Source organism: Mixophyes fleayi, chromosome 2, assembly GCF_038048845.1.
Source record: "Mixophyes fleayi isolate aMixFle1 chromosome 2, aMixFle1.hap1, whole genome shotgun sequence".
Lineage (NCBI taxonomy): Eukaryota > Metazoa > Chordata > Amphibia > Anura > Limnodynastidae > Mixophyes > Mixophyes fleayi.
In genome coordinates, this window is record NC_134403.1 from 238,814,448 (window position 1) to 238,958,626 (window position 144,179).

At 40.0% G+C, this 144,179-nt stretch overlaps 2 protein-coding genes and 3 long non-coding RNA genes across 11 annotated transcripts; 3 read left to right on the forward strand and 2 right to left on the reverse strand.

Moving 5' to 3' along the window:
• Positions 1–10,919: 10,919 nt before the first annotated feature.
• LOC142140328 (uncharacterized) lies at positions 10,920–12,844 on the forward strand. Its single transcript, XR_012688409.1, has 4 exons — positions 10,920–10,972; positions 12,465–12,521; positions 12,609–12,680; positions 12,767–12,844. It is a non-coding gene; the product is annotated as an uncharacterized LOC142140328 (long non-coding RNA).
• Positions 12,845–13,027: 183 nt separating this feature from the next.
• Positions 13,028–13,929, forward strand: LOC142140329 (uncharacterized). The gene is made up of 3 exons (XR_012688410.1): positions 13,028–13,105; positions 13,706–13,768; positions 13,891–13,929. It is a non-coding gene; the product is annotated as an uncharacterized LOC142140329 (long non-coding RNA).
• Positions 13,930–15,305: 1,376 nt separating this feature from the next.
• LOC142140330 (uncharacterized) lies at positions 15,306–15,925 on the forward strand. The gene is made up of 3 exons (XR_012688411.1): positions 15,306–15,363; positions 15,457–15,559; positions 15,861–15,925. It is a non-coding gene; the product is annotated as an uncharacterized LOC142140330 (long non-coding RNA).
• A 27,544-nt stretch (positions 15,926–43,469) lies between these two features.
• Positions 43,470–119,297, reverse strand: KLHL12 (kelch like family member 12). 7 transcript variants are annotated; one of them, XM_075195693.1, is made up of 14 exons: positions 119,213–119,297; positions 105,895–106,060; positions 105,121–105,205; positions 70,448–70,653; positions 69,382–69,535; positions 68,551–68,768; positions 68,240–68,389; positions 68,006–68,120; positions 61,938–62,044; positions 51,185–51,380; positions 50,179–50,337; positions 49,978–50,076; positions 49,693–49,879; positions 43,470–44,283 (listed from the first exon to the last, which is right to left on the reverse strand). In XM_075195693.1, exons 3-14 carry the CDS (start codon positions 105,131–105,133, stop codon positions 44,157–44,159), a joined length of 1,731 nt encoding a protein of 576 aa, XP_075051794.1. In that variant the 5' UTR covers positions 105,134–105,205; positions 105,895–106,060; positions 119,213–119,297; the 3' UTR covers positions 43,470–44,156. The 7 variants fall into 7 exon arrangements, with proteins under 7 accessions (XP_075051794.1, XP_075051796.1, XP_075051795.1 ...); XM_075195695.1 differs by lacking the exon at positions 119,213–119,297 and having other exon boundaries at positions 105,878–105,895; XM_075195694.1 differs by lacking the exons at positions 105,895–106,060; positions 119,213–119,297 and adding an exon at positions 105,848–105,878.
• On the reverse strand, positions 118,603–120,645 carry RABIF (RAB interacting factor). The gene is made up of 2 exons (XM_075195700.1): positions 120,317–120,645; positions 118,603–119,998 (listed from the first exon to the last, which is right to left on the reverse strand). The coding sequence occupies exons 1-2, from the start codon at positions 120,425–120,427 to the stop codon at positions 119,753–119,755; spliced, it is 357 nt and encodes a 118-aa protein (XP_075051801.1). The 5' UTR covers positions 120,428–120,645; the 3' UTR covers positions 118,603–119,752.
• Positions 120,646–144,179: the final 23,534 nt, after the last annotated feature.

A 144,179-nucleotide genomic window follows, 5' to 3' on the forward strand; every position in this document is an offset into this window, starting at 1 on the left:
CTCCAGAGAGGACCTTGTCCCTCCAGCCCGTTCCAGAGAGGGCTCTCTCCCTCCAGTCCACTCCAGAGTTGCCAGTCCATGCGGTTCAGCCCGAGTTGCCTGTCCATGTGGTTCAGCCCAAGTTGTCTGTCCATGCGGTTCAGCCCGATTTGCCACTCTATGCGGTTCAGCCCGAGTTACCATTTGGTGCTGTCTTTTCTGAGGCATCTCACAGTGCTGTCTGCTCTGAGGCATCTCACAGTGCTGTCTGCTCTGAGGTATCTCACAGTGCTATCCAGTCCGAGTGCTGTGCCCAGTCCAGTCTTCCCGTCAAGTGTGCCCAACTTGCCGTCCCAGTCGGTGACTCCTGCTCTGCCATCCCAACCGGGGACTTCTGCTCTAACGTCCCAATCAGGGACTCTCCAGAGACTGCTGCACAAGCTGGGAACTCTTCAGAGTCTGCTATTGAGCCTGAATGCCAAAAAGCTTCTTCAGAATCTTCAGACCTTCCTCCATCCTTCTTTGATGGAGACCTGAAACAATTTTCATTAGTCCATCAAGTTTGTATGAAGCAATTTGAAGAATTTCCAGTATATTTCTCTGACCAATTTAACCAAGTTAGTACGATTATCATGAATTTCAGAGGGGAGCCGCAGACTTGGGCTTGTTCCCTTCTTAAATTTGATGATCCCATTACCTACAACACCATGGACTTTCTAAATGCAGTCTGTCAGAAATATCTTCCACCTCCAGTCAAGTCACCTGATCAGGGTCTCTCTATGCCACCTCAGTCTCTACAAGCATCAACCTTGGTGACTGGCTTTTTGGGCATACCGCCATCTTCTAATAGAATAAAAGGTCCTATCCCGACCCTTGGCTGGGACTCAGACTCTGAAAGTGAATTTGTTGAAGATACTAGAGACTTAGTGGACGAACTTGCCAATTCTTCTATTGCTTTTGAGGAATTGGGTCTTCTCTGTACTCCTTTGGAGAAGAGCCCAATTGGGTCTTCAGGAAGATCCCATAAAAAGAAAAAGAAGAGGAGGAAGACCTGAAGTGAGCTTGTATGGAGCGTCTGGAATCCGCTCCCTAAAGGGGGGGCTATGTTACAACTCTGCCTGTTATTTGTATCTAGCAGCAGTACCTCATACCACCAGAGGTGCTGCTGTTCTTTTCCTGAACTCTTCTACATGCCTGAAGGAGTTAATCTCCTTGCATTATGCCTAATTAGAACTGCACCTGTCGCACTGCTTTAAATACCTGCCTCTAGCTGTGCTCTGTGCAGTTCATCTGTTTGTTCCTGGCTGCTGCTAACCTGCTCCTGTGCTGTTTGGTATATACCTTCTAGATTGAACTTCTGTATATGACCCCTGCCTATACATTGGACCTTGCCTGCTTGCCTGAGACCCTGATTCGTTTGCCTGCACCTTGGACCACGCTGTTTTGCCTGTTGCCCTGACCTTTTGGCCTCATTTCTGGACCTCGTTTATTCGCTTGATCTGTGCCTGGCTATTTGGATTTGTTTTTCTGATCTCTGCTTGATCCCTGGACTCTGTCTGCTTTCCTGGACAACCTTGTGCCTTCTGGACTGGGGTAAAACTTATAATACCTGTTCCTGCCATTTTTACTATAGAGTCTCCTTAGGAACCTGTTCTTATCCGTGGATCTGAGTTATCTTTGTATATTTACCTGAATAAAGACACTTTGCTTTACACTTCCGTTGCTCTTCGTGAATGCACTGGGATTTATAACAGATATTAGAGAAGTACAGAAAAAAAAATAAAAAGCAATTTTAGTGTCCGGAATTCGGTCACAAATTAAATGCTATATAAAGTCTGCATCACTGGAACAGGATATCTGGAACCAGGAACCGGGTCAGCAAAGCCAGATCCACCACAACAACCAACAAGCTCGTCAGAATTGTAGAAATGGCAGCGTGCATATTTGCGCCAAAGATTTTTATAGTAGGGGCTTTGAGGAGTTTATGTATCAATTTTATGCTAATCATTTGCATGTGATAGGCTAGTATTTAATATATTCATATTTGCGTGACATCATCAGTGTATTAGGAGTCCAAGTACCTATTACTTTATTTGAACAACTGACTTTATTGACCAGACAATTGGAAAGGCCTGTTTCAGTACTTGTAATTGTATTTGAACAACTATGACTTTACTAACAAGACAATTGTAATGGGTTGTTTTGCTTAATGGACTGTTTCATGTATATTTGTGTTTTGATGCCAACAAATAAAAATGAACATCAGATAAATAGTATTGATATATATAAATAGTGGGTGCGATTTCTTTGCTCGATATTTATGTATGTCTGAGTTATTTGTCTGGATACTTATGTATGTCGTGTTCATTGATATGTCTGTATTTGTGTAGGGGTCGGAATTCCCTAGTCGTGATTTCTATTAGTGCCAGGTGTTATTCTGGCTTGTTCGGTTGGTTGGGTTCATACAGATTTCGATATTTGTGTAGCTATTTGGTTGTGGTCACGATTATCTAGGTCGTTATTTTTTTTCGCAGGTAAATAATATTTTCGGGGGGTTTTTGTAGGTTTGCTATCGTTTTTTTAAATGTGTAAAGATTAAAGATGTAGTGATTTTCATTTTGGATTTGTTTAGATTTCAGTGTTTTTGTACTGTCTTACTTTAGGTGGTCGGGAAATGAGTTGAGTCTAAATATTAGCGATCGCTATTTTCGCTTCTGATTTTTCGTAGTCGTGATAGTCAGTGTAGGGAAGGTGACTACCACCGATGGTAATGATGATGATGTTGGTCAACATAACAATGATGGTCATGGTCATGATGACGATAATGGTCATGGTGATGATCATGATGGTAATTATGATGATGGTCATGATGATGATTATCATTATGGTGATAACGGTCATGGTCATCATGATGATGGTCATGATGATAAAGGTGGTCATGATGATGATGGTCAAAATGGTAATGGTCATGATGATGATATTCATAGTTATGATAATGATGGTCATTGTCATGATGATGATGGCGATAGTGGTTATGGCCATGATGATTAAGATGGTCATGATAACCATGGGCATGATGAAGGTGATCATGGTCATGATGTTCATGATGATGATAGTCAAGATGGTCATGATAATGATGGTCATAATGAATGATCATCAACAATATGATGATGGTCTTGATAATGTTCATAATGATCATGGTCACGATGATGATGATGGTCATGTTGAATATGATGGTCATGATAGTCTTGATGATGATGCTGGTCATGAGCATCATGATGATGATGATAACGATCTTGGGGATAATGATGGTCATGATAATAATGTTGGTCAACATAACAATGATGGTCATGATGATGATCATGGTGATGATGATGGTGATACTCATGATGATCATCCTGATGAAGATTGGCATGATGATGTTCATGGGGGTCATGGTTACGTTGATGATGGTCATGTTGTTTATGATAATGATGATGCTTATGATGATGGTCATGATGTTCATTGTCATGAAAATGATGATGGTATGATAATGGTCATATTGATGATTGTTATGATGGTCTTGATGGGTATGATGATGGTGGTCATGAGGATGATATTGATGATGAAATGATGGTCATGAGATTTATGATGGTATTGATGATGATGTGCATAATGGTCTTGATGATGATGATGGTCGTGATGACTCATGGTTATAATGGTCATTGTCATGATGATGATGGCGATAGTGGTTATGGCCATGATGCTTATGAAGGTCATGATGATGATCATGATGATGGTCATGATGTTTGTCATGATGATGTTGGTCACGATGATGACAACAATGGTCATGATGATGATGATGGTCACGATGATGATGCTCATAATGAATGATAATGATGTTCATGTTGGTCATGGTCACGATGATGATGATGGACATGTAGGTCATGATGATGATTGTCATGATGCTCAGGGTCATGATGCTCAGGGTCATGATGATAACATTGAGGATGATAATGGTCATGGTGATGATGTCATGATGATGATGGTTATAGTCATGATGATGATAATGCTCATGGTCAAGATAATGATTATGATAATGATGATGATCGTGTTAAAATGACGATGGTCATGATGATTATGCTGGTCATGGTCATAATGCTGATGGTCATGAAGATAATGCTGGGCATGATGATGATGTCATGCTGTTAATGATAATGGTCAATATTATAATGATGGTCAAGATGGTCCTGGTCATGATAGTCAAGATAATTAAGATGGTCATTATGATGTTCATGGTTATGAAGATGATGATAGTTATGATGATGACGATGATGATTATGGTCATGATGATAGTCATGGTCATGTTGATGATGCTGATGATAGTTATGATGATGACGATGATGGTAACGATGCTGATGATGCTCATGATGATGACGGTCATGATGATGGTCATGATAGTCTTGATGATGATGGTCATGATTATAGTTATGATGGTCATGATGATGATGACTGTCATGATGGTCATGGCCATGATGTTGATGGTCATGTTGATAATGATGGTCATGGTGATGATGAAAATCCTGGTCATGATAATAATGATGGTGGTCAAGGCCATGATTATGATGATGGCCATGATGAACATTGTGAGGATGCCACCTTTAGCTGGGATGACAGTTACCTGACTTGGGTAGACCAGAGTATATCTAAAATAAGGCTTTATTACAACAGCACAACACCATAAGATGTTCACAAGATACAGGATAAATGGTAGCATGTATCCTCCAGCAGCCTCTTGCAGTCAGCACTCCAAGTAATAACCTCAGTCTCTTTCAGAGTCTTATTCTCTCGCAATATTACCACTAACACAGATTCCTGCTGTCCTGTTATTTTCACACAGTATGGCAATATTCTGTATATCTCTTATACATACAATATTGAAGGTAATAGCAAGGGCAAAATGTACCTAATAACATGAAATATTAATACACATAATGCACCAATGCTCTGGTTTATACACTTAGATTGGGCCAAAGATTAAAAAGTACATTAAACCATGAGAAACGGGTGATGAATAAAAAGTTCTCAGTCCAGTAGCACTCCATTTCTTGACATTCCTGTTTCTTGACAATCATGATGATCATGATGATGATGGTCATGAAAATGATGACGGTCATGATGATGAAGATAGTCATGATGATGATGGTCATGGTAGTCTTGATGGTCATGATGGTTATGGTCAAGAAGATGATAGTCATGGTCATGATAATGATTATCATGATGATGATGGTCATGATGTTGATGATGGTAATGGTGGTTATGGTCATGATGATGAAGATGGTCATGATGGCCAAGGTCAGAATTGTCATGGTCATAATGATGGTCATGGTCATATTGTTCATGGTCATGATGATGATGTTCATGGACATGATGGTGGTGGTCATGATGGTTGTGATGATGATGATGGTCATGATTAACATGATGATGAATATGATCATGATGTTGGTCATGATGATTATGGTCATAATGTATAATGATGATTATGATGATGATGATGGTCATAATAATGATGTTCACGTTGATCATGGTCACGATGATAATGGTCATGGTCATAATGTTGATAAATATGATGATGGTCATGATTATGATGGTCAATATGGTCATGATGATGGTCATGATGATTTTCATGGTCATGATGATGTTGGTCATGATGATGCGTCATGATGATGATGAAGTTGGTTATGATTATGGGCATGATGATAATTAACATTCTGGTCATGATGATGGGCATGATGATGATGTTGTTCGTCATTATGATGATGGTGACTATGGTCATGATAAAGATGATGGTCATGAAGTCATGATGATGTTCATGGTGATGGTCATGATGATGATAATGATGGTCATCAGTCTTTTTTATGACCATGGTCATGAGGATGGTAGTGGTCATAATGATAATGATGGCCATGATGATGATTGCCATCACATTCATGATGATGAATATGGTAATGATGATGTCATGGTTGTGATGACAATGTTGGCTAACATGATGATGGTCATGATGATGATTTTCATGATAATGGTCATGATGATGCTGATGATGATTATGGTCATGATGATGATGATGATGATTATCATGGTCATCAGTTGTTTGAGCATGGTCATAACGGTCATGATGATGGTCATGGTCATAATAATGAAGATGATTATGAGTATGATGATGATGGCCATGATGATGGTTATGATGGTCTTGGTCATGATAATGATAATAATGATGATAGTCATTGTCCTGATGATCATGGTCTAAAAGATGATGATGGTCAATATGATGTTGGTAGTCATGATGGTCATGTTGATCATGGTCATAATGATGTTGGTCATGATGGTCATGGTCATGATTATGATCTTGGACATGATGATGGTCATGACAATTATGATGGTAAGGATGGCAAGTATGGTCATGATGATGATGGTCATGATAGTCATGGTCATGAGGATGACGGTCATGATGATGATGGTGGTCATGTTGGTCATGATGATGATTATGATGATAGTCATAATAATGATGATGTTCATGTTGATCATGGTTGCGATGATAATGGTCATGTTGGTCATGATGATGATGGTCATGATTGATTATGATGATAATGGTCATGATGATGATAATGGTCATGATGATGGTCATGATGACCATCATGATGATGGATTATGATGATGGTCATGTTGGTCATGATGATAATGGTCATGATGATGATGGTCATGATGGTGATGATTTTCATGGTCATGATAGTCAGTCATGATGATGATGAAGTTGATTATGATTATGGGCATGATGATAATTGTTATTCTGGTCATTATGATGATGATGAGCCATGACGATGATGGTCATGATGATGATAATGATCATGAATGTCATGGTTATGATGGTCATGATGAGAATGTTAGTGATGATGGGCTTGATGATGATGTTCATTATGATGATGGTCACGATGATGATGATTATGGTCATGTGAAGATGATGGTTATGATCATGATGTTCATGGTGATGCTAATGATGATGATAATGATGGACATGATGATGGTCATGATGTCGATGTTCATGAAAATAATAATGATAATGGTCTTTTTTATGATCATGGTCATGATGATGGTAGTGGTCATAATGATGATGATGGTCATGATAGTAATGATGGTCATGATGGTCTTTATCATGATGGTAATGATGATGAGCATGATGGTCATGTTCATGATGATGGTCATGATTATTGTCATAATGTCGATGTTCATGATGATAACGATGGTCATCATAGTCTTGTTTATGATCATGATCATAATGGTCATGATGATGGTCATGATGATGATGGTCATTGTCATGATGATGTTGATTGTCATAATGATGATGGTTATGGTCATAATGATTATGATGATGGTAATGGACATGATGATGGTCATGAGGATGTTGATGGTCATGATGATGATAGTCATGATGGTCAAGATGATGATGGTCATGGTCATAATGATGATAATGGTCATGGACATGATGATGGTCATGAGAATGTTGATGGTCATGCATGATGATGATAATGATGATGGTCATGATGGTGATCATAATGATGGCCATGATGAAAGTCATGATGATGGGCATCATGGTCATGATGATGATAGTCATGATGGTCAAGATGATGATGGTCATGACGACGATGATGGTCATGATCATAATGATGATGGTCATGATAGCCATAGTCATGATGGTCATAATGATGGTCATGATGATGATGGGCATCGTGGTCATGATGATGATAGTTATGATGGTCAAGATGATGATGGTCATGGTCATAATGATGATTATTATTATGGTCATGGTGATGAGTATTATGAAGTTATTGGACATGATGACGGTCATGATGATGATGTTTATTATCATGATGATAATGGTCATGATGTTGATGGTCATTGTCATGATGATGATCAAGATGATGGTTATGGTGATGATGGTGGTCATGATCAAGATGATGGTTATGAAGGTCATAATGGTCATGATGATAGCCATGATGATGATGATGGTTAAGGTCATGGTGATATAATGGTCATGATGATGATGATGGCCATGGTGATGATGCTCATGGTCATGATGATGATTGTCCAAGTCATGATGGTCATGTTCGTGAAGATAGTCATGATGGTCTTGGTCATGAGGATGGTGGTCATGATGATGATGATGATGATGATAAGTCATGGCGTTGATGGTCATGATGGCCACAGTCATGATGATAGTCATGATGGTCAGTATGATTATGATAATGATAGTCATGATGTTCATGTTGATGATGTTTATGATCATGGTCATGGTGTTGACGGTCATGTTGATGATAGTCATGATGATGACGGGCATGATGATGATGATGTTTATGATCATGATGATGTTGGTCATGTTGATGATGATGGTCATGAAGATGATAATGGTCATGATGATGATGGTCCTGTTCATGATGTTGATGATGATGATGATGGTTATGATGGTCATGGTTATGATGATGATGTTCATAATGATGATGATTGTCATAGTCATTATGTTGATGGTCGTGGTGATGAGGAGGATGATGGTCATGTTGGTGATGCTCATGATGGTCATGGTCATGTTGATTTTTATGATGATGCTGATGAAGTCTTTTGCCATTTGGAGGTGAGATCTGCTTATGTGTATGTTTATGGAATAGACATGTAACTTGTGGTTTCCTCTACCACTGTCACTGTATTACAAAACTGTTATCAAACTGATGCATTAATCTGCCAATCAAGTGTAAAAGATGGCTATGTGTATGGCCATACTAAATACTAGTAAGTACTGGCTCTGCATACCATTGTCCAGTCTAGTACATAAATGTGTTAATGCTTAGAAATATTAATACTTTGAATGCCTTAAAAATGCAAGAGCGCATTTGTGTAAGTTTATGCCAATAAGAGGTACTTGCACTTTTCTTGCCTACCCATACTGTATGATAACCACCAAAAATAAAGCCATATGTAGGCACTAGTCCCAGTTGAAATCAATCTATCTATCTCTCCATCTGTCTATATATCTCTCTGTCTATCTTTAAAACTGGAACACAGTGTCCATTTAAAATAGAAAATGATAGCAGATTTAGTGTGCAATTGACCCTAAAACAGAATTCTTACTCTCCTAATATGACAATTTTGACAATGTCCTGCATTTCATGTGAAGTATTCTCTATTATGCACTTGCCAGCTTTGCTAGAATCATGATGTCTTAAAGATGTTAAACCTTACAATGCAATTCTGTCATTGGTCAGTTTGTTTGACAGACATCTTTAAAGTATGAGCCAATGGAAACACAAATATGCAATGCCATTGAGGCAAAATCAAATGGCTTCTGGGAAGTCCCAAATGTATTTACTTTATCCCAGAACTAGATTAAATCTTAGTATTATTCATTTTTTTTATGTACCTTTGAAGTGAGAGAGCTGATTTTAACTGAAAGTACAAGTTACATCTCCCTAGTATAATTAGGCATAATACAGACCTGCTCAAAAACTGTGTAATTAAAGAAGTCTTTTGTCATTGGGAGGTGAGAGGTGGCCATGGCAATAGGCTGAGGGCTTTTGACTCTGAGGGGGGTATTCAATTGTCCGCGTATTCGCGTAATATATCGCGAATACGCGGAACCGCGGACATCGCAAAAAATCAACTTCCCGGAAATGACGGTATTCAATTGTAATACCTAACCCAGCCCCTTATCGCGTAATATCCGACTTGTACGAAGTGCTTTTTTTTTTTTACCCTTTTCCCGCCGTTCGCGATTTCCCGCCCACATTTCTATAAAAAAACAACAACTTTGTTTTGCAAAGTGCCATTTTGCAGAGATTTCGATGCTGGTGGCTGATTCCTGAGACCCTCTGGTTTTGTGAGCTTCTGGATTGTACTTTTTGCATCTTTATATACCTTTATTCATTATTTTCACATTATTTACATTGCATTACATTATATTTTGCATTACATTTTGCATTACATTATAGTAAGTTATATTTTTACACAGTACTAACACCACACACTAAATCAAACACTACACAACACCACACATTTTATTTAATAGCAGACATCAATATACTGCATACAGAAAAAGTGTGCAATAATCACAATTAAATAAAAGTTTAGTTACTTTTTAGTTCCAGCATTAATTTTATTTATTTCAGCTACATAGCATACATATATCAGTATGTCTAGGGAGCATAGGGAAAATCTTCCTGAACAGGTACACCTGGATGAAGAAGATATCAGCAGTGGAGAAGAGTGGCAGCATGAAACAGAAGAAAGAGAGCGAGCACAAGAAAGAAGAAGACAGAGATTCCTTAAAAAAGTGGCTTCCAGACCCTCGCAGCAATCTACAGTGGCTGAAGAAGATAATGGTGATTATCCTGAGGACAGGACCAGAGCACCTCGTTTCTCTGAGCAGCAGAACAACATCCTGGTGGACACGATAGTAACTAACTATGATGTTCTTTATGGTAAACGGGCACATGTCACAAGTCATCAGCAGAGGAACCAGATCTGGCGTCAGATCTCTGACAAGGTGACTTCTTGTAGGCAAGTTCCAAAATCTATTGAGCATTGCAGGAAACGTTTCCGGGACTGTAAGCGGATTGTAAAGAAGAAGATGGCTGCGTCCAAGAGGCATGCAAAAGGAACTGGTGGTGGGAAACCTGCAAATATCACCATGAAACCCTGGGAAGTGAGGCTGTCTGAGGTCCTGGATCCTGTACTCGTGGAAGGTGTGGAAGGTGCTGTGGACACAGAGGAACCTTCAACATATTTATCAGAAGGTATGTATATATGTTTATATGTATGAGGAAGTGTAAATTAATTTTTTTTTATTTTTTATTAATTTTTTAAATAATTTTAATTTTAACACTGTTAAATTAAATTGTAGAGCCAACTTCCAAGAGGCCATCTAAGAAAAGCTCAAAAGGACGTCCTGACACAGCTGCCAGCCAAGTTGGTAAGTGTTTTTTGTTTGAATATATTTTACCAGTCACACACATGTACACACACACACAAACATATCTCATGTCTAAAATATATTCTCAAACGAAAATCATATGTTATCATTGCCCATGGTTATTGTTACTGTACATTTGTGTTGTTTGTATTCCAAATTTATTTTACAATGTACACACAGCTGTCGATTGAAATTTGTATACATACAAAGCAATATGTAGATGAACCCCACCTTGACAATAATAACATAGGATTTTGGTGTGTGTATATCATGCAGCCCAAACTTTTTTCAATGTAAATCAAATATATTTATAGTTTTTATATGCACACATTCTCAATCAACACTGTTTTATGTATACTCATTTCTCTTTATCTAAAATATACCATTTTAGTTATATTTTTGATATAGATGAATGAATAAACATTAAACAGGTGGTTGTGAATGTGTGCATATGATTATATATAGATATCTTTATTTTTTAGGTGTGTGTGTACATATATTAAAATATATACACATACATACTATGGTGTAAGAGACAAGAAAACAAACACACACATACACCAAAACATGTGAATGTTTTAGAACATAAAAAAAGTATATTAAAGCTAGACATGTATATATAAGCGTGTTTATTAACATATAAATGGATAAATATAGCCATAGCGGTTAAATTGTAGATATTGATCCATTTTTATCGTAATAATCACTCTTATATATACACGCCTATCTTTAATATACTGTTCTTATGGTCTAAAACGTGCACATTTTTTTGTGTATGTGTGTGTTTGTTTTCTTGTCTCTTACACCATAGTATGTATGTGTATATATTTTAATATATGTACACACACATGTGTGTGTTTATCGATGTATGTGTTAAGTCAGTTGTGTATATATATATATATATATATACATATATATATATATATATACATATATATATATATACATATATATATATGATCCTGTGAAAGAAGGCATATAAAGGAGGAGTTTGGTCTTGAACCCTATATTTTTTTTATAATTTAATTCTAATCTATTTAATGACATGGCCCATGATTCATTAAGGATCGTAAGTTTAGAAACGTTATTTAAGTATCCTGGACAAAAACATGCAACAATGCAAGGTGTGCAAGTCAGTATTCTGTTTTGCACATAAGTTAAATACTGCCTGTTTTTTCCTGTTGCACTAATTTTTGAGAGCTTATTTGTACACAGATGATATTTGTGTGTTACGTGAAAAACGTCAGTATTTTATTTTTTTGGAAAACATAATAATATTTTGCAGCCCTTTCATTGTAACATTATTTTGGCCGAGTGACCAAAATTAGCAGTTTATATAGGTAAATGGTTAATGAATCAGGCATTTTTTTTTTTTGCCCAAACATTAGTCATGGGGCAATTTTGAAGAGTGTCGGGGCAATTTTTGTTTTAAAAATATGTGTATGTCATCAATCAATATCTAAAAACCATTTAAATTTTGTTTTTTGTGTAGTTCAAACACACAAAGACATCCTACTCTCTAAGAAAAAAGGATCGCGTGCGACAACAGGTATTTATGAAAATATTTTTTTTATCTTTTTTTTTAAAAAATATATCTATGTCTTGTAATAATCTAAAACAAAGCAATTTCAAACAGAAATCCCAAGAAAACGAACGAGTGTATCATCAGTTTCTACGGTGACTAACATCACTGAAAAAAGAAGAAGAGGTTGGTTTTAAAAAAAATATAAAAAAATCTTAAATTTATTAAAATCGGATTTTTGGCCAAATTTTTAACATTGTTTTATGTTTCAGAGACTGCATTTGAAGAGCAACCATGTAGTTCAAGGACAGAATTGGCGTCATTACAGAACATTTCGGAATCCGTTGCAGGTGAATGATAGTCCAATATACATTCTACATTCAACATTGCAAAGCCTTTTTTTTTGTTTATTTGTTAAATATTTCAAATTGTCATTAGGTTAAAATAATCTGTTGATGAGGAAATAAATCATTTACAATTAGATAATAATAGCAACATGTTTTATTGTTTATCCTTAGAAAACCTGAGAGAATAGCAACAAGAGGCAAGAGCTGCAGACAGTGATGTAACCCCTATTGAGGATACAGAAACATGTGATTTTGCTAGAAATGGTAAGTAAAAATTTTCTTTGGACAAAAAATTTAACTTAGCTACTATTTATAAAATTCATCATAGGCCACTGATTAAAGGTATATAGGTTAGTCGTTTACAGGGGCTTCTTTCACATTGGCCACAATAGGCAGGTGGCCCGGGGCCCTGCAGGCAAGGTAAGTCTTTCCGAAGCAGTACAAGAAAAATATTTTTAACTTTAGGACAGCTGGCGATCTGGCTCCCTCCCTGTTGTCCTCCTCCGTGTGGCGCTGGCAGTGCATTTTGGGTGACACGTCATAACGCCCGCCAGTCAAGCATTGCGGAATGTGAAGGAGGAGGAGAACAGGGAGGTAGCCGGATCGCCAGCTGTCCTAAAGGTAAGTTTGTGGGTTTTTTTTCTCTTTTTTTTTTTTTTTTGTCTTGCGCTGCCTCAGACGTATATGGGCCCGGGGGCCCAAATAGTTGGTAAGAGGGCCCTGGTCATTTAGGATATAAATCAAACGTTTTGTGTATCTACCAGTAAATTTCCATCATTAATACAAAGTGCCAAGTTCATACTGACCTTATTATACATACAAATGTAACTAACGTCATAAAAAAATGTAATTTTTTTTTTCCAGAATCAGAAAACTCCCATCAGTCTGGTTCTTTATCATTTTCACCAGAAATTCCTGTGGTTCAGCGTAAGTGTAGAGTCATAATTATATTTTTTATAATGGCAAACAATATAGCATGTTTCTAAATAAATAGTTGTGAGTTTCTATATGTATGTATGTGTATATATTTTTTTTTTCTTTCAAAATAGCTACAACAACAACCACAGCTTTTGAGGCCCTCCAGCAAATATTTCAGTGTTTGGAAGACACTTCACAATCTAGAATACAACGTGGGGAAAGTGCACCTTCAACATCTAGTTTTCCTAGACTTACAACACTTGCAAGAGAAATGGAAAACTCCCAGGAAGTGTTTCGGAGAACAATGGAAGACAACATGAGAGGAATCAAAGATGCCATTGTTGGACTTACTGAGGAAATGTCGAAACAGAGGCAATTACAGATAAACACAAATCGAGACATTGCCACTATTCTTTCCGGAATCTTAGCCTCCCAAGAAAGAACCGAAGTGAGTATTGGAAGAATTTCCAATACTCTAGACCAAATTTCGCAGAACCAACAACAGACTGCAGCAGCCAATATCCTCATAGCCACCAACCTTCAAAGTTTAAATGAAGAAATGCGCTCAAGAAGGCTTTTGGAAAACCTTTTGGTAAATTTTCCAGAGTGTAATGTTTCAGGAACCATCCCTCAAACAGGCCAACCACAAAGTGCTATAAGCAGCTTAAGGACCCCAGAGATACCCTTGGATTTGACAGTGCAGTCTGCAAGGCCAAGCCCAGAAGAATTGCAATCTGCACGAAGAAGACTACTATCACCTTCATCATCAGAGGATCCAGTGATGCAATCTACCCCCAACGTAAGTCAAATGTCTATCTATTTTTTTTATTATCTAATACTTCAATATTTAGTACGTTCACTAACCCAATCTATGGTCATATTTAATATTAAATAACAACATTTTAGTAACAATATATTTCTCTAATTTTTTTTTTTTTTTTAGAAATAGAAGATATATTTGATCTGTTGATAAATATGGAGCAACAAGTTTTACAAGTTCTCAACGTTTGAAGATTTTGGAATATTTCATTTTGATGATCACAATGAACCTTACATGTAAAAAGGTATGTATTTGCATATTTTTAAAAATTCATAAAGATATACATTTCATATATATATATATATGTATACATACATACATACATACATACATACATACATACATAGAGAGAGATAGAGAGATATATATACCCAAAACTTCCAATAGAGCGCTTGTGAAGGGCAGATATAAAAACTGACCAATACTTAAATTCTGTAGGCAGCTCCCCAGTCATTCAACACCTGTCTGCAGATGAGGAAGGTACCAGCCGGCGACAATCTAGACGTCTTTTTAAGCATATTGGTCTGGTTCATTTACGGTATCACACCATTGTGGCTTGTATGTGGCGCCCCCTGTCTTCTAATTTATTTTTATACATATATATATACACACACATTTCTACATATATATATGTATGTGTATATAGATATATAGATATATGTGTATATGAATGCCTATATGTATGTATTTTAAAAAAAATTTATATTTTTTTTTTAGTTGAAAATACAGTTACAATGGAAAAATGCACGTAATCCTTCAATTACTGGAAGAATATTTAACAATGGTAAGTGAAATATTTGTGTTAAAATTAATCTGATTATGTTACATTTTATATTAGGTATTATATATATATATTTTTTCTGTTTAAATCCCTTAGACAAAAGATTTTATAATCATCTAATGGTCTATGCTACAAATCATGAAGTTATACCAAAGAAGAACTAACGACAAGAACTTAGTTTTGCCTATAATTAAACACGGTATGTTATTGAGATATAAATGTATATTAAATTGTTTTTATATGTTAATGTTTTTAACAATTGTAACATTCATTGTAAAAAAAAATTAAATGTAAAATGTTATTGATAACAGCGCCCAAAAAAAAAAAAGTTCCAGAAATATTATCAGTGTTTGTTTTAAAGATAATACTTAATCCTAACGAAAATTTAAATAGAGGATTGATTGTTAATGATGCTAATGTTGCAATTTTTATTCAACTGTATTATGGTTTTTTAAAATAAAAAAATAAAAAAATTAAACACTTTTTTAATTAATTCACAGCCAACTGAAGAGGATAGAAGAACTACTATGAAAAATACAAGAAATTCGAGAAAAGCAAAGACCACAGAAATTAAATTGTGATATATAAATTTTATTGCACAAAGAAAATATGTAAATTATTAAAAGATGTTATAGTTTTGTTTAAAACATGTGTCTTTCATTATTATAATCTAGAAAGATTGTTGTACAATATAATAGAAAAATAAATACTTGTTCAACACATCAATTTGGTTAGAAAAAATTTATTAATACATTTTAAAGAGTGATTAACTTTTTGGGATACAAACAAACATTTCTCTTATAATTTAGGTTTTTGGTGGTATTTAAATAGTATACATTATATTTAACAAAAAACAAACAATAGAAGTGGGCCAATATTCCATGCAATCCAGAATCCAATTCCATCCAATCCAGTCTGCAATCCACAGTGAAATGGGTGTGACGGGTACATTTTGGAGAAAGGAAAAGAGAAAAAAGGTAATTTCAGTGTGATTATGTGTCAGTAGTGATACTTTACATAAGGTTACATCACACAGAACATAGCATGGTGCAGTTTACATATGATGACACCCACCTGTCCAAGAAGCTGGCTCTTGAAAAGCTTCATGGCCTCGGTCTTTAAAATTCAGTTGCTGGATCCTTTTATCTTAACTAACAGTTATTAACATTAAAACATATTTTCAAATAAAAACATATATATATATATATATATATATATACATATATATATATATATATATATATATATATATATATATAAAAATCCTTTAATCGAACGCCGAACAACGATTGTTGGAGCTATCTCCCACTAAATAATTTAGTCCTGAAAAAAAAATCAAAAAAAAAAATAAACTATTACTTATTAATTAATTTATATTTATAAAAAAAAATTATGACATTACAAAATTTACACTTACATGAAAAAAAATCCAAAATTAAACGCTGGCGCTCACGAGTTCCTGTTTCCCAACCAAATGCTGTGGCTGAAGAAAGGTCTTGATCCTGTAAAACAGCAGGATCTATCTCTACCTCCAAATTATTTGCCAAACAGATATTGTGCAGAATGCTGCAAGCAATAACAATAAGGCAAACTTTTAATGGTGAGTACAGAAGCGCACCGCTGGACCTGTCCAAACAGCGGAACCGGCTCTTAAGTAGCCCAAAGGTATGCTCAATTACACCTCTGGTGGCTATATGTGCCTCTTGGTACCTTTTTTCAGCATCAGAAATTGGATTGGACACTGGAGTGAGCAACCAGGGCTGGCTCCCATATCCTGCATCACCTATTAAAAAAAATTATTTTTTTTATTAGTGCTCTTCTCATTTTAGAAATAATTATTAATAGCGATTACCTAGATATAACTTACCCAGGAGCCATCCATGAGGAAAATCTCCCTCCTCAAACCTCTTGAACACTCCTGAATTCTGCAAAATAAAAGAATCATGAGAGGAACCAGGGAAGCCAACACAAACATTTAGGATTTTTTTTCTGGCATCACACACCATCTGCACATTCATGGAATGGAAGTGCTTTCGGTTTCGAAAGCTCTCTTCCATTCTGTGCGGAGGTGTGAGTGCCACATGGGTGCAATCTATTGCACCCAGGACATTTGGCATACGTGCCACACTATAAAAATTGGATTTGACCTCCTGCCATTCTAATTCAGACTGTGGGAATTTAATAAATTCCCTAGTATGTTTTTTCATGGCTTTAAGGACCTGGAACAAACTCCGTGAAAATGTGGGTTGGGAGAAACCCGCAATTACGGACAATGTCGGTTGAAAGGTTCCCGACGCTAAAAAATGCAATGCCCCAAGCAGCTTTGCCAATCCAGGCACAGCATGGTTTGTGGGGACTGTTGGTTCCAGGTCCTCTTTAAGGAGGTCATATAAAGAATAAATTGCAACTGAGGATAGGCGATATAATCTTATCACCTCATCCTCAGGGACCCCATCAAGTAACCGAAGTGTGCGGTACAGACGGGCCGTGGGACCCGACGCCTTGCATCAAGTAATGGAGCCACAGCATTCTCTCCCTCACTTGCAGCCACATGCACATCTACATTCTCCTCTATTTCCAAAGTATTTCTTTCCTCTCCCTCAACAAGCAAACCAGCATGTGCACATTCATCAATACATGCTGCATACATAAACTGCCAAACGTTTGTTGAAAATGGCTCCATTACTAATGCCTTTGTAAATTTCTTATAAAAAAATAAATAAATGTAAGTATTAATTAAAGTATTAATTAACTATTATTATTATTATTATTATTATTATTAATTAACTACCTAGCAGTATAAATACTGCTAGATATTAAACTATTAACAGTTTTATAGAAATATAAATCATTAACTATAAATACTGCTAGATATTAAACTATTAACAGTTTTTAACTATAAATAATGCTAGATATTAACAATTTTATAGAAATAAAAATCCTTAACTATCTGCTAGATATAAATTTTAGATATACAAAACCAAACAGTTGTCTCAGTCTCCTCTTTAATATTTTCTCTCAGGTCAGTTGAATGAGAAATGAAACTAATGTTTTTAATTTTAATCCAGTGGACTATACCATTTGCTTTTTTCTAAAGGGGGTGTATTTAAATATCATTTTACAAACTTTTTTATTTTCATGGGATTAAAGTTATTTTTATTACACAATTATCAAGTTAGAGAAGTTTAATGAGTATAATATTATCAAAAAAGCCCCATATTAAAATAAGTTTGGACATTAAAGGAATCATTAACGCTTTACAAAAACCTTCAATGGTGTGATCGAAAAAATGACTAAACGCGATTTTGTTGGACATGCGTTAAAGCGAAAATTTACAATTGAATAGCCTGCCTGCACTTGTTCTATGGGCTTGGTAAGATTTTGCGTAACATGTTTATTTCCGACTTAAACGCGTAAAATAAGGGGAATTGAATTGTGTGCACTCTATGCTAACGCGAAAACGCGTTAAATATTATCGGAATCGCGAAATCAAGGCTAATTGAATACCCCCCTGAGAGTGTGTTGGAGTGCTCAGCACAGAAATAATCTGTACAAGATGGAAGGCATCAAAAACACATTGAGGATCATCGTGGAGACTGCAAAGAAGGAGCAATAGCCTATACTGTGGAAACAGTTATTGAAAGCATTGCAAGGATGAAGAAGAATCCATATTCTGCATTCAAGACTTTCCTGTTATGGGTTTGTATGACATTTCCTTTTATGAATTTGGGGCCTGTTTGAATTTCTTTGAAAAGCTTAAAGCAAATAGTACTGACCCTAGACTGTTTGGACTGGCTATTGTGCAATTATTCTCATGTGGGGAGAAACCTCTTACAGTCCACTTGTATAACCTTTTCACTGACTTGGAGTTAAGTAAGGGCTTCTTCTTGAGGTATTGCACCTATGTGCTGAAAAACAATTATGGCATATTTAATGGAAAAGTGAAGTTCTAGGTCAGGCTGAAAGGTGACGCTGAAGGAATTGGAGGGCTTAAGCACCCACAGGTAAATTTTACAATTGCAGGGGCCAGGGGTTTTCTCTACTACCCTGGACAGCCATCTTACTGCAGGCTGTTATGAATATGGGCACAAAAAGAAACAATATGTTAAAGGTAAATGTTGTAGACACTGCTATGAGATTGGCCACGAAGCTGGCGCATGTCCAAGGCCTAAAAAGTGTGACGTATGGGGTAAAAATGGACACATTGTAAAAAGTCCCGTGTTGCACAGGGAAGGATGAAGCAAGTAAAACTGGAGTTATAAATTAAACTTCAGTTTAAAGCAAGTATTGGCTGCTATTGTTGCAGCTGAGGATAATCAGCTGGTTCCTAATCAGCCAGCTGGTGTGAGTGCAGGGAGCTCAGCTGCAAAGTTGGAGGCTGTAATGCAGCATCAGTATGGACTGGAACTGAGCACTCTGATCAGATGCTGACTGCAATGAATGAACAAGTGCCTGTTTCTAAAGCTTTTCCAAAAGAAACTGTTTCTGTGCCACCTAAGCCTTCTGCACAGGCAGCGCAGGCTGATGTTTTGGACATTGAGGCAGGTGAGGGAATTAGCGAAAGCCATTATGACTCTCCAGTCTCAAATGGAGCTTGGTCTAGTGTTGCAGAGGCTAACCCTTCTGCAGCTAGGGATCTTGTGGACCTTGATTCCAGCATGGTGCAATGCACAGGGTCAGCAGACAATGAGTGGAGCTTGTCTAAGCAGGAAGTGTTGGACACAAATAAAGAAGGCAATTTTGAATTATACAAAGCAAAGAGAAAAGGTGAAAAAAAAAGTCATGACTGAACACGGGAGAAATTCCTCTTGCTCGAAATCGCTATTCGGCTCTCAGTATGGAAAGCATGGACAATCTGCCTAATCCTTCTACACCTCCTTTACTTAACCCCTCTTGTGAGGAGAAAAGCCTTGGTTTTCTAGAGGAGGAGGATGTCACTAAGTTTGCGGAGCTCTGTCAATTCACAGAGCTGGGCTGATACTGTTGCATTTAGTAATAATGCTGCAACATGTGCTGATACAAATGTATCGTTTTACTTATGCTTTATATCCTGCATTTGATGTTTGGTTTCTGCTTTCTCTTTCAGGTTTAAATGTTTTCTTTTACTAATACTTCCCACAATGTGAGGGTTTTCCAATCGAAAGAAAGAAGAGTTGCTATATTACAGGATATAGTTTCTAATGAGGGTGATATATTGTGTCTGCAAAAATACGATTTAAGTTCAGCCCTGAAAGAGGAGGAGTGGCCCAATTCTACCCACTTCACTCTGGCTGGCCACCCACGGGTGCCTTCCTAGGCCAGGGAAGCCTACCCAATACCTTCTAAGGTTCTTATTAGCCACTCAGGCAAATTCAGTTAGAAAGTATAGCAATACATTTATTGCAATAAAAACAGTCAGTAGATTATTATGTACACACAGTAAATAAATGCCAGGCAGATTTACCACATCATCTGTCCTGTACCCCACTAGCTTAAGGAGCCACAGTCACCTGGCTGTCCAGACTTGACGACCCATAGATCTCTTTCAGCTGCATATGTAGACTCTGGTAGAGAATGACAACTTGAAAACAAAACTTGCACATTCCAGGAATCAAATCACAGAATGAACACCACCTCCCACCCCTGGAGTGGCTCCTTATATCTAGGGTCAAATTTCCACAGTGCCTTCCCCTCCCTGGGCAAACCCCTGGGCCTCTCTTTGTTAAACATTGGTGAGTGCTGAACTAAGGGGGGTGGAGAGGGGAGTGGAGATGAGCTGTACACGGAAACTCCTCTGCTAGATGGCATATATGGACTTGGGAGAACAATGGACACTAATTAGCCTTCTCCCTCACCTGTATCTTGCAACCTGATCCCTATCCGTAACAACCCTGGCTTCACTTTAAGGACAATGAATAACAACCTCACTGCCACATTATCAATATACAATACATAATATACATATTTACAATGAGCTACAATATTCCCCTTATCCACATGTAATTAGACACTGCATTTGTACTATGTTGGGCTGGGGAACAAAAGCAACAGCTATAAAAAGTACATGCTATAATCCACATTTTGTGAGAAACAAGGGACAGGCTGGTTAGGGTGATATTAATACCTAGTTTCACCACACGATGGCATAGGATTTTTAGCTTGAAATAAAGAAATTAAAATTGAGAATTATACAGTTATAGAAGAAGGAAGGTGTATTTTAGTAAATATTTATGCATCGGCAGTAAAGGTGGAAAGGAAAGCTTTATTTTAAAAAATCTGATTTTTTTTTTACCAGGGAGAATCCCTTTGGTGATAGTAGAAGATTTAAATTGTAAAATAGGGATAACTAATAATGACATTACTGACAAGTTATTAATCAGATTATAACAGACTTTAAGTTAATAGATACGGTGGTGAGTTGTGGTGTGAACCCTGTACCTGACACATACCATGCTGACAGGGGGGTACACATTCAAGGTTGGATTATGATTTAATGTCTACACAGATTGAAGTAACTAGATATAGTCAGAGAAAAGTAGGGTACTCTAACCATGAAAGAATCCAATGTGACGGACATTTCAAAAAAGATGATGTATTTGTTAAAGGGCTATGAGAGCTCTATGACAGCTTACTAGAAGAAGGGGTTAAAGAGCAGTTTGGAGAAAAATATACAAAATGGTCTAAGAAAAAGGGAGATTTTACAGATATTTTGTGTTGGTCGGAGGGGGCTAAGGGGGAAATACATTTTTCTTTTAGGAAATGTGCCTTTAAGATGGCAGCACAAAAGAGGAAGAAGTATAAAAATTGGAATGTTAGTTTCCAATATTTATATAATCTAGGAGAGGAAGGTTAATGTCATCTTAAACTTCATAAAGAAGCATATAGAGAATTAAATAATGTGTTGTCACAGAGAGGAAAATAAAAAATATTTCAGGCCAAAGCAGACAAGCATGAAAAAGATGAAAAATGTACTAGGTTCTTTTTTAGAAAGGTAGCAGCGGGAAGAAGGATGGAATCTCTGGAAAATGAAAAAGGGGAAAAAGTAAGAGGCAAAGAGCTGGAAAAGCGAATAGAAAAATTATATGAGGATCTCTATAGAGAAAAGGATAAGGACGCAAAGTTAAAGGAGGAAATTATAGGTGATTTAGAAGGTAAAGTGAATAAATACAATTTTTTGACCTTTTGAGAGAGATAAAGAAGGAGGAATTAAAAAGGATGACAGATAGAATGGCGAAAAATAAGGCGCCAGGGAAAGATCGATTACCTATGGAATTTTACAGGTTTTTTTTAGAGGTAATAAGTATAGTGATATATTGAAGTTATGTAAATATATGTGGCAATATGGTAAAATTGTTGATTCAATGAAGGATGGAGTGGTTTTTTTAATTTTTAAAAAGGGAAATAAGAAAGACTTTAACAATTGGAGACCTATTACTTTTTTAAATGTAGACCATAACATTTTTGCGAAGTTAATTTTTCTGAGGATGTAGTAGGCCAAGTTGTACAAGAGAACCAGGTCTGTGGAGTTCCAGATAGGAATAGAGAGGGAAATCTGAGTTTCCTAAGAGAGATATTATGGGATGTAGAGGAGAGGGAGTATAGTTGTTTTCAGTGGATTTTGAGAAAACTTATGATAGGTTATCCCATGATTTTATGTTTCAGGTATTGCTAAAGATGGGTTTCCCAAGAGAGCTTGTAAAAGTAGTAAGAAGTCTTTATGAGAATATTGGTAGTTGTTTCTTAGTGAATGGATCATTGACTTGTAAGGATAGTGTTGAATTAGGAGTACGTCAAGGGTGCCCGTTGTCACCAATAGTTTTCATTTGTGCTTTGGAACCCGTATTAAATATGATCAGGAAAGAGAAGATAATGAAATGAGTGCTGATCTCAGGGAGTGGAGGGAGAGTAGTCAAAGTATTAGCATATCTGGATGACTTGTATATTCTTTGCGAGTCAGAAAGAGCTCTAAGGTGTTATCTATATTTTGTGTAGCTTCAGATTTTAAATTCAATTGGCAGAAGACTGAGATTAAATGATTTGTAAGGGACAATGATGTCAGATAGTGAGTTAAAAGAAAGTTGTGGGGAGTATTAGACACTTAGGTATAACATTTTATAGAGATTTGAGAGAAGGGAAAAGTGGAGAAAAAGGTAAATCTGTGGAGAATAAGAGATTTGTCTTATAGTGGAAAGGTTCTAATTGTAAAAGCAATAATACTACCTTTGCTGTTATTTCTAGCAAATATTTTTCCACCAGCATACATGTCTCTAAGGAAGATAAATATAATGCTGTTTATCTTCCTGTGGGGGTCTAAGATGGAGAGGATCAAAAGAGAAAATGTTTTAAAAGCAAAGAAAAAAGGTGGTTTGGATTATCCTAATGTAGAGGCATTCTTAGGGTTAAATTTTATTTTTACAGTTATAACGATAGTGGATAGGAAAAGTATGGCGGCTTTGATGACAAGTTAGCAGTGAGTGCTTTAGGGATGCTCAGCTGGTGTGAAATTGATCTGAGGAAACCTATTTCTTTTATATGCCCGAGGTGGTATGACGGTATGGTGTTTTTTTTATTAAAACATTTAAATTGGATGCAGTCAAGAAAGAGGAGCGAAGCAGAAAAAGAAACTGAAGGAAAACATAAGGAAAGATGAAGTTGTATCTAACATTGATCTGGTACGCTCTGCACAACTAAGCAAAGAGTGGGAAAGATTGACAATAGGTGAGATGACTAATAAGCAGAGAGACATGGTGTGGTTAAGTTTAAATAGAGCCTTAACTGTTAGAGGTTGATTAAAGAAAAGGGACTTGGTGAGGTTTGAAATGTGTCCTGAAGAGGGGTGTAGTGGAAAAGAAACTGTGGCACATCTATTTTGGAGTTGTGGAAGGGCGCAAGAAGTATGGAAAGAGTTAAGATCCTTGGGTGAAGAGTTAACAGGGATTGGAAAGATGTCATTAGAAATGGTGATTTTTGGGTGGGGAGCTTGTGGAAAAGTAAAAGAAAGGGTTTTGTGCATTTTATTACATGTGTAAAGGAAGTCTTATGGGATACAAGAAATCTGAGCATCTTTAAAAATTAAACATTCCAAGTTAAAGAGTGTGTGGGAATGGTTTTGGGTAAACTGTATTTTTGCTATGAATGGGATAAAAGAAGAGGTAGATGTGCAGATGATGCAGAGGCGATATGGAAATGTACAAAGTGGAAGCATCTGATAAACATGTATATTGTAATGCATTGATGTTTTTGCATTAAGCCAAAGTGATGAGGAGTTAAAACAATATCTCGCATGGTGCGGAATTCGAGAAGGTACGGTTAAATGACAAACTTTAACGAGCTGATGGTTTCATAGAAAAAAAAAAAAATACACATGTAATTAGGGGTTTCCTCTACCAGTGTCACTGTATTACGCAATTGTTATCAAACTTAGCATTAATGATGCATAAATCTGTCAATCAAATGTGAAATCTGGCTATGTGTATGGCAATAGTAAACACATATACGTACTGGCTCTGCGTACCATTGTCCAGTCTAGTACATAACGGTTTTCATGCTTCGTAACATTAATACTTTGAATGCTTTGAAAACGCAAGAGTGCATTTGTGTAAGTTTACGCTAATAAGAGGTACTTGCACTTTTCTTGCCTACCCATACTATATGATATTCACCAAAAATGAAGCCATATGTGGGCACTGGTGCCAGTTGAAATTAGTCTGTTTGTTTATCTATCTCTCCATCTGTCTATATATCTGTCTATCTTTAAAACTGGAACATGGTGTCCATTTAAAATAGAAAATTACAGCAGATTTAGTGTGTAATTGATGCTAAAACAGAATTCTTACTCTTCGAAAATTGACAATATCTTGCATTTCATGTGAAGTATTCTCTCATTTACGTACAGGGGCCAAAAGTAAAGATGGTTGTGCAGGATTTTATCATACTGCACCTGCCAGATTTGCTAGAATTATAATGTCATGAAGATGTTAAACCTCACAAGGCAATTCTGTCATTGGTCAGTTTACTTGACAGACATCTGACTTATTAGCCAATGGAAACATGGTGACATGCAAATATGAAAGCACATGAGGACACAATATGCAATGCCATAGAGGCAAAAGGAGATGGCTGCTGGGAAGCTCTAAACATATTTAGTTTTCCACAGAACTAGTTTAAATCTTAGTATTATTAATATAGTGTTGTACCTTTGAAGTGAGAAAACTGATTTTTGCTAAAAGTACAAGTTACATCTCCCTTATCTGATTAAGTGTAATATAGACCTGCTCAAAAACTATGTGTAATTAAATTTGTCTTTTTCCATTGGTAGGTGAGAGCTGCTAATGTGTATGTCTACAATCAGGCTAAAAGTTTTGAAAATTACACAAATATGGGTTTTCACAAAGTTTGCTGCTTCAGTGTTTTTAGACCTTTTTGTCAGATGTTGCTATGGTATACTGAAATATAATTAAAAGCATTTCAAAAGTGTCAAAGGCTTTTATTGACAACTACATTAAGTTTATGAAAAGAGTCAATATTTGCAGTGTTGACCCTTCTTTTTGAACACCACTGCAATTCGCCCTGACGCGCTGTCAATCAACTGCTGGGCCACATACTGACTGATTGCCGCCAATTCTTGCCTAATCAATGCTTGGAGTTTGTCAGAATGTACAGATTTTTGTTTGCCAACCGCCTCTTGAGGATTGACCACAAGTTCTCAATGGGATTAAGGTCTGGGGAGTTTCCTGGCCATGGACCCAAAATTTTGATGTTTTGATTCCAGAGCCACTTTGCTATCACTTTTGCCTTATGGCAAGGTGCTCCATCATGCTGGAAAAGGCATTGCTCGTCACCAAACTGTTCTTGGACGGATGGGAGAAGTTGCTCTTGGAGGATGTTTTGGTACCATTATTTATTCATGCCTGTGTTCTTAAGCAAAATTGTAAGCGAGCACACTCCCTTGGCTGAGATGCAAACCCATACATGAATCGTCTCAGGATGCTTTACTGTTGGCATGACATAGGACTGATGGTAAAGCTCACCTTTCCTTCTCCGGACAAGCGTTTTTCCAGATGCCCCAAACCATCTGAAAGGGGATTCCTCAGAGAAAAAGACTTTAACCCAGTCCTCAGCAGTCCAATCCCTGTACTTTTTGCAGAATATCAGTCTGTCCCTGATGTTTTTCCTGGAGAGAAGTGCCTTCTTTGCTGGTCTTCTTGATAAAAGGCCATCCTCCAAAAGTCTTTGACTCACTGTGCATGCAGATACACACACACCTGCCTGCTGCCATTCCTGAGCAAGCTCTGCACTGGTGGTGCCCCAATCCTGCAGCTTAATCAACTTTAGGAGACGGTCCTGGCGCTTTCTGCACGTTCTTGGGCACCCTGAAGCCTTCTTTACAACTATTGAACCTCTCTCCTTGAAGTTCTTGATGATCCGATAAATGGTTTATTTAGGTGCAATTAGCAGCAATATCCTTGCCTGTGAAGCCCTTTTTGTGCAAGCACCACCCTCCTTTTAAAGCTTCCAGTCTGTTATTCTAACTCAATCAGCATGACAGAGTTATCTCCAGCCCTGTCCTTGTAAACACTCTCACCAGTGTTAACAAGAGAATCAATGACCTGATATCAGCTGGTCCTTTTGTGGGAGGGCTGAAATGTGTCACTCACCGGAGTGTGAGTGCCTCCACTCTGGTACGTGGTTCTCCATCTTTCCCGCTTACACCTGTGTTGAACCGCGGCCGTCCGCCATCCTGTCGCACTGCGCATGCGCAGGTCCCTTTAACAACTACACCTGACCACTAATGTGATTGATGGATCAATCACCTCACCCTACTTAAGGCACCTGCAGCCTTAGGTAATTGCCTGATCTTGGAGTCTCATTCCCAGTGATTCTCTATAGGTGTTCCTGTGAGCTACTCGTGTCTGCAGTTTCCAAGCTGCTTCCAGCTCTACTCGTGTCTGCAGTTTCCAAGCTGCTTCCAGCTCTACTCATCGGCGGTTCCCATACCCGCTACAGCGTGTCTACTCAGCTGATTGCTTCTTCAGCTTCCCAGCTGATTCCTGCTCTACTTGGTATGCATAACCACTATTGACTATTATTGTTTACTTGCATACCTATTGAACTAGACGTGACTACTGCACTAAGGTACATTTACCTATGATAGACTGTCTATTCTACATTGCCTGTTTACCCGGACAAGCTTCTCACTCAGCTGCGGTATGCTCTCATCATATTGACTTTGTTGTTACTTGCATATCCGCGCTGACCCGCTTCTCCACGCTGCAGAGTCAGCTACTATATTGACAGACTATTCATTGTACTTACCTACTTGTGTTGTACAAAACTCCTTTCTACTCGCGCTGTTTCCACACAGCTACAGTTTGCCGTTTCCACACCACTCTCCTGCACCTGGACAAGTCATCATTCCTCCTCACAGCAGTGGTACAACTTGCTACATGCAGACCACTGACTTCCCTGCTACCTACCAGCACCTGGACAAGTCCTCCTATCACAGCAGTGGTACAACTTGCTATACGCAGACCACTGACTCTCCTGCTACCTACCTACACCTGGACATTCCTCATCACAGAGGTGGTACAACTTGCTCTACGCAGACCACCGACTACACCGCTACCTACCTGCACCAGTACAACTCTTCCCATCACAGCGGTGGTACAACTTGCTATACGCAGACCACCGACTACCCTACTACCTACCTGCACCAGGACAACCTCCTCATCACTACAGTGGTACAACTTGCTGTACGCAGACCACTGACTCCTCCACGAGCTACCTTCACCTATTCACGTCCTCTCATCTCGTCTGAAGCTATATCGCTTCTTCTCTACAGTTCCAAGTCGCTGACCTTCCACCATCAACAGCTGCAAGTCATTGACTTCATAAGACATTCTCTACTTTCCTGTTGTTATCATCATTCCAATCATTCACCTAACTGCCCTGAGGTCCGTGGTCAACACCGCCCCTCTGTCAGTTATAACGTCAGGTGAAACTCGGGTATAAACTCCTAGTGCCCGTGACAAAATGCAGTGGAAATGTTTTTGGGATGGCAAAGAGGGACTTTGAAATTAATTGCAATTCATCTGATCACTCTTCATGACATTCTGGAGTACATGCAAATTGCCATTATAAAAACTGAGGCAGCAGACTTTGTGAAAAATAATATTTGTGTCATTCTCAAAACTTTCGGCCTTGACTGTATTGTATGAAATGCTAGGAAGTCGATAGTGATGGACACAGTAATATCCCTCCAAGGGGTAAATTTATCAAGCTGCGTGCTTGAAAAAGTGGAGATCAGATTCTAGCTGTCATTTTGTACAATGTACTAAATAAATGGTAACTGAAATCTGATTGGCTGTTATAGGCACCATCTCCACTTTTTCAAACTCACAGCTTTATAAATTTACCCATAATAGTCCAATGGAAGTAGGAAGCTTGCGTGCATTTTACTGAGATTTGTTCATGAAGGTAATAAAGAGGTTACATCTTTATTGCCCTGAGGTTTATAACAAACACTCTTCAATCAGTGAGCGCTACGGAATATGTTGGCCCTATATAAATAAATGATGATGAGCCAAAGTGGTGAGGAAGATATTGTTCAACATCTTAGTATGAATTACTTACCTACCAGTTATGAAACAGTGCAGACAGCTACTCAGAAGGTTTGCTTGATCATGGGATGCAATATGTAAGTCAGATAGAGGAGTTTGTAAGGTATTGTTTAAAAGAGATTGCTTGCTTGCTTTTTGGTTCTAGGTTAATAGAGGATTTTAATAAGGAGTTCAGACATTTCAATAGTGGTGAATTAAACTATTTATGGGGGATGAATTAAAAAAATGTAACTCTCTTTACTCCTTCAAAGATTACTAAAAGGATATTGGTAATGGTGGCAAAATGGTCAGTCAGACAGAGGAGTTTGTGAGGTATTGTTTAAAAGAGATTGCTTGCTTGCTTGCTTTCTGGTTCTAGGTTAATAGAAGATTTTAGTGAGGAGTTCAGACATTTCAATAGTGTTGAATTAAACTATTTATGGGGGATGAATTAAAAAAAGTAACGCTCTTTACTCCTTTAAATATTTTTAATGGATATTGGTAATAGTGGCAAAAAAATACAGTTAATGGTTTATTTCTATGTGTACAAATGTCTGCACCTTAGGAAATAAGAATCCTGTGCGTTGGGTTGGAAAATATATATTTACAGACCCCACATGGCAAATATCGCTTTTAATTAAATTGACATTTTAAATAAAGCTGGCAAAGTTGCCGAAAATCTTAAATTTTACAAAACAGCATGTTAATACATTTACCCCATAGCATGAAATGTGTCTCTAGGAGAGGACTTAGGTCTAGTGACTAGTGATGAGTGTAGTTTAATGTACAGACAGCAATAAATCAGAACCAAACAAAAACAAATGTTTTAATAAAGGCTAACTATATCAAATGAGAAAGCATGTTTGATTTTTGAGCTCTGATAATGTGGGAAAGCAGTGTAATATATAAAAAATAAATTATTAAATTCAACAGAACTATGAGCTAGATTAAGCCAATATAGTTGCCCAAGGAAGTGACATTTGTTATAAGTGTCCAGAAAATGGGATTTTACACTTACCGTTCAATCTTTTTCTCTGCGTTCATCTGGGAGGGGGGCTGCTACCTCAGGTTTTAGGATGGGATCAAGGACCTGGCACTTAACTAGTGAACTTTAACTTTCTTGATGGAAGCGCCTCCTGTCTGCAACACCTTTCCATTACAGAATCATCTTCAAACTCTTCCACCTCACCTACAAAGCACTCTCTAACTCTACTGCTCTCCAGGTCGCCAACCTCTTCTCCATTCACTCTCCTTCTCGCACTCTACCATCAACCAACGACCGCCACCTCACCATCTGGTAACCACGGCTCACTCACACATTCAAGATTTCTCCCTTGCTGCCCCCCTTCTCTGGAACAATCTCACTCAATCTATCAGGATATGTCATGTAAAAAATCCCTCGGTGCTAAGACAATGTAGTATAAGCGAGATGCGTGGTCTAGCCAGACCAGTGCAAATAGGTGACAACACAGATCAACGTATTAAGCACAATAAATACACATAATAATAAAAATAGACAAAATATGTCAGATAGCAATCAATAACGTGGATGTCCATGATATTAATGGCCGATGAAAGCCATGTCTCTCTCCCACTCTACAGTCCCCTACATCTCTAACCTCCTCTCCATTCACACCCCTGCGCTCAGCCAAAGATCGCCGCCTCTCCTCCTCTCTTATCACTTCTTCCCACTCCAGAATCCAAGACTTTTCCTGTGCAGCCCCCCTTCACTGGAACGACCTCCCTCATTCCATCCGTCTCTTTCCTACTTTGGGCTGCTTCAAACGTGCACTCAAAACTCACCTCTTCCGCAAAGCCTACCAACCATCTGCTTAACCACCTCACCTCCTCCACTCGCTCTCCCTTCTGGCTCCTCATGTGCCTGTTTCTGTCCTTTAGGATGTAAGCTCACATGAGCAGGGCCCTCTTCCCTCCTGTCTCCTCACCTGTTCTTCTGCTCCGTGCTTATTGCAGCATCCTGCCTGGAGTTGCTGAAGTATTGGTATTTTTGTTTATTGTTCTGTACTGTTTCACCCTGTATAGTCTACTGTTTCTACTGTGTACGGCGCTGCGGAAATCTTGTGGCGCCTAACAAATAAATGATGATAATATTAATAATAATAATAATAATAATATTAATAATAATAATAATGTCCTCTTATGGATAGGAATTCCTCTGTTATGTGTCAATGATTTTGAAATAATGGCAAATGTAGTGTTCAGTTCGTATTCCACAGTGGATAGTGAAAAAATCAAAGTCTGTTTCAATGAACAGCTCAAATAGAACTGAATGCGCAAAATGTAGAAAAAGCTGAGAACTTACAGTTGCGAAGAAGCGCTCAGCTCCTGCTGTCTCCTGTAGATAGAGGAGATCCTCTCCGATCCGTGTATGGGCAGAGGGAATGCTGGAAGACTGGATTCTTGTAGTGCGCGCATGCGCAGAGCATCGCTGGCGTCCCAGCTGTTTGTGCTCGTGGGCTGCAGCGCTGCAAATCCACAAAAAATTCAGTGTAGTAATCGGAGGAAAGACTCCGATATAAATCCTAGTGATAGGACAGGTGGTTGCCGATGGTAGGGCTTGTCAACAGGTGTATATAATAAACTGACGCGTTTCCCCCGCACTGGGCGGGCTTCATCAGGGAATGGAATGGTATTAGAATGATGTTCTTTAAATAGTAGTTCAGCGCCAAAACTGGACCAATCAAACAGAGGGCTTCTTTAATTGATAGTGTCCGTGTGTGATTTAGCTGAAAAAATGTACTCGTAGTTTAAATAGCAGGTACAGTTCCAGTGGTATGATTAATAGTGCACTAATGTGATCATATGCAGACTTAAAATCACGAACAGATTGAGACGTACAGTATAAATTTCTTGTTAATAAACATGACTTTGATAAACAATTGACTGGGGTGTGCAGTATAAATTTCTTGTTACTACACATTACATATTAATAAACAGTTGATAGATGGTAAAAAAAGATAAACAGAGTAATCAAATATGCAAGTAATGGTGCAGAGTAGCTAGTCAAAAGTAAAAGACTGGATATGAAGTTAAAACAAGTGCTATTGATAGGTTTGTTAGTTACTTCCATTGTGTGAGTTGAAATTTATAGCCTCTTTGGTGGCATTAGTATATACATTCTAGGTACCTTATGTAACTGAAAGTACACATAGGTTTACTAGTAACAGGTAGGTAAATAGAGAACTACCCATATTTTATGTTTATAAGTTGGAGACAAGTAGTCTACTTATATGATAATAAGGGTATTCCATATATGCAGAAAAAAAAACCAAAAAAAAAAATAGTAACACCTTGTTAATTTACATTAGAAGGATGGACAGGCATAATGGCTGCCTTCTTGATATGCAGAGTAAAGGGATGAGGAGTAGGGTTAAAAGGTTAATTTATTTGTCAGAAATAAAGGTTCCCAAATCAAAGTCCAAGTTGAGCCCTTTGGGATGGCGGGTGCGGAGATCATAGATCCATCTGGCTTCTTCTTTTGATATCGTTTTGAGGAAGTCACCTCCCCTCCAGTATTTCTTGACTTTTTTGATACCAATATATTTCAACTGTGTGGGGTCATGGTTATGGTGGGTGGCAAAGTGGGCCGAGACACTGTGGGTTTCTAACTGTTTAGTGATGTTTCGGATGTGTTCCGATATCCTCACTTTTAGGCTCCGGATGGTTTGGCCTATATATTGTAGACCACATGGACACTCAAGTAAGTATATCACTCCAGTGGTGTCACATGTGAGTTTGTCTTTGATTTCGTATTCCTTGTTGGTAGTGGATGAACGAAATTTAGTAGTTGTTTGGTGGACCCACATTTCGTGGTTCTACAGGCTATGCATCTTTGGCAGTAGAAGAAACCCTTAGTGTCTTCCTTTAGCCACGTAGTTTTGACAGGAGAAATCACCTTTGGTATGCAACTGGATACTAGTTGGTCTTTAAGATTTGGTGCTTTCCTGTATACTAAGGTGGGGTGGTCTAAAAGAAAGGGTGCCAGTTTTTCGTCTTTCATAAGAATCGGCCAGTGTTTCCGGATGATTTTTTCAAAATTCTTAGATTGACTATTGTATTGGGTAATGATAGAGATGGGATTAGTTTTGAGTGGTTTTTCTTTGGGACCGAGCAATGTTTTCCTGTCCAACTTGTCGGTATCTTCCAATGCTTTATTAACAGAGATCTCATCGTAGTTTCTCTCGAGAAATCTGTCCTTTAATGCCTGAGCTTGTATTCTATATACATGTTGATCCAAACAATTGCGCCTAAGGCGCATAAATTGGCCTTTAGGAATATTTTTCAGCCACGGTGGATAGTGTCCACTTGAAGCTGGAATGAAGGTGTTTCGGTCTACTTTTTTCACATATGTTTTGGTCTTAAGGTGTCCATTTTCTATATAAATGTCTAGATCCAAAAATTGAATGTTATGTTTACTTTTAGTAGCCATGAATTTTAGGTTCAGAGAATTATCATTGATGTAAGAGATAAAGGAGTCCAGATCTTGGTCATTTCCCTTCCAAATACAGAATATATCGTCGATATATCGACGCCATATACATATATCCTGTGTATATGGGTTGTTCTGCCATATGTGGGAATCTTCCCAATGGGCCAAGAATAAACTCGTATAGCTCGGTGCAAATTTACAGCCCATAGCTGTACCTCTTCTTAAACCCCAATGGGCTGTTTGGAATAGTGATCACTTGGTCCTGAATAGGGTCCAGATGCACACTTGCCCCCAGGCAGTTCTCTAAAAAATAGGAGGGTTAGGAATATCCAACAACCCAGTTATCTCAAAGATACATCAGACGTATTGAACATTTTGGAAGGATTTCTTTGGGATGAGACATACACTCTCTTCACCTGTGACGTATCGCCCCTTTATACAGTCATTGACCATGACGCAGGCTGTCGATACGTACAGCACATCTTACAAGATCAGTCAAACATTCCTTCTCTCTAGATCAACTTTATTATGGAAGCATTCAATTTACGTTAAACCATAACTATTTCTGGTTTGACGGTCTATATTACCAGCAAATAAGAGGTACAGCTATGGGCTGTAAATTCGCACCGAGCTATGCGAGTTTATTCTTGGCCCATTGGGAAGATTCCCACATATGGCAGAACAACCCATATACACAGGATATATGTATATGGCGTCGATATATCGACGATATATTCTGTATTTGGAAGGGAAATGACCAAGATCTGGACTCCTTTATCTCTTACATCAATGATAATTCTCTGAACCTAAAATTCATGGCTACTAAAAGTAAACATAACATTCAATTTTTGGATCTAGACATTTATATAGAAAATGGACACCTTAAGACCAAAACATATGTGAAAAAAGTAGACCGAAACACCTTCATTCCAGCTTCAAGTGGACACTATCCACCGTGGCTGAAAAATATTCCTAAAGGCCAATTTATGCGCCTTAGGCGCAATTGTTCGGATCAACATGTATATAGAATACAAGCTCAGACATTAAAGGACAGATTTCTCGAGAGAAACTACGATGAGATCTCTGTTAATAAAGCAATGGAAGATACCGACAAGTTGGACAGGAAAACATTGCTCGGTCCCAAAGAAAAACCACTCAAAACTAATCCCATCTCTATCATTACCCAATACAATAGTCAATCTAAGAATTTTGAAAAAATCATCCGGAAACACTGGCCGATTCTTATGAAAGACGAAAAACTGGCACCCTTTCTTTTAGATCACCCCACCTTTGTATACAGGAAAGCACCAAATCTTAAAGACCAACTAGTATCCAGTTGCATACCAAAGGTGATTTCTCCTGTCAAAACTACGTGGCTAAAGGAAGACACTAAGGGTTTCTTCTACTGCCAAAGATGCATAGCCTGTAGAACCACGAAATGTGGGTCCACCAGACCAACTACTAAATTTCGTTCATCCACTACCAACAAGGAATACAAAATCAAAGACAAACTCACATGTGACACCACTGGAGTGATATACTTACTTGAGTGTCCATGTGGTCTACAATATATAGGCCGAACCATCCGGAGCCTAAAAGTGAGGATATCGGAACACATCCGAAACATCACTAAACAGTTAGAAACCCACAGTGTCTCGCCCCACTTTGCCACCCACCATAACCATGACCCCACACAGTTGAAATATATTGGTATCAAAAAAGTCAAGAAATACTGGAAGGGAGGTGACTTCCTCAAAACGATATCAAAAGAAGAAGCCAGATGGATCTATGATCTCCGCACCCTCCATCCCAAAGGGCTCAACTTGGACTTTGATTTGGGAACCTTTATTTCTGACAAATAAATTAACCTTTTAACCCTACTCCTCATCCCTTTACTCTGCATATCAAGAAGGCAGCCATTATGCCTGTCCATCCTTCTAATGTAAATTAACAAGGTGTTACCATTTTATTTTATTTTTCTGCATATATGGAATACCCTTATTATCATATAAGTAGACTAATTGTCTCCAACTTATAAACATAAAATATGGGTAGTTCTCTATTTACCTACCTGTTACTAGTAAACCTATGTGTACTTTCAGTTACATAAGGCACCTAGAATGTATATACTAATGCCACCAAAGAGGCTATAAATTTCAACTCACACAATGGAAGTAACTAACAAACCTATCAATAGCACTTGTTTTAACTTCATATCCAGTCTTTTACTTTTGACAAGCTACTCTGCACCATTACTTGCATATTTGATTACTCTGTTTATCTTTTTTTTACCATCTATCCAACTGTTTATTAATATGTAATGTGTAGTAACAAGAAATTTATACTGCACACCCCAGTCAATTGTTTATCAAAGTCATGTTTATTAACAAGAAATTTATACTGTACATCTCAATCTGTTCGTGATTTTAAGTCTGCATATGATCACATTAGTGCACTCTTAATCATACCACTGGAACTGTACCTGCTATTTAAACTACAAGTACATTTTTTCAGCTAAATCACACACGGACACTATCAATTAAAGAAGCCCTCTGTTTGATTGGTCCAGTTTTGGCGCTGAACTACTATTTAAAGAACATCATTCTAATACCATTCCATTCCCTGATGAAGCCCGCCCAGTGCGGTGGAAACGCGTCGGATTATTATATACACCTTTTGACAAGCCCTACCATCGGCAACCACCTGTCCTATCACTAGGATTTATATCGGAGTCTTTCCTCCGATTACTACACTGAATTTTTTGTGGATTTGCAGCGCTGCAGCCCACGAGCACAAACAGCTGGGACGCCAGCGATGCTCTGCGCATGCGCGCACTACAAGAATCCAGTCTACCAGCATTCCCTCTGCCCATACACGGATCGGAGAGGATCTCCTCTATCTACAGGAGACAGCAGGAGCTGAGCGCTTCTTCGAAACTGTAAGTTCTTAGCATTTTCTACATTTTGCGCATTCAGCTCTATTTGAGCTGTTCATTGAAACGGACTTTGATTTTTTCACTATCCACTGTGGTATACGAACTGAACACTACATTTGCCATTATTTCAAAATCATTGGCACATAACAGAGGAATTCCTATCCATAAGAGGACATGGCTTTCATCGGCCATTAATATCATGGACATCCACGTTATTGATTGCTATCTGACATACTTTGTCTATTTTTATTATTATGTATATTTATTGTGCTTAATACATTGATCTGTGTTGTCACCTATTTGCACTGGTCTGGCTAGACCACGCATCTCGCTTATACTACATTGTCTTAGCACCGAGGGATTTTTTACATACCATATTTGTCTAGGGATAGGGGTTCCCTATTTTTCCTCTGGCTGCTTTACCCATCACATTTGTACTGCACTGTACCTTTTACCTATTTACTGCTATCAGGATATGTCCTAGCCTGCAAAACTTCAAATGAGTCCCTCACTGGGCTCCACATCTTCTTGGCCTTCTCACCTCCATCACTGGCTCTGATCTTGTTAGCTGCACCCACACTCCTGGGTACAGGTTCGGCTTTCTATAGTTTATTCCTCCACTTCTCCTCCTTCCCTTTTCTACTTCCTAAGTGTTCTGGGATTCACTCATACATTATTGCATTGTGTTGATATTTTGACTACAGTGTGTTTATTGTATTGTCTTGTAATACTATGCTATTTTGTTCTATGCTCTCTCTATAGCGCTGCCTACCGTTTGTGGCTCCTGATACATAAAGGATAATTATAACAACAATAATTATTATAATAATAATTTAAGGAAAACTGGTTTCAAGGTCAAGCACCTCAAATTAACAAACTGAAATGGTTCAAAAGGAGCACGCTGAAATGCTGAGATCTCACGGCGAAACAGGTGGAACATATTGGTGCTGGATATGCAACACCCCTTGAGGGAAGGTTTGTACTCCCGGAATGACCACCAAATGCCTCTAAATATAAATAGGCAGCGTGGAGACCTGCACTTGAATTGAACTCAACCTGACCCCCGCATCCAGACCCCCCTGTAGAGAGAAACCTAGAAAGACAGAATTTTGAAGTGTGGAAACTCTGACTTTCACACCACAGGATGTAGGTTCTACACACCCTGTGGTAATTATGGGATGGTTTTCGGGCCCTCAACATGGTTTGCATGACCATGGGTGAGAAACCCTGTGCCCTCAGGATTCTAGCAGCCAGGTCCTGGTAAAAAAAAAAAAAAGGGTCCCTGCTACAAGAGGTTGTTGTGCATGGGAAGTCACCAAATTGGACGATTTGAAAAACGTTGGGATACCAGGACCTGCATGGCCAGTTCGAGGCGTAAAGAATAACGGTAACCTCTCCTTCTCTCCTGATTTTTTTCAGAAGTCGAGGAAGCATTGGCAACGGGGAGATGATGTACCCCCAAACTGATAACCCACTGAATTGCCATTGCGTCCAACATAAAAGCCATTGGATCCCTTGTTCTTGCCCAGAACCTGGGGAAATTGTGACGAGAGGTCATAAGGTTGATGTCTCGCAGGCTCCACCTCTGGACCAACAGATTGAATCAGTCTGGCTGAAATGACCATTCTCTGAGAACCTGATGTCTGCTGAGGAAGTAGGAATTCTCCTACTGTAGATACTGTAGGGAAAGTCAAGATACAAGAGGCTTCCTCCATCACCCATGAACTTCGGGATCCCCCTGGAGTTTGATATATGCCAAGGCTGTAGCATTATCCGACTGTATCCAGACAGACTGCCCGCTAGGACAGACTGAACCCCTGGAAGAGTGAGATATATTGAGATAAATTGCTTGAAGTTCCAGTACATTGATGGAAAGGATGAATTGGTCAAAAGGTGAAGGGTGATTTGCATCTATGGACACGATTATCCACACTAGTGCCGCAAAGGACCTGCCTTTGTGTAAATTGCTTTCTGTCAGCTACTAACTGAGACTGGCAAGACCTCTGTGAGAGCCTGTTAAACTGGGAGGCTAAATGACAGTTGGATCCCGGCCACTTCCTCAAGATGTTCCACCGCAACACCTGAGAGTGAAACATGACATACTGGATGGCCTTGAATGTTGAGATTATCTTCCCCATAAGCTTCATGCAGAGAAGAATTGAGGGATTGGACATATCCAGGACTCTCTGCACTAGGGCCTTCAAGGATCTGATTTTGTCCTTTGGCAGGAAGTTCCTCTGGAGCCTGGTATAGAATATCAGTCTCAGAAACTACATCCATTGATAGGGTACCAGGTTGAATATTTTGATATTCAAGACCCAACTGTGCGTCTCCAACACCTGAGCCAAGTGACTGAAACACATGGCACAGGTGTTGGAACCTGAGCCGTGTGTCAAATCTGTCTTGAGAAACAGATTGTCCAAATAAGGAATGACTTTCTCTCTGTAAGAGGGCCACCATCACCGCCATAAGCTTTGTCAATACTCACAGTAATGGGAAAGGGAGTCTCCCATGGCAAATCTGAGACGATGATGCAGAGAAGATGATTAGATATCAGGGATGCTTATGAAAACCAAAAATCCCTCTTGCTTTGCTGCAAGAGAGTGCGCAGGTCGCGATTCTCCGAGACAGCCACTAATGTAGTAATGAGTGGACAGAAGCGAAGTCAGACGCTGAAATAATGGCGCATACGTGCGCCAAACCAGGAAGTAAGAAGGCATCCCGTTGCTAAGCAATGGGACGCTGACTGGCAGTTTCAGGCGGCTGCCTCTCGCACCCACTGTCAGTGCGGAGGCGGTGCCTGACAGTACCTCCATCCCCTCTCCTCAAACCCGAGCGGTTAGCGGACTGGCCCTTAAAATTTGGAGACGAGGGGCATGTACATCCTCCTTGTTTACCCACGACCTCTCTTCTGGGCCGTAGCCCTTCCAGTGGACAAGGAATTGTTCTCTGCCTCGAATGGTGTGAGGTTCCAGGATACGTTCAACCTCATATTCCTCTCCTAGGACAGATTTGACAGGGGGAGGAGGAAGATGGCTTAGAAAATTCATTAAGAATTAAGGGATTGAGTAGAGCTATTTGAAAAGAATTGTGAACACAGAGGGAAGGAAGCAGACGGGAGCTTGTAGGTAACCGCATTGATGATGTGCGAGATGTCAAAAGGTCCAATATAACGGGAAGCAAATTTTATGGGAGGAACTTTGAAGTTATGGGTGGATAACCACACCTTGTCCCCCACATGAAGAGTAGGGTGGAGTCTACGATGGCGTCTGTGAAGAGTTTGTGATGTTTTGAGCATTGCAAAGACTTGTCTTCAACCTGAGACCAGATCCTGGAGAAGTCACGAACCATTTCCTGAACAGCGGGGATGGAGAGACTGGCATCTTCAGAGAGTGTGGGTAATACAGTGTGTCTGCCAAAGATAGTAAGAAAGGAGAAATACCGGTGGAATCATGTTGATGGTTATTATGGGAAAACTCTGCCGAAGAAAGATGGTCACTCCAGGAGGCCTGATGGCCGGAACAATAGCAAATTTGGAGTCATGAGACCATGATAACAGTTTGGGGCGAAGATGGATATCCACAAAGGAGCGCCGAACAGGAGGTGTTTTAGGTGCAGATTTGGTCAGAGCTAAAACCTTGAGTGGACTGATGATGGGTTTCAGCACAGGAAAGCAGGTGTCAGATGGATCAAAGGACCTAGTAAGAGCCTTGGCCCTAACATTCTTGGAACCAGCAAGAAAGGTCAGAATTAGTTGAAATCTGGAAAATAAAAGTGACCAATGGGCTTGCCGAGGATTCAGACACTGTGCAGACTGCAAGTAGGTTAGGTTTTTGTGATCTGTAAAATCCGTAATGGGGTGAAGAGCCCCCTCCAAAAGGAACCGCCATTCTTCAAGCCCTACCTTGATTGCGAGGAATTCGTTATCCCCGATGCCGTAATTGGCTTCCCCAGGGGAGGGTGAAAATTTCTTTGAGAGGAATCCACAAGGGGAAAATATGCCCGCGGAATCTTCCTGGGAAAGGACTGCCCCCACCCTGACAGAGGAAGCATCTTCTTCAAGGAAAAAAGGTATTTGCTGATCTAGTTGTTTCGAAATAGGAGCAACAGAGAAGGCCTCCTTCAGAGATTTAAAGATGTTTTTTCTAAGATGAAAAAGAACAATTTTGACATGTTCCCGATGCGAGGTAAGATCTTGAGAAAAGATCAGCATGTCATCAAGGTAAACAACCACGGAGGAATATAGCAGGTCTTTGAAAAATTTGTTGATATATTCCTGAAATACAGCTGGGGAGTTACAAAGCATAAAGGGCATGACCAAGTACTCATAGTGCCTATCCCTAGTATTGAATGCCATCTTCCAATTATCGCCTTGACGAATTCGGACCAAATTATAAGCTCCCCCGAGATCAAGCTTTGTGAAAATATGAGCCCCACGAATGCGATCGAAGAGCTTCGAGATGAAAGGAAGAGGGTAACAGTTTTTGATGATAATAGCGTTCAATTAGCGATAATCAATACAGGGTCTAAGAGACCCGTCCTTCTTAACAAAAAAACAAAAAAAAAACAGCACCAGCGGGAGGAGTAGATTTCCGGATAGACCCACCTTCGAGGTTTTTCGGAAATGTAGGCCACCATAGCCTGAGTCTCAGGTAAGGATAATGGAAACACTCTGCCTCTAGGAATCCTTTTGCCGGGAATGAGGTCAATGGGACAGTTCCAAGGGCGATGAGGCGGTAGAGATTCCGCAGCAACTTTGCTGAAAACATCAGAAAATTCTACATAGGCCTCGGGGAGGATGGGTTGAGAAGCTGAGGAAAAACAAGAATTCGAAGTCCTGGCAGAAAGTACTGGAGATAGACAACAAAGCTTGCATGAGGAACCCCAGGAAATGACCTGCGCACGGTCCAGTCGAATTGGGGTGAATATGCCGAGCCAGGGTAGTCCCAGAATCACAGGGTTGATTGACTGTGGAAGGATTAGGAAACTTATCCATTCTGAGTGGAGTGCTCCTACCGACAACCGCAATGGACTGGTAATGCGATCTATGGAGCCATTAGTGATGCGGTCACCATCAATCGTGGTCAGGACCAAGGGTTGTGGCAATAGATGAGTGGAGATATGGAGCTTGGAGACCATATCGGAAGATATAAAGTCCCGGTGGATCCAGAATCCACAAAGTCAGACAACTGCTGGTGGCCATCCGGTGCGAGAAGTACGGACATGAGGAATTTTGCATCCTTAGAGGAATAGGGAGTAATGGATCTGGATCCTAGGACGACCCCCCTGACATTGCTTAGGATGGAGCGTTTCCCGGTCTCTTGGTACAAGACTAAAGGAGGTGACCAGATTCACCACAATACAGACAGAGATGGTTTCTGATGTGTCTGTCACATTCCGCCTGGGAGACGGGATCGGCCTATCTGCATCGGTTCCTAGAGTTTGTCCCATGAGGACGGAAAATATGTATGCCACCTTGCTGCGATCTGAAATTAAATTCTCAGAAGTTAATTCAAACTGGATGGCACACTGATTAAGAAACCCTCGACATTTCTTAGGATCACCGTCAAACTTTTCAGGTGGAGGAATACGAAGAGCTCGAGGTTGATGTGGTGACAGTGGAATCAGTAGCAGACCGAGAAACAAACTGCAATGGCCGCTTGGTTTGTTGGCAGAGACCCCTGGAGGGTGTCCTGACGAGATACTACCCCCTGAAGACACTGCAAAAGATGAGCTTGATTTGCTTCTTGCTGGTCCACTCTCTGTGCGAGATGAAGCAGAAGATCTCGAGCAGACGGTTCTCCCTGGCTACTCATCTTCAGGCCAGAGTATACTGTCACGTTCAGAGAGGAATTACTAGCTGGTATTGACGCCGCTGAACAAGGATGTGCAGAGTCAAACGCACCCCTGGAATTCACCAGGGACCCCCGCAAGGGAGATTGGGCTTCGCTGCAAGAAGGTGCGCAGGTCGCGGTTCTCAGAGACAGCCACCAGCATAGTAATGAGTGGACAGAAGCAAAGTCAGACAATCCGGTTCGGAACCAAACTGGCAGCAAGGTACAAGGGATGATCCAAAGAATAGTCAGAAACAGGCCAGGAGTCACAGAAAACCACATGGACAGCAAAGGTACAAGGTGAAATCCACGGAGAGAGACAGATAGCCAGGTCAAAAACACTGGAAACAGGAGTCTATCGAACCACCACACTGAGGCTCTCAACATTGCTAGAGACATCAATTTCTAATCACTCTTGTTCTAAGGAATCAGCTCCCGTTCCTCATAGCGGTAATCATCGATGTCTGAATCCCCCAGGAGGGTCAATGGCACATACAGTTCACATAAATATATATATATATATATATACACATACATACACATTACAGAATGTAAGGTTTAGATGTGAACAGTATGTGCCATTAACACACACAATATAGAATGTAAGGGTTAGATGTAAACTGTATGTTCCATTGACACCACATTAGTATTCAGTTAGAGTACTACTACTAGTTACTGTCCAAAGTTAGTGTTGGCTATCCCTACTTTCAGATTATTAAGAAGGTGGATCTGTGAGATTCTAAAAATAGTGAAAATCGAAGACAAAAAAATCTCTGGTGGATGAAGAAATATTGTGCTAGTCTCCTCAACTGAAGATTCTGGAAGATGATGTATGATTAAACCTGAAGGCTGCAGCATTGTTCGGGATCCCCATGCAGATTCCAGAAAATATATTTTTTTGTGTACTACCTTTTACCAAAGTTAAATAAATCATTTTCTTACACATCTTTTGTGCCAGTTTGTCACACATTCTTAATACTAGTATTTCAGGATTGTAATCTTTGTAAAATCTTATGGCAAGTGTATGTCCCATATTGGCATGAGAGGTAAGCATTTATAAGTAACTAAAAATACACTTTGCTAATTTTTCTGAGAAACACAGAATGTTTTGGAAGTCCCAACGACAAAAAGTAAAAGCAGAAAATGGATTTTAAATTCTTCTTTAACTACATAACATATTGGTCTAGGCAAATCCTTTATATACATTACAAAGTTAATAATTTTGCTATGGATTAAGCAAGCTAAATTTTAGCCTGATCTCATAATCTTTTGTGTAAAACAAATATTACATAGTAGACAAACATAAAAGAATGTTAAGTTTGTCAACAGTTTATTAATACACATTTCAGCAATTTGATCAAACTGTAATTATCACACAAAATATCAGTGGACAATAAGAGATCCCAAATTCTCCTGAAAAGTAACATTGCTACCAAAAAAATCAGTAAAGGTTCAGTTTATGTCACATTGTGTCCCATGGCACTTTATCACACAGGTTACACCACCACCATCAGCTATAGCATAACACGATTTTTCAATCATTCAAAAATTCTTAATTTTTACAACACAATTTTATTAATTGCATGTCAGTGATTGTATGATAGACTTTAGGACTATTTGAATCACATCACCTTCCTTGCTTAGCACTTGAGTACTATGTAAACACAAAATAGTGCAAGCCTTGGCCTAGTGACACATTGTTATCATCTTCTACAATGCCCCGTCCTCATACACATAAGCATTGTGGGAAAAAAAGTTTTTTCTGGTACTTAGATGTAGCTGCGTATCAAACTTATGTGATCACAACTGATTGTGGCACACTGGTTAAGTACCTCCTCTATCACAGCTTACAATGACCGTTTCCAGTTTTAATGCACCTTGGCAGGAAGATATGTTGATTTTTATTTTTTTAACCGAAGGTCAATGTTCACTTTTTTGGCAGAAAACAGACACTAGCAGGATAGTTAAGTCTATCAATCCTAGCATCACAGTTTTTGTGCTCACTTTTCCCGGAGGACGCAGACTCCAGCATCACATCGCTGTGTGGCCATGGATGTAACCACATCCCAACTATCAATAACAGGGTCGTAGCACTCAACACTGTTCAGCAGAGAGTTCCCATCGTAGCTGAAAACGAAAATTAAGGTAAAACAGAAAATGTTATATGCAGCTTAATTTAAGCTATAAACTGCATGTTGTAACATAAATGTTAAAAGGTTACTATAACATGAAACATCACATCCAAATTGGTATATGACAATGTAATAGGTTTGTAATGATATCTATTTTTGTTATTACAGTGTAAAAGATTATCCTATATATCTTCAACCATTTTGGGCTATACATTCTCCAACAGACATGCTTAAAGAAACACTGGTGTATATAAATACTTGCAAATCATAGCCTTAGCTCATATGCTCTGTAATGTTCCAAATATACTATAGAAATAATGGAATCTGCGTAAACTAACGAGTTCTGAAATCCAAATTTAGTCCATGAGACATTCTGTGCAAAGAGCAGTGATAGACAACCTGATACAATTCAGCCTGGGTGACCATCTTATCTTCAAAAGGGCCGCACATTACCCTTAATTCTCAGTAAGAAGTTAAAACAATACATTTTATAAAAAAAAACACATATATGTAACAAAATATCAGTAAGCATTTTAAACAAGTGTTACAAGCTAAAACAAACAAATCTGAAAATAAAGCAGGAAGGCCCTCCAAGCCTTCACCTGCGGCCCTAGGGTCGCCTCTTGCCCATCACTGGCATTGAAGCTATGACAGGAGACAGAGAAAATTCATCAGAGTGATAGTTCATATGGGTGACTACTGATGTTACTGTGCTATACTAATTTATTTCATGTATACATTGCACAGGTGCATTTGAGAGCAGCTGTCACCAGGAAAAATTACAATACAAAAGATGCTATTGTAAGATAATGAAAACGTATCACGTTGTTTTTTCCTGAAGGACGTCAAGTACCTGAGGCAGATCTAGGCTGTCTGGATTAGCTATATTCTTCTTAATCTTATTTTTTTTTACCAGTTTCTGCAATAAATCATGGATTAAGTCTTCTTTCTATCTTGTAGAGGCACTTCAATCACCATACTGGAAATTCATTTGTTTAAGCAGTGCCTGTTCAATCTCCATCCCATCAAAGCAAATGTGACAGGATTTTGGTAAATTGGACCCAGACATGGAAGGTGCTGTCGAGTAGGGAGTGGCTAGGCTGCTCTAGGAGCATCTCTGAGGTTATCATCATCATCACCATTTATTTATATAGGCTATCAAGAATCATGTCTGTGAGGCCAGAAACTGAAAACACACAATGCAAAATGAAGACCCAAGGTCTTTTAGGGCATACGGTATATACATTCTGCTTTGGAGTCATTGTGATGAAAAAATAATGGCTTTAGCTTGGTATTTTGATATGTTGCCTTCAGATCTATCGTTAGGTATCAAAACTTCTCTGTTAGTATGTGGGGCAAATCTTATATCTTTTCCCTGCTACATGGAGTGTTGGGAAGGATTTAAGGGTTTTTTTTCTCTGCCCACACATCAATGGGGACAATTCATTCATCATGGCTCTGCTTCTAGTTCCTCTTGTCTGTTTACAAAGGCCACCGCAGTTCAGTTGTCTGAAAATATTTTCAGATGCTTGTGACACAGTATTGGAAGGATAACACTGCTCTCCAGACAGCTCTCAACTCCAGGATATTTATGTTGAGATTATTTTTGTCTGGTTGCCATGAAGCTTGAACCATTTGTGAGAGAATGTGTGCATCCCAGTCTGGAGAGCTGAAATATGTAGATCAATATCTCCCATTCTGTGTCTGTCCCATTCTCTTTGTTGTATTCTACCACCATTCGAGTGACCTCCTTGGTGACTTTGATCTTCGGTTTTAAATCTTCTTGTCTGTGACTCCACTTTGTCAATCATTCTATTGGAGAGCTCACATGTGCCACTTTGCCCACAGTATAATTCTCATCCTGCTGTATCTTGAGTAACCTTTGTCTGGATACTGTTACCTTGTCCTTTTATGCATCTATATACACATACAGAAACTAACGCTGCTAGGTGGGCACTAGCTGGCTCTGGTCACATTTATGATCAAACCATTATCTTGCAAAAAATGATTACTTTAATTTTGTTTTTCTGATGGATGCATCTTAATTTCCCCATTACCAACATATTTTCTAGGTATGGCCAAACTGCAATCCCTTGTTTTATTAATCCTGCCATCAACACTACTAGAACTTTGGTGAATTTTCATGGTGATGTGGAGGGGCATTGGTAGAATCCAGAATCTTAGGAACAGATGATGCTGTTCTGCTATAGGAATATGTAGGTAAGCCTTCCACAGATCTAACGACGTTAAGTAATTTTTTTTCTATAGCCCTGAAGATTAAGCTTACTGACTCTATATAAAAGTGGCTTGTTTGTACATGTCAGTTGAGTCTTCTTAGATCCAGGATTGACCTGTAACCTCCTGAAGTCTAGTAGGTACATTCTTAGGCTGTGGATCTGCTGCCCAAGGTCTTAATTTAAAGGGCTCTTCTTACCACATATCTAGCTGAAACACAGAAAATGAATCCCTTCTCTCATGATATCCATATTCCTGAGTAAATATGATCTGTTAATTTTCTCCAGTGTATTGATGCATAAAGTATCCATCCAGATTCTTAATCTTCTGGAAACTTAAGTCATTGCTACTCCTGCTTTAATTTTAACTTTAAACTTAACATTAGTCCCAGCAGAATTGTGTTATTTCTTGAAACATCTTTCAATCTTCCTATCCATGGAACCCCTTAAAGGTTCACCATCCTCTAAAGGTAGGACAGTCTTTGCTGATAAAGTAGTCACAGCGGCATCTGCTTTAGAGGCTTCCTTATCTTGAAAAGGACACATACTTGCTGCCTGTCCACCTGTTCCCTTTCTTTCCAGATAAGATCCTTAATTACATTATGCACTAAGAAAGAAAGCATCCTGTAGGGACTTCGCATGCGTTACATCTTGTACACCTATTGGTTTATAAATATGTTTCCAAAGTAATGGGCCTTGACTCTTTTATTATTTCCCCTTCATCACTTTCAGGTGATCAATTATATTCAGACAAGGACTCCACTATGTCATAATTAGCGGGTCCAGACATATCATCTGGGGAGCAGAATTCTGCAAATAATCTGGTTGGAGATTTGCTTCATCAGTAAAAGCACAAAATACACAAAAAGAAGGCTTTTGCGCCAGGAAAAATGATTTTGATGAATGAGTTAGCAAAAGCCTTCCATCTAAGAATCATGGCTTCAATAGACATGCTATTTGGTCGCACAGGAAAATGCCAGGATGAGATAATGGAGAAGTCAACCAAATTGTCATACAGAGTCCTCCCTGAAACGTCAGGAGAGAAAAAACGTGCCTGAACTTACTCCAGTTTGACCTTTTGAAGAATTCAAAGTATCAGGGAAAACAGACATACTGAATATTCAGATCCAAGGTGACATGGAAAAGCAAAATGGAAGCTTGTGACATTAACAGGTTTCTTATGCCAGACATTAACTAGATCCTGAAAGACGTCTCGATAGAACACATACCTACCAAAATCCAACCACTACTGAGTAAAAAATCTGCAGCTGCTGTGTACACCTAGTATGAAAATTGGCAAGATAAATTTAAACATGAAGTTAACAATTGATATAAGTTCCCTATATATGTGTTTTTGAGAAGTTAATTTAATCAAAATTATTCTAATGTCTCAACTGTGATAAATCCATTATAACATTGCTATATGGATCCCTGTGAAAATGTTTAATTGCAGTAATGGGGTTTTCATAGATGTGCTTCGGAAGAAGAAATAGCTTATGCATATCACATCCATACATAATAGAAGGGCAGAAATCCATTTAGGCTAGGAAGATAATTGCTAAGAACTGAAAATCTCCTTCCATCCCATCACTAGCTAGTAATTATGCTGCAGAAACTCACATACATATACAGCAGCTGTCCTCAAACGTTAGAAAAGTTATTGATGAGGTGGTTAGATGCACCAGGTATGGCACCTACTGAGTTACTGAGGAACAAATTATAATAAATTCTGTTCTGGAGAAAATTGATTTTTTTTATTTTTTTAAACTTCACAAAAATACTTTTCAAGACATCATCATCATTTATTTATATAGGGCCACTAATTTCGCAGCGCTGTACATCAAGTAGTAATGTATTCTTGATATATTTAACACGTCATCTAGTGATCTATTTATCTATTCTACATGCGTGTTTAGGTTATTTTTTCATTCTTATATGTAACTGTCTGGAAAAAATACAACGGAATACATTAAAAAAAATATCCCATGATGGCAAGACAATCCTTTCTGCCTACAATAAGAACATGGATTAAGAGGCATGAGTGTTCCTTGACAATTCACATAAGCATTATCTGTGTGCATCATGATCATGTTGCCCTGAACAAGCAGGTCCATCAAAGCAGGACCACAGAAACTGCCTCTCAACTCTAAAAAGAATGAAGAGCATAATGGTTTGCACTGGAGCACATGGCCATTTAAGGCGATGGTGAACGATCAACTCTCAAAATTAGGTGACATTGCCCCAATCTTGTCCTTGAAGTAGGAAGCAAGATCTTGGGCAGGGATGGTGGTAAGAGGCATTTGTATGGTAAGATTGAGAAGAGATTTCAATGTGTTAAAGAGTTGTATGGGGTTAGAAGCCTGAGCAGAGATGAGAGATTGAATATATTATGTTTGGCAGTGCTCTATGATATGAATTGGATCACTGGCCTGAGAGATTAAATCTTTAATCAATCCCACAGAAGAAATCTGTTTAGGGCCTTAAGTTTCAATACAAGATGTAAAGATAAGTCTTTCTTGGTCAGCAGAATTGGACTTGTGTACAGCCTCTCACTCCTAGGCACTATCCATATAACTGCAAAATCCAGAAGAACCTGGATAATGGTTTGAAAGGTGTGCATACTGGGTGTTTGGACAGGAAGAATCAACATGGGGCAATTCTCAAAAATGCATCCACGATCCTTGGTTAACTATATTCAGAACACAGTTGCAACCTACCATTTCTTGGTTTTCAGGGGAATGAATGGGAGCCTGTGATTCACATGCCTGTGATTCACATGTCAGAGTGTGTGCATTTCCAACTATTTTTGATATATCCACTGAGCCAAGCACTTGACATAGGAAGGCTCGAGAAACGATGCTTTTACCGTGCTGGACCTTATCCTGAGTCCCCAGAAATTGCTGGAAGATGAGAAATGACCTCACCCTCTCATGCTCAAGTACCGACTCACCTCTGGAAAGTGCACACTGCAGATGCAAGGTAGAGTAGGATGAACAGAGAAGGCATGATGTAAAAATAGAGGTAGTTTTTGCATAGTGAAAGATTAAACTTACTTTAATTGGCAACAATTGATATTGCACATAATATTATTTGTCATTTGGTGCATTTAGTCATTAAAGGAAAATAAAACAATAACAAGTTTTTCTTTTTTAACAGCTCACAATACACACCCAGCAATGGCATATAGTCTCCCACGTAAAACTGTGGCTCCAACATAGCAGCGTGGCGTTGTCATACTGGTCATAGTAGTCCAGGAGTCTGCACGAATATTGTAGGCTTCCACAGAAGATAGATGAGCAGTGCCATCAAAACCTCCCACCACATAGATGTGATCATTTAGAAGGGCCACTCCAGCACCTGTAGTACAAACAGTAGTATTTACAAGAAAGCACTACATACAAAATAATCATAAACATTAATTGAAAAAAAAAACAAACAGAAGAAAATCTAAATACCTGATCGTTTTGTAGCCATAGGTGTCACATGGCTCCAGTGACCACTATGAGGATCATATCGTTCTACAGAATTTAGAATATTTAAGCCATCATAACCACCTGAAATTCACATTTAAAGTGAGTTTATGCGAGATCAATCAGAAACTAGTGCTTTGCAGAGTGTGTGATATTTATCAGTACTACTACACTTCCTCTTCTCACCAAGACAATAAATAACTCCATTGGCTACAACAAGTCCTGCCCCTTCACGTGCTGTCTGCATATCACCCAACATGCTCCATTGGTCAATGTTAGGATCATAACGTTCCATACTTGTGTGTCGCCTGCTTCCATCAAATCCACCCGAGACATATATCATCTCTTAAAAAAAAAAAAAAAAGGCTAGTGATTAGTGAAGAATGTGACCTTTTTCTAGTAACAGATGAAATAATTATCAGAAATCCAAATCATATATCTTAGGAAAGCAAGTAGGTTGAAAATGGAAACATCTTAGATCCATGTTTTACACTGAACAATCTAAGAGAAAAAGGTAAAAGCACTCAGCCTTCAGTCCCATGGTAATAATACTTATTTAAAGAAATCCTTGGTGAAACCTGATATCCATACAATGTAGGCTGGGTACAAACTACATTGTTATCAGCAGAGAATTGGGTCAATCAAATGATAAACAACCATTCAGCCCGACATTGCACTTGCGTGTACGCTCCAGTGATGAATGAAGATAGTTCCAAAGCACAGATCATCATTTGATTTGATTGTTCAGCAGAACTATAAATCTCATTCAGTTACGGAACTACGTCCTTCCAATCCTGCAGTGTGTATGCACTCATGATCAGGATCTCCATAGAGTCATGATCTTTTCAGCCGACAGTTATGACAGTTGAAGAGCACAGATCTGAGAGTAAATCTTTTAAAACATTTATAGTGTGTACACATGAATTGGACATTTTTTTTTTTTTTTGCAGTTGTTGGTACAATCGTTGTAGAGAACACACAGGTCGGAAAATTCTGTAATATGTACCCAGCCTTACATTGTGCAAAATAGACATTTGTGCTCATGCCATTACTGTCAAAACCAAATTAGTTAAATAAAAATCTACTACTACTAAACACCATTTCTAAGCGTAAACACGCAAACTACATAGCATCTGTTTTCACAGCATTTTATATATTGTGTATGACAGAATGCTCGATATCTAGTTCTAACCTCCTAAAGTGGTGGCTCCTGCCAGCCCTCTTCTTACATTCATGGGAGCCACAGAGTACCAAACGCCATCCTCCTCTGAGGTGTAATCCAAACACTCCACTGAGCTGAGACGGGAACGTCCATCATAACCTCCTATAACATAGACACGGTCTCCAAGCGATACTGTGGCCACATAACGGCGCTTGCGGGTTATACTCTAGAGATGAAACATAAAAAGAAGTATAAATTGTCAGTGGCCGCGGTCTCCCTGTCTCTTCTTGGTGGCGTCCCGGCGTCACTTCCGGTTCCCTCGTTCCGGTTGCCTAGGCAACAACCGTGACGCTTCAGGCTCCCTGAAGCCGCGCTCGGCCAGCTGTTAGACAGCCAGGCACGCGCGTGCAGGGCTGTTAAGGCTCAGCCAATTAATAGCTGATTAGTTTATACCCTGCTGGGCACTCTGCTCTTTCATTGGACGCAGGGCCAGTAATTAATTATGCTAGCGCTGGGAGCACTAGCAGGGCCTTGCCCTGATTGGCCCTTTGTACTATTTAAGGCAGTGAGGACTGAGCCTCACTGCCGGTTATAGCGTTCTGTTTCAGTATCGCTGTCTGCTCCTGTGCTGTGTTGGTGTTAACCTTAGATTGTTTTTCTGTGTATGACCTCTGCCCGTTCCTGGACTCTGAATATTTGCCTGTGACCTTGACCCTCTGTCTGTACCCGGACTCTCAATCTTTGCTTGTGACCCTGACCATCTGCCTGTACCCGGACTCTGAACCTTAGCCTATGGCCCTGATCCAGCTAGCACCTGTTGTCTCCACCTGTGCTCTGTCCACTCCGCTGATCTCTGGCCGGTCCCTACTCCGTGTATTACCTCCTGTACCTGTGCACTGCCATGTGAACATAAACTTGTACTACACTGAATGTAAGTCCTGGGGGCATCCGAGTACCTGTGAGCATATCCAGTCTCTACGGGAAAGGCGGCTGCTATAGGTGAAGTCCTCTACTGCTATAGTTCTACAAGTTTATGCCGCACTGGTTGCCGTAACATAAATGTAATATTATACAAAACATAATCAATTGTAATACATAAAAAAAACAAAACGAAAAGATTGCTTATATAAAGCTAGATAGGAGTAACTATTTAAATAAAAAGAATTCAAAGGTTTAAAAAAGTTGTACAAGTAATTATTAAATTAATAACTTTTTATATTATTACAATGCCTCTAGGATGAAAGTGAAAGTTACTTTTTTGTAGTGTCTTTAGATAGTATATTACTACGGAGAGCACTAGGTAAAACAAATAGATCAAATGCAGAGTTATAAATGTAGCCAATTATAGTAGGTTTACGCATTACAGTTCGTACGTAGATTGCATGTTGCAATTGAAAGCGCTAGGTGAAAGACAGAATGCTTTGGATAGACCAAATGCAGAGAGTTATAAATGTAGCCCATTGTGGTACATAAATGCACTATAATTGGCTTCATATATAACTCTTTATTTGATTTATTCAAGGCATTCTATGTTTTACCTAGCACTTTCCATTACAACACACTTTCTATATGAAAAAACACCTTTGTGGCGATATTTTAATCAGATTTACTGATCCAAGTGGAGTAGCAGCTGTTCTTCATTGAACCAGAGAGTTTTTGAGGCCATTTGTATTGTGATCACAAACAACTACAGTAAATCCCTAGACCATTGTGATTTGACTGTTCATAGTGTAGGTAGCATTTTCCTTTCCCTAACGGGTTGATATTAATTATTGCACCGTGGCAATGTAATAAATGTTGGAAGAACACTATTTTAGAATTAGATTAATTGAAACACACAATGGTGAGGCACATTAACAGTTCTTTATTTACTCCTCTGTAGGAGCTCCTCACTTTTATACAGTTCATACAAAAATAATCGTGAAAATGACACATATCAGAAGAACGGTCTATGGTCTCTCAGCGGACCATAGAAATCTAAATTTGGAGGCCATGGAGGCAAAATCTGAACTTGTTGCAGAGAAATCAAAGCTAATTGCAGGTCTGCTCCATGAAGTGGAAATTGTATTTCAAACTAATGATGAGCAGCCATAGACTAATTCAAGGCAGAATTCTCTGCATTGGGATGCCCCATGAATGATCAAGGCATAAATGGATGCAAATCCCAGGAAGTGGGGGATCAGGAGCTTTCATATTTCCGTACCAACATCATAGATCTGAAATCTACTATATGCAACATTGAAAACCGCAGAAGCCATCAGAATTAAAGGAATGTCAGAGTTGGTGGACTCCCAATTGACCCCAGCCTTTCTCAATGGCCTTTTTAAACAATTGCTACCAGAAGCATGGGAGTAACTCCAAGAAAGCGCACATAGGGCCTTGCATTTGAAAGCTTCCTCAGATCAACCTGCTAGGGCTGTCAGAGAGATTTTTTTTATTATGTTAATAAAGAAAACCATATGACCATTGCAAGAAATATACTAACAATTAATATCAATTAATCTCTGTGGAATCAAGTCCCCTGCCACAGGTGGGGATTTTCCTTTGCCTATTGGTTTTCTCGGAGGGTCACACCTTTTATGGTGCTAGATCCTGACCAGGGTATGTACCTACTAGAGAATATATGCATTCCAGTCTCTCCACCAGCACTTATCAAATTTTCTGGATCCCAGGTAATGTCAAACGCCTCCCTCGCACAGACTGGTCCTTTGCACGCTAACTAACATTTTGAAAAATGTTATATAGTTGCAGTTCACCAGCAGTTAGCCTATATTACAGACAAGTATATTCAGTCTTGTAACATAGCTCTTATGTACTTAGTTTGTAAAAGTATACCTTGAAGTGTTTTTGATATGTGAAATTTACATTCTCTGCTAACTATACAAAATAGCCATTTTCTCCACCTCCTACATGGACTCATAAAACTTAGGCAAGTTTTATTAGGAAATAGGGCTGAGGCACTGACTTCAACAGACATAATTTTCTGAACTTCTGCCTCCCACCCCAGTCAATTCTTCCTCCGAGCTCTATCATCCTCTTCCCACACCTCCAAGCAATAGCCAAAACACTGTGTTTTACATAAACATTCTGTTGAGCTTAATCACTTTCACTTTGCTGCACAAGCTTTAACATCCTCTCTCTAAACGTCAATGGCCTCAATTCCCCTAAAAAATGGAGCATGGCCTTGTACTATTTAAAAAGAATAAAAATGAATATAGCCCTCAGTCCACCAAGAACCCTTTAAAGCTCCTCATCCCATCTTGCAGGACAAAATGTTTTCCAAAACCTTTTTGTTTATCCTTGGACACCAAGACTAGGCAAGGCAAAGAGAAAGTCATCCACAGAAGAATTGAAATTACTCCCACCTCTACCAGAGATAACTCAGAAGGTAGATTTGAGGTGGTTTGAATCTACAGTCACCTCAGATTAGCCTCAGTATAGTCTCCAAATTCAAAACAAAGTGCCTTCTTTGAAAAAAAAATTATCTCAATATATAGGCAACTAAAGCAGTTATCCTTGGAGATTATAGCGAAAGCATAATCAAGCTGATCATCCAAAGACTCTTTATACAACATTGAGGCATATATTAAGGTGATCCACACAGATGGAGAGGAGACGTTCCTGTCATCACTTGAAACTGTGAGTCTGTTGCTATACGACCCTCCATGTCTTGCAAATCTAGCTGAGCGCTATTTCAAGTTTCTCTATACCACCGGATAATGTGCCATCTTATATACTCTACTTGACGCTTCACATGCAGTGTTCCACTTCTGCCCTATATCTCGTCATATTAACTTATGTCTCACAAGTGAACTGAGTGTTGTAGAACCTGTTTATATATCACTAGGTGTTGCCTTGATGTGATATTTGTTATCTTCATTTTTTACATTATACAACTGTTTATATTTATATGCGGAAACATTTTTTAAGGTTAAATTCACTCCTCTAGCATTGTGCTTTGTTCTTGATTAGTCCCAGCACTGTCATATCCTTTTCCATTCCTAGCTGTATAGGGCTTCACAACCCTAGACAACTGCGTCACTAATCAAGTTGTTTATTGTTTTGTTTATCCATTTATTAGATTTATTTTAGGTGAATTTTTAATGGCATTATCTTACAGGATTTGATTTTCATTAATGGTAGATAGGTCATATAGTGTGCAAGTTAGATCCCACATTTATTTGTTTTTGGTTTTAACTACAAGGGACTGGAGGCAACTAACCGCCGACACAGTTACCAAGTTCCACTTTCATTTCCTTTCTCATGAAACAGATTGTGTGTGTTGTGGTTTCAGTTGTTAAAAGTTACACACATAGTGAGACAATAAATGGATCCTAATAACAATTATACTGGCAAATAATTATTCCATAATGTTTTAATATATATTTTTTAACACCAATCGGAGCATTCACAATAATTCTCTATCACTAACGTGGATTATTTTCCTACAAGTGCACTGTAGGTAGAGACAACGGATTACTAACAATATCAAGTTCAGTCCTTATCAATGGCCATTTGAATTGGTCTTTATATTACATTGTATTTTATATGTATACTTTTTAGATATAATTTTTATTTCTTTTATTTTTAATGCAATGAAATATGTTACATTGGTTATTTATTTTTAATAAATTATTTTTATAGGATATTGAATTCATTTGTGGTGGTAAAGATTACTTTGTATCAGTGATTTGTGCTTCTCAAAACTGTGTGCCGTTTCTGTAAGACATTTACGAATTGATATACTACAATCCTTCAGAGGAGCAGCGATTTATGCTACAGGGTTGATTGATTTGTGGTTACAAAATTATTACTATTATTTATAGATTCCAATATTGGACTTTATAATTTTAAATGGATTTCCCTATTGGGATTTTATAGGAGTGCTCAATATTATCCATTCTTTTTGGATTTTATACAAAAAGTTTGTCTAAAAGTACACCTCCACAACATTTGAGGTGTAATAGGAACAGGTCAAAATATTGGTATTGCAAGAAGCTTGGTGTCAGTACGAGAAAACAAGAACAGTTCATAGAGGAGAAAACATACACGCTGTATACCATCAATTCTTAGGTAAGAGTCCATCCAGAACAGGATGAGCAGGTGATTGTTTTTATATATGATTTTTATGCTTTTTATATTGCGATGTTTATGACAATAAAACCTTTTTATACAAGAGGAAATGCACTATTAGTGCTTTTTTCTATACACACATGAACAGATTTATGCTGATCAGCTGAGCAAGTCGAGAAACATGAGAACGAGAATATAAATAAAAGAAAAATACTATATTACATGCTAGTAATCAAAGGAATTCTTGTAAGTGCATACACTTAGGGAGCTATTATGGAAGAAGTCACCTGGTGATGTTCGGTGTTGCATGTTAAATACACGATCTGATACTATAAACAGATTTGACACTGTATATAAGTCTGTACCATGATTTCTCTTCTCTGATTTCTTTACATATAATTTTGTCAATACATGAGAAGGAGAACGAATATGTTATAGTCTACTGACTGGTCATCGCTTATTAACTTTTCATATTACCATTGATTGACCTTTCACATCATTCATTATGCTGTAAGAAAAAGAGGATTTATTTACTTACGTTGAATCCGTTTCTCTGATTCCGTCTACGGAGCACTGCTTACCATGGGGTGTGAAGGGGAGCATGGGAGTTGGCACCTAGCTAGTTAATTTCTAGCATTGCTGACAGACCCCTCTCCTTCCCTCTACATACCCCCGCCTCTTCCTCTTCTTCCTCAGTTAATTCAAAAAGCCCCAAGGAGAAAGGTCAATCAAACAAGAACATACAGAGGAAAGGCAGAAGGGAGGGATCGCAGTGTCCCCCAAACGGAGTCAGAGAAACGAATTTAACGTAAGTATATAAATCCTCTTTTCTCTTTCATCCAGTCTGGGGGACACTGCTTACCATGGGGGCGTTCTAAAGCAGCCCCCTAAGGGTGGGACCGCTCTGAAAGCCCCGCTCGTAGAGCACTACGAGCGAAATCTGCATCTGCGGATGCGAATACATTAAATTGATAGAATTTGGTAAATGTGTGGACAGAAGACCAGGTGGCTGCCCTGCAAAGCTGGTCAGCAGAAGCCCCATTTCTTGCTGCCCATGACGCCCCTACCGATCTGGTGGAATGGGCCATAAGTCTCTCCGGCACAGGCCGGTTAGCTGTTGTGTAAGCCTGCCTAATAGTTGCCGTAATCCATCTTGCAATGGACTGTTTAGAGGCTGGCCAGCCTCTTTTGTTAGAATCATATAGGACAAACAGAGAATCGGTTTGTCTAATTTAAGATGTTCTTTTGACATAAATACGGAGAGCCCTGACCACATCTAACTTTTTCATAGACTGCCGATCAGTGAGCTGAGGTAAATTCTGGTGAAGGAAGGGACCTTGAAGAAGGAGGTCGTCTCGTGACGGAAGACAAAATCCTTATCCTATCGCCATAGAGATTATGTCTGCGTACCACACACGGCGTGGCCATGAGGGAGCTATTAGTATTATCGGAAGACCCCCCTTGCCTTACTCGTCTGAGCATGCAAGAAAGCATGGGAATTGGAGGAACCAGGTATCCCAACCTGAGCTCCCATGACATCGTCATTTCGTTCACTACCACCGCTAAGGGATCTCTTGCCCTTGCTAAAAACCTGTGAACCTTCTTGTTGTGTCTGGAGGCCATGAGATCTATATCAGGAAGACCACACCTCTGAACTAGAGGCTGAAATACATCCGGATGGAGTGACCACTCCCCCGGCATCATTTAATTTCGACTTAGATAGTCGGCCTCCTAACCCCTTATTCTTGGAATGAATACTGCCAAAATTGCCGGAACCTATTGTTCTGTCCAACAAAAAATCTGAGCTGCAATTTTCATTGCGGCTGCACTCCTGGTTCTTCCCTGCCTGTTGACATATGCCAGAGCCGTGGCATTGTTGGACTGAATTCTGACAGGGTGGCCCTAAAGGAGGGACTGGGCCCCCCGAAGGGCTAAAGGAATTGCCTACAACTGTAACACATTTATTGGTAAGGCTGATTCCTGGACCGAGCAAGGTCCCTGGAGCCGGAGGAGCAAGATTACCGTCCTCCAACCTCTCTGGTAAAGGGAGGACCCCACTGTGAATCTTAGGCTGCAAATGACTCTTTGTAAGAGAAGAGAGGGCTGACAAAAGGAGCTGACCCGAGAAGTCCTGCCCCTACCTGAGAATACCGGCAAAGAAGTGCTTTTGCACCCTGTTGCCTGGGAAATCATCGTATCCAATTCCGACCCGAACAAACCTGCTGCTGAAAAAGGAATGGATTCAACGGACTTCTTTGATTCCGAATCTCCTTCCCAGGATTTCAGCCATAACGTTCTTCTTGTTGAAATGGATGCAGCCTGAATAGAGGAGGACACAGACGCTGAGCTCTGAGCCGCCTCATAAAGGTACCCCGATGCCTCTTTCAGATGCAAAGCCAGGGGAAGTAACTCCGAGTCCTGTAAGGCCTCTGCCAGTTGGTCTGCCCATGTTTCCATGGCTCTAGCAACCCAAGATGAAGAAAATGTGGGTCTAAAGGAAGAACCCGCAGCCACAAATATAGATTTTAGCTGGGATTCCACCCTGCGATCATTGACATCCTGCAGAGTTGCCGAACCTGGGACTGGTAGTAAAGTGTGTTTAGCCAAACGGGCTACTGGAATATCTACCTTAGGAATACTCTCCCAGCGGGCCACATCTTCCTCCTGTAATGGATACAGGGAAGAGAACTTTCTGGGAACAGAGAACCTTCTATCAGGCTGTTTCAAGGCTCCCTCTGCAATATCTCTGAGTTCTACTGAAGGGGGAAAACGAATAGCCTTCCTTTTGGCCATCTTAAAGAGACTTCTGTCTCTAGGAGTAGGATCCTCCGGTTCAGGGAGGTTTAATGCCTCTCTTACCGCTAAAACCAAATCATTACCAAAATGGCTTTTTCTTCCTGCACCAAAGGTTGCCCCTGGTCAGGGTCAGAATATACTTCCCCCTCCTCCTCAGAAACCCCCTCCGGGTCTGAAAGGACCATAAGAATATTAGTGGGTCTAGGCCTCTTCCTCTTAGCAGGCGGGATATTTGGGGATTCAAGTAACTGGTTTAGTTTATCCAAACCCTTAATAAAAGCTGCGGACCATGCTGGCTCTGTGGGAACAGGGGCCTGGTCTGTAAGCAATGAGGAAGGTCCTGGCATAGACTCTTCAAAAGAACCTGTGGCAGCAGGAAAGCCCAAAGGCGTACTAGCACTATTAGCCACCGCGGCTGCCACAGTAGACATCAGCTGATTGGACTGTGACACCATCTGTGCTAAAGAGGAAACCGACTGTGTCAGGGAGGCCACCCAGGCCGGTTCCTCCGTCAGTGGGGCTGCAACAAGCTGGGATTGCGTAGGGGGACCCCCTGCATCGCAGGCAGAACATAGAGCCAACGGGTCCCTCTGCCCACTAGGTAATTTTGCATTACATTTTGAACAAGTGAAACACTTTACTTTAGGGCCCTTTTCCTTTATCTGTCATTTTACAAAGGAAGGCACACCAAACATACAGACTTAAATTTAGCTGTTAGAGAGCGAGAGACAGCATAGAAAATAATATGAAAAAGAAAAAAGAACAGGCATAAAAATTATACTTGTAAATTATAGAACCAAAATAAAATAACTTGGCAAGTGGGAGAACTATAATATAATTTCCACTAGCCCACTTTGCAGTCAGCAATACAATAATATATGTTTAAATAAATCAGATACTTAGCCAAACAGGGGAGAAGTCCAACAGCAGTGCCTGGTGCCTGCTCCCTCTGATCTGTGTCCTTTCCCGGAAATATATTTGGCGCCAAAAAGGCTGGGCTAATCCAACTTTCCATGGAGAGCAGGGGAGCTCTATATCATAGCTCCCCCCACTGATAATGCTGTCTCTATGAAGTGCTTTTCCTGCCCCATTAGCGGGGAGGAGAAGAAAACAAATAGTATATGGCAGAGTAGTGGAGACCTCAATTGAGGTCTTCGCAGCGGATTTTCACCCCGATGCCCTTCCTATGTATGAGGGAGGATCTTGGTATGGCCCCCTTCCGTTTCCTATATTTTTAAAATAGCCGCCGGCATTCTTTTCATTCCGATAACCGGCCCTCCATGCCTAAAGGCAGCGCCGGTTATTGGTGAGGCCCCAAGAGTGACAGCGGACCTCTGGAGAGACCGCTAGTCACTCTGTATTCAAGCACCCTAATTTGCTCTGCCAGTGAGAGCCTCTGGCTCTCAGCTGACAGAGCAGTGCCTGCGCTGCTGTTCTGTGAAGGTGCTCTCTATAATAGAACACACTCCCAGGTCTGACCAAGATAATCTCCTACAAAATAAACAAGAAAATAAAATAAAATCTAGCAGCAACTAAAACAGTGCCTAACTCCATGGGCACCTAGAAAAAACTGAGGAGGAAGAGGAAGAGGCGGGGGTATGTAGAGGGGAGGGGAGGGGTCTGTCAGCAATGCTAGAAATTAACTAGCTAGGTGCCAACTCCCATGCTCCCCTTCATACCCCATGGTAAGCAGTGTCCCCCAGACTGGATGAAAGAGAAATAAGCATATAGTAGAGACGTTCTCTACATAAGGAAAGTGTTGTTGGTATAGACATTTATAGAACCGCTCCATATATTGAATTGGAGAATATCAATCATTAGCGGCGTTCCTATGTTCATCATTTTTTGTATTTGTTCTGCATTGTAAACTCTTGAGTATTTCAGCAGCCATCTATATTCCAACTGTGATCCATTGAGTTTTGCGCTGGTATACTACTTACATTTTTTTGTTTCCCCTTGCACCATTTTTGTTGCCCTTCTTTGTACAGTCTCTAATTTATTTATAACCGTCTGGAAAGTACCTACTTGCTGTATATAGTGCCCATCTATGTCCGTTTGGCAAGTGCATTGACTAACCATTACAGCGCTTGGGTCATGGGTTCAATTCCAGCGAGAGCCCTATCTTTGTGGAGTATCTGCATGTTCTCTCCCTTCATTTCATGTGTCTCCTCTTTGAACTTCTGTTTCCAGCCACACACCAAATACATACTGGTAGGTTAACTGGCTTCTGACAACAAGTAAACATAGAAACATAAAATTTGACGGCAGATAAGAACTGTTTGGCCCATCTAGTCTGGCCATTTTTAAACTTATGGCAATCTCAAACCCCATTTGATATTTTATTCTTTGTAAGGATATCTTTAGGTCTGTCCCAAGCATGTTTAAATGTGTGTGTATCTGTGGTAGGAAACATATATTGTACGCTCCACTGGAACAGAGACTGATGTGAATGATTAAATATTCTCTGTAAAGCACTGCGTAATATGTAGCTGCTATATAAAAACTGTTAAAAGTAAATAATTTGCTGCATTTTTTTTAATAGGACACTTTTGACATTGAGCACTGTGAAGACAAATGTCACTATTTGGCACTTTAAAAAGTCTGAAAAGTAAATCTCTATGACAATTGCAATTTCTATACCCCTAGCAGTTTACATTTACACTACACATCATAAATGCAGTCTGTTGCATCTATGAAGTTTTCGCTACAGTTTTCTTAAAATGTAGAGTGGGAATGAACCATAATAACCATACCTGTGCTATCATACATGAATCCAGCAATTTAATAAGTTCAGAGCATTTCTGTTATATTGGTACCCTGCACCCCAATCTCACAAGCTCTGCACCCGAAACTGCACAATGCTGCAATAGCTAGCATGACAACAAAAAAAATACAGTGGAACCACCAAACTCACTGGAAGAAAACTCCATTCTTGGTTTTTGGGATCAAATTTCTCCACCACATCTATAGGAGACTGTTGGCTACCAAATCCTCCAATAACAAGCAGCACCTCATTAGCACCTTGAAAAATAAGGATAGAAAGAAATACATACACAAATATCACAGACAGATTTTGACTGAAAAAGTAGATATTACACAGACAGATAGTGGTATAACAAATGCTACAAACAAAAGTAATATCCATATTTCTAAATCAGCCAAATGAGTTACACTAGATTGCAACATACCATTGCTATCTAGGAGATTACAACTTAAACCAGCTTCCTCGCTTAAACAGCTTTCATTTTCACACACATTCACCTCCTTCAGTTTTAAAAAGTGTGGTTGGCTGCATGGTTCGAGAAGATTGCAAGGCAGAAGAAAATTGAATTGTTCCCTGTTTATCTAATTCAGTAGACAGAGTGACTGGAAGCTTATTTGACAGTTTTTAATCTTTCACAGAGGAAGTAAGATCAGTGCTCCAAGTATCTTTGAAAAACAGAAGACGACGTTGCCAGCTCAGAAATGGCAGTGCCCCATCGGTAAGGCAAAATGGAGCTCTGAGTAACTTTGCAGAGGTGTGGAAACTTACCACTCAGGTATGTTGGATTCAAGATTTATTCAGCAAGGGCTACAATATAGAATATCATTAGGTACCCCAGGAGAACAAACTTGTCAAGTACCGATCTCCATTTTTTCCTCTGGAGTTACAAGCTCTAAAAGACAGTCTATAGAATTGGTTAAAAGCATGGGTGATGGTTTCTGTTTCTTCAAAATAAGAAGGCACTGGTTGTTATTTGAAAACTCTTCCTGGTAAAAAAAAAAAATAGTGAGTAGATATAAAAAACTGTCTAACAGATACTTAATCTATTTACTGGACTAACAGATACTTAATCTATTTGCAGACATTTCCAAATGGAGTGGACTCAAATCTTAATACGATAGGAAAGGGAGATTTTCTAACCTCAATAGACTTCCAGGACACTTATTTTCACATTGCTATTACAATACATTATCATTGATTCCTCAGATTCTTTATCCAGGGATATCACTTTCAGTTCACCTGCCTGAGTCAGAGCATCTCCAAAACGGCAGATTTTCTGTGGTGTTCCCAGTATGCAGTGGTTAGTACGTACCAAAAGTGGTTCAAGCAAGGACAATCGGTGAACCGGTGACAGGGTCATGAGCGCTCAAGGCTCACTGATGTGCGTGGGGAGCAAAGACTAGCCCGTCTGGTCCAATCCCATAGAAGAGGTACTGTAGCCAAAATTGATGAAAAAAATGAATGCTGGATATTATAGAAAGGTGTCAAAACACACCCCAGACTAGTCAGAGTGCCCATACTGACCCTTGTCCACCGTTGAAAGCATTTACAATGGGTTAGTGAGCGCCAGAACTAGACCATAGAGCAATAGAAGAAGGTGACCTGGTCTGATTAATCACGTTCTCTTTTTCATCATGTGGATGTCTGGTAGCATGTGCGTTGTTTACCTGGAGAAGAGATAGCACCAGGATCAATGCTGGAAAGAAGGGAAGGCGACGGAGGCAGTGTGATGCTCTGGGCAATATTCTGCTGGGAAACCTACCTAAACACCTACCAAAACATTGTCGCAGACCAAGTACACCCCTTCATGGCAACAGTATTAACGGATGGCAATGGTCTCTTTCAGCAGGAAAATGTGCCCTGACACGCTGCAAAAAAAATGTTCAGAAATGGTTTAAGGAACATGACAAAGAATTCCAGGAGTTGACTTGGCCTCCAAATTTCAATCTGATTGAGCATATGTGGTATGTGCTGGAAAAAGAAGTCTGAGCCATGGGGTCACCACCTTGCAACTTGCAACTTACGTTAACAGCAGGATCTGCTGTTAACGTCTTGGTGCCAGATTACATAGGACACCTACAGAGGTCTAGTGGAGTCCATGCCTTGATTTGTCAGAGATGTTATAGCATCATGAGAAGGACCTACACAATATTAGGCAGATGGTTTTATTGTTGTTCCATGTTTTTCCAGCACATACCAGAGATGCTCAGGGTTGTAATGAAAAGTTCCACTTGGAACTTTTCATTACAATCGCCTGTTGATAATCGGAACCCTGAGAGGTACACACTGATCTCATACGGAGTGTATCAGCTGTGAGCAGCAGAGACGGGGTTGTGAGTTTGTAACTCCAATGTGGAATTGGCAAGTGCAATTATTTGCTTATATCCATGGAGTTTTCAACCTAAGCTGAATGGCAGTAGAGAGTTTGTAACTGCAACATGGAATCGGAAAGTGCAATTATTTGCTAATACCCACAAATTTTTTTCTTAACCCGAACAGCAGCAGAGAAGATGACAAGTCTGGACACTGTCTATTGAAGATCGTAAGTGCATATCCTTTGCTAACACTTTCCTCCAGCGGTCACCATAATGGACTGATGATTTTAGACCAGTCAGTATTAAGGTGATTTATTTTTGGAGGTATTAATATTAAGCCACATTACATCCACTGACTTATTATACTGATTTGTAACACATTCCCTGGATTTAAAGTGGTTTAATATACTTACCAATCTATTTGAGGTCCGGTACACAGAGTTGATAGTATTATCAGCGTTGATTGCTATTTTCATTTTTACACATCCATTGTGTGTATGTTATGTAATATTTGTGTATATGTATGGTAAAGTTTTTACACTGATTAAATACAAATTCGTTTTTGCGATCCTCGTGGATTAGGCATACTGATTACTTTTTCCACACCTATCCCTTTCCCTTTATTGAAGACCCATGATCTGGGTGTAAATGACTTCTCACAGAGCAAAACGTTTTGTCCAGTTAATGGGAAGCCCTGTGGAAAAAACAGACTGGGAGTAGATTTGAAGAAATCGATCATGTATCTCCAATCCACGATTCTTCTCATACAGCCATCTGTGGTTGTGTTGAACGACTGATCCCAGAAGAGAAGTACAGACTCCCATCACAACGGATCCTGGGTGGGCAGAATGCCCGTAATACCAATTACTTATCAGAATACTTGGTTGCTGGACGTCAAGCAGCTCAATCTGCCTCCCGCTCTGAAAACCACCCCTTGGGGGCCAAATACTGCCCTCTGGGATGCAGACTCCTCAGTCCTGGACGAATTGGAAGGAGCAAAACCTGGAAACTTTGGACTTGGGAGCATTAATACAAAGGAAAGGACTTTTACTTCCTGTTGCCTAACTAATAATGTTATCAACTCAGGCCAAACAAGAGATTCCCTGAAAACAGAAGCGACTCAAGAATTCTCTTGAACTCCACATCAGCCTCCCAGGCCTTAAGCCAGAGGGTCAGACAAGTTGAAACTGCAGAGACCATGATCTTAGACACAATCAATTCTGCATCCAGAGCTGCCTCAAGCTCTCTGAATTTGCTCCAACAATGAGAGCAATTCAGACCCCGGCTTGAAAGCCAACAAGCCATCAGAAAGCTGTTCAAACCATCATTCCACAGATTTATTCATGAAGCAGAGGCCAAGGAGGGCATTAAAGAGGCCACAGCCATCACGAAAATGGATTTAAGGAATCCCTTGAACGTACCATTCTTAAGCATACTGCATGTGGAATGGGTATGGTAGTTGTTTTTGACAACCGTGCAACAGGTACGTCTAACCCTAGGGGGCATTTCTGCAGCCAACAGGTCACCTGGAACTTCGGTCCGGAGACACCGAATAAATTGCCCAGCTGGGAGGAAGACGTAACAGAATGTGTTTGTTTCGCCCTCCGCTTAAAGAGAGAAGTCTCAGGGACTGCCACTTCTGGGATGTCTAATACCTGCCCTAATTGATTCTTCTACCCTCTGATGATCAGAAGGGACATAATCTCCAAAGAAGGAGTCCTCAACATCCGACTCTACAAGGACTGGGAGGAACAGTTAGAATCTGACTCATTACCATCTTGAAGTGTCACCACACTTTTACACTTACAAGAGGTAGATGGTGTGGCATATTCCAACATCCTCTCTAAAGAACAAGCCCTGAACTGAAGTCACCAGACTTCTTGCCCAAGCCGGTTCACATAAGACTGCAGCCACAGGAACCCCAGGACCTTGCTGGTCGTCTCAAATACCTGATCTGCCCAGCAAAGCCGTAGGAAATCTGGGAAAGATCTCCCTCCAAGGAATGGATAAGCCAAGTCAGCTCAGCAATAGAATCGGCTAGAGAAATAGCCCAGTCAGACTCCACCAAATCAAAAACGGAGCTTCCAGACATACATGTAACTTGATCCTCAGACTGCCAGACTGCACACCAAGTGCCCGCACCTGGCAGAAGGCAATCTGGAGTTACATCCATTGCAGGTAAACTTTCTCATAGAAGTAACCCCAGCCTCTTGCCTACAACGACCTCCCGCTATCTGACACAGGGGGAAGAAAAACCTACTGAAGTACAGAAGCAGCACACAATCAGAAATAGAGAGTGAGCTGACAATACATAACTGGATTGGCAGCTGTCCAAACGAACTGCCCCCTACCCCAATCCAGTGCCTAGTGGGGGATTACTAATAAGTAAACCCAACCTCACCCAGCCCCATGAGAAGTAAGAGACTGAACCTCTTAACAGAGGCAGCCCCACAGCGACATAGCCTATACCGCCTCTCCCACTGTGCTGAGAGAGGGTTATATTCACTGCATGCTGCCGATGCACGGTGCCCCTGTGGCTGTCTGTCCTGCAGCTGCTGCATGGAACACAAGTCACAGCCTGCAACAGCAATGACTGGCTCCTCTGGAGGCATCCAGCATTCGAAGCAGGGGGCTGAGCGTCAAAAGAATCCCCTTGATACCTCCAAATCCCAGGTCCTAGAACCAGCAAAAAACATGCCCCCTGCACCGTCAGGCACTTAAACTAAACTGGGGTCCTCACAGGAAGGCAAATAGAGGGGGAGGAGCTACAGACAACTGTTAGAGATTTAAAGTACTTGAACACCTGGGTCCTACACTGTATCCAAATGTACCCAGTGTTTCCCATTGGCTGTTTGTGAAACAGGGAAGATCATGTGGTTTATGATTGCTCTGACTAATGGCTTCCTAGGTAAGTGTCAGCTCTTGTAACAACCCTTGGTGATGGCAGAATTGGAAGATAAGAAGAAGTGCGAGACAAAGAGGGATTTTAATAATTTCTTGACAGACCAGGTGGTTGTTACCGAATAACCCTTTGTCCCACACACAGTATCAGTTGAGTGCTGATTGTGACAGGGAGAAGCAGTCAAGACAAACACTGAACTCCCTTACACATCACTTTTGGGTTGATCTGAACAAGCACCTTATGTGCACTCCTCGTCACAATTGCATACACCACTTTAAATAGTAGTCGCAGTCTGGTAGAACACCTATAGACAGGGGAAAAGAGGTGGGAGAGAAGTCCACCATCACACTCCAGGCGCATAGAAAGCATCCAAACACTGCATTAAAAAATAAACTGAAAACAAATATTAAAAATAATCTACTTTAATGAGAATAAACAGAAGAAAGCGTAGACCAGACAAGCTGGAATCCAAACCCTCCAGCTGTGCACATTAACAAGAGAGATGTTAATATACAAAATATTTAATGGTAACTTTCCTCACTCTAAAAACAGAACAGCAGAGGTCTAATAATTGGTAACTATGTAGTTCAGCTTACCTTGATAATTATGCAGAAGCTGGGACTGAAGTGGAGAGCAGCTAATCAGTTGGCAGCCATCCAATTAGTGTTCTTGATACAAGATGTGTCAACAGCAGACAAAATTCATAAATCTCCTATCACTAACTGTAGGAGAATGATTCATTAAGGAGGTACTGGGAAGTAAATATTTTCATTATATCAGGGATCTTGGGCATCAGGCTCCTACATTATGCAATTTGGAAGAGGTGGGTTTACCATTAAATATTTAGCATAGGTGGGCATCTTTAAAAATACACATCCTGTTAGACACTAGGGTGGATTAAGGAAGCATTTTCTCAGCAACTGCTGTGACTCTTGCAGTTAGAGGACTTATTCCTCCAGATAGCTGATGGAGAAATCTGACATGTAAATTGTTGCACTTACCCAGACGCACCCTGGTTCTTGGACCTTGCATTTGACTCCTTAACTCTGGACGCAAGTGAAATTTTTTAGCTTCATCTACCAGGTCTCTGCACAGTAAACTGCATTTGATTAGGGGCTACAAGTAAACAGACAAATATACATGTTACACTATCATTATGTAGCAGCTAAAGAGGCAAAGAAGGAGGGAAGGTTATACAGAAAATCCTTGCACATTGCAATTGCTTGCCCATGTACCTCTGTGTCTATTACATCTGTGATGTAGCGTGGTGTTAACAGTGGCATTCGCACATACTGAAGAAGCTGTGGAAGGGATTTCTCCCTATGCTGCTTGCTGTGCTTCACCCAGTTTATAACAGCCTCAAACACAGGCTCTTCTGAATCTATCTGCATGACAAAAAGTGTAATTAACAACTGCAACAGTTAGAATGAAAAAGAAGTATTTGTTAAAACCCTATAGCAGTGCAAGTCTAAACTATAGGTATAGAATCTGTAACCAACACAACATACACCAATGCACTTCACACAAATGTGGGTCTATCTTGTACCTGAATCTCATCGCATCGGATTAGCTTCTCCACCTCCTCCTGTTGTAACAAGATAAATTCCTCATGTTGTACCACCTCCGGAAAGTGTTTCTGGCTATAAACTTCAGCCGCCTGCATAAGGTCCAAGCAATTGTGAGTTTCTGCAAAGTCACGAATTCCTAAGCAGTTGGATGGATCAAGTTGAGACTCCAGAAATTCACAGCATGCCTGCTTCACACCTGGGTCACATGTTACATAAGTTTTTTTGTTTAAAGACAGCTCTTTATTTAAGACATAGAGAAAAAACTTTGCCTCACTATTCAGGCAGAAAAATAACAAATATTTTGGTTATCTAGACACAATTAAATATGCAAGTAAACAGCAACCTTTTGTCTGCATGAATTATTGATCACTATAAATTTGTCACTCTGCTTGTCTTGCAGAATACATATTTTCCTCAAAAAGCAAATGCCACCCTCACACAATCTTCTATCCATATTGTGTGCGATGAAAATAGGAGAGATTAACAGAAAAGTACATGGAGAACAAAAACTGGAGGAAGATGAAGGGAATTTACGACTTCCTGCTTATTTGCTACATATGTCACGCAAAAGAAAACAATATGTTGGCTGTTTAATGCGCAAATTGTGAGTAAATGTTGTGTCTGGCTGAATATGCTGGTGTATGGATTTTCAAATGGTTTAAGAAAAAATCCAAAATAATTTAAACATTCATTTTCAAACTGAAGAAACAGATTAAATGTTACTCTTCAATTTTTTATTAATATATAAATTGTGCACTGTTAGAATTTCTTAACATTCTGCATGAACTACTGTGATGTCCTCTGCTCACCTTTCAGCTGAAGTAAGCAAGCAGCTGGCAGAAGCTCCTGCACATTCTCCACTGTTACATGAACAGTCTCTGTGTACACAAAGTCAAGTAGTATCTCCATAGTAGATGAAGTTAGCCCCTGGATGTCCACATATGGCTTGCCTTTCTCAGACAACTGTTGTTTTAAGAAGGGCAAATTGAGAAAAGACAAAAAGTTATTTAATACATCATGAGTTGGACAACATTTGAAGATGCTCCAAATAAAGGGACATTACAAAGAAGAAATTCTCACAGATCTGAAATATCTTAAATTCCCGTCACCACATATCAGAAAGACATCTTGTTTCGATGCCACCAATTTTCATCACTTCCTCCCCAACGCCTTCTTAATGCTCAATTTTACATTTCAGCGGTGACACCTTTATGTCGTTGAAAGGAAACCTATTAGTGCTCTCAACACAGAGCGCACCAAGGTTTTATGCATTGTAAATGCTCCCAACTTTTCCAGTTGGTGAAATGGGATTATAAATTGAGCTAGTAGAGTATCTAAAAAAAAAATTACAAGGTCCTTACTCCTTACCCCATTGTTTTTTTAAGTTGGAACGGGTGTTTACACTATAATTTAGTGCCAAGATGGAGATATTCCTTAAAAGGGGTTACACACACAGACCTGGTGTAAATCCTGAGCTGCTTGCAATCAAATGTGGCCCCCTGTGGCACTCAACTCTGTTCCTCTATTCAAACCTCTAGCAGCCAATCATTGATCAGTTATCTGCATTTCGCCAGCTATGTACAGAATTAATTTTAAAATTACTGACGTTTATGGATATAAATGATATATTTCCTTATGATATTTCATTGAATATCAGCAAATTACCCAATGAAAATATATTTTTGTTGCTCAGAGAGAAGTTGAATGGATTCTTTAATTCCCAATATAGAATATTGTACCCAGGTGTCAGATTGTTAAATTATTAGAGGAAATGGAAGAATACTTGCATGCCTTTTTTATTCAATAACTTGTAGATATCATAGCATATCACCCATGATTTATAAGCAAAGTTACACAACTTTAAGTGTTCCTCACCTCACTGGTAAACATGGCACAAAAATAGTCACTGCAGGCAGCTAGTACAATACGATGAGCTGGAAAATCTTTCATGTTTACTCGTAGGGTCACATCACATAATGTCTGGCTCTTACGCAGAGAGTTCATAGTATTTAAGATTGACTTGGCATGAGAGTTCGTCATGATGTCTTTAGGTGCCATGGTGTCAGCAGGCATTGCCAACTCTAAATATAATTTTGGAAACAAAAAGACGAAGGATCAATTGTAATCTTCATCCAAGTCATTATTAAAGCTAACATCAAGAGAGAAAGAATTTTTTAAAAAATTGGACCGTTAAACTGGTTGATCACATTTGGATGAGTTTATCTTATTGGTTTTATATTGCAGAGCTACTGCAATATGTATATTAGAGTAGCTCTGCAAGAAAGAAGATTTCTTTGGCTGGAGGAAGTATTACAATACAGGCAAATGTGCAGATTAGTGATTGTCTTAATAGAAAGTTAAAAGAAAACCTAAAATATTATTTACAGTTGAAGATTACATTAACATAAATACAGCTATTTAAATACCTATGAGACATCTCCTTAAATAAAACACAAAACTTGTTAAAACTTAACAATCACAATGCAAAATGCACTTAAATCTCTCACAGGAAAGCACTTAAAAAAAAAAAAAGAAAAAAAGTATAAAGCGAATGTACACTGGGCCTCATTTAATGTTGTGGGGCATTTCCGTACTGCACATCCGTTACACAATGCATCTGCGTCTACATTTGAGCACTTCTCAAGATTTATTATCTTCCTTCCTGCCAGAGTCACCACCTGCCCTCAAATCTCCCTCTCTGTCAAGAACACCACAATTTCCTCAGTCTACCAAGCCCGCTGCCTTGGTGTCACACTTGACTCCATCCTCTGCTTTATTCCTCACATCCAGACTCTCTACCAGTCCTGTCAACTCCACCCTAAAACATTGCCAGAGTACGCCCTTTTCTTACTCAACATGCTACCAAAACTCTTATCCATTCTCTCATCATCTCCTGTCTTGACTATTGCAACCTCCTGCTATCTGGCATTCCTGACACCCATATATCTACACTTCAATCAATCCTAAATGCTGCTGCAAGACTGACTTTACTCTCTCACCACTCCACATCTGCTGCACCACTTTACAAATCCCTACACTGGCTCCCTGTGTTCTTCACAATCAAATTCAAGTTACTCACCCTTACCTACAAAGCCCTCAGCAACAGTACCCCTGCATACATCTCAAATCTCATATCAAAATACTCTCCCTCCCACTCTCTTAGATCCACCTCTGACCTACACCTTGTCTCATTCCCACGCTGCTCCGCACTTATAGAATTCCAGAATTCCTTTTTACGTTCAATCAGACTTTCCCACAGCCTTCAAATCTTTAGTTGCTTTTTGAAAACCTCTTTTTTAGGGGTGACCTTATCCTTGATAACACTATTCACACTAATGCACCCTCACAACTATGCCAATCTCCACTCTGAAACACATTTACCCCTTGTTTCAGCTGTGCCCTCTTCCACTTAGAATGTAAGCTCTCTAATGAGCAAGGTCCTTCATACCCTTTGTTTTCATGTCTGCATTTATTTTGCCTGCCTTGTTTGTCCCTGTTTTATGTATGTACTGTTTTCCCTACTGTACGGCGCTGAGGTGCAGTGTGACACCTTACAAATCTATGATAATAATAATAATAATAATAATACTTGCTGCCCCTTAGAAGAGGCAGAAAAGGCCAGGCAAGCACAAGTGGAGTACAGTAAAGGTGTGAACACCCCCTGGAGATGCAATCTAATGAGACTTGGATGTATCCCTAGATATGCTTCATTAGAGGCGTATCTTTCACGGATAAGAGAGGCCTGGTGCAAAAATACAGGGTGTCGATGATAATGACACTATTGGGTCACTACTGAACTACTGATGACTGCATACTGACGCCTTAGACTGAATTCATTAGCGTTGCAGCTATATTATGTTTAGTTGTGGCCATCTATCTGTATTTCTTTTTTTTTTTTTTAATAAACCAAGTGTTTATTAACGGTCAAATAAGATATACAATGCAATACAAATACATGTTATATCATACAGAATGCAATCAATACTTTAAATAAGGGTATAGAGCTCTCAGTGCTTTGGAGAGGGAATAAGTCAGATTCTATTAGATGATGTAAAAGAAAGACCGGTACATTTTTATGTAAGGAAAGAAAAGAAAGAGAGAAAGAAAGAGAGAGATAAATGATACAGAGATAGGTAGGGGAGGAGATGGGGTGGTGTGGCAGAAATCACCCCAGAATTAGATGCAGTAAGTAGAGAAGGGGAAGGGTTGTGAATGGGTAGGGAGTATGACTAAGTAAAGGGGGAGCAGTATTGGAAGTAAGACATCCATGAGTCCCAGACTTTGTTAAAAGATTTGGAGGAGCTCTGTATAATGCTAGTCATGTATTCCATCCGGTGAGTTTGCCAAATCCTATTAGTCACAGCGGTAAGTGAAGGGGGAGTGACCTGTGTCCATTCAATGGCAATTTGACATGTGGCCACTGAAATAATGTGGCGGCAATTTTATTTTGGTGTCTAGTGGCCTTGGGAAACCCGAGGGGTAGAAGGAAAAATTTAGGGTCGAAGGGTAAGGGAATTCGAATCACTGTTTCTATCAAAGATTTAACTTTGCGCCAGAAGGGGATCAATTTCGGACAGGCCCACCATATGTGTAAGAATGAGCCTGCGCCAGAGCATAGACGCCAACATCTGTCAGAGGAATCAGGCAGTATCTTTTGAAGACGTGTAGGCACATAGTACCACCGGAAGAGGAGTTTGTATACATTTTCTTTTATTCTGACACAAATTGAGCTAGAGGCAACATTGTCCCGAATTTTCGACCATTGCTCCGCATCAAGTGGTAAGCCCAGGTCATGCTCCCATGCCAATTCATGAGGGTCTCGAGGAGTAGTAGAGGGAAAGATTAATTCAGAGTAGATATTAAATATAAGACTTGATGTTGATGCCTGGCGCAGGCACGTTTCGATTGTTGTGAGAGGTCGAGAGGTAAGGCGAGATTTGGCAATGGGAGTGTAGATTCCAAATTTGTAAGTATTGGTAAAATACCCGTGTGGGCAAGCCAAGTGTCGCTTGAATGTCTGTGAATTGGGGGAATGATACACTGTGAGTTATGTCATTTGGGGAACGTATCCCTCGGGAGTGCAATGGAAGGAACGAGGGATGGTGCAAGCCTGGAGGGAAATTTGGGTTATTAGAAAGGGGGATTATTGGCGATGGATGTGGGGAGAGACCGTAAAGTCTGATGGACGAGTCCCATATAGCTAGAGAGAGGGAGATTGTGGGATGAGTCAGAACTTTTTTGGGACGACGTGCCCTTGGAATCCACAGAAGGGAGGCAGGAGTAAGCATCCCCAGACTCTCAGCCTCTAGAGTTACCCAGACCCTAGCAGATGTAGAACCATTCCATAAGACACATTGAGCAAGTTGGGCTGAAAGGTAATATTTTTTGAAATTAGGTATACCCAGACCACCACCCCGTGAGGACCTCTGCAGAACCCCGAGTCAGTACTCGTGGACGTCTACCTGCCCAAATAAATTTAGATGACTCAAATTGAAGGAACTTAAATACGTAAGAGGGAATTCGAATAGGGAGGGTTTGAAAAAGATATAATAGTCTAGGAAGGATATTTAACAGAGTTTATACGGCCTATCCAGGAGATAAATTGGTGGGACCAGGTGCTAAAATCTTTCTTAATTTGGGATAAGGTGTGGGGAAAGTTAGCTTAAAACAGATGGGAGAGATTTTTGGTCAGAAAGACACCCAAGTATTTTATTTTATGGCGATGCCAGGTGAAGGGGAATGTATGATCAAGAAAGGTCTTATCTGTTTTAGAAATATAAAAATCTAATGTTTCGGTTTTGGCTGGATTAATTTTACAACCTGAGAAGTACCCATAAGTTTCTAGTTCAGAAAGAAGAGGAGGAAGAGAAGTGATGGGGTTGGACATGCTAATGAGGACATCATCTGCATATAAAGCAATTTTACTTTCCGCAGACCCGACCTTTATAACGGAGATGGATTGGTTGCAGTGAATTCTGGCCGCTAGTGGTTCAATTATAAGGGCGAAGATCAATGGGGAGAAGGGGCATTCCTGGCGAGTGCCATTGGAAATTGGAAATGGCTTGGAGGTTAGGCCATTAACCGATACAGTGGCAGAAGGGTTACGGTAGAGAGCTGAGATACCGGTCAGAAACCTAGCAGAGAAGCCCATCGATTTGAGTATCCCCCGCATAAATGTCCAAGAGATGCTATCAAACGCCTTTTCTGCATCCAAGGCCATCACGAGGGAGGGCAATCTGCCACTATGAATAGACTGGATCAAATCAATGGTCCATCTATCTGTATTTCTTATGTCAATACTATTTGTACTATGGGAATGAAGAAGATTCAGTGGATTTATGAAGAGGAAAGAGGATGTGGGAGTGTTTGTAATCCATTATATTTTAAATGGAAAATGTGACTCACATTTATTACGACCACTGCCAAGACACATATATATTGTGTTCAAAAAATTTTTGCAATTCGCATTTAAAATTAATACTGTTAAGCAACATATCTATGCCATCACTGGACACAAGTATACGTATTTGTGCACCTGATGTCGAAACAATGCTATGGATTAAGTTGAATTTATCTTGAGATACAAGCAACTCAAAGTTTACACATAAGACAGCAGTTTTTGCAACGAGAGAGAGGAGAGAGAGAGAGAAGAGAGCAGAGAGAGAAGAGAGCAGAGAGAGAAGAGAAAAGAGAGGAGAGAGAGAAGAGAGGAGAGAGAGAAGAGAGGAGAGAGGAGAGGAGGGAGAGAGATAGAGACACACACACAAGGGTCAATTTTGATACCAGCCAATTAACCTACTAGTGTGTTTTTGGAGTGTGGGAGGAAACCGGAGTACCCGGAGGAAACCCACGCAAACACGGGGAGAACATACAAACTCCACACAGATAAGGCCATGGTCAGGAATTGAACTCAGGACCCCAGCACTGTAAGGCAAAAGTGCCAACCACTTAGCCACCATTCTTCCAAAACATGTGATACACACAGTCTTCAACAGACATGTAACTGTCAAAATAAAGGACACTGTGGATGAAAGAGTATACTACTTGATCGTAAAGTTCATGCATGTTTGAAAATACAAGGTAAAAAATAGACATGCAACTTTGAATCAGATGACTGCCTGCTCACATCCTAAATTGATACATTGGTTCTTTCTATTGATGTGAATGAATGCAAATCTTCTCTGGCTGACTACATTAATTGCATTAAGAAAAATAACTGTAAAGCTTAAGTGAACACAACATATATATATATATATATATATATATATATATATATATATATATATATATATATATGCATCATCATTAAAAATTAACTGACTCAATTACAACCAAGTGGCAAGGACCAGGGATAGGGATTAAGAATATACAGGACAATATTTGGTGTTCCAAAAATGTAATTTCAAGAAAATCATGTATCACAGTACATAGATATGGGAAAGTGTTGTCATTTGCCTACTTAACAAAACCCATTAACAAACTTCTCATTCAAAATAACAAAATGTCATTGTATTTGTGAAAGAAAACTGTATTGTCCAGATATATCATTACTTTTCCATGAGTGTTGAACTCTTATTTAAAAATGCTTTGCAATACCGTATATACTAGAGTATAAACCAACCGAATATAAGCCGAGGCACCTAATTTTACCACAAAAAACTGGGAAAACTTATTTACTCGAGTATAAGCTTAGGGTGGGAAATGCAGCAGCTACTGGTAAATTTCGAAAATAAAAATATTGGGGGGTGGCTACTATGCATTAGATAAATACACAAATTTTTTATTAAATCTCTGTTTGTAAGCTAATAAGAGACTAATCGGTAAATGTTAATCTGGTTTGGAGGTGAGAGAGGGGTAATTCTTGATGAATTGTCTTGTGACCTTTGAATCTTGGCATGGCCAGATATTTGTGTTTTTCATGGATGTTTATTACATGTGATGAGTGTTTATAACTGTGTCAACTCATTGCTGCTGGTTCAGTAATTTGTTGCTGTTTATTGTTTGTTCCTGTATTGCACAATTTTGCCTATATTGTTCTGTCCTGTAATGCTATGTACTATTTTACTGTTTGATCTCAGTATGGCGCTGCAAACTATTTGAGGTGCCTTATAAATAAAAGATAATAATTTGGGGCCTTAGAGGATATTAATACAGTGAGATGTGATGTGACTGATTGAAAAAAAAAAAAATTATGTTCACGTAAATCTGTATTATAAAGCTTGACAACTGGAACATATAGGGTTAGCTAAGGATTAGTCACTTTTCAATTTATATGAGCCTTTCAAGGAGAAATGCCTGTACGCTATTGAATGGTTTTAATTACTGTTTTAGTTTATAGTTGTTAGGACAATACCAAAACTACTGTGATTCATCATACTACTGGTATCGGAGGAATTTGAATGGAAAAAAAAACAACTTTTGTATTGTTGCAGTTTTGTTTTATTTATTGTTTATATCGCTGACAGGCATGGATCATGTGGCGTGTATAAACAATGAGTGCTTAAGATAGTTTTATGCCAATAGAAACTTTTGTATCTGTCCTAAGGACTATTGAATAAGATTTCATTATGGTTGATATTAGCATATTTTATTTCCACTTATGCAATGTACATAGTTGCTAGGTTAATCCATATCATATGATGTTGCAACCTGGCTATTTGGATATCCAGTATATTGTGAGGGTCTTAAAATTATGTGTTTATTGTAGTATACTACACCATAATTGTTTATTGCATTTTTACTGCACTTTATGTCATGCTTTAGAAATATTTACACATACTGTAGCTCATTTTTTATCTGGTGGCTATGGTATGGAGCACTGGAATAAAACCTTTAAAAATTAGCTTTTTTTGAATTTGAGAGTCCTTTTCTTTTACTGTGCAACTTGGGAGTGAAGTTTCAATACCCTATTAAGACAATTTATGTTCATGTCCATTATTTTAACAGTTTCTTGTGTAACAAATAGAGGTGCTTCAAAATGAAATATTATGGCATAATAAAGAGGAAACATTTAGATCCCAAATTTATAAGTTCCTCCTTTTGAAAATGCATGTGCATTATTTTAATATATGAATAATATAATGGTGTGACAGGATAGACTGCCTATGCCATCCTGTCTGTTGTTGCTGGGAACCGGCTGGGCTTACTTTGCCACCGCCCCCTTTTGTTATTACGAATACGCCCCTCCTGCTGCAGTGGGAGGGGACTGCTGCCACCACTGGACTCCTATGCCGGCATCCAGAACCGGGTTTCTTCTGGGTAACGGTCACTGCTAGTGTACTCCTGCACTAGGGCTGGTAACTCAGAATCAGCCAGAGAACGGATTAGATTTTAGGGTCTAATCGGCAGGTCACAGGATTACAGCGATATTGAAGAAGTTGTCAAGCAGGTCTTTGAAGCAAGATGGTTTATTTGCTCACACACACTGGTTTGAGGTACCAGTGATCAAGTCAGATGTTGAAGTAAGAAGAATACTTACATGCTCACACAACTCATCTTTTATACAGTTCTGACATAGGCTATTTATAGAATCAGGATGTAAGCCCGTTTACCAAAGCATTGATTTACATACATTGCAAAGCCATTCATATTTATACTTAGCTATGAAATTCTTAAAAACCTTGCTGTGATATCCTGCATCTTTGTTTGAGATGCAGGAAATGTAGCAGCACGTTTTAAATTAAACCTTCCTGTCTCTAAGTTAAACCACACACATAAAAAGGCCTGATTAGCATGTGGCCTTTCATCAAACCGTTCAGAATACATATTCACACAGAACAACAAAAGGACCCACAACAAGCCACTTGCCCAAATCACAATACACCAAAGGCTTGGTAAACAAAGGCTCATTGTATCAGATATTTACATCAGAAATAGGCATTTCCTATTGCAAGGTTAGACAAGAGACAAATTTCTTCCCCTGGTCTCAGAAAAATAATGATTCCCTATCTTACAATATACACAATATCAAAAAAAGTAGTGCAAATTCAATTACATAAATAAGTGCCCTGCGCTATTTGCTTTAAATAATTTTTTACCAAAAGTTATTTAATAGTGATCCAGTCACAAATGGGAACAGGATAAAAAGAAATATACAGTATAGAAATACCATCATGTTCACTTTAACTAACCAAAATCATTAATATATTCTTTTAAAAATATATTTTTATTTAGTTTTCAAATATGTTGTAAAGACAAAAAAACAGGGAATATGGTACAGAAAAGAGCAAGGGGTAAATACAAAATACCTCTTAAAATAGATATGTAACTGGATTTTTTCATTCATTTGGAAGATATATAACTTGAAGTATTGCGATAATCAGGAAGTAATATAGGGGATAATGTAAAAAGAGAATAAGGACTATAGAATAAAGAATAAATCAGGAATTGATAACTCCAAAATATTCTAATCTGTCCAAATTTTGTGAGGTCCAATATCTGGGGCATATACAAATTATTATCAGTCCTACCACAGGGTCCATTCTATTATTTTAATCACTTTTCTTTCACCTGATTTCACACTTTGATTTTATATATTCGCCTATTCTTCTCTAGTTAAAAATAATATTTTAATATTATTCAATAAAGTTTTGTTTTAATATTTTGTGGCAACCCTTTGAGACCTGGATTGCATCTAATCTCAACTCTTGTTTCTTCTTCTCTTTATAATTATATGTTGAATGAAGCACCCCCTCACTTCATATAATAATAATAATAGTGAGGTAGGTCACTGCCTGGTGCGGAGCTTATTCTCCCCTTCCCCTTTTTTTTTTACATATTTAACAATGAAAAGGAAAAAGAGTCCGGGATCATTGTATCAGTGAAATCTGCAATTAAGTGGTGTATTTCCTGCCAAAGGGGAGACATCTTCAAGCAATGCCACCAAATATGGGGTAGAGTACCCTCACCACCACAGAGAGGCAAACAATATGGGGAAGAGTTAGGGAAAATAATGTGAGCCCGTGAGGAACAAGATACAGGCAGCAGTATAGCTTGCTAGTGTTCTCACTAATCTTAACTCAGATTGAGGTTTTAGAAAGGTTAAGTCTAATTTTATACCAGTCCTCAGGGTCCAGGTTCTCCTATATAATCTCATTGGCGTCTTTGTGGGGGGGGTTTTGCTTCAATATTAAGCGTTAGAAAGTGATTTTTCCAAAAGTACCATTATGTGCAAGAGGACACTAATGAGAAGGATCGGTATATATCAGGGTGGGTGCGATGGATGGGGCCATAAACGTGCCAGAATTGTAGATATTGATAAAAGCAAGAGGTGGAGATACAAAATCGGGTTTGAAGGTCTTCAAATATTGGGAAGAGTTGAGTGGGGGGTAGATTGTTGAGAAATTTAATGTCATGTCCAAAGAACTGAGAGGGAGTGAGCCCAGGAGAAAATCATGGGTTGTTCCACATGGGGGTCATATGCCATGAATTGAGGGCAAGGTCATATAAGTTGTTTGTATGTATCCAGGTTGATAATAAAAATGCTAAAAGGGGAGGAAAACTAGATTGAGAAGGTTTATGTTGTAGATTAAGGCATAGGAAGGTTGATGGTAAGTGAGAGTTGGTAATATCAGCTATATCTACCCACAATCTTGTATTGGTGCATTTCCTTTTCCAATAGATGGCTTTCTGTATTAATTAACTGAACGACATTTGCGGTTGGCAACATATAAATGGATCGTTATTGGTATTATCTTTGATTTTGGTAATTGTGTTGGATATTAATACTAATATATAAATAATCTGTTGTTTCAGATAGAATTGTATAGTTATCACGACACCCATTTATAATAATAGCGCTGTTTATTTACGTAGTGTAATTAGCACAGGGTTATGCTGCTCTGTTGCCATGAATGATGTGCTTTATGGAGAATGAACTTGCCCCTAAGTGCTGAAATGCTTGCTAACCATCAATTCTTTGTGAGAAAGTAGATGGTTGAAGATCATAAGATATGAAACCATTGTTTATACAGGGTAAATATTAGTGATAAACCACAGGACTATACATGATTATGTATGTAAGAACCAATTGGTGGAATGATAATGATGTCATGGAAATTGTGGACAACTTTTAATATGCTATTAAATTATGTGTACAGCATGTTTCGACCATCTTTGTTGTTTCAGATGATGTGAAATTTCTTATGAGGGCCAAATCTTGTGGAGCTTATCTGGGGTGAAATACAGCCTGTGTACAACTTTAATCATCATCTCCGAGTGGTTGATACACTTTGACATCATATATATTTTGAAAGATTTTCTCCCAATCGTCCGCTGAGTCAGTGATCTCCAATTCAGCTTCCCAGGCAGTTTGGACTGGTAGGTCATGATTGTCAAGAGGGGACAGGAGAAACCGGTACCATGTTGAGATGCCGCCTGTGTGGGAAGTGGGGGAGAGTGACAATTGAATACAAGGGAGGGTCCGTCTCAACACCGGTGGATGTGAGAGATGGGATTGTATCCAGTGCCTAACCTGAAGACACTTATAGAAGTCTCGGGCTGGAATATCATACTTCACTTATAGATGCGAGAAGGGAGGGAGTAAACCGCCATCCGGAAGATCGTGTACTTGTCTAGCACCCTGCCTATACCAAAAGTCAAGGCAGAGGTCTGGGAACAATTTTGACAATGCAATAGTAGAGAGACTAGAGGTGGGAAGGTGGTATTTCAGTGACAGAGTCATCATCTTATCCCAAACAATCAGAGAGTCTTTAACACTTCTAAGTGTAGATACTGGGCTCAGTCTACTGGGTTTATCTAGCCAAAAAAGATCTTCTAATGGAAATGGAGAGGAACGGTGTAGTTCGATGGTCACCCAAGGTTTGAGTGGGGAGGGGGCTTGCCAATCTCTAAGTTGATCAAGGAGGGCAGCATGTTGGTAAGCTTCAAATTTAGTAGTGGCCAGAGGCCACCTCTTATTTTAGATCTAAACTTTCGCTGTCTAGAAAGCCTAGGGCGCTTGTTACTCCAGAAGAAGCTAAATGCGATGGTATAAAACTTATTGAGAAGAGTCATAGGAATCAGGTAGGGGATAAATACAGGATCTTTGAAAGCAACATAATTTTTAAGGTGGCTACCCTGCCCATCCAAGAGATCTCAACATTTACACAGGATTTGCTGAGCTTATCAATAGTGGCTGATAGTTGCTCTCAATAACTAAAGTAGGGTCCGGAGGAATACATATACCTAGAGAGGGGGCACCATTGAAATCTGTATAGGGATTTTAGGGAGTTCTGTGTGAGAGCCACCCCTAATGCCTCTGAGTATTACTGCAGAATTTGAAATGCAGGTAAAGTGGACTCAGGTTTCGTGACAAATAGGAGTACATCATCTGCAAAGAAGCAAATCTTGTGGTGAGAGGTACCAATGACAGTCCCTTTAACATGTTCCGCCATTCTAATCTTAGTGGCTAGGGGTTGCATAGCCAATGCAAAGATCAGTGAGGAGAGAGGGCAACCCTGTCTGGTGCCGTTGGAAATCAGGAAGGCAGAGGAGAGGAACACATTACTGAAGAACCTGGCTGAAGTGGTAGTATAGAGAAGAGCGATAACTTGGAGGAGAGATCCCCTAAAGCCAAATTTAGTGAAAACTGCAGACATGTATTCCCAATGGATCCTATCAAAAGCTTTCTCGGCGTCAAGTGATAACAGAAACAGGTGTACAGAGCTAGCTGAATGAGTTTCGATAATGTTTAAGACTCTCTTTGTATTGTCTGGTGCCTTTCTTGTGGACACTAAGCCCACCTGATCTAAATTAATTAGATGCGGTAGGATAGTGCTTTAATCGGTTAGCAATTAACCTAGCGAAAATTTTAAGATCAGAGTTGAGGAGTGCTATGGGACAGTAATTGCCTGGCTTTGGGATGGTAATTTTTTGTGCCTCAAGCATTTCTGGGGGTAAGAACGTATCTTTAGTGGCCGAGTTGAATAGTTTAGTAAGGACTGGGGTCAATTCGGGCTGGGATGAGGTAAAGAAGTCTTGTGTGAAGCCATGCAGGCCCGGGGCCTTGCCATGTTTCATGGACTTTATGGCACCTTAAACCTCATCCTCCACCCAATCCGAGCACAGAGCCAACGGCGTCCTCAGGAGATCGGGATGGGAGCGATAGGGAGGCCAGAAATCTATTAATGGGGTATGAGAAATATGGGTACACTCTACATTGCATATAGCCTTAACCCTGTTGATAGCATTCCTCCCACGGAGTTTGCGAGCCAACAATTTGCTAGCTCTATTGCCCAAATTGGTGATTTGTAGCAGGGAAACTTTGCTAATTTTCCTACGCAAAGCAGTCAATTCGGCTTTGATCTTGAAATCTTGAGGGGTTCATTTATGGAGGACTTCTAGAGATGCTGGTTGTGATTCATATGAAGACTAAACCTCTGTTTGTGTTTTCCTAATTATAACCACAGCTTGTATTGCTGCTCCTCTCATTACGGCCTTAAGAACACAGCAGTGAGTATATACAGTGGTGTCCTCGGGTTTGTTGGTCCCTAAGAAGGGGTCCAAGGCCTCCTGCATTACCAATTCCCCCCCCTACATCAACTAATATGTCTCCAGGGTCTAAGAGGGCGGTCTCCAGCAATGAGCTCCAACTGCCACACCAGAGGGGCATGATCTGACCATGTAATGGGTAAAATCTCAACTCTCTTGATATGTTGGAGAGACCATTTATCAGATAAGACAATATCAATTCTTGAATACGAATTATGCACATGAGAGAAATATGTGTAGTCCTTCTCACCTGGGTGATAGGTAAGTCATACATAATACAAGTCATATTCCACTAATAATTAAGAGAAAGCAGAGGAGACAGTAGCAAAATAATTCATAGACTGTTTGAAAGGACTAGAGGTGCGGTCTAACATTGGATCTGGTGCTACATTGTAGTCTCCCATACACAATAGCATTCCACGTTTTACTTTGTGGATGACTTGGCAAAGCTTCCTAAGGAAAGGGAGATGACGGGAGTTTGGGGCATACAGGGAGACCAAGGTAAAGTACTGGCGTCCAATTCTCCTCACTAAAATTAGGTATCTCCTGCTTTTTGCCGTTGATCTGTTTCTCCAATTTAAAAGGGCATTTAACGACAATCATAATGGCTACTCCATTTCTCTTAAATGGGCCAGATGCAGAGTAGCAAGTTGGGTATTTAAGGTTGTGGAATTGTGGTGGGGAGTGTATTGAGAATTGGGTCTCCTGTATAGCTACGAGATCAGCATTCTGAGACACCAAACTTTGAAGGGCAATCCGCAGTTTATTAGGGGAATTCAGACCCTTCACGTTTGTAGAGAAAAATTAGCTTAGGTTATTAGATTGAGTAACATACCCAGGGTTCTGGTCTTGGTCAGTTTCTGTCTCAAGCAGTCTCCAACAGGACAGAAAACAAAAAGGGAGGACACAGTACTGAAGGGGCAAACATAAGACACAAGAAAACTGAAGTAGCACCAATAAGGGAACTAATACTTATGGCACTAAATGGAGAGAAGGAAGTGGCAGAAAAAAGTATATATGTGGGGGCGTCCACTCGGGCCGTGGGTACTCTAACCTAGAACCTTCAAAACATAGTATATATGATAATCTATTAAGTATACTATTACAACATGTATCAACTGTATAGCATAGTTGTATCTCTTTGCGAGAGCAGTAAATGCTACAGTTAAAAAAGCAAGACAGGGAATACTACTACTAGCATAGCAAATTAAACCAAAACAACATGAAAATAAAAAATAACAACAGGGTGCTGGAACCTAACAGGCAAGCAAGTGAACGTGAAATCTAGAGTAGTACCTCCACAGGGGGAGGAGTAAAAGGTGTCCAGGTGCCAAGTTGTGGGAGTTTCCCACTGAGGCATGTAGGGATATAAATGGTTTCAAAGGATACAAAGTTCACATTTATACCAACGCATGAGCAGTATGAGAGATGTCTGCTCGTGGGAGAACAGTGAACAGAAAGATTCTCATATGTTGATTGTAGACCATTCTTAGTGAGGTGGCTGGTCTGGGTGAGAGTAGGTGGGTCTGGTGGCTGAATATCCCAGTCTTTCAACACTGATAAGCCCTTATCAGGTGACTGTATGACCACAAGAGTACCATTTCTATGGATAAGAAGCTTAGTCGGGAACCCCCAGCGCTATTGGATGTTGGCTGATCTTAAGGTTGATGTTATCTGGCGAGACGACTTGCACTTGGCCAGGTTAGCAGCACAGATGTCTGGATATAATTGCAGATCAACTAACTCCACTCAAGTTGGGGATGAGGGCAGGGAGGCTCGTAGGATCTGTTCTTTTAACGGGTAGAAATGTACTCTTAGCAGAGTATCTTTGGTTGACTTTTCTGTACATTCCTAAACTTGGACAGGCAGTGGATCTGATCTAGAACGAGATCAGTATCTGAGGCCGATGGTAGTAGTTTATGAAACAAGTCAGTAGCATATTGGTATAAGTTAGCGTTAGCAACAGAGTCAGGTATGCCTCGAATTTTGATGTTGTTGCGTCGCGACCTGTCTTCAAGATCCACCAGTCTGTCTGTATGTCCAGTTACTTCCTCCTGCAAGAGGTCATGAGTGGAAATCAGGTCATTGTGGGAAGACACTAATTCTTCCATCTTGTGCTCCAGATGATTTATTCTAGTTCCGAGCGTGGTCACGTCAGTTAAAATTTCTTTAATCGATGCTCAGAGGTGATGTCTGCTTTAAGAGCTGACAATAGAGATTGAATGGATCTCAGCCTAACAGGGATGTCCATTTCCAAGATCTGTGTTTCAGCCAGATCACCGGATGGCTCTAGTTGTGACCTTGGTGGAGAGGGTTGGGAGATTTGGCAGGTTTTCCGTGGTGTGGCTTGAGCTGTAGCCATTTTGGACGAAGATGCAACGGAACTAGTGCTAAAACACTTCATTGGAGGCGCAAATTGGTTAGATTTCACCTTTTTGGACAGCATAATGCCCAGAGAAGCTCAGCGTAAACAAACTATAAGTGCTGTTGTTAAGTATGGGAAGATATGTTATGGCATGGACAGCGGCTAGGTTAGAGCATGGCCCAGTAGAAAAATTGCCAGTTAGGCATCCTCAGGCCAGCAGGCTTGAGATGACATGTATCCTGCGGTTATCTGGAGCAGCACGAAGGCTTACAGATGCATACCCTTAATGCATTAATGTGCATGCCAGCTCTCACATAAAGTCTCAAAGAGCTGTTAACTGTAGCAGCCTGTATGGTTTTTATAAGCATAAGATGAAATAAGGCATTACATACTGGCGCCAGATTTTCCGAGTAATGCTGCCGAGGAAAGAGCCAAAAGATATTATGGCAATATAGTAGAAGAGTATCACAGTTATTCATGCTGCCCTGATGGTGGAATAAGAGAGGTAAGCGGGTGCACAGCTGATTTTAACCGACATGTGAGGTTACTGGTGGCCTAGTGTGGTACTGCGCAGGCATGGTGGAATACAGAGGAAGAGGAGGCTATGGCGGCCGAGACTAACGCCCATTTACCGGCACATAATTACAAGCAAAGCAGGGGGACGTCTGGTGGAGGAGCCCATCCCCGGCAACGTCAGTTGGGCAAGTCACCTACTCGGCACCCGTCTGGAGGGAACTTCAGGAATAAAGTATCCGCACCAGACCACTGCATGCAGCAGTGCAGCATGGCGATGCTCGGGAGATGAAGGGTAGGAGACAGGCGAGGTAGCCGGGTACTCTGCTCTGCTGGTAGTCGCTCCTAGATCTTTGGAGGTGTGTGCTCAGAGGATCCGCCGGAGTGAGTGTGGAAGACTGCTTATTGCGCAGGGTCGGCTATTTCGGATTGCCTGTCAGGCAGAGGGTGGTCCGCTAGGATTTTGTAGCTGTGGTCAGTCAGTGTGACAGGAGACAATAGGTAAATTCTGTTTTTACACTGGCTGTGCAGAGCTCCTCAAAAGTTGGTCGACCATTTTGTCTTCTTTTTAATCTTCTTTTAGAAGATTTTAAGGCTGTGGATCAATTAGTGGTCAATACAGTTGTGCCAACTTGGTAAGGGTATATATGGATGGTTTGTATAGACAGCTATCCAATGCCTATCCCTCTGACGAAGTTATTACTTAACAAAACATTAACGGGTATGAGCGCTCAAGAAACTTAAATCATAAGCAGCACAATCTAGAGATCATGTGAACTGAACCAAGAGAAAATGGTCCATGAGTGCTGTGGCATATACAAAATGACCATGAATGTGAAGAGCTGTTAACTCCTAAGGTTTTGATCAAACTTGATTGATTATCACTGTATACTAGTACATGGAAGAAAGTTCTAATGAAGTTTTGCTGTTTTTAGACAAATGGTGCAGTTGTGCTTTTGTATTGATTTATCCAACATAGCAGATATATATATATATATATATATATATATATATATATATATATATAGATAGATATAATTTGATTGATCCACATATATAAAATATATTTGCTTATATATTTTCCTTTTACTTTTTTGAGAGGTGTTGTATCACCGAGACTTTAGGTGCTGCTTATACAAATATATTGTCTTTCAGTGACAGAGTATGGGGTGAACTTTCCCAGAAATATGTGATCAAACAGTAAATTAAAACATGCCTCTCTAGACACCCAATGAAAGGTATAGTTTTTTTGTTTTTGTAAAAGAGCTTTTTTTCCCCAATTGATAGCTTCTTTGTAAACTGAAATTTAAAGTTGATATTTGTGTGCTACATGAAAAAACAGTCAGTATTTAACTTATGTGCAAAACAGAATACTAATTTGCACCCCTTGCATTTTGACATGGTTTTGTCCAGGAGTCTTAAATAAGAAGTTTCTCAATTTAAGATCCTTAATGAATCAGGTCCAGTGTTATTCATTCCTACAAGCAAAACACACTGTTGAAATAATATGTTGACACTGTTAACACAAATATTTATTAATTTATGGAGACATTTTGGTATTATAATTTTAGATACTAGCACTTTTAAGATATTTTATTCCCATTTTCAGCTTTTATTGCTTTATTTTAATTTTTACTAATAAAATATTTTTAACCAATCAGGAGTGGAGACTAAGTACATATAGCCCCACTTGCACATGAGACCTTATCCTTGTCAAAGTCTGAATGAACAGATGAAACGTGTTGGTTTTGACACTCTATAACCACCGTACTCTTGAGTTCCAGTGACTATTTCCATGTTTCATATGCGGTAGGATGTGGAGACATACCAGCATGGACTGCTGTTTGAACTTTCCTATTCCTAAAAGAGGCCCAGGACAACAAAGTATGGACATTTAGGGTAAGACAGCATCCTTTGTTCCATACCTTGTGGCCATCAGTCGGCAGAGTTACCGACGCATACAACGTCACCTAAAGAGCTATGAACATTTTGTGCCTATACTTAATGAGTTTTATTTAGCATCTGGCACAGTTTTTTTTACACTTTACCATACACCTTTTTAGATATGTCCTAATGTTAGTGGCATTATTCTGATATTGTGCCCTCTTACTGCTATTGAGTATACAATTACAGCTACATTTTATTTCATAGAATATAGCATAATATGTAGACAGATAGACAGACTTAAGGGAACATGTGGTAAAACGTTATTTGACTCTAACTAGTGAGTAAAAGTAGAACAAATAGGGGCATATTGAATTACGATTTGCGGCCGCACGGGTACCATAGGGGTACGCACAGAAATCCACAATGGTGCGGTACCATAATGATGCTTTATAAGCACAGCCACGCGTAATTGCGGCCGTGCATTGTAATTGAATACCCATATATTTTCATGATATTATTGATGTTATTACTATGTTCGCATAACTAATACACATACTTCACCTTCAGCATAACATTCATCATCTCCACTCCATTTCAATGCAGAAATTAAGTATCCAAATAACTTACTTGTCTTTGTCTTATTTTACAGTCTGAACATTTGAAAAACCAAGAAGAAAAAAAAAAAAAGAGCAAAACAAATTCACTCTTACCAGCAGAGGGACTCATATGGTATGGTTGATCATTAAATTGAATTTGGAACAATGATCAATGGGTTCAAGACTTTAGAGAATTTTTGGAGATATTCTAGCCATACAGGACATGTTGTAGAATGTTAGGTTGTAGTTTGTTTCCAGGTCAAGTCTTTGCCCTTCCAAGTAACAAAAATAACCATTCATGTATGAAACATGAAGCAAAGGCAATGATCATATCATAGCAGTCAAGTCTGACAATATATTTTGCTTCTTTCACCTTAATAGCCTGCTTCTGGCTACCTACACTATAGATAGCGCTATCACAGCTACAGTACAGCTATCTATTGTTTATCTAATAGAAAACTCATCGTGAAAAAGAAAATACTAGATTTCAACAACAAAAATATTTCCACAGAATATGCAACATTGTCCTAGTAAACATAAATATATACAGCTGGCCTGGACAAATTTCTCCAAATGTTAGGACTCATCAATGGTATTTGTTTTCCATAAAAAAAATACACGTACATCATTTAAACTGCACGTCAAACACAAATGCGTGTGATATTGGGTTGTTAATTATGATTGAACTGGCATTCAGTAGGTAATTCGAAGGGTCATTGTAAACAATGGTTTGTATTTTCTGACCCGTTATAATGCTTTGTGCTCGCTTTAAGGACAGTGAAGTCTGAGAGACGCTGCCTGAGCGCTAATGGAGCTTAGGGATCTCCACCACCTTGTAATGACAATCTAATGCTGCGTGTATATTAGTAATGGCGGCACCACCTAGTGGGCAGCTGAGATACTTGCATTTTCACAAAGATTATGTAGGGGTGATGTATAAATATACACAGTTGCTGACCACTTTATGTGTAAATGAGATATGCAGCCGCTGCTGCTATGCTTATTAATATTATATAGTACTCTCATAATACATGAAAAAATTGGTTAATCTAAGCTCATTACATTGCATATAACAGCTTAAATACTTGAATGACCTTAATACTATATAAACAGCCAAGCTAATCACACGTAAGTCAGTTTGATAAGGGAAGAACATTACATAACACTTAGGTACTTGGTTATGCTACTAATGACGATTCATTTATTAGCATACAGGGATTAGCAAACTTATTTTTCACAGGTATCAATATATTAACTGAAACTGTATTCTTAATTAATCCTTGATTATTATTGCCCTAGGAATGCCGAAATTCTGAGTAGTCTCTTACTTTTTGAGTCCTAATAAGTGTATCCTACTACTTTCCACCTCTCAGACCATCACCTTATTACCTACATGCTCACACCCAGTACTTAAACCTCTCTCTGCTGTCAAACGTCTTCAAGCTCCCTTATAGCCGCAGAAATCTTAACTCTACTAATCTTCCAATAGTTTTCCACCTCTCTCCAACACCTTCTCCACTGATATGGCAGTACCTCATTTTCACCAAACCCTAGCAACAGCCCTTGATCAGGTGACTCCAGAAACTCTTCATACTCCATGTCAACTTCGATGTCAGCCATGGCACACTAAAGTAACACAAAATCTTAAAAAACATTCTCACAAAGCAGAACGTCATTGGCGGAAATCTCTTACTGCTAATAAGTTCCTTACATATACGCCACCTATCACTCCTATTGAAATGCTCTGGACACTGCTAAACAAACGTACTTCCAATCTCTCATCTCTGCTCAAGCTTCTAATCCTAAGCGCCTCTTTAACACATTTTAATCTATTCTAAACCATCCAACCACAAACCGTCTGTCTACCATCAGTGCCCAGGATCTTGCTTCCTACTTCAAGGACAAGAGTGATAAGATCAGACTAGAAATGGTATCCTCTTCCTCAACTATCAATCCGCTCAATTCCTTCCCAGCATCTGCACTGACTAAGGTTGTCAATGATTTGATCACTGCTAAAACTAAAGGCCATTAGTCTCTTCTAATTCTCCTGGATCTCTTTGCTGCATTTGACCACTCACTTCTTATACAAACAATACAATCCCCAGGACTAAAATACACTGTCCTATCCTGGTTCTTTCAGTGCAAATTTCTCTTTATCCACCTCTGCTCAGCTTCCCTTATCAGTTGGAGTACCACAAGGCTTAGGTCCACTGTTGCTCTCGGTCTATACCACTTCTCTTGGAAAACTAACAAGCTCCTTTGGATTTCAATATTATCTCTATGTGGATGATACACAAATTTATTTATCCTCTCTGGCTCTTTCACCATCTGTGTTGTCCTACGTTTACTGTCTTTCTGCCATTTCATCTTGGATGCCCTCTCGCCAACTCAAACTTAATCTTTCAAAAACAGAGCTAATAATATTCTTACCTACCTGACATTTCTATTTCTGTTGACAACATGACCATCAATCCCTCCCCGCTAGCTCACAGTCTAGGTGTGATCCTCCTCTTATGCAATATTGTTGTTTTATATTTTAATAAATTCATGTTTTTGTTTGAAGTTTAGCGCTCTTAGTTATCAGAGCCTAATGATTAGAGCTGCAGCTTAACCATATTTAAAGGTCTTTACTAGTGCCCATTACATTGTCTATTTGTTGCTGCTATATCTTACACAAGACTCTGCAAAAACTTTAAATCATGCACTCATCATCTCCCACATTGCCTATTGTAATTCCCTCTTTACTGCTCTTCCCCGAATCAGACTCTCACCCCTAGAATCTATTTTGCACGCAGTGGTACATTGATTTTCCTTGCAAATAGTTCATCCTCTGCTGAGCCACTGTGTCAGTCTCTACATTGGCTGCCTGTTTCTTTTACCAAATCCAATATAAAATACTTCAACTAACACACAAGGCCATCAACAAAAATGCACCTACATACACCTCCCCATTTGTATCAAAATATCTACCACTCGACACCTCCATTCTGCACAAAATCTGCGTCTCGCAACCACTCTCATACATGCTCTCATTCTTACAGGACTTTTTTCGGGAAGCACCCACTTTGTGAAACTCCTTCCCTCTTGTCTTTAAATCTTCAAGCTTTTTCTGAAAACCCATCTCTTCAGGCAAGCTTATAATATTCCTTTAACACACTCTTAACCTCCCTAGGTTACCCTATTACCACCCTTTACACATTGATGTGTGACCATATCATATGTAATAGATCATATGGCCCACTAGGTACTCTATAACTCTGCGTTCTGGCTGGACCAATATGCAATGCTGTGGAACTTGACCTTACGTATCAGACTTGCATTGTCCTATAGATTTTAGCTTGCAAGCAGGGCCCTCTTACCTCTGGCTATATTACCCAGTATTGTTTAATTACTGTGTTTGTTCCTAACTGTAAAGCGCTATGGAATTTGCTGGCGCTATATAAATAAATGTTGATGATAATCATCATCACAGCATCACTTACTATCTTAAGCAAACAGTGGGTAATAGAAGGTTAATTAGGCATGATAAAACGCCCAATGGTGATTGAATTTCCCAATATATAAATAAAAAATGAAGACGTATCTCGGTTGAGGTAGATAAAATGTTAACACCAAAATACTCAGGTGGATAATGAAGGTCAGCATTTAAAACAAAGCTTATTTATCCACAAAATCAAAAAATTATCATGCGAGAAGTTGTGAATATCAAACTAAAAGCACCAAAGTATAGTTTTAAGTGATTATTAATATTACTAGGATAACAGTTCCATGTGGCATCATGCTGAGTAGAAATGTATTTTATTAAAACTTCATGGGAATACCAAGAATTCAATATACACAACACTGAACAAATCATAGAAGCAGAAGGGATATGGAGATTATATAAATGTATTTTACTGGACATAATGAAGACATTAATTTTAAGGTAGAATCAGATTATTGATGTCCACAGAGAGACACCAGGCAAGAGCGCCTTTTCAAGTAAGATGGTGAAAAGAAGAGCATGCTCTCTTTTCCCCTTTTTTATATCCATTTGTTAAGACAGTATTGCATACTGCACTAGCTTATAATTATGGAGATTAATGATCTCTATGTGAGCTTCAATTTCCATTTAAATAATTGCTTCTGCATTCACCTGTCAAAAAGAGAGGAAGGAGAAAGGGATTTAAATACCCCTTGTACGCACACTGCTCTAGACATGTATGTAATGCATATAAGCATATTTTTCCTTTCTTTTCTGACAGCTCTAACAACCTGCTTAATCTATGATGCTGAAAAAAGTTCAGAAAAGATGTATTAATAAATGTTCCACTGTTCAGCAACAAAAACAAAAGTAGATAAAAAAAATAGATAAAAGTCTGGAACCTGTAAGATGCAATAAAAATAGAACATTATTTACACATAATGTAAGATTTTGCGAGCAGTGTCCTCACTCTCGCTTGTCTAAAGTTATGTTCTTGCATGGTAACTAATGCTTGTTCTGCCACCCTCACGCAAAGTTGTATAATTTGTTTGCATTTTATAAATGAGATAGCTTAATGTAAGATAAAATAAAATATTATATAATGAATAACACTTAATATGTTGCAAACGAGATACCTTTTTTTTTGACATTTCTCTGGTATGATGAACCACCCCTGTATGCAGATTTTGGTGATGTGCAGAGTGCCCAAAGTGTGCAGTATATTTTATATGGAAAAACTGGGTTGCATGGTATGAAAAATTAAGTATGTAAATGTTATTGGTACAAGTACATTTATTGGTACCACCACAACCCACGTGGATATTCCAACAAACTACCATAATCACTATTTGAATAGTAATCGCAATGCAGGGATAACGATTTATAGAAGTCCAGAGGTTATCAATAATGGATTCAGCCTTCACAATTAATTTAAAAACGTACATTGTATATCAATTACAAATCACTAAAAACACAGTGACTGCTGTGTACCCAAATTATGACATTCAGAGTAATGTATGCATATAAATATACCTTCAGTTGATTTAACTGAAAACAAAACTACAAAAAGTCCATCATTACCACATAATTAATAATATAATGAAGTAGGATTTGTCTCTCAGGAGGTGACAAATGTCAAAAATGACGCAAGCATAACTTAATCAACTGCTCTGCAGCAGGTAAAATGACAAAATGTATATTACCATTTAAAAGCTTTATTTAAATGTCCACTGAGATGCATTACAAGTGTAACCGAGGCAGATTACTTGAGGATAACAGACTTGCCAACTTCTTAAAAAAAGACACAAAAAAGTCAGTGTGAACGAGCCCTTACTTAAGTTTGTCCTGAGCAATAAAGATTAGAAATAGCAAATTAATAGTTCAGCTATTCATAATGTGCAAGAAAAAACAAGCATTGGGAACTCCTTCTTAAATCATGGACACCATCACTTGAAAAAAAGAGTGTGTGGCCCATACCATTTTCTATATTAAAATGTGAAGTTTATAAGGAAATGAGTCCCATACAAATTCCAAAGGCTCGTTGTAGGAGGTGCTGTTGTGCAAAAATATACAGCACGTTACAAATTACAATCATCATCATCAGTTATTTATATAGTGGCACTAACTCCACAGCGCTGTATAGAGAACTCATTCACAGCAGTCCCTGCCCCATTGGAGCTTACAGTCTAAATCCCCTAACATACAGAGAGAGAGAGACTAAGGTCAATTTGATAGCAGCACAGATAAGGCCATGGCCAGGAATCAAACTCATGACCCCAGTGCTGTGAGGCAGAAGTGCTAGCCACTAAGCCACCGTGCTGCCCAATGTTCCCTAACTCCCCTCCAGTCCAATAATATAAGATAGGAGTGCTGAATCTTGGTTTGATTATACCTTCCATACTAATACTAATTTAACCAACAGATGTGGCCAGCTCACATCACTCTCAGATAGGCCACAAATTGGGACTAAGTTAGCATTAACAGGCCAGGAAGTTGGACCAGAGTAGGTGGGAGAGATGAAGAGGCAAGGGTTGTGGAGTAGGCGAAGGAAAGCGGTGGCAGAGAATTTTGGGAGTAATGGAAAGTTGGAGAGGAGAGGGAATATATAAAAGGTGGCAGAAAAAAGGGAACCAGATATATAGTAAGAGGAACTGTAACAGTAAAAGTGTGCGGCAACAAATGGCCTAATGTAGATCTAATAGCACTGGGCATATTAAAACATTCATGGAAATAGCATACTAAGACATTACCACCAACAGAAATTCCTGGGGCTTATTATGTTTAAGTTTATATAATAAAAATGCATCTTCTACAAAAAAGGACTGCACACAATGTTTATTAGAAAAGGTTAATAGTAAGTTAGAGTTAAACTGCTGAATATTGAAAACTGAAAGTGTGACACGTTAACTTTTATTCTTTTTGTTTATTACCCTCTACATTCCCTCTCCTCCACAATAAAAATATTGATATGTAGTCCTTGACCCAAAGAGCATAGATCACGACCATACTTGCCAACTCTCCCGGAAAGTCCGGGAGACTGCCGAAATTCGGGTCAGTCTCCCGGGCTCCCGGGGGAGCTGGCATTTCTCCCGGATCCAAGATTTCACCGAGAATCGCGTCATTTGACACGATTCTCCGTGAATCACGCCATTTTGGAGGGATGGGAGGGGGCGGGGCACGCCCCCAACTCCCGGAAGCAAGTTTCCGGGAGTTTGCAAGTATGATCACGACAACATGGAAGTGTGTTGTATACACTAGAGGGACATTTACTAAAGCGAAGCAAGGAAAATCTGGATTATTTGAGAATTCCATAATCTAGATTTCTCAAACAATTATACTTTTTCTTGCAGTTGTTTTTTTTTTCAAAATAAGTTTTTATTGAGATTTAAGAACATAAAAAGGTTATACAAACATTTTCAACAGTATTTGTTCTGATTGGTCAATTATAAAGAAAATACAATCTCATGACATTATGTCAATATAAAGAATGAACATTTCTAATCTTATAAGGAAAACTATTGATAACCTAGTACCAAAAACTAAAACACAAGCACAGGGGTGGGGAAGGGGTAAAAACAGAAGGAAAGGGTGGGAGGATAGCATAATAAGGACTCATAACAATATATCAATTAAGGTCTCAGCTAATCGATTAAAATATATCTAAATCTTATTTAAAACAATTTTGAAGAATAACCTAATTTAATAATCATATAGATCCCTTATATCTCTGTATCTATACATATATACATATATATACATACACATACATACATATACATACACATAGCTCAGGTGGGTATGTTTAAGGCTGCGAAATCTGGAGAATCAATAAAATGCAGCCAAGGACCCCAAATAATAGAATATGTTTCAAAAGAATCAGTAGTTGATAGATGTAGTTCCTCCATAGACCTATAATACTCTAATCTATTAATCCAGTCACGGATATTTGGTGGTGTAGTTGTTTTCCATCTTGCAGGTATAAATGCCTTAGCAGCCGATATCACAAATTTTAACAAAGATTTTTTAAAGCAGGATATAGACATATCTATTTTATTGAGGAGCCAGAATACTGGGGTATCGGGAATGGATTGGCCAAGTAATTTCCTTGTAATGTCTATAACTTGTGACCAAAAAGGTTGTAGTATAGGACAGTCCCACCAGATGTGTGTTAGTGAACCTGGTTCCTGTGTACATCTCCAGCAGACATTAGATTGTCCGCTAAAAATTTTCACAAGATATGTCGGGCATCTATACCACCTTGTAATAACCTTAAAGTGAGTCTCTAATATTGAGACATTAGGAGAACAAGCATGGATTGTTTGAAAGATTTTAGACCAATCAGCTTGTTGTAACTCTATTCCCAAATCCTTTTCCCATTCTAAAGTGACTTTCAGGGGAGACTTAAAGAGATATTCCACTAGAAGCTTATAGATAGTAGATAGAGAATGTGGAGGATAATGTGATCCACTGCAGAGGGACTCAAAAACCGTTAAATTTCTATTAATATTTTGTTTTGGGAGACTCATCGAAAGGAAGTGTTTAAGCTGGCGGTATCGCCAAACCTCTTTATTAGGTAATTCCCATTTAGATTGTATCTCTGTAAAAGAGAGGATCCCAGAAATTCCCACCAACTGGCCGACACAATGAATTCCCGCCTGCAACCACCGATTAAATGTCAATGGAGTAGTTCCTGGAGGGAACATTGGATTATTGAACAATGGAGTCAATGGGGATATTAATGAAGATATGTGAGTAAGAGTTCTGAGTTTGGACCATTTTGCAAGGGTAGGTCCCAAAGTAGGATGTGATATCTTAGGTAATTTGGCGAGCCAAATTAATGTAGTACTAGGGGATTCAAGAGATAACGATTCAATTTCTACCCATTGTTTTTTTCCTGTTTGGATTGATATCTCCAATATTCTAGTTAGGATCACCGCGTCATAGTACGAGGGAATGTGAGGAAGCTGGAGACCTCCCAAATGTTTCCGTCTGAATAATATTTCGTGCTTGAATCTAGGGCGCCCCCCACTCCACACAAAATCACGCACTAGACGCTGGATGTCTTGAAACCATGAGTCGGGTATAGAAATAGGTAACGTTTGTATAAGGTATAGAATTCAAGGTAAAACATTCATTTTAATAATATTAATCTTACCTATCCAAGAGAAATTCTTATTTTGCCACTCTTTTAAGTTAGTCCGGAGACTCCCCAGAAGTGGTTTAAAGTTGAGGTCATATAAACGTGAAAGATCATTAGAAAGTAAAACACCGAAATATTTTAGTTGAGAGGGATGCCAAATAAAAGGAAAGGCACTTTTTAAGCCTTCCACTATATTGGCCGGGATCTTAATGTTTAAAGCCACTGACTTGCTATAGTTAATTTTAAAGTTAGACAATAGGCCAAACCTTCGAAATTCTCCCACCAAATTCGGTAGAGAGATAACTGGATTAGTAATAACGTCCAAAAGATCGTCTGCAAATAAAGCGAGTTTATGTTCTCTCTCTCCAACTCGGATACCAGATATATCCGAATTGGTCCTGATGGCTCTTGCCAGTGTCTCCATACATAATATAAATATGAGTGGGGACAGTGGACACCCCTGTCTAGTTCCATTATTAATCACTACTGGATCCGAAAGATCTCTATTGATTTTAATTCGAGCCATGGGATATCGATAAAGTGCTAAGATTCTATGTAATCCTATCGGGCCTAATCCCAAATATTCAAGGATACCTTTTATAAAAAGCCAACTCACACGATCAAAAGCCTTTTCTGCATCAGTGGATAGAAGCATTGAAGTCGACGTTGAACATGAGGCCAAATAAATCAAATCTATCACCTTGGTGGTGTTGTCTCGTGCCTCACAACCTGGGACAAAACCCACCTGATCTGAATGAATTAGATCTGGTAGCATAAACTTAAGTCTATTTGCAATAAGTTTTGCATATAACTTAACATCTACGTTCAACAAGGAGATAGGTCTATAGCTTGCACATTGAGAGGGATCCTTCCCCTCTTTGGGAATAACCGTTATGTGGGCTTCCAGACTTTGTGAGGAGAAATAGGAATCACCGGAAATCGCATTAAAGGCCGAAACCATTAGGGGTATCAATTTATCCTTAAAAGTCTTATAATATGAAATAGAGAAACCATCAGGACCTGAATTTTTACCTGAGGGTGTAGATTTGATTACCTCCCTCAACTCACTATCAGTGAAGGGTTGTTCTAGCTTGTCTATATTAGAATCTGAAAGAGTGAGAAAGCTAATCTCCTTCAAATATGTCATAATCTGAGCTGATCTTGTAGTACCTACAGTGTCATTTTCTAGAGTTTCAAGATTATAAAGTTTGGTATAATAAGTGTGGAAGGCATTAGCTATATCTGAAGTTAATTTACATTCACGGTTACTACCGTCTTTAATCATAGCAATGTATGTCTTTGCTCGTTGTTTACGTAAGGCCTTAGCCAACATGGTACCTGGCCTGTTTCCCCACCTAAAAAAACGGTGACGGCATCTTCGAAAATCTAACTTAATTTTGTCATAAAGTAAATTATTAAGTGTCTTCCTCATCTCTGTCAATCTTGTTAATAGATCTTTAGACATTTTGGATTTATGTGTTGTCTCTAAATCTCTAATCTGTTTGAGTAAATGATCACGGTACACAATTTTTTCCTTCTTAAAGCGGGAGCCTAATTCCATAAGTTTCCCTCTTATGACACATTTATGTGCTTCCCAAATAGTTATTTCCGAGACATCAGGGGTAATATTATCAGAGATATAATCATCTAGAGCAGCTGTTAAAAGGTCTTTACAATATGTGTTTTGGAGAAGAAGCTCATTAAGACGCCAAGTGCATTTTCTAGTCATTAAATGGGAAAGTTGAAACATCAAAGTTATGGGTGCATGGTCTGACCAAGTTATTTGACCAATTGATGTTGTTAAAAGTTTAGGAAGAAACCTATGTGAAAGAAAAAGATAGTCAATTCATGAATATACATTATGAGGGTGAGAGAAAAAGGAGTAATCTCTCTCCCCTGGATGTTGCAAGCGCCATGTGTCGACCAGCTGGTGTTCATGAAGGGTACATCTAACCTTACAATGCTGTGATCTGCGTACATTCGACCGACCGCTGGAAGTGTCCAATTCTGGTTGAAGAGTCCAATTTAGATCACCTCCCACAATAAGAATTCCTTCTGTATATTCTGCTACTTTATCTAATATCTGGGAAATAAACAGTGGTTGACCTTGATTAGGTAGATATAAGTTTACAAAAGTGTATGTTACATCAAATAAACGACATTTTATTAGGAGTGCTCTTCCTTCAGCAAGACAAATTTTTTGAAAATTTGAAAAAGGGAGTCTTTTGGAAAATAGAATAGCAACACCCAGAGTCTTACCCTTACTATTATTACTAAAATATGAGCTAGTATAGAAACCATCTGAGAGCCGTGGGGCAGATCCCTGTTTAAAATGAGTCTCTTGGAAGAAAACAACATCTGCTCCCAAGTGTCTCATTTCTTTTAGTGCCCGTGATCTTTTTTCAGGAACGTTAAGACCTTTGGCATTTATTGAAACTAATTTAAGTTTATCTGTCATGGTGGATCAAAGTAATTTAAAAAGGCATTTCTGATGCTCTCAAGAATAAATAGTTGGTTTGGCATTTGTAAATAATGAAAGACCTTAGACTTTATAGATATGTTTTGAGTTACTTGAAATTAAGGCTGGTGGGAAAGTAAGGGTAGGGAAGCTACATAAGGGAAAAGACAACATAGACAAATACAGATTAAAAGACAAACAATAATATAACAAATAGTATACCGTCAAACCGCTCCAGGTAAATGGGTGTTAGGAAGCCACAACCATCTATCGAATTTCTTCCAGCGGTGGGGGGTAAAGGGGGGGTTAATGACAGTGACAAACAGAATTATCTTATAAGTATATAAAAAAAAAAAAATTGTAATTGTAATAGAATAAAACATTAATACTAATAAAAATACTAATAAAAATATTAATAAAAATAAAAGCAAGAATAATCATTACAAAGCAATTCTCACAATAAAAAGATACTGTTCTATCTAATCTATTAATTAATCTATCTAATCTAGAATTATTTACTGTAAAAATTACTAAAAAGACCAGAAGCAAACACAGGATTAGGAATTGGGGGCGTGGCTTGGTGGCCATTCTGGTTGGTCGCAATATTTATGAGCTCCTGATCAAGTGGATACTGTCCTTTTCATCGGACCTTTTGACCACTCTAACTTAGACTATCAGATTTGTTACCTTCTTAAGATACCCTCTATTATTTTTGGTGCTTTTAATCAGCTACTAGATTGGCGTTATATGCAGGGCCTGATTAAGGGTTCTGGCCGCCCTAGGCTAATACAGCCGCAGAGCCCCCCCTCCTCCGAATATATAGGTGTATAGGAACACTCCTGAATATGAATGTTCAGGTGTATTCTCCAGCATTCAAATTTAGACAGATTGTGCCATTGTCTCTTACCTGTCCTTGCTCTTCTCACTTGCAACTTTGTTATCCTCTCGCTGGCTTCTGGAAAGTTGGCGTCCTTTTTTGAAAATGCAAAAATGTATTATAATGCAAACCCTGAATGATTAGGCCCTTTAGTTAAAACAAAACACTCCATTATGGCCAGCTAAAAGTACCCCATTGGACAGGCATATATAAGCAATATCTGAATATTTGTTGTCAATCAAATACAAACCTCTACCAGCCCCATCTCACTAATATTTAGTATTATAGTGATTGCTGAGACCACCCATGTGACCACCACACAATCATGAGATTCTGCCCCCAAAGCTGCTCTATTTTTTAAATACCCCCTGCAGCCATTTTCCTTAACCATAACCCCCCCCCCCCCCACAGCCATTTTCCTTAACCCCTGCTGCAGCCATTTTCTTTACCTCCCACCCTGCATCCATCCCCTTTGCAGCTATTTTCCTTACCTCGACTCTGCTAGCTAGCTATCCCCCCCGTCACATCAAAACTCCCCCAGTCACATATATCAGCCCCCCTCCTCTGCCCTCCTTCATACATATCAACCTCTCTACCTCCCTATAGATTTTCATGGCAGCCCCCCCCCTCCCACCCTATAGATTTGTATGACAGTCCCCCTCTCCTTCCCTATACATATGCATGACAGTCCCCCCTCTCCCTCCCTATAGATATGCAGGGTAGTCCCCCCCCTCCCTATAGATATGCAGGGTAGTTCCCCCCCTCTCTATAGATATGCAGTGTAATTCCCCCCCCCCCCTCCCTATAGATATGCAGGGTAGTTTCCCCCCCCTTCCTATAGATATGCAGGGCAGTTCCCCCTCCCTATAGATATGCAGGGCAGTTCTCCCCCTCCCTATAGATATGCAGGGCAGTTCCCCCCCTCCTTATAGATATGCAGGGCAGTTCCCCCCCTCCCTATAGATATGCAGGGCAGTTCCCCCCCTCCCTATAGATATGCAGGGCAGTTCCCCCCCCCCCTCCCTATAGATATGCAGGGCAGTTCCCCCCCCCCTCCCTATAGATATGCAGGGCAGTTCCCCCCCTCCCTATAGATATGCAGGGCAGTTCCCCCCCCCTCCCTATAGATATGCAGGGCAGTCCCCCCCCCCCTCCATATAGATATGCAGGGCAGTTCCCCCCCCTCCCTATAGATATGCAGGGCAGTTCCCCCCCCCTCCCTATAGATATGCAGGGCAGTTCCCCCCCCCCTCCCTATAGATATGCAGGGCAGTTCCCCCCCCCCCTCCCTATAGATATGCAGGGCAGTTCCCCCCCCCCTCCCTATAGATATGTAGGGCAGTTCCCCCCCCTCCCTATAGATATGTAGGGCAGTTCCCCCCCCTCCCTATAGATATGCAGGGCAGTTCCCCCCTTCACTTACCTGTAGTTGTGCCAACGTCGCTCCTCTCCTCAGATCAGCAGATAGGAAGTGAAGACGTCCTGCTTCCTGTCTGCTGCACAGCAACAGGCAGCCTGGCGATTGGCTGTGTGTTGCTAACCACTGACCACCAATGCTTTTGATCGTCGAGCCCTCCACCCCCCCGCAGCGACCCCCCCCCCCTCCCCCACCCCGAAAAAAAAATGAATGAAGAAAAAAAAAAAAAAATGTAAACAATTTTTTTTTCTTTTTTTTTTAAAAAAAAATACCCACAGTGCCGCGCCCCCCGGGACCCAGCGCCCCAGGCTGCAGCCTGGTCAGCCTAGTGGTTGATCAGGCCCTGGTTATATGTCTTTTTGTCCAAAAGACGTTTGGGACTAATAACGAAGATTACCACAAATAGGTATATATATATTTTTTTTTTTAGTCCTGACTTTTTACAACCCTGAATGGTCATCGAGAATTAATCCTGCTTTTGTGGGTCTCAACTAAGAATTGGATCTCTTTCTATACATTTGCTGATTTCAATGATCTCCAACGTTAATATTTGATGGCTGCCTGCGCTCGCGCTACAACATCTCTATAGACTTACCTGTCTCCTTGTGACGGCTGACTCTGGAGGCAGTTTTCTGATTCCTCCGTCCGTAGCTTCTCTTTTGCCTATTCTCTGACAGGGTCCTGACTCCAGCAGGGAAGTGCCAACGGACAGCTCCATTTGTAGTGTCAGTGGAGTGTGTCAGAATTGATATATATTGGGGACATGACCTTTTTGATAAGAAGCAGAGTCTGAACTTTCTCTCACCGCCAGGCCAGGATCTGTTCGCGGTGTCAGACTGCCCTGGACATCCGTTGTCATTTAGTTTCTGTTTTGAATCAGAGGTACCGACGAGCAGCTTCTCTCACATTATTTGTAGATTGTAACAAAACAGTCACATAATATCTACATACTTAATATCTATATCCACAATTTCGTTGATGAATTTCACTTAAATTGTCAGGATACTTCAATGTGACTTTCTGTTAAGTGTTTATACCTATGTTGCCACCTTGTGGTGAAACTCAAGAAGTTCAGCTTTTATTTAACTTATAAATCTTTTCTAGCTGAGCTGTAAAATAACAATTTCAAAGATATATAGACATTTCTATTTCCTTATATATAATATAATTCTTTGATAGTCTTATACTGCATTAAGTTTACTACACTATACTTTATAACACTTGAAACTGACTGGCCTGTTAATACACTGAAATATATCTGCCTATACATAATGTCTGTTACAATACTTCCAACAAGGCAAAATATTATATTTTAGCACTAATTATGTATTTAAAGACAAGATCCATAAAGTACTTCAATATTGTACTGCAGCTTGACTAGATGGTGAATTAATCCACCCACTGGGGGGAGGTGATATGTGACAAAGCAGATTATCGATTCAAAGCAAATCTATACTTTACTTCTGTACATTTATTCTCTATTTGACGATCTTGAAGTGGTCATCTAATGGGCAAAGATAAGAAAAGCCAGTCCAAACTCACGAAAAACCCACGGAAACACCTAAACGTGAGGATATAAGGCAATATCTTCATTCTATAGCTTCTTCTCCAGAACAAGACAATAGTTCTTCTTCCTCACCAGAGGTTTCCAAATCTACAGAAATGGCTACCTCGACTAATACCACCTCTATTGATTGCTCTGTGAATCCCAATCAAGATATCGGGGCGATCTTACAACTAATAAAATCCTTACCCACAAAGGCTGAACTTCCTTCTAAGAAAGATTTTGAATTATTAGAGTTCAGACTAAAGGAAACAGTTAAGAAGGAAGTTGCCATTCTGCAGGCTGATCTGACCCGTCTATCATCAAGAATATCTACATTAGAGGATTTTAAGGATGAGGTCGTGACACACCACGATCTTCTTAATGATACAGTAGCTCAACAAGCTCAAGAATTACAACTACTACAAAGTAGAGTTGATGATCTTGATAACAGGGGCCGCAGAAACAATTTGCAAATTCGTGGGATTCCTGAGGACATATTTACACAACATTTAATTGCATTCCTAACGAAGGTTTTTAATAAAATTTTAGAACAAGACCTTACCACCAACATTCAGTTTGACAGAGCCCATAGGGCCCTCAGACCACGAGGTTCTCCATCCGAACGCCCAAGAGATGTAATCTGTCGTCTACACTATTTTGTACAGAAGGAAGCAATTCTCCAAAAATCTAGAAAATTAAATACAATAGACTATGACGGCAACAAACTTCAGATATTTCAGGATCTCTCAATGCATACCTTACAACTACGCCGTATGCTCAAACCCTTAACAGATATTTTACGTTCTGAGAATATTAAATATCGTTGGGGATTTCCTCTCAACCTACAAGTGTCCAACAATGGAAAGACAGAGTTCTTGAGAACACCTCAGGACATTAAGCCTTTCTGTTCTCACTTAGGTTTAATGGAAGTAGAACTTCCGGAATGGCAACAACAATTCGCCCGATCACAACCAACTTGTAGTGTAATTTGGCAAAAAAAAAATAGGAAACACCAGAAATGAGACAAGAAGACATCGAGATCCACCAGAATCCTAAAATTCCTTTTCTTGCAGTTTTATTTACTCCAGTATATATGTCATACTTGCCAACTTGTTGAAGTTCGCTTCCAGGAGCGGTGGGCGTGATGGGGACGGGGCTCCAAAATTTGCATCATTTTGTCCCCACCCCCGTGATGTAATGACGCAACCGCATCATTTGACAGCAGGGGGCGGGGCCAAATGCTGCGATTCCCGGTGAATTGCGATGTTTTGGACCTAATTCTGCCCACTTCACTAGGAAGTGGGCAGAATTCTGCCAGATGCGGGAGATTGCCACACTCTCCCGGGAGTCCGTGAGACTCTCGCAAAATGTGGGAGTCTCCTGGACATTCCAGGAGAGTTGGCAAGTATGATATGTGTTACTGTTTATTTACTCCAGTATATACGAGTTCCCTTTGTGTGCTACTATGACGTAGGAGTTGCAATACTATCAAGATACTGAGATATGCATTTGTAGATATCTTACATAAATTAATCATGTTACTTTTTGACTACCAAATATTCCAAAATATAACACTCCAAATTTTGGAATTCAGAAAATATTGATCTAAGCAGTAATCTATGAATATAGAACACCTCACTTTCCATCACCTGTGTCTTTGGCATCTTCGTGTTTAACCTACAGCACTTGTACATGCCAAACTCTACTGGCAACATTTTAACTACTGCCTCACACTACATATACATAAGAAAACATCCACTCAACAGATTTACTAAATTCAACCACACTTGACTTACCAGTTCCATTCATTTAGGAAGGAGACCTTCCTTATTAGAAACACAACGTCCCCTCGTGCGCATTACATCTAATAAATGCGGCACTCTAAAAAGAAAAACATCACAATTATTATATCAAATAAATAATAGCCTTTAAGGGGGGTATTCAATTACTATTCGCGGCTGCGCGTGTAAAGTGTCATTATGGTACCGCTAAATTTCAGATTTCTGTGCGCACTAAAAACCGCAATGTTGCGATACCGGGATCCTAATTGAATATGCTCCTTAGGGGCATATTCAATTATGATTCGCAGCCGCAAGGGTCCCGGTACCGCAACATCGTGGATTTCTGTGCGCAAAATCTGCAATATTGCACTACTGTAATGACGCTTTATACGCGTAGCCGCAAATTGTAATTTAATACCCCCTAAGTGTTTATTATAAACACAGCTACAAGAACAATCCTAGCAGTTCCTATGGTATATCCATAGAAACTGGAACACTGACATGGCTGCCTGTTCATATTACATAATACTGTGATCTAACCATTTATTAAGAAGGACGTTCATTCAACTACTAGCGATATATTTAAATGCATCTTCCTTCATCTCCTATACACAGCTACGCCCCTGTATTCATGTTTTAAGAACAGGAAAAATGCCTACGTTTACAAGGAACAACTGCATTATCCGTTTTACGAATCACTCGATAAAATCCTCAAACTATGTCAGACATACATAACACATACACAATTATATATCATCGCCTTTTAATTTACTCGTAAATGTGTTTTACCTGGCGCTTAGTGATGACATGAGGCGTTTCTCCTGTAGATCTCATTTTTCTGAGTACGGGAGTCATAAAGTGTCTTCATAAAAAACTTTAGAATTCGAACGCTATCGCCCATTTTTCCGGAGACAAAGCTCGGCGAGGCGCTTGACTTGCACCACAAATATGAGTCCTATAAGGGAGACATAAAATCAGTTTTGCATCTTCTGTTTAGCACAATAGATGTTATTATGACTGTTAATTGGACCATCAAAATCTTGATATACAGCCACAGTTTATGGAAAGCTGACTTTTCCTTTTGGTTGATACTTGAAAACAACATCACGGTGGGATTGACAACAGACATCTTTGTGGCTATACGCTGCTGTAGGTTTCTAGGACAGCCATTCACACCCTCCGTGACAGCTAATTAATATTATTGTGTGTATATATATATATATATATCATACTTGCCAACTCTCCCGGAATGTCCGGGAGACTCCCGCATTTTGCGAGAGTCTCCCGGACTCCCGGGCGAGTGTGGCAATCTCCCGAATTCTGCCCACTTCACTAGGAAGTGCCCACTTCCTAGTGAAGTGGGCAGAATTAGATCCCAAACGCCGCGATTCCCGATGAATCGCGGCGTTTAGCCCCGCCCCCCGCTGTCAAATGACGCAATTTGCGTCATGACGTCACAGGGGGCGGGGCCGAAATGACGCGATTTTGGCCGCCCCGCCCCCTCACGCCCCCCTCCACTGGCTGGCTCCCGGAAGAGAGCTGAAGAAAGTAGGTAAGTATGATATATATATATAGCACCAATCATAGTACACTGTGATGTACAGAGGATATCCTGTAATTCACATAGTCTGTGCCACATTGGAATTTACTAATATACACCCACACAACTGTAGTTGATATTTATTTGATATATTGATAGATCAATATATATTGTTATAATATTTATGTACTGTATAACTATACCTATTGTAAGAATTCAGTTAGGTGTCTCAACAAAAAAACATGCATTGATTAACCCCATCATAACCAGGGTAATTTAATGTTGTGGAGGTGTGCCAATTTCACATTGAATATTTTATTATTTTCTATTATTGGGTGTAATAGGACCACATCATTTGTTAGCTGAGAATTTAACACAAATAAATAAATTATATATATATATATATATATATATATATATATATATATATATATATATATATATATATATAATTTATTTATTTTCAGCCCATTGCTCGAAATGGGGCAGTATGTGCCGTTGTGACATATATACCAGTACTTTTTCTCCCCACTTCATTTTAAGCTGCACACAAACATAGGTTATAGTACTACTGCTGCAGTTTGTGATAAGCACCAACACCTGTATGGTCCCAAGCTTAATTGGACACTCCCTCACTTAAGAGCTATGGCTCATTTAGTTTTGTGCAATGTCCTGTGATCTTATTTCTGCTCTCCTTGCAAAGTATGTGTGCATAAAGCTTGTTTCCACCTTCATGTGTACCTTTCTCACCCTATGGGGTATATTCAGTTGTAGGCAGAAATGCAGAAAATCTTGCGCTCCGCGCACTATTACCGTTATTACGGTAATAGTGCACGGAAAAAACGTTATTACGGTAGATTTCTCGCTGGATTTCAGCTCGCAGCTCCCTACCCTCCTTATGTGTGTCTTTGACTGACAAGCCTGCCAGGCTGTAAGAGAGGCACAAAGAAGAGTCTGCCTCCTCTTAATGTAATGAGGATGAGAGGTGGCCTATTAATTTAATGGTGGGTTAGGGGGCTAATTATTTAATAGTGGGTGCTGTTAATTTATTTGTAGGTTGATGGTGGGGTATTAAATTTAATAGTGGGACCTATTAATTTAAGGTGTTTTATGGGATATTTGATTTAATGCTATTATTATTATTATTATTATTATTATCGTTTATTTGTAGGGCGGCACAAGGTTTCCGCAGCGCCGCACATAGTACAAACAGTAGACTATACAGTAGACTATACAGGGTAGAACAGTACAGAACAATAAACACACAGTACCAGTACTTCAGAAACTTCGGGAGGGCAGATACAGTAGAGACGGAGCAGAAGAACAGGTATGGAGACTGGAGGGAAGAGGGCCCTGCTCATTCGAGCTTACATCCTAAGGGAGGGTAAACAAAGTCAGGCACAAAAGGGAGCCAGTGAATCAAAGGGGAGAGAGATGAGGGGTCAAGGGAGGATGAGCAGAAGAGATGAGAGGTTAAATGGATGGTTGGTAGGCCTTGAGGAACAGGTAAGTTTTAAGTGCCCGTTTGAAGGAGCACAGATTGGGAGAGAGACGGATGGAGTGAGGGAGGTCGTTCCAGTGAAGGGGGGTAGCACGGGAGGCTGGTTTGGGGCTATAAATTGAATGTGGGGCTAAGCTTAGGGAGAAGGAGGGCTATTTTTTTAAATATGAATATAAATTATTTAATGTCAATGATGGTTGAGGGAAGTTGGTATATTTATGAAATTTAAATGCTAGTAATGCTATTAGTTTATTATCAGGGTTGTTTAGGGGGAGGGAAATATGTTTATTTATTCACTGAGAATAGAATTTAATTAATTTTGGAACTGGTTGGGGGAAATAGGGTTATTTATTAAGTGTGAATACCATTAATGTTAATTAATAGTCGGGGTTGGGTGCAGGGAGGGAGGCCTAATTACTAAACGTGGAACTTGTTGTGACTTTCTATATTTCATGTACCTGTCTTTTTTTCCAAATAGGACACCAATATTCCAAGATTCGGATAACAGCAACTGAGCTTAAGACACCAGCAGTAGTGAAAGCTGCAAGAACAGGTAGGAGAGAGCAGGAGAGCCAGTGAAGAGGAGGTAAGAGTTATTTTAATTTTAGTAAAGTCATGTATGATGTATGAAGATAGGGGCATATGGGCAGAGTGGACGGATAAGGGAAAGTGGGAGGGTCAAAAGGAAGACATAAAGGACAGGTGAAGAAACACAGGAGTGGTGGGGGACACAGAGCGGGTAGCTTTGCATTATTTAATAGGTTTTTGAATATACTATATGATCAATATAAACAGTAATGGTGTACTTGGCTCCTTCCAACCACTTCTTCTACTAGTAGTTTGTCTCAGCAGAGAAGAACTTCCAGTAAAAAAAAGGTCAAGGATGTAATGTCTTGCCACTGGATTTACTTGAGACAGAATAGACCCAGGATGTCTGAGCTCTGGCGAAGTACAAAAAAACTATTGAGGGTTAAAAAGGCTTCTGTATTTTCCACATACAAATTTGATGGATCTGCCCCCTTGTGAGTCATGGCAGTAAGAGAGACGGCAATAGCAGAAAAGGCAGGGATAAATTTTCGATAATAATTAGAAAAAAAATAAGGAAGGCTTTTAAATTTAATCTAGAATTGTTTGAACAGTCAGTTTGGATTACAAAATGTAGTCTAGCAACCATTGTTGTTAGTATATGCTATAGTTTTATTGAAACTAAGTTTTAGAAGAAATGTTTATGACTTTCATGCTTCATGGTGTCGAAGTCGTATAATTGGATGAACAAAAGTATATTGGTTAATATTGTTTTACCGTGCGATCGCGATCAGTATGCCACGCTACACGTGGCATGGCGCAATCACGCGGTAAAATACGCACGTACGCCAAGTCAGTCTAAATTCTGCTGGCGTCAATGTGGTCAGATAGCAGATGTTTATCATGTCTTTTGGACATGCCCGGTGATTCAGGCGTTCTGGGGCGAGGTATCCGCTTTGATCTCGGAGGTCCTGCGAGTTTCTATCACTCTTGACCCGGGGGTAGCCCTCCTACACATATACCAGCCTGTGATCCCTAGCTATAAGCGCTATCTATTGGGACACATACTAATAGCCGCTAGAGCAGCAATAGCTCAGAACTGGAAGTCCCCTACTCCCCCCAGCATCACTAAGGTCGTGTCTAAAATCCAGTATAGTTTTGAGATGGAGACAACAGATGTGCCCTATACGTCATCCGCCTCTAATCCAATTTTCAAATGGTTTAGCTGGCACGAATATGTCACAGAGGGCTCCGGTAGAGCATGGGTAGCCTCAAATCTTTCACCCACTCCCTCTCCAGCAACCCTCATAGAGGAACCCCAGCTTAATGAATAGATTCTGCCTGTGTGTTATTTGAGCTACCTAGGTTTTAATGTGTCCCCATTTGGTGTACTACAAGAAAGACCAATGTGTATATCTTATTTCTGCTGTTCAAAGTAATGTGCATGTTATAAGATCGCTGTTTCAATTGAGTGCTTCCCCCCCTCCTGTGTGGGGGTTCCCCCCCCCCTTTCTTCCCTTTTGTTCGTTCCTTCAATTGTACTTGTCACCCTTTCTTTTTTCTGTACCCCATTTAATTTTGAAAAACTCAATAAAAATTTATTGAAGTTAAAAAAAAAAAAAATACGCACGTACACTCTCCCACTATAACATTTAGTTATTTATATAATTCATATTTATATTGGTTCCATTCCACAGTAATTTATGAGCAGATAGTATTAGTTTATTATTAGTTTATATATTATGATTATATGTACACTTTAGTGTTATTAGTGTTATTTGTGGTTCAGGTTGCAGGAAATGTGTCATTTTAATCCCCTATTCATCAGCAGTTGTCCGGTTCATTCGCCGAAGAGATCGCACATTGCATACTCTAGTTATTGATGTTAGAGAATAAATGATCACATTGATACCAACTGTAAAATGCTAATAGACTAGTTGAAACTGGAGTCGTGGCGGGAAAGTCAGAGCACAACCCCTATGACCTGCAACACTCTGGACCTTCCTGATACCTGGACCAATAGAAGCAAGCCACACCATCTGCATTGTTTTCACTGTAACACTGAGTGTATATAATACAGCTCTAACTGGTACAAGTCAGTCATTTCTCTGACCACAGTATTCTGGAGTGAAGTACTGTACGCTGGTACCAGTGGGAGCGCAGCTAGCGCAAGCGAGCGCAGCGGTATGTATGTATCTTTTGGTATTGGCTGTACTGTATTATAATTATGTATTGAACTGCTAAATTTTTCATCTGCTAAAATAAATTACTTTGTGCTTTGGAAACACAAATCGCTTATGCAATGCTTATTTAAAAACGATAGTATTACTTTAATAATGGAAATGTAACCTTTTGCCCAAGGTCATATTGTCTTGTACTAGTGATTATTTAGAAACATTGAGAGAATCTGTGTTTTCAAAACCTCATGTTTTAACGCATTGAGGTTGAGGAGGCACATTCTTTGCATAGAAGTACACGTAATTTATAGTTAACCAATCAGTGTAAATGCCAAGCTAAATGTCCCTCTGCACAAGGACGCCAAGATTATTGCTTATAATACTTATGGAGAAATGTATTATGGTTACCTTCTATGAGTTACCAGTCTAGAGGGTCCGTGATTTACGCAATCTTGAATAAACTTGATTTTTTTATTCATAAATTATCTGACTTCTTCTTTGACAACAGTTATGACAAATTTGTGGGCTTAGCTCAATCTTGAATGGCCTGGACTTTGGCCATATCTATGGTAAACCCTTGAGCAGAGATTATATACCCCAAAAAGGATACCTGAGGTATCGCAAACTCACATTTCTCAAGTTTTGCTAACAACTGGTTCTCTCAATTTCTGGAGAACTAAATGGGTAGCACTCATGCCTCACCAATGCCTTATCTGTGTGAAGTATGTTCTCCCCGTGTTTGCGTGGGTTTCCTCCGGGTGCTACGGTTCCTTCTCACACTCTAAAAACATGCTGATAGGTTAATTGGCTGCAGACAAAATTAACAATAGTGTGGTTCTTAGCCAGAAAGAACAAACCCAACCCTAGAGGAGACTTGGAGGGTCTGATAAAACCTTTGGTCAAATTCTCTGTGATGTACTCTTCTACAGCTTTGAGTTTAGGAGGAAAAAGGGTGACTAACTGACCCTGGGGTAACTTTTCCCCAGGCAGGAGGTCAATGGCACAGTCATGCTACTGCTTCTTTACAAAAAACATCAGTATAACCTTAAACACCAGGGAAAGAGATTGTATCCAGCCGTACAAGTAGGGAAAAACAGTTCTGTGCACGACTCTCCCAGCGCATTTGGCGAGTTGTGCAATCAATCAGTGGGTTGTGCCAGAACAACGAGGGGAACCTTAGAATTATTGGCTAACTGGGGGAACATTGTACATAAAAGATATGAACTCTGAGTGAAGACATCCCACCCGCAAAATAAGAGGGTTCATTTTTAATTTTGTGACATCCAGAGTGCGGGTTGCTATCTAATCCAGAAATGGAGAGTGCAGTTTCCAGTAGAAAAGTGCCTAATTTTAATTCTTGGACTATATCAAGGTCAATAAAATTACCAGCAGCTCCATTATCCACCAGGGCAGACAAATGAAAATGTCCAAGAGCAAAAGATAATTCAACAGCAATTTGAAGGGTAGTTTTCTTGCTAAATGGACCTATGGAGAGCTCGCCTTCTTTACCTAGGCCATGGAGTTTCCTGATTTAATTGGAAAATTAGTGGACTAGATGTCCTTTATTACCACAATATAAACTCAATCCAAAGTTTCGACTCAGTGGTAAGGCAGTAGGTAACAATTACATTGAATCAGGTACGTTTTTGTTTGGTTGCAGTTCTTTATAATGTCTATCAATTTTGATTGATAACTGCATCAGAACTTACGTTTCTGGCAGTGGTTTTGGAATTAATGCATCTCTAATGTGATCAGAAAGGCTCATCCTAAAGGACCACCTCTGAAACTCTGTACAGTGTTCCTTTGCAGATCTACTTGCTTGTTTGAGAGATCGAAAATGTGACTCAGCTGAGGTCACCTTGTCCGGGTCATCATAAAAAATGAGTTCACTAAAAAAAGCACTGAACTATTCCGTTGACTCAGTGTACAGCGGAACCCAGCGCTAATACTAACAGCTGCTTAATGATTTTATTTCTTAAAAACGAAAATAGTTAAAAAAGTGCAATCAATTAAATAAATTAAAGAACATTATAATCATGCTGATACTTTCACCAATGATTACATGGGAACCACATCCCTGTGGCCCTGACCCAGCTTGTACCAGACGTCTCCTCCTGTGCTCTGTCAGGCCAGTCGGACATTACCATCTCTGTCCAGTCCGCATACCTCTGTCCATTCCCTACTCCGTGTATTACCTCCCGTACCTGAGTGTACTTGTACTACTCTGAGTGCAACTTCTGGGGGCATCTGAGTACCTGTGAGCATAACCAGTCTCTACGGGAAAGGCGGCTGCTATAGGTGAAGACCTCTTCTGCTAAGTTCTACAAGTTTATGCTGCACTGGTTTCCATAACAGTTCCTGGCTGTTTCTGGGGTTTGAACCCAGCATCCAGTACCACCGCTCTGCCGCTACCGAGCAGCTCTGACCAGTGTGATAGGCCAGAGGGGATCCATCCACAGCAATCCTGATCCATAGGAAGAGGTCAGGAGTACCAGCCCAGGTACACCAGTAACGGGGTATACTCGAAGCATCAGTTACCCATAAGAAACCCGGTACTGGATGCTGGTAAAGAGTCCAGTGGTGGCAGCATTTGTAAGCCCCTCCTATTGCGGCAAGAGGGTGCATTTTGGGATAACGAAAGGGAACGGTGGCAAGTAAGCCCAGCCGGTTTCCAGCTGCAGCAGACAGGGTGGCATAGGCGGTCCATCCTGTTACTGACATCCTATGAAAAAAATATATCATCTCTTTTTGTAATATACTATCAAGTTTAGTAACTCCTGATCTACTTATGAATTATTTTTTTTTATGCTCGTTTAATCTTCCTCAACTTCTGCAATTTGAGGTGGTTGCTCTTAACAGAGCGATTACCTCTTCAGAGATCACCCAGGCAATTAAGTCCTCTAAGGAATGCAGCTTCTCCAGGCTCTGATGTACCTTAAGAGAATGTGTTTTAGTGGACACTTCTTACGTGGAATTGTTCTTCTATTTTGGGCAATGGTAATGCTTCTATCCCTTTTTCAATCTCCAATGGCACTAGACAAGGCTATCATTTGTCTCCTCTCCTCTTTGTTCTTATGATGGAGCCCTTGGCAGTATGGATACTTGTGGGGAACCCTCTTTAAAGGTTAACAGGATTGGTATACATGTACTTTTAATGCCTGTTAGGCTTGTAAGACCATGTTGCTGTCTCTTGAAAATTTCTGCAAATCGATCAGCAGCTGTAGCTAAGTATATGTTTAATTTTTTACAATAAAATATTGTTTTACTTTAAAGTGTTCTTTGTTCATTTTAAGACTTTGGGCTAGATTTACTAAGCTGCGGGTTTGAAAAAGTGGGGATGTTGCCTATAGCAACCAATCAGATTGTAGCTTTCATTTATTTAGTACCTTCTGCAAAATGACAGCTAGAATCTGATTGGTTGCTATAGGCAACATCCCCACTTTTTCAAACCCGCAGCTTAGTAAATCTAGCCCTTTGTCTCTTTGGCACCTACAGTAACCTATCCTAAACATTTTGGCAAGCCAGCCAGGAAACAACGCTCTTCAAACAGAGAAATAATGTCATTCTTTAAGAAAATGTTTACAAAAGCAGAGCTAGCAAGCCGGTACTCGTCATGCATAGATAAAGACCCGGTTAGTCTATGATGGAGACCATTTGCAAATATATACAGCCAGTTTGAACTTTAAAGCCATTAGAAGATTTACATAATGTTGATTTATCTGTAACAGAAGTAAGATCAGCTGCTGTTGTTATTAGTCTCGCTGCTCATGCAGTTTATGAGCTGGATTCTAAACTGCAAGAGATGAAATTGGAAGTTGATTCACTGAGAGAGCAGAATATGTTCTCAGGACCAAGGGACAACAGAATTGCAGCACAAATTTGAGTCATTTCTGATACATAGAGCTAACAACGAAACAGAACTAACTGATGTAAAAAGAATACGTACTTTAATTACCACACAGCATTGAGACAGTTATAGACAGACAATTTAGAAGTAGAATATGAGGAAGACCAGTGGTTAGAAGTTCCCAATCCACACATCAGCAGACAGCACAGACACATAGGGCCTGATTCATTAAGGATCTTAACTTAAGAAACTTCTTATTTCAGTCTCCTGGACAAAACCATGTTACAAAGCAAGGGGTGAAAATTAGTATTCTGTTTTGCACATAAGTTAAATACTGACTGTTTTTTCATGTAGCACACAAATACTTGATAGCTTATTTGTACACTGACATTTAAAGTTGATATTTGTGTGCTACATGAAAAAACAATCAGTATTTAACTTATGTGCAAAACAGAAAACTGCTTTTCACCCCTTGCTTTGTAACATGGTTTTGTCCAAGAGACTGAAATAAGATACCTCTTCATTTAAGATCCTTAATGAATCAGGCCCATAATGTGTAGTTCTGCTGAAGGATGAAAATGATCAGCCCAAATTTATGACAATTGAGTCAAGAAATAATGCCACAGGTCATACAGAATTAGTGACCATACCTAAACCAGCAAATCCTAATGAACAAATACAGGTGTTTGCAAAAAATCCAAATTTTTGAGTCACAACTTCTAGACAGGGCACAAGGAGGGCAGAGCAATCTGCTACAATGCAGGAAGAGGCGTCCATAAAATCCAGAAACTGACACGTAGATTTAGACAGAACGAAAAAGAGAATCTGTTGGAATCTATGCTGCGACTGTGGGAAGAAGGAGGAGATGTCGTGTCCCTTGGCATGTCTGCATGGTAAAGTGCTCAATGCAGGGCAGAAGCAATGCAGTCCACCATGACAGTGCATGCCCTCCATTTGATAAAAAACTGGTGCTTGGGGGCCATGTGTTATACACTAATACACAAGTTAATTCTTTCATCATCCATAATATTAAGCGCTAAGAATACTGCCATCAACTCTTGCAGAGTTGCTAACATTATTCCAGGGGCACTGCTTCTGCACCTATGCAGGTTATGAGAGATATAATCTCAGTGGACCTTTAATCACTACAATCTATATCATAGTATGTTCACTGGATGAGATTAAAGTGCTAAAAATTACAATAATAATACTCTGTGTTAATTCTTAGAACCTACAGAATAAAAATAGATGGTATGAATTGCACCCAACATGCAGAAAAAAAATCACTTTTCTACAATTGGTAAATAATGAAAAACAAGCATATTTCCAGGACAAATCTTTAAAACCGGAGAATGTCCCTGGATATGTGTCAATGGTACTGTTGCTCTCTCACACTACATATAAGTATTATATATTTAGAGTTTAGAGATTCAACAAATGCATGTGGTAATACAATAAAGAAGTGAAAAATTTACCTATTTATGCACCACATTAATCATACAGGTACCTTTACTGCTCTGGGTGTTTGCCTTTTTATAGATTTGAAAGCTTTTAAATACTTAACAAATATGGTCTATTTCTGAGGGATGTTTATAGTTATAAATCAACAAGCTTTATGGTAGAGGATAGCATCACAAATGCTTCATTACACCTGCCATGCACCTCTATCTGCACAAAAGCATAGGCTTGCAGATAAATTAGATTATATTTAGCGGAGCAAGATTATTGCAATAAGATATAGGGCTAATTTTTCAGGTGGTCTTTGCCATTTCCGGGCACACTTAGGGGCGTATTCAATTGTTCCTCCGGCCGCCGGAAAAACGAGCGCTCTAAAACTATTACCGTTTATACGGTAATTACTTGCTGAATTTCATCTCGCAGCTCCCTGAAATTCGCAACTCGCCTGAAATTCAGCGAGTAAACTACAGTATTAACATTTTTTGTGCGCAATATTACCGTATAAACGGTAAGTTTTAACGCGCTCGTTTTTCCGGTGGCCGGAGGAACAATTGAATACCCCCCCTTAGTATTGTAATGAAACTTTTCGCACACAACACTGCCATCTGTAATAAAGACAGTCACTATGCACACTGCACTTTTAAAATAACAAAATAACAAAACAATTGGCAGTATGTATCTCTCCAAATCCTGAACCAGCTCCAATGCTTGACAGCCTGGGCTGATTTCCACTATAACAGGCAGGTCTTATTCTTGCCAGGGTCAGACTGGCCAGCCGGGCTATTCCCTGGTAGGCCCTGACCCTGATTGCTCCCCTCTTTGTTGGTGGGGGGGAGCAGACACTAAAAAAAAAAAAAAAAACATACTCACGTGATCACGGCGCCGGCGCCCCTCCTCCCTCCGCACTGAATGTCGGGCGTGACGTCATCATGCCTAACGTGCAGTGAAGAGCGGCACAGAGAGTAGTCGCAAGAAGAAAGAAGACAGAAGAAAGAAGCCGATAGAAAAAGTAAAGTGAAGGAACGGAAGCAAGGGGGGGAGCAAAAAAAGCATAGGCAGCATAGCAGAGTGTGAAGGGGGGGAGCAAAGGCAGCATGGCAGAGTGTGAAGGGGGACCAAAGCAGCATGGCACAGTGTGGTGAAAATGACAAGAACATGTAGGACAGTCTGTTAAGTTCTGATTCTAGTTGGACAATCCCGATTTTTGGTGACCATTCTGACCAATCTAAGGGGCAGGTCAAGACCATAGATTGTAAGCTTGCGAGCAGGGCCTTCTCACATTTGTCAGTTTTATTAGTTTACTATGTTTGTGCCCAATTGTAAAGCGCTATATGTTGGCGCTATATAAATAAATGATGATGATGATGACTGTGTACTATTTTATATACACACTGCATTCTTTATATACTACACTACGGTGCTAGCTGTCCTTCATGAGGCTGACTACTGTCTGGTCTCTCCTCTATGATGACTGGCCACACTCCCTCTGGTGGGCAACTAGCATTGCAGGCCCCCGGTGCGTCCTTCATGCCCCAGTTCGACACTAATTCTTGCTGTAGTGAAACTAGAGCCATGGTAGATTGTAAGTTTGTGAGCAGGGCCTTCTCACCCCTTTGTCTGTTTTACCCAATATTATTACTGTGCTTGTCCCCAATTGTAAAGCACTACAGAAATTGCTGGCGCTATATTATTATCCTTTATGTGATGGGCGCAATAAGATTTCCGCAGCACCGTACACAGTACAACAGCAGTACAAAACAGGGTGACAAAGTACAGAACAATAAACACAAAGTACCAATGCTTCACAAACTCCAGGGAGACATTTCAGAGCAGAAGAACCGGTGTGGAGACAGGCGGGGGGGGGTGAAACAAAAACATGCACGAAAGGGAGCCAGTGAGGCAGGGGGAGAGAAGAGAGGGGCCAGGGGAGAACGAGAAGAGTGGATGAGGGGTTAGGTGGATGGTTGGTAGGCTTTAAGGAAGAAGTGGGTTTTAAGTGCCCGTTTGAAGGAGCACAGGTTGGGGGAGAGACGGATGGAGCGAGGGAGGTCGTTCCAGTGGAAGGGGGCAGCTCGGGAGAAGTCCTGGATTCTAGAGTGGGAAGAGGTGATCAGAGTGGATAAATGATGATGATGGCGGTGATCTGCTGCTTCTAATAGGGGCTACTAGACCCACACTGAAATGTGACTAAACTCTTCCAACCTTCTCTTGGGCTGTGGAGGTCTTTAAAGTGTAGACCCGGTCAAATAAGGACTGGTGCACGAGTGTGTGTAGTCGGATAACTCAAATTGACCCATTCTGCAGCTCTATCTTGCACTTCGTTTGTGCAGTCCAAGCAATGCACTAAAAAGTGTCACACACAACAGTGACATATGTAATAAAAACAACCCCAATGTCCCTCACTATTTTTATTATATTATAATAATAAATAAGGCAAAACCAAGCAGTATTTTAGGAAAAAAAATGAAAAGTTTATTTTATCAAAAGGGGTGGTACTAAAGGGGTAGAAGGTTTGACTCTTTTACATGCTTGAATAGTGAACCATCTAAAACATTTTCTGTCTCTTTGCACACTTTTACTTTGTTAAGACTACTCCCTAATGTACAGAGATTGTGTGCTGGGTGGACTATCGCGCTGCAACGGAGAAAAAAAGAAAAAAAAAAAGTGTTTTGTATGGATTTGTAACTAATCTCCTGTAACAAACTACTGTGATGCAAATGGAGATATCACACCCAATAGAAAAGTCACAACCAACAATAATATTTTTGTTTAAACATCCAATAAAGTAAAAATTCTATATTTCACCAGTAAAGATGGCAACCTCATCATATTACTTCTTTCTGTTTTAAGATTTATTTATTTTTAAAGTGAGCAACGTTTAATGTAATAAGTCTGCACTTAAAGTTTATGGTTACAGACATAACCACACAAAGTACTGCAACTTCTTAAGGAGATGTGAAACTTACAGTGGATGGTTCATTTTTAACCATTATAACTTATTTAAAAACAGAGTTTTTTGTTGCTCCTGGAATCTTGAACATCTGAAATAACCAGTTTACCTCTAGTCATCATGCTCATGATTAGGTTTATTAAATCCACCGAATTCAAATATTCACAAATGGTCAGTCACTCCCCAACCTTCTTTTCTATCTGTAAATATATAACATTGCATTTGTAGTTGAGTAAAGTGATGCTAGTGGTTGGAATGTGTAAAAAGGACAATACACATAACTGGTGCCTGAACAACATTATTAGCTACAAAGAGCGACTCTCCTCATTATGGTTAGTAACTACAAGAGAGGTAATGCAAGGGTAGGTGTACAAACAGAAGCTGGTAATAAACTTCCATAATAATGGGTGCTGAGGCTCAGTTTTAACCCCCAACATAAAATACATAAACAAAAAAAACACTTCAAAATAAGACAGGCACATGATGTGACCGTTTACATTTTTTAAAAAACACTTTGGAAATTTGAATCAGTGTTTAGTTGACTAGCATAGCACAGGTGTAAAGTGCTGGTCCAGTCCAGCACATCACAAAATGTATTATTTTAGTTTGCTTATGTTAGCCATTCCCTTGTGTGGAGTGCTTGTGTCCCTCATTCATGCCGAACTCGTTCCAATGCTACATAAAAGTTACTCTTCTCCTCCAGACTGTGCCAACCAATAGGCCCCACTTCACAGTCTGCACACACCAGGAACTTTACACTTCCCACATCCTTGGTGAATCCAACATTCTCAAAAGTAAATATGTCATGGACCAGCCAGTGCTCAACAAGAACTTCACAATCTGGATGTGAACCCTCAGCCAGGGATGATTTCTTCATCATTGAAGGCAGAAGAAGCTACAGAGGGAGAGAAATAAACAGAAAACATGTGTTTTATTATAATATACACTGAGCTGAAAACAAAAATAAATCATACATTATGAATGTTGAATACAAAGTAGTTGCAACCCTTTCCTAAACATCCCCTTGGCTTTGTTGGATATATTATACTCTTTACTAATGCCATATATGGTTACATTTACTTAATGTTAACCCCCTTGTATATGAGGACCACCTGGAGGGTCACACACCAAACACCCCTAATGTACAATGTAGGTTGTGCTGTCTTCAGCTCTAGTGGCTCACCGTGAATGAGCCAGTTAAATAGTCTCTAACCTCTCTCTTCGTCAGGGTGGCCATTCCAGCCGACAAGACTCGGCAGCCGCAGCACTGACACAGCACCGCCCGGGAATTCTTCCCATCAGCAGACACCAGCGTTTCGTCCATTCTAGCTCGGAAAATATAAGGGCCTTGATGACATCGCAGTCATGTGACCTGGCTCGTCGATGACGTCATCGTGCTACGTGACTGCACGTACAAGAATGAAGTAACGAGGAAGATTTTATTGGTGGTTGATACAACCTTTGTGATATAGACGAGGAGGATGTGTACGTTGTGCGATAGAATGGATTCATATACTGAATATTGATAGTGTGATAGTCATGATGGGTTTATGAGTAGTATAATTATATAGATTGGAGCGTGTATAATATGGTAAGATTTTGCAAACAGCAAAATGAAGGGAATTAAATTAAAGTTACAAATTTAAAGTTAAAATGATTTTTAAAAGGTATTTATGGTATTTAATTGTGTATTGTGGTGGCTATATACAAATAATAATAAATAATACTCAAATGTTACAATATTGGTATTTGCATGTGCACACAATGGGCCTAAGTTATTAAGGCACACATTACGTGCATTGTGCACGTAAATCGGTTCAGCATACTGCTGAAGTCAACGACGAATGGATCTAAAGATACATGTGTTGACTGCTGGTGTAGGTTGAGAAATGTGATTTTGCCAAGCTGACGCCATCTTGTTGCCCTATAGCCATTTTGTTCTGTTATAGCTTAAATACAAATTAGATGCACCTATTTTGTAGGAGTAATTCATTATTTGCAAGGCTATGCTTATAACCTTGGACATACCAGACAGTAGATAAGCAACCCCCCCCCCCCCCCCCCCCCTCCCTGTGGAATGTTCCTGTCTGATAATGAGAGACTGTATTAACATCTGTGTGAAGGGAACATGAGTGGTTAAAACCTTTTGGGGCGTAGTTTTCTGTAATACATCATTTTTGCTATATAGATAGGGACTTGTAACTAATAAAGCAGAGTTTATTTGTACACTCAAACCATGCAGTGTATTTAATTCTCTCCAGCTGATGAGCTCATAACTGATAAACTGACACAATTGAACAATCTGATTTAGATTCAACAGCATTGTAGGTACCACCAAGACTGCTGACCTGAACCAAGGACAGACAAAACTGGAGGTCGCCCTGGACACAGGACCCTGACTATAACCCGGGTGAGTAGAGTTTTCTACTCGTCAGCCTCCTCTGTTTAGAGCTATCTCATGTCAGTCTAAGGTATCAGGCACGCAGATCTGTAAATCTCAGAATTATACAGATACTAACAATTTGTTTATTGTAATTGTATTGGTAATTAGGTTTCTGAAAGATGAGTGAATTTTGAGTGCATGTGTGATACACCATCCCCAGAACTTTGTCAATAAGTTTAGAAAGAGCTTTCAGACCTTCGTTCCAGATGCTGTCAGGCTATTCTGCACGGACAACCAGTGTAAAAAGTCCAAAAGGGACATCCAGTGTAAGGAGTCCAAAGGGGCTTCTAGGGCACAGAGCCCACAGAACTGGACATCCAGTATAAGGAGTCCAAAAAGGGGCATCCAGTGTATGGAGCCCAAAAGGGGAATCTAGTGTACGGAGCCCACAGACCCGGACATTCACTGTTAGGAGTCCACAGAATGGGACGTCCACTATTGGGACAACCCACAGAAACTAGACCAGAGTCTCTATTGGGACTCAAAAGTACTGTCAATATAGGGGAATATAGACAGTAAGCAGATAGATGACAGCAACCCCCCCCCCATAGAAATGATGCACAGATTTCTAGGGTGTGTGGGGAGTAGAAGGTCTGCAAGTAATTTATCAAGAAAGCAGGGATAGCCAAAGAAGGAATTGATATGTGTTAATGGAGAAACAAGGGTGTTGCAAGTGGTAATGTGACAAGAACAAAGGGGTATTGAGCCCAAACCCCAAGAGATAGTTTGAGGTGACAAAGGAAAGTTAAGAGATCTAGAAAGTTGCAAAATATGTAGATAGGCTAAATGTATCACAAGCTAAATGATATAAGGACTAAAACAATGAATCAAGTAGGTTGTGTACTAAAAATGTATGTTTGATGTTGCGCAGCTTAAAGAGTGAGATGTGCCACTCCCTTATTCTGTGTAAAAGATTTCAGTGTGTTGAGATAAGAAGCACGCTGTATTTTGTTATCTGGCAATGTATGTAACATTGATAAAAAGGTTTTTCAAGTATGCTTATATGTCCGGAGTGCTGATTGATAGTAACATGTTGAAGCTAATGTGTATTTAGTCTAATGCTGGGACATGTAGTTCCACAGCAGTAGGCTGGAAGATAGCAGTTAATTTTTCTTTCTCTGTATGTGAGTTTTATCTCCGTCTTACTGCGTGTGAGGGAGATCCTTGTTTGTCTGTCTTGACCTTTTTACAAGAGACATGTTTCAAGGTTGAAAAAGCTGTACAGTTGTAAATGTAATGCTTTTGAAGAGATGCAAAAGAAGTTTTAAAATTTTTGGTCCGTCACAAGACTAAATAATGTACATTATCACTATTATTACTGGTGTCAGAACAAAGTTGGCTGGGGCCCAACAAACCGTTTTCTGTATTTAAACAAAGTAATTTTGTTTCTGAAGTTGAGAAAAATAGCATTCTCTTTAATGAAGTTGAGAATTATGGGAGTGAGCTTTACATGGAGAGATTTTACAAGCTGTTTTTATCTGTTAAAATGGCGCTGATGAATGTTCTCAGAAATCAGGAGGGTTTGTTATGCCCATAAAGAAATGTTACGAGATAAAATGTCTGTGAGCGAGAATTGTGAATATATATTTTTACTTTCAACATGGAAATCACAGAATCTGGAAATATGTGTGAATATTTGGTCACGGGAGATTTTGTTGAGAAAATGTGTGATTTACAGACACAATGTGTGGTGTCTAACGAGAGTACTCTGATTTATGAGACAATTTTGCTTTTAAAATTGCTGAATGCTTATAAAGTTTTCCGGGGGCTGCTTTTGATGAATGATTGTTTCTTCCTGAATTTCAGTGGAGTCATTCAAGGAAGTTGTACTAAGTGAAGAAAGGAGTGGCTTTGAACACTCGCCCAGGTCTCGTCACTTTGACATTCCCTGTTTGTGAGATTAGGAACTGCCCCTTTGAGGAAATCAGTTTTTCATTGCATGGAACGCATAGCGTCACAGTTAAGCTACAAAGAGAAACTTTTAAACAAGTGTCGTATTAGCAGCTGTTCAATGTGAATTAATAACAGTTACTGTAATTCCTAGTGAATATATGTTAATCTCTATGCAAAAGTTTTTTTCTTCACAGACGCTCACCAGCTACAAAGCACCCTTTCAATCCAGATTGCATTGATCCAACTTCCAATGAAATATGTTTTGATCTACAGCCACAACAAACATAAGTATAAACTAATGAAGGATTTAAAGAACGTAGATTCTGCTGAGTAATGATTACCTTGTTTTGGAAAGCGATATTAGAATTTATGGGCTATTCGCATAGCAAATGCATGAACTAGGTGGTTTTTCTGTATGTCGAAGAAGGTGAGAAGATGTTTTTAAAGAGAAAAGGAGAAATTGACTAACATAGTTGAATATGAAATAGTGTTTAAGTTTATTTTTGGGGTTTTTTAACCAAATTTTATATCAGATGGTTTGAAAGAAAGTAATGCAATGTAATGTGAAATTATGGTAGATAACAAAGGTTTTTATTCTTTTATCCTCATAATAGTTTTGAGTCAATCAGTATTGTAAAGACATTCACTGCCCTTATTTACTGTGCTATAATCATCATATACTGTAAATACCTCTTGGTATCATGGGTATGGTAATGCATTGATTGGAATTCAATGTTTGTACATAAATGAAAAAGCCTTAAGACTTTATGAGCTATTATCTGTGCGCCTGCAATAGCACTTCTGGATGATAGCAAGCCATTTATACTCTCCTCTGAGCAGAGCCAAATGTTTAACTAATTTTAAGCTGAAGTAACTTCAGCGCCAGCACTGACTTTGCCAGATTATGACAAGCTTTTCACATTATTTTGTTATAAAGTAAGTGCACATACACAAGGAGTACTGACACAGATACATGGTCGCAAGCTAAGGTCACTTGCATACTACTCTGCACAATTAGACCGAGTCATACGAGCAATGGCTGCAGCGGCCATGGTGTTTGAAAAAAGTACAGATATTGTGCTAGGGCACCCAGTAACCCTTAAATCAAGCACAAACAAAACACTTCTCAGCAGCCAGACTAAGTATCACTGCTAACTCCCTGTAGCGTTACACTTAAGTGGTGCACAATGTTGAATCCTGCTGCCTTATTGCGGCAAGTTTCAAAAGATGGGAGAAGTACTTGTATATATCGGGGTTCCCCTAGGGATTTGGGGGAATCCCATCCCAGTTTGAACAGGAAGAAAAAAATGCAAACACAAAATTTTTCTGAATATTATTGTGTAGAACTAATGAGACAAGGATCTTTGGTTTTATCTGACATAGATACACTGCTACCAAATGCAGACATCTTACGCTACCACATAGATGGTGTTTCTTATACAGGGTGTGCTGTAACCACACACACAGAAAGAGTGATTCAACAGAATCTACTGAGTCACATGTCAGCACAAGAAGCTGAATTAAAGGCCCTGACACTTCCATGCATATATGCAAAAGGACAAAGAGTAAATATTTACACTGATTCAAGTTATGCGTTTTTAAGAGCGCATGATTATGGCTAATATAGCGCATGGGAAAGTGCATCTGGGAAAAGATGCTATGGTTGTACTCACTAACAGGTTATGGATAGCACCAGGGTTTCGTCCAAGCAGCACAGTCATTAGTGGCAGGATCCCTAAATCTGTGCACAGAATAACCTGGGTAAGTCTGTCCTATGGAAAACCACACCCCAGACACAGTATCCCTTATAAGAGGATACAGATAGACTTTATACAACTTCCCAAATGCTCGGGCTTTGAGAATGTGCTAGTCTGTGTCGACTTCTTTAGTCACTGGCTGGAGACATGGCTGTATAGAAAAGCAAATACTAAAGCAGTAGCCATGAAACTTACGAGTGAGGTAATCTGCAGATATGGGGTACCAGAGGTCATTGTAAGTGACAGAGGGACACACTTTACGGGGCAAGGATTCAAGGAATTGTTAAAAGACATGGGAAACATATCTGCCCTTCACACCCCTCACAGACCCCAAAGTTCGGGATGTGTGGAGCGCCTTAATGGTACTCTGCAATTGAAAATGCAGAATATAATGGCTGAAACAGGTCTGCCATGGATCTCATGTTTACCTATGGTCCTGCACTGAGTAAGAAACACTTCTAGGAAAGACACTGGTTTAGCACCAAATCAGATACTGTTTGGCACAGCACACAGAACAGGCTGTTACTTTCCATAGCAACTACAGCATGTACATGGTGATTTGTTGAACTATGTTGCTTTATTATAGAAACAACTAACTGAAATACATGGTCAAGTGATTTCTTTCATTCCAGGCCCTAATTTTGATGCAGGTACCCATAAACTGCAATCAGGGGACTGGGTGGTCGTGAAAAAGCACGTCAGGAAGAGTCTAGAACCCAGACATGAAAAGTCCTTTCCAGGTCTTATTGAAAACTCCCATGGTAGTGGTAGTACAGGGAAATGACACCTGAATACATGCATCCCACTGCAAGATCTTCAGACAAGGGGAGTCTGAGTAAAATGTATTTTACAAGTTTTTTAAAGGTCCAAGGGAGACCAGAGAGTGGTGTTCATTGATATTAGCAGAAGGAATATTGATTGCACATTATGTTCCTTTGCTGTAGTCTGTAGATTTGTACTAGTTTAGAAAGGAAAGCTTGGTCTGGAAGAACCAGACTCATGTCAATAGTAATGTAGAGACATTATACATAATGAGAAAAATTCTAATATGAAAGTTCAACCCAACCAAATAAGAAAAGAGCAACCCATGACTGTAGGGTTTTACACCCAATACAGAAATGTATTTGTGAGTATTGTAGCCCAACACTTTATTACATTTACACAAGACAATAGGTTAATATTGGACTACCTGACAGCTTAGTCTGGAGGGTACTGACTGATCCTAAATATGTAAATTGAAGCCCAGGGTTGTACCTTTTTACCTAGTGATGCAGATGATCCAGAGAAAATATTTGATGAACACTTAAAAAAAAATTAAGACATGAAATATACATTTTTAAAGGAGCACACTGAAGATGCTTATCTAGAAGGATAGTTTTCATGGCTGTACCTGGCCGATTGGTTCAAGGATATAGGAGGATAGTTATCAGGTTTTATACATGTTGTACTTCAAGGACTGTTACTAATCCTTATTATAATATATATACTAATAAAACTGATGTGGCTTATTAGCAAGTGTATTAAAGCTAAATGTTTCTCTTCCAGAAAAATTAAAGTTACCACATCTGTCTTAACCGCTGTACTTTACACCCCATCTAATGAGTGTGAACCTTGTGGAACTCTCAGTACTACTGCCAGTTGTGATCAGTGCAGAAACCAAGAACTTTTTCCTTGGAATCCACATGCTCGTTACTGAAGTTTATCCTTATGAAGATATACAGCACAATGGACAATTCCTTCTATTGTGAAATAAGTGACATATAACACTTGCCGAGCGCACTGTGTATTTTCTCCCTCCCTTTCCTTTTTTCCTTCCCTAAAAAAATCCATAGTTAAAAGACAAAAAGGAAGCACAAGAGGCCCCAGAGCCTCTCATGTTCACTGATATATGTGAAGGTCTGACATCAGGACATGTGTCGGGTGCAAGACGGTTGTTGACTCATTGACCATCTATCAGCTAGAAGAGGGATCATGGACTTGCTATTGGTGGGGGATGGGTTGTTCTATGTATCCAGTTTTTGGCAATCCTATTCATATGTTCTGTTAGAAGGGTGTATGCGTATAAATACCCATTAAAAGCGACAGCAAGAATGTGATCTCTGATAGGTAGTGTTAGGGCAAATAATGAATAAAAAGATGGGAAATAAGAAATGTGATTTTCCTAAGCTGACGCCATCTTGTTGCCTTATAGCCATTTTGTTCTGTTATAGCTTAAATACAATTAGATGCACCTGTTTTGTAGGAGTAATTCATTATTTGCAAGGCTATGCTTATAACCTTGGACATACCAGACAGTAGATAAGCAACCCCCCCCTGTGGATAATGAGAAACTGTATTAACATCTGTGTGAAGGGAACATGAGTGGTTAAAACCTTTTGGGCTGTAGTTTTCTGTAATACGTGATTTTTGCTATATAAATAGGGACTTGTAACTAATAAAGCAGAGTTTATTTGTACACTCAAACCATGCAGTGTATTTAATTCTCTCCAGCTGATGAACTCATAACTGATAAACTGACACTTACAGGTGAACAATCTGATTTAGATTCGACAAGGTTTACTCTGCTCTACTGGACCAGACACTTGTCGAATCTATATCAGATTGTTCACCTGTAAGTGTCAGTTTATCAGTTATGAGCTCATCAGCTGGAGAGAATTAAATACACTGCATGGTTTGAGTGTACAATAAACTCTGCTTTATTAGTTACAAGTCCCTATCTATATAGCAAAAATCACGTATTACAGAAAACTACACCCCAAAAGGTTTTAACCACTCATTTTCCCTTCACACAGATGTTAGTATATTCTCTCATTATCCACACTAGAGCTCCCCAGGAGGGGGGGGGGGGTGGGGGGGCTTTCTTATCTCCTATCTGGTATGTCCAAGGTTATAAGCATATCCTTGCAAATAATGAATTACTCCTACAAAATAGGTGCATCTAATTTGTATTTAAGCTATAACAGAACAAAATGGCTATAAGGCAACAAGATGGCGTCAGCTTAGCAAAAGCACATTTCTCATTTCCCATCTTTTTATTCATTTTTTGCCCTAACACTACCTATCAGAGATCACATTCTTGCTGTCGCTTTTAATGGGTACTTATACGCATACACCCTTCTAACAGAACATATAAATAGGATTGCCTAAAACTGGATACATAGAACAACCCATCCCCCATCAATAGCAAGTCCATGATCCCTCTTCTAGCTGATAGATGGTCAGTTAGTCGACAACCGTCTTGCACCCGCTGCATGTCCTGATGTCAGATCTTCACATATATCAGTGAACATGAGAGACTCTGGGGCCTCTTGTGCTTCCTTTTTGTCTTTTAACTATGGATTTTTTTAGCGAAGGAAAAAAGGAAAGGAATGGAGAAAATACACAGTGCGCTCGGCAAGTGCTATATGTCACTTATTTCACAATAGAAGGGATTGTCCATTGTGCTGTATATCTTCATAAGGATAAACTTCAGTAACGAGCATGTGGCTTACAAGGAAAGGGTTCTTGGTTTCTACACTGATCACAACTGGCAGTAGTACTGAGAGTTCCACATAGTTCACACTCAGTAGATGGGGTGTACAGTACAGCGGTTAAGACAGATGTGGTAACTTTAATTTTTCTGGAAGAGAAACACTTAGCTTTAATACACTTGCTAATCAGCCACATCAGTTTTATTAGTATATATATTATAATAAGGATTAGTAACAGTCCTTGAAGTACAACATGTATAAAACCTGATAACCATCCTCCTATACCCTTGAACCAATCGGCCAGGTACAGCCATGAAAACTATCCTTCTAGATAAGCATCTTCAGTGTGCTCCTTTAAAAAATTATATTTCATGTCTTAATTTTTTGTAAGTGTTCATCAAACATTTTCTCTGGATCATCAGCGTCACTAGTTAAAAAGGTGCAACCCTGGGCTTCAATTTACATATTTAGGGTCAGGCAGTACCCTCCAGACTAAAATGTCAGGTAGTCCAATATTAACCTATTGTCTTGTGTAAATGTAATAATGTGTTGGGCCACAATACTCACAAATACATTTCTGTATTGGGTGTAAACCCCTACAGTCATGGGTTGCTCTTTTCTTATTTGGTTGGGTTAAACTTTCATATTAGAATTTTTCTCATTATGTATAATGATCTCTACATTACTATTGGCATGAGTCTGGTTCTTCCAGACCTAGCTTTCCTTTCTAGACTAGTACACATCTATAGACTACAGCAAAGGAACATAATGTGCAATCAATATTCCTCCTGCTAATATCAATGAACACCACTCTCTGGTCTCCCTTGGACCTTTTAAAAACTTGTAAAATACATTTTACTCAGACTCCCCTTGTCTGAAGATCTTGCAGTGGGATGCATGTATTCTGGTGTCATTTCCCTATACTTCCACTACCATGGGAGTCGTCAATAAGACCTGGAAAGGACTCTCATATCTGGGTTCAAGACTCTTCCTGACTTGCTTTTTCGTGACCACCCAGTCCCCTGGTTGCAGTTTATGGGTACCTGCATCAAAATTAGGGCCTGGAATGGAAGAAATCACTTGACCATATATTTCAGTTAGTTGTTTCTATAATAAAGCAACATAGTTCAACAAATCACCATGTACATGCTGTAGTTGCTATGGAAAGTAACAGCCTGTTCTGTGTGCTGTGCCAAACAGTATCTGATTTGGTGCTAAACTTGTGTCTTTCTTAGGAGTGTTTCTTACTGAGATCCATGGCAGACCTGTTTCAGCCATTATATTCTGCATTTTCAATTGCAGAGTACCATTAAGGCGCTCCACACATCCCGAACTTTGGGGTCTGTGAGGGGTGTGAAGGGCAGATATGATTCCCATGTCTTTTAACAGTTCCTTGAATCCTTGCCCCGTAAAGTGTATCCCTCTGTCACTTTCAATGACCTCTGGTACCCCCATATCTGCAGATTACTTCACTTGTAAGTTTCATGGCTACTGCTTTAGTATTTGCTTTCCTATACAGCCATGTCTTCAGTCAGTGACTAAAGAAGTCGACACAGACTAGCACATTCTCAAAGCCCGAGCATTTGGGAAGTTCTATAAAGTCTATCTGTATCCTTTTATAGGGATAATATGTCTGGGGTGTGGTTTTCCATAGGACAGACATACCCAGGTTTTTCTGTGCACAGATTTAGGGATCCTGCCACTTATGACTGTGCTGCTTGGGCGAACCCTGGTGCTATCCATAACCTGTTAGTGAGTGCAACCATTGCATCTTTTCCCAGATGCACTTTCCCATGCGCTATATTAGCCATAATGGGGTAAAGGGCTTTTGGCAGACACAAACGCTGACTTTTACACCACTCTCCTTGCACTTCTAGTGCTCCATGTTTTGCCCAAGTCTTTTTCTCATTCTCTGTTGCTTTTCTCTGCATAAGTTGAAGTGTGATACGGTCAACCTTGGGGTCAGGGGGTCACCATGTAAATAGACTCCCCTTGGGGTACTGGGGCTATGGCGGCTTCTACGGCCTTGTCTACCAGTCTATTTCACTTAGCTTCGGGGGTAGTATCTCTGTGTGTGTCTTCACCTTCATCACTGTTTGGAGGACAGCTATAATGCAGTGAACAGTGCCCTGGTATGTTCAGCATATTGACTGGTTTGCTTGCTGAACCCATATGGTCCCTACTTTTCCATATAGGGCCATAATCATGTGCAATTACAAACACATAACTTGAATCAGTGTAAATATTTACTCTTTGTCCTTTTGCATATATACATGCAAGTGTCAGGGCCTTTAATTCAGCTTCTTGTGCTGACATGTGACTCAGTAGATTCTGTTAAATCACTCTTTCTGTATGTGTGGTTACAGCACACCCTGTATAAGAAACACCATCTATGTGGTAGCGTAAGATGTCTGCATTTGGTAGCAGTGTATCTATGTCAGATAAAACCAAAGATCCTTGTCTCATTAGTTCTACACAATCATATTTAGAAAAATTTTGTGTTTGCATTTTTTTCTTCCTGTTCAAACTGGGATGGGATTCCCCCAAATCCCTAGGGGAACCCCGATATATACAGGTACTTCTCCCATATTTTGAAACTTGCTGCAATAAGGCAGCAGGATTTCAACATTGTGCACCACTTAAGTGTAACGCTACAGGGAGTTAGCAGTGCTACTTAGTCTGGCTGCTGAGAAGTGTTTTGTTTTTGCTTAATTTAAAATTTCTATTACCGCATGTGGCACCATTAGGGTTACTGGGTGCCCTAGCACAATATCTGTACTTTTTCCAAACACCATGGCCGCTGCAGCCATTGCTCGTATGACTGGGTCTAATTGTGCAGAGTAGTATGCAAGTGACCTTAGCTTGCGACCATGTATCTGTGTCAGTACTCCTTGTGCATGTGCACGTACTTTATAACAAAATAATGTGAAAGGCTTGTCATAATCTGGAAAAGTCAGTGCTGGCGCTGAAGTTACTTCAACTTAAAATTGGTTAAACATTTGGCTCTGCTCAGAGGAGAGTATAAATGGCTTGCTATCATCCAGAAGTGCTATTGCAGGAGCACAGATAATAGCTCTTAAAGTCTTAAAGCTTTTTTATTTATGTACAAAAATTGAATTTTCATCAATGCATTACCATACCCATGATACAAAGAGGTATTTGCAGTATATGATGATTATAGCACAGTAAATAAGGGCAGTGAATGTCTTTACAATACTGATTGACTCAAAACTATTATGAGGATAAAAGAATAAAAAAAAACCTTTGTTATCTACCATAATTTCACATTACATTGCATTACTTTCTTTCAAACCATCTGATATAAAATTTGGTTAAAAAAAAACCACCAATAATAAACCTAAACACTGTTTCATATTCAACTATGTTAGTCCATTTCTCCTTTTCTCTTTAAAAACATCTCACCTTCTACGACTTACAGAAAAACCACCTAGTTCATGCATTTGCTATGCAAATAGCCCATAAACTCTAATATCTCTTTCTAAAACAAGGTAATCATTACTCAGCAGAGTCTACGTTCTTTAAATCCTTCATTAGTTTATACTTATGTTTGTTGTGGCTGTAGACCAAAACATATTGCAAACTTCTATTCATTGGAAGTTGGATCAATGCAATCTGTATTGCCTAAAGGGTCTTTTTTGCTGGAGACCTGTGAAGAAAAAACTTTTACATAGAGATTAACATTTATTCACTAGGAATTACAGTAACTATCATGCTTGTCAGTATCAGTACACCGTTATCAGGTAACCAGTAAACATTTTTGTGTAGTGAACAGCTGCTAAAAGCTTAACTGTGACGCTATGCGTTCCATGCCATGATTTCCTCAAAGGGGCAGTCCCTAATCTCACAAACAGAGAATGTCAAAGTGACAAGACCTGGGCAAGTGTTCAAAGCCACTCCTTTCTCATCATCTCTTAGTACACCTTACATTGTGTCTGTAAATCAACATTGTCTCAACAAAATATCCAGTGACAAAATATTCACACATATTTCCAGATTCTGTGATTTCCATGTTCAAAGTACAAATATATATTCACAATTCTCACTCACAGACGACTTTTTATCTCGTAACATTTCTTTATGGGCATAACAAACCCTCCTGATTTCTGAGAACATTTATCAGCGCCATTTTAACACAGATAAAAACAGCTTTTAATATATCTTCATGTAATACAGGCATAGAATATACGCCTATTCAGTACAGCCACCCTTATCAGCTTTGCTGCTAGCTGTGGATACAAACACATTAAAGCATGATTCAGTGCAGGAAACAAGAGACCCAGCATCCACTGCTGAGCAATATATAGGGAAGCCTGAGACTCTCCCTGTGCATCTTATTGGCTGGGGATACAGGAGACTTAACCTCAAATTGGTTGTGAGAGTGATTTCCGTGTTTTGGTCATCACTGTCATCCATCAGTTATACCTGCCCTGGACCAGGTGCAAACGATACATGTGAAAAGGAGCATACTTCTGCATACGGCTTAACTTGAATCATCCGCATCTGCTTGTGAACGCCTCTACTGTACTTTGGCTGCATTCATCTGCCTCTTCCCTCCCCCATTCCGTCCTTCAAGTGTTACCACTCTCTGGAGGAAATTGAAAGTGATACCCATGAAGGAGTATTTGAGATGCCTTACTAAAGCCAACATCTTGTAAGCATATATCTTTGGGGGAGATGGTGTAAACAGTCACAAGAGTTGCGGTGGTATTCCGTTGTTTCCTCACAAGGTTGAAGACTTTACTTACTTCCGGGAACCTTTGTGGACTTTTATATGTTCATTTAGACATATTGCACTATTATTTCCCTATTTATTGTTTTGTATTTTTATGAGCCTGATTCCCAGACTATAAGAATTGAGGAGAGAGATAAGGATCATTTTATCCAGTGAAAAGAACACATTGGGATAGAACTATAGGAGACTCCATATCTCCTGATATATGTGAAAAAGGTGCGCGCCAAGTGTATGTTATTATATTCTATGTCTGTGTTTTAGTTGTGGAGAGAAATGGACACTCCTCTACATACACCAGGCTGCTCATTGAGTGAAGCGCCATATTAGATCAATTATTTTTATTGAATTGCATATCTTCATGTAAGCTCACTCCCACAATTCTCAACTTCATTAAAGAGAAAGCTATTTTTCTCAACTTCAGAAACAAAATTACTTTGTTTAAATACAGAAACGGCTTGTTGGACCCCAGCCAACTTTGTTCTGACACTAGTAATAATATTGATAATGTACATTATTTACAGTCTTGTGACGGACCAAAGATTTTAAAACTTCTTTTGCATCTCTTCAAAAGCATTACATTTTCAACCTTGAAACATGTCTCTTGTAAAATGGTCAAGACAGACAAACACGGATCTCCCTCACACGCAGTAAGACGGAGATAAAACTCACATACAGAGAAAAGAAAAATGAACTGCTATCTTCCAACCTACTGCTGTGGAACTACAAGTCCCAGCATTAGACTAAATACACTTTAGCTTCAACATGTTACTATCAATCAGCACTCCAAACATATTTTTTCTCTTGAAATATTGAAACATACTTGAAGAACCTTTTTATCAATGTTACATATTGTCAGATAACAAAAAACAGCGTGCTTCTTATCTCAACACACTGAAATCTTTTACACAGAATAAGGGAGGGGCACATCTCACTCTCTAAGCTGCGCAACATCAAGCATACATTTTTAGTACACAACCTACTTGATTCATTATTTTAGTCATTATATCATTTAGCTTGTGATACATTTAGCCTATCTACATATTTTGCAACTTTCTAGATCTCTTAACTTTCCTTTGCCACCTCAAGCTATCTCTTGTGGTTTGGGCTCAATACCCCTTTGTTCTTGTCACATTACCACTTGCAACACCCTTGTTTCTCCATTAACACATATCAATTCCTTCTTTGGCTATCCCCGCTTTCTTGATAAATTACTTGCAGACCTTCTACTCCCCACACATCCTAGAAATCTGCGCATCATTTCCATGGGGGGTTGCTGTCATCTATCTGCTTACTGTCTATATTCCCCTATATTGACAGTACTTTTGAGTCCCAATAGAGACTCTGGTCTAGTTTCTGTGGGTTGTCCCAATAGAGGACGTCCCATTCTGTGGACTCCTAACAGTGAATGTCCGGGTCGGTGGGCTCCGTACACTAGATTCCCCTTTTGAGCTCCTTACACTGGATGCCCCTTTTGGACTCATTATACTGGATGTCCAGTTCTGTGGGATCTGTGCCCTGGATGCCCCTTTTGGACTCCTTACACTGGATGTCCCTTTTGGACTCTTTACACTGGGTGTCCATGCAGAATAGCCTGACAGCATCTGTGACGAAGGTCTGAAAACTCTTTCTAAACTTCTTGACAAAGTTCTGGGGATGGTGTATCACACATGCACTCAAAATTCACTCATCTTTCAGAAACCTAATTACCAATACAATTACAATAAACAAATTGTTAGTATCTGTATAATTCTGAGATTTACAGATCTGCGTGCCTGATACCTTAGACTGACATGAGATAGCTCTAAACAGAGGAGGCTGACGAGTAGAAAACTCTACTCACCCGGGTTATAGTCAGAGTCCTGTGTCCAGGGCAAAATCCAGTTCTGTCTGTCCTTGGCTCAGGTCAGCAGTCTTGGTGTGGGCCTCTAATGCTGTTGAATCTATATCAGATTGTTCACCTGTAAGTGTCAGTTTATCAGTTATGAGCTCATCAGCTGGAGAGAATTAATTACACTGCATGGTTTGAGTGTACAATAAACTCTGCTTTATTAGTTACAAGTCCCTATCTATATAGCAAAAATCACGTATTACAGAAAACTACGCCCCAAAAGGTTTTAACCGCTCATGTTCCCTTCACACAGATGTTAGTATATTCTCTCATTATCCACACTAGAACTCCCCAGGCGGGGGGGGCTGGCTTATCTCCTGTCTGGTATGTCCAAGGTTATGAGCATAGCCTTGCAAATAATGAATTACTCCTACAAAACAGGTGGATCTATTTTGTATTTAAGCTATAACAGAACAAAATGGCTATAAGGCAAAAAGATGGCGTCAGCTTAGCAAAATCACATTTCTCACACTGCAGGATATGTACAATACCTATGTGGAATATAAATTCTCAAAATAACACACAGTGGGTAAAAATATGTCTATCCGAAGCATGTTTAAATTACTCTACTGTATTAGCCTCTTGCACCTCTGATGGGGGGCTATTCCCCTTATGTACTACCCTTTCTGTGAAGTAATTTTTCTTTCAAATTTCCTCTGAATCTACTTCCCTCCAGTTTCACTGCATATCCTCGTGTTCTAATATTTCTCTTCTTTTGAAGAATGTTTCCCTCTTGTACCTTGTTAAAACCCTTGATATATTTGAACATTTCTATTATGTTTCCCCTTTCCCTTCTCTGCTCAAAACTGTTATGATCTGCCTTATATCTTTGTGTGCATTTTACCCTGTGTTATGATTTGCCTTGTTTCCCTGTGTGTATATTACCCTGCAGTACCTGTGATCCTCCAGAGGTGCTGCTGTTCAGCCTTTTCCTACTATCAGGGGTTAACTACCACTGCTAGTTAATCAGCCACCCCTGTCTGTGGCCTATTTATGCCTGCTTGTTCCAGAAGCCTTTGCTGGTCATTGAAGTTCCTAGCCTGCTCATGTTGCTCTGTTCCTGAATTACCTGCATGTTTCTGACTACTACTGCAAACTGGTTTCAGTTAAGTCATCTGCTGCATTTCTTTATTTTTTACTGCTTGTTTGCCAAGATCTGGAAATCCATTGTTCCATTCAGCCTGAACTGTTACTGTTTATTTTTGCCTTACCTGGACTATACTTTACTGCAATAAACAGTTTAAACGTTTATTTCATGTGTCTGGCTCCATGGCTGTAATCTAGTAATTGGTTTTGAACAGAACCATAACAGAATGACCAGCCAAAAAGAAAGCCTTGGAGTCATGTGGAAAAACCCTGCTTCAGATTTCTCCTGGAACTATCATTGCAATTGATTTCATTTGTTTTCTCCCTGCAAACATGTCTGTTCTATAAATGGCTGAACAGTCTCTGCTACAATGTCTACAAATGGACATAATTCTGTTACGCTCTCAGCTGGCTCAATTTTCTGCTATACTTTTGGCCACTCAAGAGACTATCAGAATCTGTTTCTCTGAAATCCAATACTGTTGATTTGCTTCAGCCAGCTCTGTCTGCTGCTGAAACTGTGCTGCCAGCACCTCTTAATAGCACTATGACAAATTTGCATTTAACTAACAACTACAGTGTAACAAATGCCCGGTTCACAGGTGGTCCACGCCCCCACCTGACCGAAGCGGAGCGACGGCGCAGAATCACCAACAAACTGTACTCTAATGTGCAAGTAATATACACTTCTTACAAGCCTGTCCTCTCCGCAGACCACGACAGCCTACCAAACCATCTTCTGTTGTTACTTCTCCGCACACTGGATTTGTTTACACTTTACTTGTTCTGCTCCCTGGGATGAGACCCAATCTGCCAACCCCAGTTACCAGTCCTGATGCGCCAGCTCCAGCCGCCTGTCCTGAGGCGCCAGCTCCAGCCGCCTGTCCTGAGGCGCCAGCTCCAGCCGCCTGTCCTGAGGCGACAGCTCCAGCCGCCTGTCCTGAGGCGCCAGCTCCAGCCGCCTGTCCTGAGGCGCCAGCTCCAGCCGCCTGTCCTGAGGCGCCAGCCTCTGTCTCCTGTTCCGAGGCGCCAGCCTCTGTCTCCTGTTCCGAGGCGCCAGCCTATGTCTCCTGTCCTGAGGCGCCAGCCTCTGTCTCCTGTCCCGAGGCGCCAGCCTCTTTCTCCTGTCCCGAGGCGCCAGCCTCTTTCTCCTGTCCCGAGGCGCCAGCCTCTGTCTCCTGTCCCGAGGCGCCAGCCTATGTCTCCTGTCCCGAGGCGCCAGCCTATGTCTCCTGTCCCGAGGCGCCAGCCTCTGTCTCCTGTCCCGAGGTCACATCATCTGCCTCCAGCTCTGAGGTCACGTCATCTGCCTCCAGCTCTGAGGTCACGTCATCTGCCTCCAGCTCTGAGGTCACGTCATCTGCCTCCAGCTCTGAGGTCACATCATCTGCCTCCAGCTCTGAGGTCACATCATCTGCCTCCAGCTCTGAGGTCACATCATCTGCCTCCAGCTCTGAGGTCACATCATCTGCCTCCAGCTCTGAGGTTCCATCATCTGCCTCCAGTTCTGAGGTTCCATCATCTGCCTCCAGCTCTGAGGTTCCATCATCTGCCTCCAGCTCTGAGGTTTCATCATCTGCCTCCAGCTTTGAGCCTGCTGCCGAGTCACAAGCTGCTGTCGTTCCTGAGCTACAGTCTGCTCCAGAGGGGGCGCTGCCCTTACAGCCTGCTCCAGAGGGGGCGCTGTCCTTACAATCTGCTCCAGAGGGGGCGGTGCCCTTACAGTCTGCTCCATGAGGGGCCGCTGCCCTTACAGTCTGCTCCAGAGGGGGTCCTGTCCCTCCAGTCTGCTCCAGAGAGGGCCCTGTCCCTCCAGTCTGATCCAGAGAGGGCCCTGTCCCTCCAGTCTGCTCCAGAGAGGGTCCTGTCCCTCCAGTCTGCTCCAGAGAGGGCCCTGTCCCTCCAGTCTGCTCCAGAGAGGGCGCTCTCCCTCCAGTCTGCTCCAGAGAGGGCCCTGTCCCATGCGGTTCAGCCCGAGTTGCCAGTCCATGCGGTTCAGCCCAAGTTGCCAGTCCATGCGGTTCAGGCCGACTTGCCAGTCCATGCAGTTCAGCCCGAGTTGCCGGTCCATGCGGTTCAGCCCGAGTTGCCAGTTCTTGCGGTTCAGCCCGAGTTGCCACTCTATGCAGTTCAGCCTGAGTTGCCAGTTCATGGGGTTCAGCCCGAGTTGCCACTCTATGCGGTTCAGCCCGAGTTACCACTTGGTGCTGTCTGCTCTGCGGCTCCTCGCGGTGCTGTCTGCTCTGCGGCTCCTCACAGTGCTGGCTGCTCTGCGGCTCCTCACAGTGCTGTACAGTCCGAGTGGTGTGGTCAGTCTGGGCTATCCGTCATATGTGCCCAGCTTGCCGTCCCAGTGCGGGATTCTCCAGAGACTGCTGCTCAAGTTGAGGACTCCCCAGAATTTCCTAGTGAGCCAGAATGCCCAGATGCCTCTTCCAAGTCATCAGATCCTCCTCCAGACTTCTTTGATGGGGACATCAAACAGTTTTTGTCGGTTCTTCAGCTGTCCATGAAACAGTTTCAAGACTCTCCAGATTACTTTGCCAACCAATTTAACCAGGTGGGTTCTATAATTGTGAGTTTTAGAGGGGAGCCACAGACCTGGGCCTTCTCCCTTCTAAATTCCGATAACCCCATTATCCATAATACCATGGACTTTGTTAACGCTGTGTGCAAGAAGTACTCTCCATCAACAGTTGATTTTCCTGGTCATAGTCCTTCTGTTTTCATTCCGGCCTGTGTCTCAGCTCCTATGATTATTCACAAATCATCGATGTCCGTTGCTTCTGTTGGTCAACCTATATCTTCAAAAACTAAAAAGAACAAACAGGAAAAACCCTTTTCTCAACTATACCAATCACAACAAACCTTGGTCGCCGGCTTCATGGGCATAGCACCAGTTTGTCAAAAAATAAAAGGTCCTGTTCCGACTCTAGAATGGGACTCAGACTCCGAGTCTGAAATTGAGACTTCTAGAGACTTGGTGGATGAACTTGACAATTCTTTTTGTGCTTTTGAAGAATTGGGGTTTGTCTGCACTCCATTGGAGAAGGACTCAATTATGTCTCCTAGAAAATCCCGCAAGAGGAGTAAGCGGAAGAAGAGAAAAGACTGAAAGAGACTTTTTATGGAGCGTCTGGAATTCGCTCCTGTAAGGGGGGGATAATGTTATGATCTGACTTATATATTTGTGTGCATTTTACCCTGTGTTATGATTTGCCTTGTCTCCCTGTGTGTATATTACCCTGCAGTACCTGTGATCCTCCAGAGGTGCTGCTGTTCAGCCTTTTCCTACTATCAGGGGTTAACTACCACTGCTAGTTAGTCAGCCACACCTGTCTGTGGCCTATTTATGCCTGCTTGTTCCAGAAGCCTTTGCTGGTCATTGAAGTTCCTAGCCTGCTCATGTTGCTCTGTTCCTGAATTACCTGCATGTTTCTGACTACTACTGCAAACTGGTTTCAGTTAAGTCATCTGCTGCATTTCTTTATTATTTACTGCTTGTTTGCCAATATCTGGAAATCCATTGTTCCATTTAGCCTGAACTGTTACTGTTTATTTTTGCCTTACCTGGACTATACTTTACTGCAATAAACAATTTAAACGTTTATTTCATGTGTCTGGCTCCATGGCTGTAATCTAGGAATTGGTTTTGAACAGAATCATAACAGAAACTATGCATGTTAAGATCTGGGGGTAAATGTATTAACATGCGGGTTCTTCAATACCCGCGAGTTCATTGTCTTCGGCGATTAAATTTAAAGCGGCGCTGCATTGTAAAGGGAAGTTTACAATGCAGCGCCGCTTTAAATTTAATTGCCGAAGACGCTGAACTCGCGGGTGTTGAAGAACCCGCATGTTAATACATTTACCCCCTGGTCTTTCCCGGTAAGTTTTGTGCTGCAAACCATGCACCATTTTAGTTTCCCTTCTTTGTACAGTCTCTAATGTAATAATATCCTTCTGGAGATATGGCCTCCAGAACTGGACACAGTATTTTAGATGAGGCCATACCAATGACCTATACAGTGGCATTATTACTTCTTTCCTACTGCTACTGATTCCTCTTCTTATGCAAGCAAGCATCTGACTTGCCTTTTTTAATTGATTTGTTACATTGCTTACCTGCCTTTAAGTCACCTGAAATAGTTACTCCTAGATCCCTTTCCTCCTCAGTAGTTTCCATTATAGTGCCGTTAATACTATATTTAGCATTTGGATTTTTGAGACACAAGTGCATATTTTTGCTGGCATTAAACTAGTTGCCACACTCTTGACCATTCTTCTAGACTACTTATATCATCAATCTTTTGTTTTACCCCTCCTGGTGTGTCTACCCTTTTTCATATCGTTGTGTCATCTGCACAAAGGCATACTTTCCTTTTAATACCATTTGTAGTGTCACCAATAAAGATATTAAAAAGCTCTGGTCCAAGTCCGGATCCCTGGGGTTCTCCTCTGGTAACCTTTTCCTGTGAGTGCACTCCATTTACAACTCTCTGTTTGCTATCCTGTAACCCAAGATTTTATCCATTAAGCCATCTTAGAATCCACTCCCAAGATTTCAAGTTTATTTAATAGTCTGCGATGTGAGACAGTTTTAAAAGCCTTACTAAAGTCTAGCCAAGCTACATTTACGTTCCCCCCTTGATCCTTTGCTTTAGTTACCCAGTCAAAAAAGTCAATAAGATTTGTTTGACATGATTTCCCCCAGTAAGTCCATGTTTAGGAAGTTACTGGATTTTAGATATTCTACAACTCTTTCTTTAAAGAATGTTTATGTCAGGAACCCCTCCAGCCAGTACTACACCACCCGGAGTCTGCTCTGACAGTCTGGTGTTCACTGGAGCCCCTAGTGGTGGGGACAGACTTGGCTGCAGACTACAGAGGGTCGGGTGATGTGTACCAGCTGCGGGGAATCCAGGAGCAGAGGGTAATGGCAGACAGCAAATCCAAAGAACAGGCAGAGGTCAGGGGTCACTTAATAGGAAGAATCGTCAGAAAAAAACGCCAGGGGTCAAGGTCACAAGCAAATCAACATAAATGAAGGTATAAGCCAAACGGTCAGGGGCACAGGCAAAAGACAAATCCAGATGGCAGGCAGGGGTCATACACGGTAATCAGAGATCCAAAGGCTTAACACCAGGAATACAGCAGCAGGCAGCAGCACAGTGAACTGGAAGCTATAACCGGCAGGGAGGCTAAGCCCTCCCTGCCTTAAATACACAGTGTAACCAATCAGAGCCTAGCTTTGAACTGCCCCTAGCCTATGCCTAATGGATAAATCATACAACATTAGCCGACAGGCTAGTTACTTAATTGCGCACGCGCCCAGCGGTTCTCCTTTGCTGGGACGTGGCACTCTCTTTCAGCGTCCCGACCGTTGCCTAGGCAACGGCCGGGACGAGCCCCGGAAGTGACGTCCCGTTCGTCATAGCGATGGCCGGGACATCTGTGAGAGAGTCGCGGCCGTTGGGCACTGCCGCAGCTGGTAACAGTACCCCCCCTTGAGGGAGGGGTCAAGGCACCCCGACATCCAGGCTTCCCAGGGAATTGCTTGAAGAATTCCTCAATGAGTTTGCGGGCGTGCAGGCGTCTCCACGGAATCCAAGATCTTTCCTCCGGGCCACAATCTTTCCACTGAACTAAGAAATGGATTTGCCCCTGGACCTTTTTGGAGTTCAGAATCTTCTCTACCAAGAATTTCTTGTGACCTTCCAGAATGACAGGCTGACATTTCCGTAAGTAACGGAGCCTAGACTTACGTGCAGGGATAGTAGGCTTTAGGAGAGAACAATGAAAAGTATTCGGCATCCTAAGAGACTAAGGAAGCTATAGCCTGAAGGCGACAGGATTAACTTGTTTGATGCTCAGTAATGGGCCAATAAATCTAGGGCCCAGTTTTTTGCAGTTCTGACTGAGCTTAATATTGCGGGTGGATAACCAGACTTTTTGCCCCACCTTAAATGAACAGTCCTTCCGATGACGGTCTGCAAATTTTTTAGACTGAAAAGAGGCCCGTACTAATGCAGCATGCACTTTTTTCCAAACAGACTTGAGGTATGAAGCCGTGGAACGGATCTCCAGGAGGCCAGAAGAATTCAGCAGGAACAAAGAATTTGATCTCGTATAAAAGCCAAAATTACAGAAAAAAGGAGAGGTTTGAGTGGAAGAATGAGAGGCGTTATTATATGCAAACTCAGCCCACGGAAGCAATGGTGACCAATTGTCTTGGAACTCAGTAATATAGAAATGTAGAAACTGTTCAAACGATTGGTTCACTCTTTCCGTCTGTCCATTGGATTGAGGGTGATAGGCTGAAGAGAGACTGATGTTAATCCCAATGATACTACAGAAGGACCTCCAGAACTGAGCAACAAATTGGGAGCCCCGGTCCGAAACGATGTCAATGGATAGACCATGAAGACGAAACACATGCTGTATGAATAACACAGCCAGATCCTGAGCGCTAGGGAGCTTGGTCAGAGGATCAAAATGGGACATTTTACTGAAACGGTCCACTATCACCCATATAGTGTTGTTTCCTGAAGAGTGTGGCAGATCCACAATAAAATCCATTGACAGATGTGTCCAGGGTTTCATAGGTGTAGACAAAGGCATAAGCGGACCTGTAGGAGAGATTCTGGAGGTTTTGTTCCTTGCGCAGGTTTCATAAGTGCGGACAAAGCTCTCAAAATCCGAAGACAGTGAAGGCCACTATACAGAACGTGTAAGGATCTCAAGGGTTCTAGAGATACCTGGGTGCCCAGCCAATTTGTTTTCATGGACCTCAGAGAGGACAGCACTACGTAGATGCACCGGCACAAAAAGACGCCCCGCAGGTGTTTCAGCAGGGGCAATCTTCTGAAATTGACGTATGGTATTTCTTAAATCCTGGGTCAACCCAGCGTGAATGATAGAAGCCGGAATTATAGGTGGTGGTTCACCCGTGGGTAATTGATGAGGTAGAAAGCTCCTGGACAAAGCATCCGCCTTAGTATTCTTAGAACCAGGTCTGTAAGTTAGGACAAAATTGAAACGGGTAAAGAATAGGGCCCATCGGGCTATTCTGGAGTTTAACCGTTTGGCAGACTCAATATATAATAGGTTTTTATGATCAGTGAGGACTGAAATCGTATGAACTGCTCCCTCAAGCCAGTGACGCCACTTCTCGAACGCCCACTTGATTGCCAGGAGTTCCCGATTGCCCACATCGTAGTTGACTTCGGCAGCCGAAAACTTACGTGAAAAGAATGCACATGGATGCACTTTATGATCACCAGGGTCCCTCTGAGATAGGAGAGCACCAGCGCCTACTTCCAAGGCGTCCACCTCCAGGATAAATGGCAACTGCGGATTAGGATGCTTGAAGACCGGAGCAGTAGTGAACGCTTTCTTAAGAGCTTTGAATGCTGTAATGGCCTCTGGAGACCAATTACCAGGATCCGCTCCTTTGCAGGTAAGAGCAGTGATGGGAGCCACCAGATCAGAGAAATCTCGGATGAATCTCCGATAGTAATTAGCAAAGCCTAGGAATCTTTGGATCGCTTTCAGATTCGTGAGATGTATCCACTCCAGGATGGCTTGGACTTTATTAGGATCCATAGAAAATCCATCAGAAGAGATTATGTATCCTAGGAATGACACTTTCTTAACATCGAATTCACATTTTTCAAGCTTGGCGAAGAGATGATGTTCTCTGAGTTTAAGCAGAACTTATTTGACATGATCACGGTGTTGAGAGAGAGGCTGAGAATAAATCAGGGTGTCGTCCAGATACACCACT

Excerpts from the sequence above, each read along its gene's own strand:
- KLHL12 (XM_075195693.1), bottom strand. Across the intron at positions 68,390-68,550 it reads TCCGATGCGATGAGATTCAG|ATAGATTCAGAAGAGCCTGT; the intron begins GTACAAGATAGA and ends TTTGTCATGCAG. Across the intron at positions 44,284-49,692 it reads AGACTATATGCCATTGCTGG|CTACGATGGGAACTCTCTGC; the intron begins GTGTGTATTGTG and ends TTTCGTTTTCAG.
- RABIF (XM_075195700.1), bottom strand. The coding sequence starts at position 120,427 with ATGGACGAAACGCTGGTGTCTGCTGATGGGAAGAATTCCCGGGCGGTG. Across the intron at positions 119,999-120,316 it reads CCACCCTGACGAAGAGAGAG|CTTCTTCTGCCTTCAATGAT; the intron begins GTTAGAGACTAT and ends CTCCCTCTGTAG.